Source organism: Bos taurus, chromosome 15, assembly GCF_002263795.3.
Source record: "Bos taurus isolate L1 Dominette 01449 registration number 42190680 breed Hereford chromosome 15, ARS-UCD2.0, whole genome shotgun sequence".
Taxonomy (NCBI): Eukaryota; Metazoa; Chordata; class Mammalia; order Artiodactyla; family Bovidae; genus Bos; species Bos taurus.
The window spans coordinates 22,103,853-22,219,254 of NC_037342.1; the positions used below are offsets into that span (position 1 = coordinate 22,103,853).

The following is a 115,402-nucleotide window of genomic DNA, read 5'->3' on the forward strand; positions in this document are numbered from 1 at the left end:
AATCAAGTCATAATAAAATATTCATTAAGGGTACCCAATAAGGGACTCTGAGGAATCTGCCTTTGTGTGAAAGCATGTGTCCTTCAGAATTCCTAAAATATACGTAGCATTGAGCCTCATTCCGGAGAAGGCAACGGCACCCCACTCCAGTACTCTTGACTGGAAAATCCCATGGATGGAGGAGCCTGGTAGGCTGCAGTCCATGGGGTTGCTGAGGGTCGGACACGACTGAGCGACTTCACCTTCACTTTTCACTTTCATGCATTGGAGAAGGAAATGGCACTCCACTCCAGTGTTCTTGCCTAGAGAATCCCAGGGACAGCGGAGCCTGTTGGGCTGCTGTCTATGGAGTCGCACAGAGTCGGACACGACTGAAGCGACTTAGCAGCAGCAGAACCTCATTCATATCAATTGCTCTTTGAGCACTACAGGGCTTTTGACTTGCTCTATTTCCTATGGTCAAAAATTGACCAAACTGAAAGCAACAGCTGTATATTAGTTGTAGGTTTCTTTGTACTTTTCTTTATTGGCAATAAACACAGTACCCAAATTTGTACCATTTTGGTTCAGTACCAAAATATTCAGGGAGCTGTGTTGAACGCTGAGAATACACAGAAGTGCGATATGGTCTTTGCTCCCAAGTGCCAACAATGTTCTTGAGAGACAGGTTTACAGGGGTTACACGAAAAGGTTCTATGTCATTAGTAAAGCCACTAGATACTCAGGAGGGTTAAGGGCGTAATCACAGTAGTCTGAAGTCTAGAAAGGCTTCAATTAAAGAGAGGGAGACTCAAGCCTGCCCTACGAGTAATTAAACAAGAAGGATGACCTTCTAGATAGGGAAAAGAAATTCATTAAGGCTGTGCATCTCTCCCTCCTGGAATTATATTAATAAAACATCCTTCTCGAAAACAACTTGTGAAAAATAAACCAAGTTTCATGGACGTTTTGGGTCCTGCGGAAAGAAAACTAGTTAACCAGTGGTATTGGTATAAAAGGGCTTCTCTGGTGGCTCAGTGGTAAAAGAATCTGCCTGCAATGCAGGAGATGTGGGTGGAACCCTAGGTTGGGAAGATCCCCTGGAGGAGGAAATGGCAACCCATTCTAGTGCATTTGCTTGGAGAATTCCATGGACAGAGGAGCCTGGTGGGCATACAGTCCATAGGGTCACAAAGCTGGACACGACTGAGCAACTAAGCACCACACAGAACAGCCAGGTGGCTACTAGAAGTTATTGACTCTAAGGTGCGAGATACAGGAGTGATATTAGAAGTTCATTCACACACACATACACAAAGCTGTATTGTGCCTGACAAAGTGGCAAATTACCTAAATGTTAGATATGACTAGATCCCATTTCTATGACTATGGAGACTCTCATACTTTAGCCACCTGATGTGAATAGCCGATTCACTGGAAAAGACTCTGATGCAGGGAAAGACTGAAGGCAGAAGGAGAAGAGGGTGACAGAGGATGAGATGGTTGGAAGACATCACTAATTCAATGGACATGAACTCGGGCAAACTCTGGGAGATGGTGAGGGACAGAGGAGCCTGGAGTCCTGCAGTCCATGGGGTCACAAAGAGTCGGACACCACTTGGCCACCTAAACAACAAACAACAGAAGACTCAAAGTCCAGAGATTCTTAATTCAAAACCGTTAACGGGGACTCGGAAACTCTCTTGCAGGCACGATGTTGACACACTGGGTAGTTACCACTGTGCCTGGTTTTAAAACGAATCCTCACCGGGTTTTCCAGTGGCTTCTCCCCCGTTTTCAGAATAAACACGCTAGGTTGTTTGGTCTGCAGAGGGCAAGTCTGTACACTGCAGGGGAAAGCGGAGGGGATGGAAGGAGCTGAGCTCCTTCAGTTTCCAATCTTCACCAAAGATTCAAAAGCTAAAGAGAAAATACCACCTTAAGAAAAGGAAAATCAAACTGCCAAGATTTATTTAACTTTTTCTTTCACAGAAAATACAAGTATGTAATGTAAACACTGACATGTGAAATGAAGTACAAGCATTAGGAAGACAAAGGACCTGAACAATAACTCTTGCTTCAACACTGCAGTGCTTCCTGATTTCACTTCCAGCAGGAATCACAGGATTATACAGATTACATATCGGAAAAATCAAAGGCAACATCCATTGATATTTACCAAAACACCAGAGAGCCTCTGAAAATTCAACAATGCCATATGGAAGTCAGAGCTCTCTGCTGAAAAAAAAAAAGAAAGCTGAGCACATGTCCATTAATCTGTTTACCCAAGGCGTTTAATGTAGGAGCCTAAGAAATTAACACATGAGTTTAATTTGCCGGTGGAGGTGAAGATTAAGTGACCCCTCTTTTCCCTCTTCAGAGAAAATGAAATTAACCAAATTTAAAGCAGAGCTGCTCAACACTGGCCAGAAGACGGCACCATCACAGTGAATTATTTCAATAAACCCCACAAAATACAAAACACAATAAAAGATTTCCATTTGTGCTCTGCCCAAATGGTCAATCCAGATCCAAGGCTGTAGGATCACATAGGGTGTTCTTTCCCCAAAATCCAAACTAGAAAAAGATGACCCAAATAAGTGGTTGGGATCAAGAACCACCTTGATTTAAAACAGATGATCTGTTTCTGAACTTGAATTCAGTAATAAAGGGTGCAGTCTTCACTTTTCTATTATTATCTCAAGAGATTAAAATGTTTCTTTCGTATTAGATGACACCCACCAGTTGGCAGGTCCACTTTGATAACAGATGCTACTACACAAGTTGGTTCAGTAATGGAACTCAGCATCATAAGATCTGGAGATCAGGGAGCCCTGGAATTGCCAATATATCTACTTCCTATTCTTGCCTGGAGGCATGGACAGAGGAGCCTGGCAGGCTACAGTCCATGGGGTCACAAGGGTAGGACACAACTTAGCGACTAAACCAATACCACCTACTTTCTCACTCACCTCCATAATCAAAGATTCCCACCAATAATCTGTAGCCCATTATTCCTTGATAGTCAACAAACAATGGAGAAAAAAGGACTTCAGATACTTTATCTTCATGCTGACCACTGAATCTCTGGAGGAGAAATGCTACTTGCTCCAGTGTTTTGAGACACTTTCCCAGGCAAAGCTAACCTCCCTGTATTGCTGAGGTGGAGATGTTTTAATGTGATTATATGTCATGTGAAAAATACCTTCACAACAAACACCCCTCATTTTTATGTAACTTACCCAAAGAATTTGGCACAGTGTTCTGTAATTTCTTGCGCTCTTACTAAAGATATTTGTAGGACAGAGAAAACCAAATCAAGTTTTAAAGAGATAGCAACTGACATTCCCAAAGAACATCAATCATGACATTTTTTGTGCTACGTTACAGTAAGTTGTTGCTCAGCAGGCTTTTTTTTTTTCAAACCTGCAAGATGATATAACAGATCAGCACTGTACTACTCTGATTAGAAAAACGCCGCTCATCGTTGACCTCCATTACTGCACTTTCTCATTTACTTTTGCAGAAAAAGAGCTCTAGCCACTGTGAAGGACAGTTTACCATTACTGCAAGTATGGCAAGACATTTCACTAAAAATTCTCTATCCTGTAGTCAGACTATACATGCCAATATTTACCTTGGGAAACAGGAACCAAGTATTGAAAATTAAATGCCAGAAGTCCTTAAAGCAGTCAGTGGGACCCAAGTTTCTGTTCCCTCTCCAAGGAGGGAGCTCGTCTACAAGATCCAGCCCACCCCAGATATTCCGTCAGCGTGGACCCCAGTGAGGAGACTCTTTAAACCTAACTAGCTGTTTCTTGTCACTTCTTTTCTCCTCTCTGATCAGTTCCTATTGAAAATCTCTTCTCTTTGAAAAATGAAAGATGCAAACTCTGAAAAATTAATGCATCTTATCTGCAGATACTAAACATAATTACCCTTAAGGAAATAAGGCACTATAATGCGACCCCAGCCTGACTATAGGAATGGAAATGGAACTGATATTGGATCCTGTGTGGCTGCACAGAAGCTGGACTTCCAAACATGAGCATTGCTCTCCTGCCGCAGGCCAAGCTGCGTGCTGGAGTGCTGCTGTGATGGTCAGACCCACAGGCAGACCGGAGGCTCCACAGAACTGAGAAACCCAGATAAAATTCTTCCTTAAAAATAGAAAGTGATGTTATCAATCAGGTCTCTGGCCAGCCTCATCATTCCTTCAAGTAATGTTTTCATGGTCAAGTGAAGAGTATGGACGAGCGCTAGATGAGAAGTTAGGCAACCCAGATTGTGGTGCGAACGCTATTATTGGCTGTGTGGCCTCGGGCAAGTCACCTCACCTTCCTCTGCTCCCTGCCCTCTAGTCTTACTTTCTTCATCTGTAAAATGGGGATAAAACCACTTGCCTTGTCTCCCTCACGTCATGACTGTGCGGATTGAATAAGATAATGTGAAAGTGCTTTGTAAACTATCAAATACTGTGTGTGAAGGCAAAGTGAAATATATACTTATGTTCTATTTAAGTCCTTATCATTGCCTATTTGACTAGAGGTTTCCCATGCAGGATGTGCTTTGCAATAGAGAGACTCAAAAATAGATGCCATAAATATACACTGGTCTTTTTCACTAGGGCTGTTTAAAAAAGGGAGAGTCTTAATTTCCTCAGAAATGGTCTCAGAATAAATTACTTTAAAACGTGATGTCATTCAAACCCACCAACTGATAGAATTAATCTTCTCCACCTATGTCCTACACAGTTATAGTCTGGTCTGTTGATACCTTGACAGAGGGAAGTCTTGAATTCAAGAAAGCATGCTAAAACTGAAAAAAACAAAAACAAACAAAAACAAACACCAAAATCTCATAGTTACAGCTTGTTGTAACAGATTTAAATGAAAATAAGAGGCATCCTATATAAAGAAATTAAGCCACGGTTCCTCAAATGGTTGCCTTTTTCCTGAGATATCTCCAGGACAAGGTTCTAGTCCTGTGAAGTGCTTTAGAAAAGCTTAGTCTTGCTGGAGGTGAAAGGACATGTAGGTTGGCAACTAGGCTGTGCTCATTTTCAGCACTAGGATTTGAATGAGAAGGTCTGCTAGGAGCTCCCAGGGAGCTTGGGTGGAGAAGCCCACCCGGCCCCAGGGAGGCCAGTCCTCGGACACCAGGCCAGAGTGTGGAGAACAGCTCAACACTGCCATCCCATCCCAGGATTTTCAGCTCTTCCTGGAAGTTGGTTCTGCTCTTCTCCGGTCTAGTAAATAATCGAACAGAAGAGAAACAGTGAGATGCGGAGCAGCGTATCTGCCTGGACTGCAGGGCCTGTCTGCATCTGGCTGTACAAGGCGCACATGCAGAGCAGACACAGGCAAGGAGTGAGCGTGACTGACTGACCGGCCCAAAGCACCCAGACTCCAGCATTCGTGTCACACGCCTTTATTACACACGGTACAAGCGGTGGCTTGGAGGGTGTCCTGTCAGTGGGATCCCCAGTGGACAGGATGGGAGTTCTCTGGGACCACAGGCATGATGCTAACCTCCGCTTCTCTTCCTGGTTTGCTTTGCTTTCCGGGGTTTGAGGATGGTATAGTTTGCATACACTGTATACTGATCTGACAGGAAGGGAACGTAGAATGCCCGCAACAACCTTGAAGACCTGAAAAACAAGAGAGAAAAAAGACAGAATCTTAGCATTTGAGAGAATTTACTCATGGTACTGATTAAAGGAAATGAATAAAATGCTATGGTGAGGGTTATATTTTACATAAGCTGTACTTAGCTACTAGATCTTGATAAAAGACTTAATCAAAACCAAGTACTGGGACTTCCCTGGTGGTCCAGTGGTGAAGAACCCACCTTCTATTGCAGGGGATGTGGGTTCGAGCCCTGCTCAGGGAACTAAGGTCCCACATGTCTAGGAGTAGCTAAGCCTATGCGCCACAATGAAGACCCAGCACAGCCAAAAGAAAAAAAGACCAAGTACCTTCTTGCCTGAACCCAAACGACAGTCTCGGTAGTCTCGCTAATAAGCCACAGGATATCTTTCAGAATAGCTCTAGGTCTGCTTAGAATTTGCCATTGAAAAGTTCTAATTCAGTCAAAGAAATGTTATTACGGAAATATATTCTTAACACCTCAAGAGTTTGTGTACCCCAGAGACTGCAGAGATGCTAAATGCTCAAATGATCCTGATTCCAGCTCTAAGTTTTCCTAGAGAGGTGAAGAAAAAACTATGTTCTTGGCTTCCTGTGCATACTGTTCTGGCGATTCTCAAGTCAGAGTCCAGTCTTTTCTCTTTATACTGAAATATAGATAGGAACAGCTAAAACCCTGAATGGCTCACTAATTTCTAAAGAATATGAAAAATATCTCACATTTATTGAATACCTAGCACTGAACACGGAGAAGGCAATGGCACCCCACTCCAGTACTCTTGCCTGGAAAATCCCATGGATGGAGGAGCCTGGTAGGCTGCAGTCCATGGGGTCGCTAAGAGTCGGACACGACTGAGCGACTTCACTTTCACTTTTCACTTTCATGCATTGGAGAAGGAAATGGCAACCCACTCCAGTGTTCTTGCTTGGAGAATCCCAGGGACAGCGGAGCCTGGTGGGCTGCCGTCTATGGGGTCGCACAGAGTCGGACACGACTGACATGACTTAGCAGCAGCAGCAGCAGCATTGAACAAGCCCTGGGGGAAGTGCTTACACTTTTTCAGATACTATTTAATCCATCCAACAAACCTATGTGGAAAGTGATATTACTTCTATTTTATAGATGGGAAAGTGAGACACACAGATTAAGTAGCTTGAGCAGGGTCACACAGTAAGTGATAAAGCCCTCATTCAGGTTCAGATTTGATTCCAGACTCTGCACTCCTACCACTCTGGTTTATCCTGCATCCCAGGAGACAGGCTAACAAGATTCATCATTTCCTAGAAAAAGTGGCAGTGATAGTTTTAAATTCTATATGCGGTATTACTTCTTGACTACGATTCCTGAGTCAAAAAACCAAAAGTTGGCCCAGAAACTGCCAACCTAAATGAGGTAGCTGAAGGGTGCTCCACTGCCAGTCCTTTTCCAGACTCTCAACTTGTAAATGTCATGTCAACGTGGCATTTGTACTGGCAGCCTACTTCTGAGTTTGGCAGACGCCCGCGATGCCTGCACACAATGGTACCGTGCTTGGCATACACACCTCCTAGAGATCCTTCCCAACTGGGATGCTGGCCGTGCGCTGTGCTCAGCAGAGATTCACTTCACTTCAACAGCTAACAGCTCAAGGGCTTTGATAGAGAAAAGAGGCTTAGCAGAGAGACACACGAGATAAAGCAGGGCCTCTGCAAAGAAATGAACAGGAGGAGGAAGCACCTACCTCAGTCAAAAAAGAAGTTAATTTTTCTTCTTTCTGTCCGCGCTGCATAGATAAGGGGAAGGTCAGGACAGAAAGCTGTAAGCTGGAACAAAGTCCCGCAGGCTTCAGTGTAGTAAAGAAAGGCTAAACTGAATGAAGCATCATTTCCATTCCAGGTGACTCCATGCTAAAAGCTTCACTAATACAGTCAGTACCTGTCTCCAGTCAACTCACCCCTTGGTATAACATCAGGTCCAATGGGCCCTATTTTACTTTTTTTACTTTCTTTTTGGAACGACTCCTTACTACTTGGAAAGATCATTATTTTGTAATTTTATTCTTCTTGGAGTCTTCCAAAGAAGAAAGGAAAATTATACTTATTTTCAAAAATAGAATAAAACTCATTCTATCATGTAACTACCATATGGGTCCATTATAACCTTTTATAAATTTAAACTATATTAAAGAATCTTAGTGGTCTTTTTTCCCTCTACATCTTGGATTATTTACAACTATGCTTAAAAAAAAAAAAAAAGACAGACAAATGATAAGAAAAAGAATGATGACATCCCCAAAAAGGATTATGCAAAAATGATATAATTACATTATCCTTCCATTTTTTCACTGCATTGTTCAAAGTAGGCATCATCTTTCAATAAGGTACAAAAGATTTGTGACACTATCTTTGCAGCCTGCATTTAGCTTTAATTGAGCACAGCTGAGTTGAGAATTTAAAAATTTTCTGTCCATAATGCCAATGAGAAGAAAATCAACAGAGGAAGACACTTCACAATTAGACAAATCAGAAGATGAATGCGGAGACAGCGGCACTCGAGACTCTAATGATGATAGCGTGTATGTGTGTGTGTGTGCGCGCGCGCGCATGCGTGCACGTGCACGTGAGTGTGCTCAGTCATGTCCGACTCTTTGCGACCCCATGGACTGTAGCCTGCCAGTCTCCTCTGTCCATGAAATTTTCCAGGCAAGAGTACTGGAGTGGGTTGCCATTCCCTTCTCCAGGGGATCTTCTTGACCCAGGGATGGAACGTCTCCTGCAGATTCTTTACCTTTTTTTTCTGAGCCACCAGAGAAGCCTATTTCAGGTATATATATTCAAAAGCAGGAAAACATGGAATAAAGATTGGGGTTGCTACATTCCAATTCTTACAAAAATTTCAAATGATGTTTTTTAAAACTATCCTTCCGTTATTACTGTTATTTATAAAATAATTTAAAAATATGAAAACAAAAGGGGTTATAGGCCCTTTTACAGACCAAGACAGTACCTGGTGAAGACAAGACAGTATGTGGTGATGACTATTTCTATGCTATTTCTATGCTAACTCCTTGGTCATCACAAGGAATTCTGAAAGAGATCATTTCAGGAAACCATCCAGGGTGATACATGGGACATGTTATCATCAAAAATACTGACCTCCCTAAAATAGAAGAAGGGTCACTATGCATTACTGCTGAATGCAAAAGGCAAGCTGAAACAAAGGTAAAAGAATAATGGAGACTGGGACAAAATATTTACCGTATACATAACAGAGGAAGGGTATCTAGAATATATAAATTATATATATATATATGGGCTGGGCTTCCCTGGTGGCTCAGATGGTAAAGAATCTGCCTGCAATGCAGGAGACCCAGGTTTGATCCCTGGGTCAAGAAGATCCCCTGGAGAAGGGAATGGTAACCCATTCCAGTTTCTTGCCTGGAGAATTCCATGGACAGGGCAGCCTGGTGGGCTACAGTCCATGGGGTCGCAGAGTTGGACACTACTGAGCAAGTAACATGTATTGGGGCTTCCTGGGTGGCGCAGCGTTAAAGAATCCACCTGCCAATGCAGGAGACACAAGACACACAGGTTCTATCCCTGGATCAGGAAGATCCCCTACAGGAGGGAATGGCAAACCCACTCCAGTATTCTTGCTTATGGGACTGCAATAACCATATGAAATGATGTTCAATTTTACTAGTAATCAGGGGAACATAAATCTAGATATAATTTTTCAACAATCAGGTTTGCAAAGCTGAGAAGTATGACAGTATCAAACCCTGGGGAGGAAGGAGGAACCCGATACTGCCAGTAAAAGTGGAAACCTGCAAGAACCACTTGGAGAAGCAGTTTTAACAATACCAATAAAAAGAAATTATGCTGTCTCTATGACATAGCACATGATTTTCATTTTGTACTTTGCACCATAATGCTTTTTTTAAAACAACCTACTTTACCATTTGTTACAATAGAAAAATTCAAACACAAACAAAAGAGATATTTAACTTGTAATAATTTTTAAAGCTATGACAAACTAGACAGCGTATTAAAAAAGAGACATTACTTTGCTGACAAAGGTCCATATAGTCAAAGCTATGGCTTCTCCAGTAGTCATGTATGGATGTGAGAGTTGGACCATAAAGAAGGCTGAACGCTGAAGAATTGATGCTTTTGAACTGTGGTGTTGGAGAAGACTCTTTGAGAGTTCCTTGGACTGCAAGGAGATCAAACCAGTCAATCCTAAAGGAAATCAACCCTGAATATTCATTGGAAGCATGGATGCTGAAGCTGAAACTCCAATACTTTGGCCACCTGATACGTAGAGGTGACTCATTAGAAAAGACCCTGATGCTGGGAAAGACTGATGGCAGGAGAAGGGGACGACAGAGGATGAGATGGTTGGATGGCATCACCGACTCAACAGACATGAGTTTGAGCAACTTCAGGGAGATGGGGAAGCACAGGGAAGCCTGGCATGCTGCAGTCCATGGGGGTTACAAAGAGTCGGACATGACTGAGTGACTAAACTGAACTGAGACAATGTTTTAAAGAGAGGAAACCTCAAATCCTTAAAATGAACAAACATAAAAACCCTATGTGCTTGCTACGTGTATGGTTTTGTGTGCTGGCCCTGAAGACACAAAAGCCTCTGTTCTCAAAGAGCTAATAATCTACAGTTGGAAGAAAGAGATTATGAGTGATATACAATATGTCTCTGTGTTAGTTGATCAGTCATGTCTGACTCTTTGCGACCCTGCCAGGCTTCTCTGTCCATGGAATCCTCCAGGCAAGAATATTGGAGTGAGTAGCCATTCTCTTCTCCAGGGATCTTCCTAACCCACGGATTGAACCTAAGTCTCCTGCATTGCAGGCAGATTCTTTACCATCTGAGCCACCAGGGAAGCCCAACTATAATATGGCAAATACTAAATAAAAATAGCTAATATAGAAGTTCAAAGTGATAATACACATATTCAGAAGAGAGGATAAAAAAAACACTGAGGGTTGCATAAGTGTGGAAGAAGCATTTATTATACATTATTTTATTTGACCCATTCAACATTTCAAGGTATACTAAGCAAAAAAAAAAAAAAAAACTTGCTGATCTATAACCAAATCTATAGGCATCTCAGATTAAATTCTCTGTCGACTCAGCAACAATTGGAAAACGGCTTGAACAAAATCCAGACTCTGTAATGATCTACAAGCTGAAGGAGATCTAGCCCTCGCTAACCTGTCTCTCTTCACCTTGTACCATTTTCTTCCTTGCCCACTACACTCTCCCCACACCAGCCTCCTTTCAAGTTTCTCAAAGTTACCAGTTCTTTCCTACTATGATTTCAAAGTCCCATTGAATGTGTGGTTTGGAATAATACATTGCTAGGGACAAGCATGTATCTGACTCAGATACATCAAGAGACCCAAGAAGAACTGGGATTCTCCCAAGCTTCCTCTGCGTGCAAGCATAAAAAATTTGGCATCAGATTCTAGATAATGTGTTCAAGAAGCATGGAGGCATTTCTAGTTAGACCTGAACACAAAGCTATATTAAAGGTGAGAACTAAATATAAGGAAAAGTTAAGAAAAATTTATAATCCAAATTTGGTACTGGAAAAATCCTTGTTTGAAGATGAATCTTCCTTTCTCCTGCAGATTTTGCTTATGATTGTTAATTATCTGTCTTTAACATGTAAAGCCTCTACTTTCTTCCAGTGGATGAAATGAGTAAACAATCAACACAAACACTTCTGTGCTGGGATGGGAAGAGTCTGTGTTTTTGTTTTTTCTTTTTAGCCAAAAGAGCAAGTTGGCTTGAATTCTTCACTTTTAATACTATGGCTGCTCTTCTAGATTAATTTCTTTCTCATCTGTAGCTTTACTAAATCAAGCACAACTGGGGCTGTTCAAATCATTATATGGTTGCTGGAAGAACAAATCGGTTATTTGTCTCTGTGAAAGAAGAGAGCAGTTGAGCATTGGAATAACGTGCATACGCACACATTCATACTCATGGAAACAAAGATCAGACTGAATCACAAGTTAGAACCAGACTAATCCTGATCGAAACTCATGTAACAGTGTGTGTAATAACGTGAAATGCCAAAGCACTGCCCCAGAAAGCACAGGCAGCATAAATTAGGAAGGCGCTAAACGGACACTGAAGCACTTCCCCTCCCAGTGAGAAAGTCACTCAAGCAATTCAAGGATGAAACAGACATGGACAAAACGACCCCTGAATGGCATAATTAGCCGACAGCTCAGAATGTTTTCTAATTCAATTATCAGCCCTATTTATCAGGGCTGGGGGGCACTCTGCTGTGGCGATTTCAATCTGCTCTTGCTGACGTCCGTGGAAGACTGCCTGCCAGTCCCTGACGTCACCAGTGCAACAGGCCCGACGCAAATGCTGGGTCAATTTTTAATTTTAAAGAGAAAACATCTTAAGTACTCAGGCTGTCTCCATGATTTTTGTCTGTCTCTCCATCCATTCATCTACCCGTCCATCCAAACATTGCTTATTCCTGTGAACCTGCAGCCTGGGCTCCCTGCCAGTTCTCTTTCTTTTTCAAAGCTAGTTCCTTCTCTTTTTGTTTTTGTCTCTGTCTCTTGTTCTCCTGCACTTAGTTCAGTGACAGACTTCCACAACCCTCAGAACAGAGCTGGCCTTTCAGAGAAGTCTTTAGTTCTGAAGAGAATCTCACAATTCCCTCAAGATTTACTCTTAGCCATGGCCAGTCCTGAGTCTCATATCAAGCAGTTTAAGAACTGCTCAGAAGGCTGATAATGCAGCAAAAATGTGGCTGATCTTTAATATTCTTTAATAGAAAATGTGGTGAGAGACATTACCCTCATGTTAAGACAGAGGTTCAGTTCAGTTCAGTCGCTCAGTTGTGTCCGACTCTTTGCGACCCCATGAATCGCAGCATGCCAGGCCTCCCTGTCCATCACCAACTCCCGGAGCTCACTCAGACTCATGTCCATCGAGTTGGTGATGCCATCCAGCCATCTCATCCTCTGTCGTCCCCTTCTCCTCCTGCCCCCAGTCCCTACCAGCATCAGGGCCTTTTCCAATGAGTCAACTCTTCACATGACGTGGCCAAAGTACTGGAGTTTCAGCTTTAGCATCATTCCTTCCAAAGAAATCCCAGGGCTGATCTCCTTTAGGATGGACTGGTTGGATCTCCTTGCAGTCCAAGGGACTCTCAAGAGTCTTTTCCAACACCACAGTTCAAAAGCATCAATTCTTTGGTGCTCAGCTTTCTTCACAGTCCAACTCTCACATCCATACTTAAGTACTGGAAAGACAGAGGTAACACTTACCTATTTTCCAAAGTAGAGAAACATGTATGTTAATGTTTCCCTGGAATGCCAGGCCCTTGAAGACAGAACTTACTCTGACCAACTGCTGTACTGCAGCTTTTAGAACAGGCTCATTAGGCTTCCGGTTCAAGATGGCCAAGGAGAAGGACATGTGTTCATCTCCTGAGAGAGCACCAAAATCACAACTAGCTGTTGAACAACCATTGACAGGAGGATGCTGGAACCCAACAGAAAAAGACATCCCACTATGAAAGACAAAGAAGCTGCAGAGAGATGGTAGGAGGGGCACAACCACAATAAAACCAAATCCCATACCTGCTGGGTGGGTGACCCACAAATTGGAGAACAATAAATACCAAAGAAGTTCTCCCACGTTGTGAAGGTTCTGAATCCCATGTCAGTCTTCCCAGCCTGGGGATCTGACAAGGGGACTGGGAATCCCCAGGGAATCTGAACTTGAAGGCCAGCAGGACTTGATTATAGGACTTCCACAGGACTGGGTAAATCAGACTCCAGGCTTGCAGGGCACAAATAAAATCTTGCATACACCAAGTCCCAGAGGAAAGGAGCACTGACCCCACAGGAGACTGAACAAAACTACCTACTAGTGTTGGAGGGCATCCTGTGGGGGCATGGATTGGCAGGGGCTCGCCACAGGGACAGGGGCACTGGCAACAGCAGCCCTACAAGGTCCCCCTTGGCATTAGCCCTCTTGGAGGTTGCCATTAACCCGACCACAGAGCCTGTAGACCCCAGGGCTGGGTTGCCTCAGACCAAACAACTACCAGGGAGGGAGTGCAACCCCAGCCATCAGCAGATAAATAGATTAGAGCTTTACTGAGCAAGGTCCTGCCCACCAGAGCAAGACCCAGTTTTTCCCACTGCCAGTCTCTCCCATCAAGAAGATAACACAAGCCTCTCAGCCTCAGCCATCAGAGGGCGGACAGAAGAAGCAAGAAGCACAGTCTCATAGCAGCTAAAACAAAAATCATATTACAGAAAGTTAATCACAATGAAGCTCCAATACTTTGGCCACCTGATGTGAAGAACTGACTCATTAGAAAAGACTCTGATGCTGGGAAAGATTGAAGGCAGGAGGAGAAGGGGACGACAGAGGATGAGATGGTTGGATGGCATCACCGACTCAACGGACATGAGTTTGAGCAAGCTACAAGAGATGGTGAAGGAGAGGGAAGCCTGGCATGCTGTAGTCTATGGGGTTGCAAAGAGTCGGACATGACTGAGTGCTTGAACAACAATAATAATCACAGTGAAAAAGCAGAAAGTTATGTCCCAGATGAAAGGACAAGATAAAATCCCAGAAAAACAACTAAATGAAGTGGAGATAGGCAACTTTCCAGAAAAAGAATTTAGAATAATGATACTGAAGATGATCTAGGATCTTGGGAAGAGTGGAGGCGAAGATTAAGAAGATGCAAGAAATGTTTACCAAAGACCTGGAAGAACTAAAGAACAAACAAACAGAGATGAGTAATACACTAGAAAGAACCAATAGCAGAATAACTGAGGCAGAAGGACGGATAAATGACCTGGAGGACAGAATGGTGGAAATCATTGCCACAGAACAGAATATAGAAAAAAAAATGAAAAGAAATGAAGACAGTCTAAGAGACCTCTGGGACAACATTAAACACACCCAACATTTGCATTATAGGGCTCCCAGAAGGAAAAGAGAGAGAGAAAGGACGTGAGAAAATATTTGCAGAGATAATAGCTGAACAACTTCCTGAAAGGGGAAAGGAAATAGTAAAGTCCAAGAAGCACAGAGTCCCAGGAAGGATAAACCCAAGGAGGAACACACCGAGACACATAGTAATCAAACTGACAAAAATTAAAGACAGAGATAAAATATTAAAAGCAACAAGGGAAAAATGACAAATAGCATACAAGGGAACTCCCATCAGGCTGTCAGCTGATTTCTCAATAGAAACTCTACAACCCAGGAGGGAATGGCATGATGTATTTAAAGTGGTGCAAGTGAAGAACCTACAACCAAGAATACTCTACCTAGCAAGACTGTCCTTCAGATTTGATGGAGAAATCAAAAGCTTTCCAGCAATCAAAAGCTAAGAGAATTCAGCACCATCAAACCAGCTTTACCACAAATGCTAAAGGAACTTCTTAAGGCAGGAAACGAGAAGGAAAAGACCTACAGAAAATAAACCCAAAACAAATAAGAAAGTGATAAAAGGATCATATATATGGATAATTACCTTAAATGTAAATGGATTAAATGCCCCAACCAAAAGACATAGACTGGCTGGGCATTTGAAAACATGTACATGTATGCACTTCTACTTACCATATTACTCTGCTTGACCCCCCCTCCCAAACTGTATGTAATTATTCTATATTGTTAGGTTAATTACGTTCCCATTATGGTTTGTAAATATAATTCTTTTATTTTTTCTCTGGTTATTGATTGTGAAAAGGCTGATAAACATCCTTTACTATTGTGATTATGTAAGTATTTCTCAATACCACTACATCATGATTGGTCAACAGAAAAAAATAGAATTCTATATTACCAAAACTACCATTTAATAGAAAACCTGTAATTGCTTTTCAAAATCCAGATGTGTATCAGAATTATCTTGGAGTTTTTTGAAAAACACAAATGCCCAGGTATTGCTTTTTCACTCTAAAGCTCCAGATATGTTTCTAATGAGCAGCCATGTCTAAAAGCAGCTGGACTATCTGATGATCTTTTACTTTTATCTAGTTTGTTTCACTTTTTCCATTTCATAGTCAGTGCTCTCATTTTATTTAGTTTATATTTTCCAATTTCTCCATCTCTCCTTTTCTTTTTTGCTGTTCTTTCTCAAGCCTTTACCGAGTGTTGTAGAAAAGCTTTTGTATACATATATATATAGAGAGAGAGAGAGAATGTGTAATATATATATTCTAGAAAACTTATGAATTTTTGCCCAATTAAAAAATTTATGACATTTTGATTCCACTGGCTTGACTTAGTAATGAATAGAATGCAAGACTTCTACTTAAAAAAAAATAGATATGCAACAAGCAACAAAGGTTAACTGTATGGCACAGGGAACTGCAGTTATATCTTGTAATAAACGGTAATGGAAAAGAATTTCAAAAATCACATATGTGTATCTGTATAACTGAATCAGCTTGCTGTGCACCTGAAACACCGTTAAGTCAACTATATGTCAATAAAATATGTATATATATTAAGGAAAAAATAATGTGAGGCTCTTCCTCTTCTCTTCCCAAACAATTCAGTCCTAAAGCCACTGGGCAGGGCGGAGCAAAGTGGGAGTCTTTGGAGCGCACATGGGGAATGGGAAGCTGTGGTGGGATGTTAGCGCCCAAGGGAGATGCAGAGGGCGTTCATATCAAAAGAGAGGGCATTCTTTTCTTTCCTAAAAAGTTTTAATCTTTTTTTGGGTGGGAAGGAGGCTTCACATATCCAGGGTTTATAAAACAAAATACGGTATAAACTAGATGAGAGATACCTGTGGGACACAAACTGTACAACACAAACGGCCTAAATGTCAGTAAAATAATAGCTGGGGGAACCGACAGCGACTGGAGGAACAGGAAGAGGAGAGACAAGAGACAAGACCATGGAGAATGTGCAAGACTCTGATAAAGAGGAGAAAAGCGCTCAAATCCATTATGACATGACGTTCATATCATCTTCTGGTTCCTACTTCCTTTATGGCCTCGTCTGTTACCCCCTCCAGCCTCTCATTCTGTACCCCAGAGACACGGGACTACTTGTGCCCTGCCATTTCCTACCTAGCAAAGAGAATGTTCACGCAAAAGGTCAAGAAACCTCTCCGGGTTTCAGTTTACACAAAATCTGCTAAATCGTCATTACCCATGTGACCAGAATGACCCTGTTTTCAGAGGGCATGTCCACAGACCCTGAACATTCAATGAACACATTCACGGTTTTGGCTCTTCAGCAGTGACCTCCAAATCCACACTGGGTAACGACTTGGAAGCTTGCTGAGGCACAAACGGGGATCACGTCACTGTGAGACACGTGTACGGGGTGGATCATTTCACTGACGTGCGGCCTTGGCCAATCAGTATAACCTCTGGACAGTATAACCTCTTGACCAGTCACCTTTCACCAATATTCAGCATGAGGGGATTGAGAAAGAATTGGTATTAAGCAAGCAGTCATTTTCTGACCTTCAGTCCCATTAAGTTTGCTGGAGAAAAGCTCGTGAGCGGCCCTTTCCCATCTGATAGCTCCTGAGATGTTAAGGTACCACGTGCTCCATCCACTGTGCAGAAGACACTGAACGGTGTTCAGGAAGGGGTCTGCCCCTACTCTCTGGACCCTCGTCTGAGCTACTTCTCTGTGACAAACAGTAAGCGGCACTGGAGGCCACAGCCGGCTGACGGTTCTGGCAAGTTTTACAGAGGGGAAATAATGAGTATACTCTGAAATAACTCAACAATCTTTTTTTTTTTTTTTTCCAGCTTAAAAAAAAAGCCATCTATTATTTCTCTCAAATCTGTGGCTGACTGATGGGCTTTCTGTTTCACTGGGCTTTGGCTGGAATGCTTATGGCCAGCCGTGGGCTGCGAGTTCAGCTAATGCTACAGGCCTGAGGACTCCTTCGTGTGGGCTCCTCTCTGCACACAGTCTATGGATTTTCTTAAGGGGTGGAGCCTGGGTCTTAAGAAGGAGCACTCCAGCAGATAGGAAATAGAAGCCAATCAGCTACTCAGCGATCTTTATTTTACCAAATAAGGGCATGAGATGGAGAAGGAACTGGCAATCCACTCCATTTTTCTTGCCTGGAGAATCCCATGGACAGAGGAGCCTGGCAGGGTACAGTCCATGGGTCGCAAGAGTTGGACACGACTGAGTGACTAAGCACACAAGCACACACAAGGGCATGAGAAGCTTCTGAAGAAATTCTATTTCATCTTTTCCCTTTATGCAATGTCAGATAATTGATAAATATTTTCTAAGACCCTAATATGTGCTAGGAGTTGTGAGAGTCAACAAGAGATGTTCTAACTCTCAAGAAACTGAGAATACATGTCTCTGATGATGCCAGTTGCCTGGCCTAAGCTAGCAGAAAGTGGTGCAGTTCTAAGACACTGTACATATGCATGCTTCAAGCCTGAGAGGCTCTTGCATCATGGACATGAGGCTCAGACAGTCTGTCTCCAGAGAACTAACTTCACAACAAGGCAAAGTAGACCCTCCGAGCTTCGGGAAAAAAAGAAAAGGGTTTATTCTCCTGCAAGTGTCAGTAGACAATGATTAAGCAGTCAAGAGTACAATGGGCAAACAGAGTGTGTTCTGAAGCCAAATCTAGCCTGAGGTAGTAGTGATGCCGGGCGAAGGGTCTAAGGAAACCATCTGGGGAGAAGGAAATAGGGACAAACCCCAGACCGGTAAAAAAAAGAGAAAGCATAAGAGAACAACGAGGAGTTAAGGAATTACAAAAGTACAAAAACTCTGACGGCTTTTCCCTTACAGTTTCTCAGTATTCTTGGCAAAGACAAAGGAGCTGAAGGCAGTGCTGTGACTGACGTGCGGGGAACAGACAGGAGCACTTCATCACGGGTTAGGAGGGAGAACCGATTCCACTGAAAGGATCTGAACACCACGTGAAGCATGTCCAACCGCTGGCCTGGAGCCAAACTCTGCCAGGGGGTGCAGTCTCCCTTTCCACCTGGGTAGCAAGAAGCTGCAGATGGGAACAGCCTGCTGGACTATTTTGGGCGCCATATGTCTCTTCTGCAAGAAATCGCCTTCAAAAAAGGTTTTTGTTTTTTTTTTCCAAAAAGTGTCTAATTTGGATGAAGAATAGCATCAAAAGAGCAGTGATGTTTTAAAAACATGTCCATAAATTCTTTGACAATCTTCCCATCAACAGGGGAAATCTAATTCCTCTCCCCTTGACCATGGGCTATTAGACTGGCTTGCTTTCAATGAAAAGAATGAGGTGGGAGTGATGCTGTGTGAATTCCAAGGCTAGGTCATAAAAGCTACACTGCTCTTGAGACTCTAGCTCCTGGTAACCAGCCACCACGCTATGAGGAAGCACAGGCCACATGGAGAAGCCACGTTAGGTGTTTCAGCCAAGAGTCCCAGCTGGGGGCTAACCAGTAGCCAGCATTCCCTGTCAGATGTGTAGGAAAGCCCTTAAAGGGCTTCCCAGGTGCTGCCAGTGGTAAAGAACCCACCTGCCAATGAAGGAGACTTAAGAGACGCAAGTTTGATCCCTGGGTTGGGAAGATCCCCTGGAGGAGGGCATGACAACTCACTTCAGTATTCTTGCCTGAAGAATCCCATGAACAGAGTTGCCTGGCAGGCTGCAGTCCATAGGGTCACACAGAGTTGGACATGACTGAAGCAACTTAATAAGCACACACACACGCAAAGCCTTTGAAATGCCCCAGTGCCAACCACCATCTGATGGCCAATGCGTAAGAACACTGAGAAGCTTGGAATGGCCCACTGAGCCCAGTGAGTCCCCAGAACCATGAGATAAAACAATAACAAATTACTGCTGCCTTTTAATACCATTAAGTTTGGGATGCAGCAATAACTGGGACAAGAGTTTACAATTAGTTTTCACTTTACAGTGATCTTCCAATGGTCTTCTTATCTTTTGGAAACAAACAGTTCTGCTTGTGCTGGGGTTAGAGTTGGGACATGATGCCTGCTATCCACGAGACAATGACACAGAACCAAACTGGATTCAGCACCATGGCCTCACAGCTGCTGGATTCACTTTCCGGATGCTAAAAGGAAAGTAATAGTCTCAGCTGAAACCTTCCACGAGGATCCTGTGCTGGACACTGAAAGAACACAAGCATCAGGTGCTATCGCCACAACCCCCACCTGGCTCTACAGAAATCCACTGATGAGTGTAAAGGCCCCTCCCCTACCACACCAGCTGAAGATGTTATGTTTAACTCTTCGCTTGCATCTACCTGTAATGATACATTGGGCAGGGCTTTGAAATCCTGCCCTACTAAGTGTCCCCAAATTATCTCACATCCCTTGTCAGGCAAGCCTAAAATTCAGCTGGATGAGGCCAATAGGTTCCAAAACGGGGAAGAATAAAATATCACAATCCAAAAATCAAAGGTGAAGGCAAAGACAGCAAAACAGAAGGGACCTACAACGAAGGAGGAAAAAGTGGGTGGGAAGTGGCTGCAAAGCAGTGGCCGGGCCTCCCGACTTGTTTCTAAAGCTACAAACAGGCTCTGCTGCTCAGCAGGCCAACTCCAACATCCTGGAGAGGCATTCCCCACCAGACTCCCTCAGCCAAACACTCTCACCACCCTTAGAAAGGAACCCACCATCCAGCTGAGTTATTGCAACAGTCTCCCTTCACTCCTCCCTGAGGAATCTCAGAGTAACCATTACATCCACCCACTTGTCCAACTATTTTATACAAGTAGCCATTATATCATGCTTCAAAGAAAGAAAGAAAACAAAAAAATCCGCTCATTTTAGAAAGTATGTAATATGAGATGTCCAAAGGGTGACAAATGTGTCTGGTTTAAAAAGTGATATGTCAACGAGTTTAGCCCCCATATCTTGGAAGTTTGATAAACGCTAATAATATTAGCCAGACACAGACACAGCAAACTTAGGGAGAGGAAGTTGCAGCTCTGGTACCAGTCATGCGTGGGAGGAGACTAGAAAATAGTTAATCAAGATCTTGTGCCTGATGGAGGGGACACATGTATACCCATGACTAATTCATACTGCTATATGGCAAAAACCCTCACAACTGTAAAGTCATTATGCTCCAAGTAAAATTAAAAAAATAAATAAAAATCTTATGTCTGGATCTTCTAGACATAAGAAGATCTAATGTGGTCTGGCCTCTCCAGTCCTCCGATAAAGCAAAGAAGTCTTATTGGAAGAGCATGGGTGGGCATCTGGGCGGCCATTCTCCCAGACAGGTTTACAATGTTCAGCCCTCTTTCTGAGTCCTTCTCCAACAGTCCAACAGGAAACTCTGCTTATCTTCCAACAATTTCAGCAGAAAACACGCCTCTTCACATATTCATAGATATTTAGAATTCCTAAATTTGCACCAGTCACAGCACTGTCCTAATAATTTTAGGTTGCTTCCCCGGGGGTTGAGTCTCCCCTGGCACACACTCAAGAGTGTGATTTTTCTACGTGCTGGTACTGTCTTCAAACTAGCCTCACCGCTTTCCTTTCAGACAGCTAAGGCGCAATCCAGGCTATGGCACCAAGCAACGTCTGAAAATTAAATCAAATAAGTGACCTATGGGCAAACCTGATGCTAGACATGGAATGACCATAACCATGTGCTCCGCTCTCCAGTCCTGCTTTCTGGGATAAGCCATTGTATTCCAGTCACATTACGACAGGATGACCAGCTATCTCAACTCACCCAGGGCAGGGTCCCTTTTACTTTCAAAAGTGTTCTCATTTGGATACTATATTACAGATCACTCTAACTAAAAGCAAATTTAAATCAAAGAGGTAAATTAAGCTTTCCTCTATGGACCCTCGGGTCCCCTCTTTTAACAGGCTTCTTTTACTTTTTCTACTTGTGTTCATGATTCCTTCTTCTTGAATTACAGATATGATTCTGCCCTCTTTACCACGAATACAAATCCTTTTTCTTGTACACTTTGGCTAAGCACCACCTTCTCCAGGAGACCTTCCTGGTACACTCTAACCTCCACAGAGCTCTCCTTTCTCTGAAGTTTTAGCACACCACCCAGCACCTTCTATGGCCTTAATGTCTTCTCTGGCGGCTCAGATGGTAAAGAATTTGCCTGCAGTGCAGGAGACCCAGGTTCGATCTCTGGGTCAGGAAGATCCCCTGGAGAAGAGAATGACTACCCACTCCAGTATTCTTGCCTGGAGAATCCCATAGACAGAGGAGCCTGGGGGGCTACAGTCCATGGGGTCACAAAGAGTCAGACACAACTGAACGACTAACACTTTCACATGGTCTTAGTCCTATTTTCAAGGTGTTTATGTGTGACTACAAAGAACGAAAGTGAAGTCCCTCAGTTGTGTCCGACTCTTTGCAACCCCATGGACTATAGCCTCCCAGGCTCCTCTGTCCATGGGATTTTCCAGGCAAAAATACTGGAGTGGTTTACCATTTCCTTCTCCAGGGGAATCTTCTTGACTCAGGGATCCAACTCGGGTCTCCCACATTGCAGGTAGACTCTTGTTTTTTCACCATCTGGGCCACCAGGGAATCCCTACAAAATTTTACAAAAGGAACTACAAAAGTTGTAAATTATTCAAAGGTAAAAATCTGTGTCTAATTGCTTCTTTCATAACCCCTAAATAATCTAGTGCTGTGACAAGAACATTATAGCTTTTCAATAAATATTTTCTGATTTCCAAACCTGCTTAACCAGCTGGCTTCATGACTTAAAAGCAGACTCCAGGGGCGTCTCCTTCTCTCTGAGCACCCTGTACTTTTCTCTTAAAGTACCTAACAGGGCTGTAATTCTAGACTGATCTAGATGGTTATTTGTTTAATGCTAGCCTCCCCATTATGCTGTAGGGCTCAAGAGGACAGAGAGTTTGTGTTCACCGTCATATACACTTAAGATCCATCACAGTTCCTGGCACTGTTCAAAAATACCTGCTGATTAAGTGGGTGTCAGATGGCTAGAAAGACAGAGAGATGGATAAAGGAAGGAAAAAAATGATCTCAAAGTGAACTCTAAAGAAAGCAGATTTGTATTTCAGGGGCTTGGGCTTCCCTGGTGGCTCAGTGGTAAAGAATCTGCTTGCCAGTGCAGGAGACATGGGTTTGATCCCTGGTCTGGGGAGATCCCACATGCCGCAGAGCAGCTAAGTTCCACGTGCCACCACTACTGAGCCTGTGCTCTAGAGCCTGGGAGCTGCGACTACTGAGCCCACGTGTGCAACTACCGAAGCCTGTGCGCCCGAGAGCCTGTGCTCCACAAGAGGAGCCACTAAACTGAGACGCCTGCACGCTGCAACCGCAGAGCGGCCCCCACTCGCCGCAACTAGAGAAAAGCCCTCGCAGCAACAAAGACCCAGCACGGCCAAAAATACACAGATTTTTTAAAAATTAAAAATAATAAATTTCAGGGACTTAAAACATTTGAGAAACTAACCTGCTTACATTTCTAAAAAGATCATGTGTTGGTATGTCACAGGCTCATGAAAACCCTTCCTCAGGAAGAGCTAGATAACAGCTAGGCCTGCAGCCCACCTGATCTAGGGTCTAAGACATGAGTGACTATGACATGTGGATAGTGCCATTCTCCTCCCTGTTACATAAATTGCTAAAATACAAAAACCATTGTTTCATGAAGACAGAGGAAATGTAATAGCCCCATTTGAGAGGCTCAAAGACATCCCAGGGTCGAGTTCTCAAGGGCATTTCATGCACCACCTCAGAGGGGTATCTCTGAGGCACACCGCCTCCCACAGTACAGCCCAACTTAACTGGCCCAAAGTCAGCAACATCAGATGTCACAGTGCTGACAGTTACACACTGCTGTGGCAAAGGGCGCTGGAAGATCCTGCTGTTTTTGCAGTTGGGTCAGTACATACTAGGAATGGCTGAGGAAGAGAAATGTACAGAAAATCAGCATAACTTTGGAGCTTCAGGCAGCCTGCTAATTAATAGGAAGGCCTGATATTTATATAACGCTTTAGAATTTAAAAACACTTTCGTATTTCAGCTCTCCTTTAATCCTTCCAACATTCCCATAAAATACATAAAATATTATCTCTGTTTTACTGATGTGGAAGTGTGGGAACAGAGAGGAACAACAGCAAGTAACCAGGACTGAATGCACATGTCTTCTGACCTCCTGTTCTTTTCATTATACTTCACATACTTTCAAATAAACTTCCATTATGCTTTGCATATCTTCAAGAAATCTGTAACCAACAGATTTCTTTTTTTTTTTCTCAGCACACGGTCATGAAAAGAATGCCAGTTTAGGGAAATGAGTACAACTTATGGGAAATCGAAAACCTCTGAAGGCATTCTCCAGGGGTCTTCTCCTTTCCTCCACCTCCACTGGACGTGTGCTCGATGTTAAATGAAGCGGCACCAGGGACCAACAGGAGAGACAGGACGTACAGCGGGATAAGCTTAGGGTCCTGTCTCTCTGGCAAGTGCTGCTCAATGTGTGAAAGCTTCCGGTCAGGGAGCAGCCTAGCTAGAGAAAGAAAACCGTAACAGCAACTAGCACTGCATTTCTAATAGAACAGAGGAAAATATTAAACGCTTGATCAAGGCCACTGGAGAAAATTGTGGGCTTCTGGGATCCAAACTCTGGCCTGATCCTTTTCTGCAAAAATGTGTCTCCTGAGTCCATTCATCCTTTACAGCTGAGTTCACTTCCTCGTCACGGCTCATTGAGTCAAGCAGAATAGCCTCCCAGCTTGTTTGAATGCCTCCTACCGTCCCGCCTTCCAGTCCACCCCCCATAGTGGAGCCAGTGTAATCTTCAGATGTCATGTCCTCTTGGAATCTTCCTTGGTCTCACCCATTCTAGCCTTTTGGAGCTAACGCCACCCTCTCACGCCCCAGTAGCACCTCTCTGAACTATGGTGCATCTCCCCAGGTAAACTATAAATTCCCAAGGCAGTGGTCTTGTCTGCACACAGTCTATAAAGTCTTATATGCAGAAGACGGCCAACGAATGTCTATCAAACTGAGCCTATCATACAAATGTCTGTCAAACTATGCCTTATTTCTGCCCTTAAAATCTAGCTGCTTAGGGAAGCAGATGTTCAGTGGGGAGCAGCAAATAGTATCTCTGGGAAAGGCTCTCATGTTTCATGGGCTCCCAGTGTGTCCCCTGCTCCCAGTAACTGAGGAGAGTGCTGAACAGAGGGCCCTGGAGGAGCGATGCTTGGCCACATCACTGAGTGACAGTGTGGTCACCTCTGTCACTCTCTGCTCGCCACAAGGCAGGTGAGAAGGTGCCCAACACCTTCTGCTCTTCCCTCAGGAGATTTCCAGTTCTCCGGTGAGCAGTGTACAAGCATCAGGCTTCTTTGCCTTAAACAGGCTCTCAGTTCATGTCTACCAGCTGCTGGGCCCACGTGCTACCAGCTGCTGGGCCCATGTGCTACCAAAAGGGGAAATGGGAAGATGAGGAACTTTTCCCACTCCAATCCTTTAAGACCAAAAGGGAAAAAAAAAAAGTTGCTTCAAAAATACTCTCTTGCCCCATTCTGTGACCAAGGTACTGCTGGTCAGTATCCGTCACCCATTGCTTCCCTTTGTTAACAGGAAGGCTGTTAGGGAACTACTGACCCTCCTGGGCTGGAGATCTTTTCAGGCCCAGATCTCATGTCGTCATAGTTTCCTCAACTCAAAAATGAAGCCACGACAGTGACCTGCTCTCCAAATACTGTATCAAATAACAAGTCAGGCACCAAAAGAATATGTATGATGCAGAGAAATTCATACCTTTGCTGCTGCTTGAAAGGGAATTTCAAGTTCCCTCCTACTACTGTTCTGATTCTGACAATGTTTTTGAGTATCAGGTCATGATCCTATCATCTGTCATGGTCTCCCACTCCTTCAATGCCTACCCCCACTCCCTCCTTACTCACTTAAGGACATGATGATTGATCTTTTCTATTGTTTTCTTCATCTCTGTTTCATTTATTTCTGCTCTGATCTTTATGATTTCTTTCCTGCTAGTAACTTTGGGCTTTGTTCTTTCTCTAGTTGCTTTAGATGTAAGGTTAGGTTGTTTGAGATTCTTGTTTCCCAAGGCAAGATTGTATCACTATAAACTTCCCTCTGAGAACTGCTTTTGCTGCATCCCATAGGTTTTGCGTCATTATGTTTTCGTGGTCATTTGTCTCTAGGTATTTTCTGATTTCCTCTTTGATTTCTCCAGTGATTCATCAGTTGTTTATTAGCCTATTGTTTAGCCTTCATGTGCTTATGTTTTTAACAGTTTTTTTCTTGTAATTGATTTCTAATTTCACAGTGTTGTGGTTGGAAAAGATGACTGACATGATTTCAATTTTCCTGAATTTACTGAGGCTCGTTTTGTGGCCCAGAATGTGATCAACCCTGGAGAATATTCTGTGTGCACTTGAGAAGAATGTGTATTCAGCTGCTTTTGGATGGAATGCTCTATAAATATCAAGTAAGTCCATCTGGTCCATTAATGAAAGTGGGTGTTAAAAGTTCCGCACTATTATTGTGTTACTGTTGATTTCTCCTTTTATGGTTGTTATTAGGTTGGTGCAAACGTAATCATGGTTTTGGATCGTGAATTTTAAATAACTAGGCTCAAACACACACTTATTAATCAAAATAGGAACCATTACAATCAACACATTTCTGCCAATGAGAAATAAGTTTGCTTTTTCCTGTAGCATAAAAATCTGTTCTTCAGGATTTAATGAACTCTTAGAAAACATTTTCTGCATCCTGTTGGTTGTAGAAGCATTCTCCCTGCAAAAAATTGTCAAGATGCCAGTTGGTGAGAGGTCAGGTGAATATGGAGGATGAAGCGAAACTTTGAAGCCAAATTCATTCAATTTTTGAAGCACTGGTTGTGTGACCTATGGTCAGGCATTGTCATGGAGAAGAACTGGCCCTTTCTATTGACAAATGGTGGCTGGAGATGTTGCAGTTTTTGGTGTATCTCATTGATCTACTGAGCATACTTCTCAGATATAATGGCTTCCTTGGGATTCAGAAAGCTGTAGTGGATCAGACAGAAAGCAGACCCCCAAACAGTGACCATGACCTTTTTTGGTGCAAGTTTGTCTTGGGGAAGTGCTTTGGAGCTTCTTCTCAGTCCAGCCACTGAGCTGGTCATCACCAGTTGTCATATACAATCGACTTTTTGTCACATGTCACAATTCGATTGAGAAATGGTTTGCAGTTATTGCACAGAATAAAAAAAGATGACGATGACACTTCACAACAATGATTTTTTTGGATTTCCAGTCAGTTCATGAGGCACCCACTTATCAAGCTTTTTCACCCTTTTCAATTTGCTTCAAATGCCGAATGACCATAGAATGGTTGACACTGAGTTCTTCGGCAACTTCTCGTGTAGTTGTAAGAGCATTAGCTTCAATAATGGCTCTCAACTGTCATTATCAGCTTCTGATTGGTAAAGGCCAGCCACTAAGCTCCTCATCTTCGAGGCTCTCATCTCCTTTGCAAAAGTTCTTGAACCACCACAGCACTGGATGTTCATTAACAGTTCCTGGGCTAAATGTGTTGCTGATGTTGCAAGTTGTCTCTGCTTCTTTATAACCCATTTTGAACTCAAGAAAATCACCCAAATTTGCTTTTTGTCTAACAGTATACCCATAGTCTAAAATAAATATAAAATAAACAGCAAGTATTAAGTCATTAGCAAAAAAAAAAATGAAGAAATGTGCATTAAAATGATGTATAACTTAACCACATTTATTTATAATGTATTCCAATATCAAATGGCAAATTTCAACAATGCAAAAATCACAGTTACTTTTGCACCAACCTAAACAGTATTAATTTCTGCCTTTAAATTGAGGTGTTCCTATGTTTCGCATATATAGTTAAAACTGTTATAGCTGCTTCTTCTTGGATTGATCCTTTGATCACTATGTAGGGTTCTTCTTTGTCTTTTGTACTAGATCTTTATTTTAAAGTCTATTTTGTCTGCTATGATATTGCTACTCCAGCTTTTTTTTTTTTTTCCATTTTAATGGAATGCATTTTTCCATCCCCTCACTTTCAGTTCTGTACATGTCCCTTGATCTGAAGTGGGTCTCTTGTAGACAGCATATATGTGGACTTGTTTTCGTCATCCATTCAGCCAGTCTATGTCTTTTGGTTGGAGCCTTTAATCTGTTTCAGTTCAGTTCAGTCGCTCAGTCGTGTCCGACTCTGAGACCCCATGAACCACGGCACACCAGGCCTCCCTGTCCATCACCAACTTCTGCAGATTACCCAAACTCATGTCCATTGAGTCAGTGATGCCATCTAACCATCTCATCCTCTGTTGTCCCCTTCTCCTCCTGCCTTCAATCTTCCCCAACATCAGGGTCTTTTCAAATGAGTCAGCTCTTCGTATCAAGTGGCCAAAATATTGGAGTTTCAGCATCTTCAGTAGCATATTGGGCACCTGGGGAGTTCATCTTTCAGTGTCCTATCTTTTTGCCTTTTCATACTGTTCATGGAGTTCTCAAGTCAAGAATACTGAAGTGGTTTGCCATTCCCTTCTCCAGTGGACCACATTCTATCAGACCTCTCCACCATAACCCCTCTGTCTTGGGTGGCCCCACATGGCATGGCTTAGTTTCACTGAGTTAGACAAGCTGAGGTCCGTGTGATCAGATTGGCTAGTTGCCTGTGATTGTGGTTTCAGTCTGTCTGCCCTCTGATGCTCTCTCAGCACCTACCATCTTACTTGGGTTTCTCTTACCTTGGACGAGGGGTATCTCTTCATGGCTGCTCCCACAAAGCGCAGCCACTGCTCCTTACCTTGGATGTGGGGTAGCTCCTCTCGGCTGCTGCCCCTGAGCTTGGGTGTGGGGTAGCTCTTAAGGTAATTATCAATATCTATGTTCCTAGTGCCACTTTGTTAACTGCTTTGGATTTGTTTTTGTAGGTCTTTTTTCTTCCTTTCTTTTGTTCCCCTCACTTTGATTTGATGATTGACTTTCAGTGTTGTGTTTTGATTCCTTTGTGTGTGTGCGTGTGTGCGTGTGTGCGTGCATGTGTGTGTCTACTGTAGCTTTTCAGTTTGCAGTTACCAGAAGGCTTTGCTAGAGCAATCTATATATAAACAATACTGTTTTAACCTACTCATCTTTGAATACCAAATGCATTTCCAATATCCTGCATTTGTGCTCTCCTCTTCTCATAGTTTGATATCATATTTGTGTGCAGGTGATTTCTTACCTTTACTGTTTGTTTGCCTTTACTGGTGAATTTTTCCATTTGTAATTTTCTTGTTTCTAGTTGCGGCCTTTTTATCCCCAGAGAAGTTCCTTTAGACTTGGTTGCAGAGCTGTTTTGGTGGTGCTGAATTCTCTGAGTTTTTGCTTGTCTGTAAAGTTTTTGATTTCACCATCAAATCTGACAGTCTTTCTGGGTAGAGTATTCTTGGTTGTTGGTTCTTCCTTTTCATCACTTTAAATATATCCTGCCACTCCCTTCTGGTTTGCAAAGTTTCTGGTGAGAAATCAGCTGATAACCTTATGGGAGTTCCCCTGTGCATTATCTGGTACTCTTCCTTTGTTGCTTTTAATACTTTTTCTTTGTCTATAATGTTTACTAATTTGATCACTATGTGTCTCAGTGTGTTCTTCCTTGGGTTTATCCTGCCTAGGCCTCTCTGCATTTTCTAGACTTGGATAATTGTTTCCTTTCCCATGTTAGGAAAGTTTTCAGTTATTATATTATCTCTTCAAATATTTTCTTAGATATGTTCTCTTTCTCTTCTTCTTCTGTGATCCCTATAATGCAAATGTTGGTATATTTAATGTCATCCCAGAAGTCTTTTAAACTGTCATTTCTTTTCATTCTTTTTTCTTTATTCTATTCCACAGCAGTGATTTCTACCATTCTGTCTTCTAGGTCACTGATCTTCTTCTGCCTCAATTATTCTGCTACTGATTCCTTCTAGTGTATTCTTTATTTCAATTAGTATATTGTTCATCTCTGTTTGTTTTTTAGTTCTTCTATGTCTTAGTTAAACATTTCTTGTATCTTCTCAATCTTTGGCTCCATTCTTTTCCCAAGATCTTGGATCATCTTTACTATCATTATTCTTAAATTTTTTTTCAGGTAGATTGCCTATCTCCACTTTACTTAGTTGTTTGGGATTTTATCTTATTCCTTCATCTGGGACATATTCCTCTACCATCTCACTTTGTCTAACTTTTTGTGATTGTGATTTCCGTTCCACGGGCTGCAGGGTTGTAGTTCATCTAGTTTCTGCTGTCTGTCCTCTGGTGGATGAGACTGTCTTAAGAGGCTTGTGCAGGTTTCCTAGTTGGGGGGACTGGTACCTGCCTACTGGTGGGTGGAGCTGGGGCTTGTCCCTCTGGTGGGAAGGGCCATATCTGAGGGTGTGTTTATATCAGGCAGCTGTTTATTCAGGACAACTTTAAGCAGACTGTCTGCTGATGGATGGGGCTGTGTTCCCACCCTGTTGGTTGTCTGGCCCGAGAAGTCCCAGCACTGGAGCCTACAGGTTGTTGGGTGGGGCCGGGTCTTAGTTAGAAAATGGCAGCCTCCTAGAGGGCTCATGCCAATAAGCACTTGTCAGACCCATGCCACCAGTGTCCGTCTCTCCAGTGAGCCATAGCTATCCCCTGCCTCCATAGGAGACCCTCCAACACTAGCAGGTAAGTCTGACCCAGTCTCTTATGAGGTCCCTGCATTTTTCCCTGGATCTGGATGCCCATAACACCCTGTGTATGCCCTCCAAGAGGGGAGTTTCTGTTTCCCCCAGTGCTGTGGAATTTCTGTGCTCAAATACCACTGGTCTCCAAAGTCAGATTCTCTGGGGGCTCCTCCTCCTGCTGCTAGACCCCTGGGCTGGGCAGTCCAATGTGGGGCTTGGAAAGTTCACTTCTGTGGGAGAACTTCTATGGTATAATTATTTTCCAGTTTGTAGGTCGCCCAGCTGGTGTCTATGGGATTTGAGCTTATCGTGATAGTGCCCCTCCTGCCATCTCATTGTGGCTTCTTCTTGTCTTTGGTTGTAGGGTATCTTTTTGGTAGGTTTCAGCGATTCTTTTTGTCAGTGATTGTTTAGCAGTTAGTTATGACTTTGGTGTTTTCGTAAGAAGCGCTGAGCATATGCCCTCTACTCCACCATCTTGGTGCGTTTCTCCCTGCCATTTTTGCTTCAATCCCTCTAATCTCTCAAATTCTATGCCCCCACCACTCCACCAAAATTGCTTTTATCAACTGTCAAATCCAATAGACAGTTGTTATTCTTCACCTTATTTATCAGTAGGTTCTGATCATTCTGTCTTCCTGAAAATATTTTCTTCCCTGTTTCTGAGTTCCAAATCTGCCTCTCAAGACCTGGTCCTTCACCCTTTGGTTTTTACTTGACCTCTTGGATCCTGGGCTTTGCCTATGAGACCTCCTTGGAGCTCCTTCAGCTTTAATCTCCTTGAACTTCAACTGTCTGTCTACCTGGACCTGGGCCCACAGACAACCTATACCTTCTAATTCTTTCCCATTCATTACTGCTTTACCTGAACGTCCTGACTCCCCTCTTATCATGAATTCTGAGGCCTTTCTGAAGAGCTAGTCAAGGTCTAGTCTATTTGGTTTCTTTACTTAAGATGTAGTAAGGCCTGGCCTCATCTCTGACTGAGCCAAAAATAATCGATATGAATTTCTAGCTCCACAAAGAACATAGTCAATCTTCCTAACAGTATTAGAAAACTCTGGTTAAGAAAGCTGAAGTTTATTGTCAAAAATACTCAATGTCAAACATTTTGTGTCTTCTTCAGTGGATCTATCTGTTTATAGATTCTTTTATTTGGATGATACCAGAATATACTTTGCGTTCTGATGCCTAGAAAAGGACAGCACTCTTTTAGATTTCTCAGGGAACTGGACACAGATAAAATAAAATGGATACTAGAGTTAGCCCAGGACTGGAAGTTATTCAATCCCAGATTCCAACTTTCATCCTTATTAGTCCTAGTACATTGCTTAGGATTAAAGCCACATACCTAGAAGCATCAAGGAATGGTCTGTAGGCCAAGTTGATCCATTCTTCTCTATTGGATGAATATTTTGGCTCCCGGGGTGTTTCTCTCATGGTGTCCAAATCCACTAAATAATGGCATTTACTGATGTCAATCTGCAATGGAGAAAGATGAACTCTTATCAGGAATTGCAAAGGTCCTTTCAGGGTAAGAAAGATAAATTGTAACCCTAAGAATTCAGGCAGGGTTTTAGAAGCACAAACATCAAAGTCCTCAGATGTTATCAGTGCTCTCTTCGCTCAGATAAGAGTGCTGGGTGTTAGGGTATTATTTAGGCTCCTGGGGGAGGGAGGAGACATCAACTCACCCAGCCAAATATACATGTAGGCTCTGGGAGTTTTGACTCCAGTTTGGGCATGAAGTCTCTCTAGTCTCACAAACACTTTTGAAGCTAGCAAGAGTCCACAACCTACTCAAAAAACTTTCTTTTGTGGCTCACTACTGCTCCCTTCCAAACTATCACCTTTTGTTTCAGAGATTGAGAGGCCTGATCAAACAAAAATGTTAATGTGTGAGAAGCCCCGTCTCTGCTGACAGAGAGCCAGCAGGGTCACCGTATACCTCATAAGTAGTTCAAAGACATCATGCACATTGTTTCCTTCAAACTTCAACAGAACTGACAGAGACACAAGGACTGTCCCTGCAGAAAAGATCAGTAAAGCAGATACAAGGACTGCAAGAGTAGAGATTATGAAATGTATATAGTAACTATTGGCAAAACTAGAGTCATCCAGTTGCTCACAATACGGATACATCAGAGGACCACTCGTACTCATAAGAAATTATTAATGCATTTAATTTAAAACCATGTTGGTACTGTGCTTCTCACAAAATTGATTAATTCAACTGAACATGCTACAAAATCTGTAGGATACTTTTGCAGTTAAATGGTTCATCTCAAACTATTCTTCCTCTCATCTCAAAGCCAGGGGAGAAATTTTTAAGCCTTTTTAATAATAATAATAATCAAAAATCTGTAGACTTAAAAAAAATTCAATACACACACACTAATGTTCATAGCAACACTATTTAAAACAGCCCAAACATGGAAGCACCTAAGTGTTCATCAACAGATGAAGCGATAAAGAAGATGTTGTATATCATTCAACCATAAATAAGAATGACATAGTGCCATTTGCAGCAATATGGATGGACCCAGAGATTATCACAAGTGAAGTAAGTCAGAAAAAGATGAATATTATATGATATCATTTACATGTGGAATCTAAAGAATACTAATGAACTTATTTACAAACCAGAAATAGGCTCACAGACATAGAAAACAAATGTATGGTTTATAAAGGAAGAAGGGTGGCAGAGGGATAAATTAGGAGAATGTGACTAACAGGTACACACTACTATATATAAGATAAACAACAAGGATTTATTGCATAGCATAGGGAACTATATGCAGTATCTTATAATAATCTATAATGTGAAAGATTCTGAAAAGAATGTGTGTGTATGTCTGTGTGTGAATCACCTGCTGTATACCCAAAGTAGAAGTCGCTCAGTCACGTCTGACTCTTTGCGACCCCATGGACTATACAGTCCATAGAATGCTCCAGGCCAGAATACTGGAGTAGGTAGCCAGTCCCTTCTCCAGGGAATCTTCCCAACCCAGGGATCAAATCCAGGTCTCCCTCATTGCAGGCAGATTCTTTACCAGCTGAGTCACCAGAGAAGCCAGTATACCCCAAACTAGTACAATATTGTAAATCAACCACAGTTCAAAATCATATAATACACAAGTTTCTATGATGTTAAATAAAAGCCCAAAGATGGAGAACATCACTGTGACATGATTTATAATAAATATTCTTGGGGGGTCTTTTTCCAAGGTTTCTGACTGGCAGCTCCTAAAACCCTGGTAATTTCCTAGGCAATAAGAGCAATGGGAGCATTTTTTTGTTAAAATGTTTATACTCTTATCCTCAGTTCCTGATATCTCTTCAAAGCAATAATGGTGAGTGGAATGTCTTGTTATTCATAGGTAGCCCCTGTGTACCACAACTGAGCTTAGGTTAATGGGGTGACTTTTGGAAATCCCCTAAAGATGGCAGGGATGCTGGTCACCAGATGAACTAACCATATGAATAGAATGTTGGTCTTTCCAGTCACCAGGGGAGGGGTAAAGGGCTGGAGACAGCCAGTGATTTAATTAATCATTCCTGTGTCAGGACGCCTCCATAAAACCCTGAAAATCCAGGTTTAGAAAACTTCCAGGTTGGTGAACGCTTGGAGATTTGGGAAGGGTGCTGAACGTGGAAAGAGCATGAAGACCCGAACTCTTCCCTCCTATCTTGCCCTATTCATCTCTTCCATCTGGCTGTTCCTGAATTATACCCTTTTATAACAAACCAGTTCTCTAGTAAGTAAAATGTTTCTCTGTGTGTGATACTCTAGCAAATTAATCAAACCCTAGGAGAGGGTCGTGGGAGACTCTGCTTTACACCCAGTCAATCAGAATTACAAGGAACAACCTGGACTTACAACCAGTACCTGAAGTCCAGGAAGGGGGTCATGGCCCCAGTCTGTCACCAGCCAGTCAGAAACAGGTACCAACCTGGGCTTGAGATTGGCATCTGATGTAGGCAAGAGAAGCGGGCAGTCTTGTAGGACTAAGCCCTCAATCTGTGGAGTCGGATGCTGTCTCTGGGTAGACAGCATGAGAGTTGCATTGAGTTGTAGGATGCCCAGATGGTGTCTGAGAATTGTTGTTACTGTGGGGAACCCCCCCAACCCCCAACATTAGAAATCAGTCCCAGAACCCTCTTAATTACTAATGTAGTCAGTTAAAGGAAAGTATATCTCAAGGGAAGGAAACTACTAATTTTCAGTGTTTTTTTTACATGCAAGTATGTTACACATATCATTTTTGAAATCATTATATAAAGGCCTATAGAGGAATTATTAATTTGTATTTTATAAATGAGGAATCCAAGACTCAGAGACAAATTATATAACTTCATTTTTTTCAAGATCTATATTAAGCCCCTACAATATACTAGGCATTAATAAGTTAGTGCTAACGATATAGAAATAAATAACAAATAAACAAATAATAAGTTCTCACCCTAAAAAGATATATAATCCTCACCAAAATGACAAAAGTTTACAGTAGAGCCATGTGGGTATTTAGCTGTTTCAGTTGTGTCTGACTCTTTGTGACCCCATGGGACTGCAGCCCACCAGGCTCCTCTGTCCATGGGGATTCTCCAGGCAAGATACTAGAGTGGGTTGCCGTGCTCTCGTCCAAGAGATCTTCCCAACCTATGGGTCGAACCCAGGTCTCCCTAATTGCAGGTGGATTCTTTACTGTCTGAGCCACCAGGGAAGCCCAGTAGAGCCATACTGGACTCAAGTCAGTGTGACTGCCAATGTCATACATCAACTGCCCAAAATGACCGAATGAGAGGCAAAGTACTCTCAGGACCTCATCTAAATGTTGCTTAAAAATTACAACCAAAAAAGAGTTGTCCAAGAATGCCAGGTTTCAGCTAAGATAAAGACCATTTGAAATACAATTAGATCTATAGCAAATCTCATATTTCAACCTTGATGAAGGGTTGAAAGCTTTTCCTTTGGAAGCAGGAATAAGTCGAGGCCACTTGTTATCATTACTCTATTCAACACTTCACTAGAGATTCTAGTCAGCAGCAAAAGACGAAAGGAAAAAACAAATGGTAGAAGAAATGAAAAGAAAAACACTCATTTATTCATCACAATGATATGATTGGTATACATAAAATCCAAAAGAGTCAACAGAAAAATGTTTGGAATTAAGAGAGTTTATCAAACTTCAAACTATTTATAGAATGTAAAATCAACATCATATATTCCTACATAACAGCAGTAAACAACATATTAAATTATACTGAAAAAATTACATATTTTCAAATTATATTATAAAAGTACCATTCACAAGGATTTGAAAACATGTGGCTTGAAATAAACCTAACAAAATATGGGCAAGGCCTCCATTAAAAATTATAGAATTTTATTGACAAGTGTCTATCAACTGATGAATTTATAATGTGGTATATTCATATAATTAAAATGTGGTCTAAAATGCAGTGGTATATCACTTTCTTAAAAAGGATACATACTACAACAAAGATGAACCTTGAAAACATTATATTAAGTGAAAGAGACACAAAAGACCATTCTTGTGTAACTCCATTTATAAGAAATGTCCAGAAGAGGCAAATACATTAAGATAGAAAGCAGATTAGTGGTTGCTAAGGATTGGGGGAGTTAATGGGTATGGGTATTTTTTCTGCAGTGGGTTGGGGGAGGGGCAATGAAATGTTCTGAAACACTATGAACATACTGAAAGTCACTGAAAAAGTTCTGGAGATAAGAGAGTGGTAATGACTGCATAACAGTATGGATGTTCTTAATGCAACTGAATTATATACCTAAAAATGATTAAAATGGTAAATTGGATAATCAAAAATAATTGAAATGATGAATTTTATCTCAAAAAATTTTAGTAAACCATAAAGTAGACCTTTAAGATAAACCTTATTTCTAGGTTAAAGACTCACTATTATAAAGCTGTGAATTCTAAATAAATTGATTGAGAGATTAAATGCAATCTCAATAAAAATGCCAATAGACTTTTTTGATGAAATTGACAAACTGATTCTAAAATATATTTGGGAATGCAAAGGACAAGGACAGTCCAGGAACTCGTGGAAAAGAACAAGGTGGGTACTTGTTATGGTAATTAAGACAACGAGGTATTAGTGCTGGATTAGAACAGACCACCAAATAAAACAGCTTACAGACACACATGGACCCTAATCTATGATACAAGTGACACCTTAGAGCAGTGGGAAGAGTATGGTGTCTTCACTAATGCATGCTGGGACAACTGAATATCCATTGGAGGGGAAATGAAATTGGACTTCTGCGCACAATAAATAAACAACAAGGACCTACTGTATAGCTTAGAGAACTGTATTCAATATTCCATGATAAACCAGAATGGAAAAGAGTATTTTTTAAAAAGAATGTATATATGAATATATATAACTGAATCACTTTGCTGTATAGTAGAAATTAACACATTGTAAAATAAACTATACTTCAGTGAAAAAACACTGATAAAGTAAAAAAATCTACTTCAAATGGATTACAGAACTAAATGTGAAAAGCAAAACTCTTGGAAGATAATATGGGAGACTACTGTCAAAATCTAACGCATGGCAAAAGTTCTTTTAGACAAGCACAAAAAGTATTAACTATAAAAGAAATGATGGATAAATTTGATTATGTTAAAATTGGGAATATCCATTCATCAAAGATACCATTAAGAGAGTGAAGCGATGAGCCAAAGAATGAGAGAAGATATATGCAATATATTAACAATCAAGCACTCATGTCTAAAATATATAAAGAACACCTACCAATCAATAAGACAAAAAATGGACTGTCCAACAGAAAAATGGGCAAATAATTCGAATAGGTACTTCAGAAGAAGAAATCAAAGTGGCCAAAACCAAAAAGTTTTCAACTGCATTAGTAACCAAGGAAATGCCAATCAAAATTACATGAAAAATTGCAGTACCAAGTACTGACCAGAATGTGGAGCGATTCTTATACATTGCTAGCAGGAGATTAAGTTGGTACAAAATTTTCAGAAAAGAATTTGGCAGAATCTGCTAAAATTGAACATATGCATTTCTTATGATCCAAAAATTCTACTCCTAGGTATTAGAATGAACCATATGGAATCACTAATACGTGACTGATTTACAAAAAAAAAAAAAAGGTAATTTCACATGGTTCAAGCTAATGTATATCCAACAGGAATGCATGCACCAAAAGATAAGTTCAAGAATATTCGAAGTGGCATTATTTACAGCTGGCCCAGATGGGAAACAACCAAAAAATGATCAACAGTAAAACAATAGTGATATAGCCATACAATGAAATCTATACTGTAATAAAAGAGAACAAACTACACTACACTCATCAACATGTGGTTACAAACAAATGTTAAGCAAAAGGATCAAGACATAAAAATGCAGTATGATTCCATGTATATGAGGTTCAAAAACAGGCAAAACTAATTTAAGTTGTTTAGGAATGCTTACAAAAGCAGTAAATCTAAAGAGAAAAGCAAGACCATTTTTATTATAAGCAAAAGAGGGAATGGGGTAGTGATCAAAGGAATTACTCGGGGAACTTCTGGGTGCTGATAATGTTCTAGTATTTGACCTGGGTGATGATTACACAGGTAGTTGCTCTATTATTATTGTATTATTACTAATTTAATGTACATTTATGTTTTGTGCACATTTAGGCTTATAGGTTATACAAAACTTAAGGTTTGAAAAAGTGCATATAAAAACAACTTGGTCATCTCTGGCTTGCAGCAAACTCTGTTCTTCCCCAACCTCTAACTCACAGTACTGTTCTCATTCTCTCTCAGCATTATTTATATGTAAAAAGACTTCAAGTCTCACATCTGTCTCTACATATGGCTATTCCTCCAGGGGAGAGAAAGCACACTGCGAATTGACGTCAGACCCAATTCCATTCCACATAACTCTCTAAAAATGATCCTTTGCATAAACATTCCAGGAAGCAGCCTTTTTGGTCTGAACACCCACTCTGTAGCTCCCAGGGATTTTAAAAACATGAAACAAGTTTTTTAAAGCTTTACAAGTGCCATGCCTCTGTAATCAAATAGAACCGGCAAGGGGTAAAGATTCACAGTCTCAAGTCTAGACCTCCTTTGGTGAGGGAGCTCTGAGTTTGACATTTCAATACTTGAGCTCAGCCTGGCTTTTTCTGGCCAGGCATGCTACAGGTCTGATTATTTAGCTTTGGTGCTGGACACATGGTTTACCAGAGATATGGACAGTAACTAGTTAACACCCAACTATACCAGTTAGCTTTAGACTTCACTCATCACACCATCCATAAGCAAATTGCATTTAAAGTTTTTAGAAAGATACCAAGGCAAAAACTGTATTAATTGAAATACTAACCCATTAAAAAGAGAAATGTAACCTCTTTTCATCTATTCTGGAAAGCAGCTGATGAATATTCTTTTTTTTATAGCAATCAGTTACCGAACAACTGCAATACACCAGGACAAAGGTCTCTGGCAAAAAATGATTAGGTGTGATCAAGGGTAGTTTCTCTAGTAGAAAAGAAATAAGGCAGCTAAAAAAGGAGACCAAAATAAAAAGGCAACCTATGGAAAGAGAAAAAAATATCTGCAAACCATCTATCTGGTAAAGGATTAATATCCTCAATGTATAAGGAACTCGTAGAACTCAACAGCCAAAAAGCCAAATAAATATGATTTAAAATGGGCAAAGGGCCTGAACAGACACTTTTCCAAAGAAGACACACAAATGGCCAACAGGTATGTGAAAAGGTGCTCAGTATCACCAATCATCAAGGAAATGCAAATCAAAACCACAATGAGATGGCAACCTCATACCTGACAGAATGGCCATCATCAAAAAGAAAAGAGATAAGTACTGGCAAGTATGTGGAGAAAAGAGAGAAACCCTGCACTGTTAGTAGGAATGGGAACTGGCACAGCCATTATGGAAAACAGTATGGAGTTTCCTCAAAAAAATCAAAAATAAAACTACCATATGATTCAGTAATCCGACTTTTGGTATGGACCTGAAAGAAATGCAATCACCAACGTGAAGCGATATCTGCACCCCGGATGCTCACTGCAGCATCATTCACAATTGCCAACACATGAAACGAGCTAAGCATCTGTCACAGGATGAAATGTGGGATGGATAGCTAGCTTGCTCTCTCTCACTCTACCTGACACACGCGCGTGCATACACACAAAAACGAATATTATTCAGCCATAGAAAGAAGGAAATACTGCTATTTGTGACAACATGGATGAACCCTGAGGGCATTATGCTAAGTGAAATAAGTCAGACACAGAAAGACAAGTATATCCTGTATAGACAAGTATATGACTTCACTCAGGTATAGAATCCCAAAGTCAAACTCACAGAAACAAAGTAGAATGGGGGTTACGAAGGGGCTGGGGGAAACGGAGAGATGTTGGTCAAAGGCACAAAATTCAGTTACAGACGCCTAAGTTTTACAGATCTAGTGTAGAGCATGGGAACCACGGTTAAAACAATACAGTGTTGTATACTTGAAATCACCTAAGAGACGACCTTAAATACTCTCACCACAAAAGGTGATGGATGTATTAACTAACTTACTGTGGTAATCATTTCACAATATATACATACATGAAATCTTCACATTTTACACCTTAAACTTGGACTTCCCATGTGGTTCTAATGGTAAAGAACCTGCCTGCCTACAGGAGATGTGAGAGACGTGGGTTTGATCCCTGGGTGGGGAAGATCCCCTGGAGGAGGGCATGGAAACCCATGGACAGAGGAGTCTGATGGGCTACAGTCCACAGGGAGGCAAAGAGTCAGACATGACTGAAGTGACTTAGCACACATACCTTAAACTTACATAATGTCATTTGTCAATTATATCTCAATAAAGCTGGAAAAAAATTATATTTAAAAAATTAGAAGAGGAACTCTAAGTCAAAAGCCTAGATTCTGGTCTGGGCTCCATAAAAACTAGCTTGGTGATTCACATTCATTTAAGTTTTTTATACTTTACTTTCTTCTGTAAAAAATAAGGATAATACCATTTGGCTCAAAAGCTGTAATGAGGATTAAATGAGATGATTCATTTAAGTAAAACTTGCAAACTATAAAACACTACTATGCAAATAGCTATAATATTAGAAGGAAGTCTAATTCTGTGAAAAGTGAGAACTTGACTAATATAAGAGAACCTTGGAGCATTAGAGCCCAGTAAGATGAATTATTCTTGTCTTCAACCTAGATTGATATTTATTGTCAAGTCATGTCCAACGTGTAGGACACAACAGTTATAATATTAACTACTCACAGTCCTTGATTAGCAATGAATTGGCAGCATCTGCTAAATGATATCAAAATGAATCTTCTGAGCGCACAGAAATAGAAAACAAACTTATGGTTACCAAAGGGAAGAGGGAGAGGGGAGACACAAATTAGGAGTTTTGGATTAACAACTATAAACTACTACATATAAAATACATAAGCAACAAGGATTTACTGTATAGCACAGGGAATTATATCTATTATCTTGTAATAACCTAAAATGGACTATAATTTGCCAAGTCCTGAATAAGTATGCTGTACAACTGAAATATAATGCAATAGTATAAATCAAATGCATTTCAATTTTTTAAAAAACTGGAAAAATCAATCTCCTGGGCATCATCAAAGCCTTTATTAAGTACCTATAGTTAGGTGAATACTAAACTAGGTATATAAAATTCCTCTAAGACATGTCTCGTGTTATTAAACTTGTAATTTAGGTCAGGAAATAATACTGGCACATATGAAATATAGAAAATATTATAAGTAGAGTTCAGAGACAAAGCAATCACAGGGGGCTTCAGTAGTTGAAAAGCTTTCCAGGACATGGTGGCCAAAGTTAGAACAGAGAATAAAAGGCAGAAAAAAGCAAGGTCTTCAGGGGAAAGAGGTGGAATATCTGCTTGTCCCAGAATGTGTGCAATGAGAAACAGAACTAGAGAGAGGAGGTCCAAGGACTGATAACAGAGGACCCAAAGTAGGACAGTCTGGATTTTGTGCATCAGGAATCTACTCTAGGTCTCTTCAGTGAGTGACAGTCATTCAGTCGTGTCCGACTTTTTGTGACTCCATGGACTGTGGCCTGCCAGGCTTCTCTGTGCACAGACTTCTTCAGGCAAGAATACTGGAGTGGGTTGCCATTTCATTCTCCAGTCTTTTAACCAGGGAGTCTTTTAACCAAGGAGTAATACAACTGAAAAATGGGTCTCAGAACGAGAGGTCCATATTGGCTATGCCGGGGAGGGCAGGGGAAGAAAGCACTTGCAGAGAAGGCGGGAAGCTAAGACTGCAGTCACCATCACAGCATCTAGTTGCGATGGGACCACACCCTGAAGCTCCACGGCAGGCAGAGGGGTGAAGGGAGCAGAAAGGGTAGCTCTCGGGTCTGTCTGAAAGGAAATCAGTGACTCCGGGATTTCTAATGCAGTGAACTGGGGAGAAGGAGGAAATGCAGTGAAGAATCAGTTTAGGTTAAGACTGAGAGAAGACGATGTTTCAACACCTACTGTTTCAACTTGTTTCAACACCTACTGAGGTGGGAAGAAACATGGTGTATTTAAGTCCTGAAAGAAGCTCCGTGTGATTAGAATACTGAGTTAGAGTCTACAGTTCCTACTGCCTGGAATACTCCCTGCTGTTACCTCAGAAATCCCTACTCATCCTTCAGATTTTAGCTAAAAATGATTTTCAAGAAAGACTTCACTGTCCACTTAAACTAGGACAGGCCCCTAAATTACATGCTCTCCTATCAACCAGTACTTCTCCATTAACACATCATATAATTATAATTTATGAATCAATTGGGGAAAGAGTAAATTCTGTGGAAGTTGGGACTGTGTGCATCTCATTTCATGCATTCCAAAAATCTAGTATAGTGCAAAGTACACAGCAGGTGCCAAATAAACATGTTAATACATGTACACAGAGAGCATGAATTTTAAAAAGTGAAAGTAAATTGAGGGAGGAAAAGATGAAAGGGTAGGAGAAGGAAGAAGACCCCAGATAAAGCTTGGGAGGATGCCAAAAGAACTGGCAGAAGAAAGTGGAAGAAGTAGGGGCTGAAAAGATCCCTTAGACAGGCCGCTGGAGAAGGATCAAAGAAGTACACGGTTGGGAAACTCGGGGAGAGTGGATTTCAAAAGCCACAGAAAGGCTGCGGAGGAGGTTGAAGATTGAGAAAAAAACAACAGGACTGGGTTCAACAGCTGCATCAAACAATAAATTTATCACAGCTTAGAATGTCATGGGGGGACAAGGAAAGAACTAACCTCCTTCTCTCAGTGACCTTCCCTGCTGTCTACCCAGTGCCGGAGCCAAGCCCCCACAAGTCCTAAGGCAGGAAGGATGTGAACTTGCATTCACGCGTTTATCAGCTGGAAATGACAATGACGCACGTAGCTGTAAAAATAGAGATCTCTGGCGAGGGCCAACGTGAAGTTCAGGGAGCATCACAGAGAAACCATCTCCATGTAGAGAACAGATCTTATTTCTCAAACGTCACTGAAAGTTCTCCAGTAAACAAATGCAGGAAAGAATCCTCTACGAGTTTAAGGGCAGGGAATTCCCTGGTTCAGCGGTTAGGACTCTGAGCTTTCACTGCTGAGGGTCCAGGTTCAATCCCTAGTCAGGGACACAAGGATTCCCACACAGCGTGTGGTGCAGTCAAAAAAAAAAAAAAAATTGTAAGAGTTTAAGGAAATAATGTGAAAGATCAATCAAAATCGGCCTGTAACCTCCAAGAAAAGTGGGAGGACTGAAGTTGAAAAAACTGTTTAGATGCTTTGCTCAGCTGCTTATTAATTGTGATAAATCTACCAAAATGTCTCCAGCTATCAAAATGAGTTCAAGTTCCAGTAAACTGGCTATTAATTTTGAGTAAGGCTAGACAATTCATCATAACAAGATTTGACTTGCTTGTATATTTTATAGAATAAAATAATTAAAGTATGGGAGTTGCCTAGAAAAATTAATTTGAACAATTATTCCAGGATCCCACTCCTGTGAACGGAACATACAACTCCCTTCAGATCTACGAGGGTGCTCCTGCTCTTAGGATGAGGGTTAGAGAATATGAAGAACACAGAAAATGAACAGAAGAATCGGACGTAAGAACAAACCAAAACTCCACATGGATGTTCCTTGCTTATTCTCAATTCATACAGAAGACGTTAGAGACAATTAAGTCCAGATCTGCAAGCTTGCAGAACCTTCTGCTTATGAAGAACTTCTCTGAGAAGATATCTTTTGACTCCATTTTAGCCATGACATCTCATTATAAAAAAATACAAATATATAAAGAAATCCTATTGTATATAATACTACTATATTTAGACGTGGATTATGTCAGCAAGGACTCATAAAACAGACAAGTGTTTGAGACAGCTAACTCTCTGAAATGACACCAGCAGAAAAGCAGAATAATGCTTTGAACTCCTTGTGCCCAACTACACATTATTCTTATTTGAATCTATCTAATATTACCATTCTCGTCAAGAGATGGGACCTCTAAAGGCTCTGCTTCTAGCTCCAGCTCTGCAATTTAGGGAAGTTCTTAATCTAGCCTAACCTTTACGATCTCTTTAAAGAGTTTAGCCTGCAAACCACTAAAATCCCTCTCAACTCTAACAACTACTATAGAGAAAAAATTCCATCACAATTGTAGATATACTCCATATTGCTGACTCTACTCTTCTCAAACTGCTGGGGCGCATCATTAGATGTATTTTCATATTGAAAGACATCCCTGTACTAGACGTAACAAATACACAAGGTCTGCTTTTCGTACTGCCAAGACATGAGCAATCAAAGAGTCTGTCCCACTACCAGCACTGAACATAGCTGAAGACACGTATTTGTCAGGAATGGCAAAGGCAAAATAAGATCATTCAGTTCTCTGAATGTGCTGAGCTCAAGGAGCTGTGGAAGACTTCCCTGGTGCTCCAGTGGTTAAGACTCTGCACTTCCACTGCAGAAGATTTGGGCTGGATGCCTGGTCGGGGAACTAAGATCCAGGGATTCAAAGCCGAGATATCACCATTGTTGTTCTGACACTGTTAAAAATGTAAAGGGTAAGGGAAATTTTGTGGGCCTGCGTGCTTGAAGAAATTTTAAATTTTTACAGAGCTTCTTCAATTCCAATGGCTTTGTCAATAAATATGCAAGTGAATATCCAGAACAGTGGTAATTACCAGAACAGTGGTAATGCTACTCAATGAAGCCCAATCTACATATCCCTTAGCTCTCAATGACACAACTCAATATAAACAAACTTACTATTTTATACGAAATGCATCTTTAGAAAATTGAGAAGTCATGGGAAATTGTTTAATTCCTTTTGTTTTATAACAGCAAATTTAGGGTTTCTTTTCTAAATTTGATTTTTTTTTTTTTTTTTGGATGTGTCTAATGGCTTGTGGGATCTTAGGTCTCAGATCAGGGAGCGAACCCAGGCTCTCGGCAATGAAATCACTGAATCCTAACTGGACAGCCAGAGAATTCCTCATTAATTTGATTTTTTAAAATACCAGTTTATATATAACATTTTAAGGTTACATCTATAATATAGGATGAAATTCATTAGTTTTTATAACTAAAGTTACTATCATTACCACCTTTATGAAAAAATCTATTGAGTACCAAATTAGGAAACAAAAGAAAAATCACTCAACTTCCAAAAAATTTCTACTTGAGTCATATATACAAAAAGCCATACACACCATTTTTGTCGAAAATTTTGATTTTCCTTTAAAGTTTCTATATTGTCACTGTAATTTAAAAGAGGACAAAAGGAAGACAAACATATAGATAGATACGCGCCCTTTAGGAGTTCACTACCTGAGATGGATAATACGAGGTAAAGAAATGTAAACGGCATTCAGCCAATGGAATAAAACAGTTGTGCCAAAGCAAAAATAAAAAATAACAGAAAATTAATTTTTAATCATTTGGAGCTGGGAAAACATGTTCACATAATTTTCTATTATAATTTTCTCTGCTTTATTAGTTGATTGATATTATTATCAGTTCCTGGTATATATTTTGCATTCCAAGAAGAGGAAATGGCTTTTTAAACTCAAACCTTTCACAGTTGTTTTCATCACCCATTCAAAACAGTATAAATTCAATAAACAAAGCTCTGCCTAGGTTAACATTTAAGCATCAACCTATAACGTGTTCTGTACATGAATACTGGAAAAAGCAAAGTAAGGGAAAATGGACTGGGGAAGGTGATAATTTTCTGATGATTCTTATGCTGGGTTTTAATGGGTAGCTTTTTTAGTTTATTTGAAATTCTGTGAATTCCCAAAATATTAGTAGCAAAATATATTCAAGAGTAGGGGTTATTAATATACTGCTTTTTCTACTAACATAGATAATTGAGTGGTGATTTGTTTTTAAAGGGAAATAGATGGTGCATAATATGGGATTAGATCTGGTAAACAGCCATGGGAAAATTGTGTTGCAATAGCAAAATAAAAAGAAATATAAGAAGGTCTCCTTTGCTCAATCTGCAAGAACTCCTGTAGAAAACAAGATCCGTAGTTGGAAAAGTAGTTTGGCAGACTAGCTGGAGGAAGGGCAGCCGAAAAGAGTGGCATGACAGGAATAGCAAACTACCTTTGTGAGACTCACAGGTGTAAGTGAGCCAGACAGACAGGCCAGGTGGATGAGGCTATGTTATGTGAAGCAGCTGTGGTTCCCAGGCTTTGAATTAGAGTCTCTGCAAATGCCACTGACTGTGAAAACAGACCTAACACGGGTAAAAGAAAGGTAGAAAAGTATTCCGTCTTCCTGCAATACATCAAACTTGAGAGCGAACCAGCCAAGACATAAATCAGCCAAACGCTAAGCTCTGCCAACTCACATCAGAAACAAAGGACAGAAGAAGGCAAGTCTGTGTCTTAAGAGACCCTGAGGTCACAGATAGGATGCTGAAGGTCTCTGAAGCCAAGAGATGATACTTTCAATTTCTTTCCAAGTTAAAGGTCGGAAGTTTGGAAGAGAAAGATAAGGGAGGTGAACAGAAGAATACAAACAATGGGACCGAATCACAGTACTGTATTTCTGAATTATGACTTATAGACTACTGCATTTGTGGCAAGGATCAGAATATTGATACATCTCACTAAGAGTGAATGTGCTTAGAAAAACCTCCAACCAGATGAAGAAAATCTCAAACAAAATTCTGGAGGAAAAGAACTCCCAGAGAAAATCATAGACTAGACACTCTAGTCCAAAAAACGTGGTATTTCTTAAAAAACACACAGGTGATCCAGGGGTTAAGAATCCACCTGCCAATGCAGGGGGAATGAGTTCAATCCCGGGTCTGGGAGCGTCCACATGATGCAGGGCAAGTAAGCCTGAGGGCCACAACTACTGAGCCCACGGGCGACAACGACGGAAAGCCACACACCCTAGAGTCTGTGCTCTGTGACAAGAGAAGCCACTCCAGTGAAAAGCCTGTGCACTGCAGCTGGAGGGCAGGCCGTGCTCTCCACCACTAGAGAAAGCGGCAACGCAGACCCAGCACAGCCAAAAGTTAAATTAAAAAACATACATGCACAGAAGGAAGAATTTAAATTTCAGGAGAAAATAGAGGAGAGAATTAGAAATAAAAACCTATGGCCTCAAATATCAATGAAGCATTTAATCTAATATGTTAAAAGAAGGTGACAAAGAAAAACCAGAGAAGGTATTTTCCATATTCCTTCTGCTGAGTCCAGCTGAAACCCTGGACACCACACATGAAACACATATAAGACAACTCCAAAGAGTAGATGAAAGAAGGCAGACTGGCTAGGAACCTCAGGACTCGAGGAGCAATACTTTTAGACAATAACCACTCTATTCCAATAGTGATCATTAATTTTATGTGCCAACCTACTTGGCCACAATATCTAAATATCAGGCCAAATATGTTGCTACAAAGATATTTTAAGATTAGATTAACATTTAAATCAGTAGATTCTGAGTAAAGCAGACTACCCTTCATAATGTGGACGGGCCTCACCCAATTAGTTGATGACCTTAATAAAAAAACAAGTATTCTCTCACCCCCTCCTCCCCACCAGGAAGAGAGAATTCTGTCTCCAGACTGCCTGTGGACTGGAGTTGCGACATCAATTCTTCCCTAGGTCTTCAGTCTGCCAATCAACTCTGCAGACTTCAGACCAGCCCCCACCAATTGTGAGGCAATTCCCTAAATCAATCTCTCTCTGATACATACAAACACTCACACACACATACACCTGCACACACACACACACACACACCCATGCACACATTCTATTGGTCTGTTTCTTTTGAGAACCCTAACATACTGGCCAACACGCCCTCAAAAACAGATCATTCCACCCACACCTCTGACAGTAAATGCCCAGTGGAGAGAACTGAGTTTCGCACCTTCATCAGGCTGTGAGAGGGACGCCTCCTGCCAGCCTGGATGGTGTCAGAGAAGACCCAGTAGGGAGGTGGGCAGCACCAGTGTCCCTCCTCCCTCACCACAGCACGGCAAGAGCTGGAAGCCCTGCGGGGAGCCTGGACTCCCCCACTCCCTGGCAGTAACGGGGCAGCCAGCCTCTCAAATACTAGGGTGGTGTTGGAGAGGGCCCCGTGGAGGGTCAGAACTTTCACTACTGTCCAAAAGTAACGAGACCATGCCCCCTCCACAAACACACTCGTGGCATCAGTAGAGGCTACACAGAGAGTAGTGAAAAGGCATGACAGCCCTCCAACAGCCAAGGTGGTATCAGTAGAGACTAGTAGACAGCCTGAACCCCCGCTGCCATCCAGCACTAACAAACACCCCTGTCTAGCCCCAGGTATCAGCGGAGGCCACGTGGGGAATGTGGACTTCTATCCCCAACTGTCAGTAACAAGGCAACACTCCCTTCTTCCCATCACAGTAGGGTCAGAGGAGGTTGGCTAAAGCAGAAGCTTAAAATAGAAGAATCAGAGTCTCATAATACTCAAAATACCCAGGTTCCAAAGTAAGGAAGATCTCATGACACGACAAACGACAACAAACAAACTCCAACACAGGAATGACAGAGATGTTACCATTACCTAACAAAGATTTTAAAGCCACCGTGATAAACATGCTTCAATGAGCAACCACAAACATGCTTGAAACAAAAGAACAGAAAGTCATGGCAAAGAAAAGGTTTCACCAAAGAAACAAAGGAAGAAAAACCAAACGGAAATTTTAGAAATAAAAAAGGACAAGAACTGAAATTAAAAGCTCAGTGCATGTGCTAAACAGCACAACAGAGGAATCAGAGGAAAGAATCAGTGAACTGGAAAACAGAATCACAAAATAATACAATATTGGAATAACAGAAAGAAAAAGAACTGGGGGTCGGGGGAGGAGAAGAGAGCTTCGGGAGCTTGTGAAACTGTAACAGAAGATCTAACACTCATGTCATTGAGCCCCAGAAGGAGAGAAGAGGCAGGGCTGGAAAGGTACTAAAATAATGGCCAAAAGCTCCCCAAATTTGGCAAGAGACTTAAACTTATGGCATCAAGAAGCTGAGTAACCCCCAAACAGACTAAACTCAAAGATATACACTCTAAGACACATCATAATTCAACTTCTGAAAACTGTAAACAAAGAAAAACTCTTGAAAGCAGCCAGAGAAAAATGACCCCCACCTATAGGGGAGAAAGAATTAGGATGACAGCGGGTTTCTCATCAGGAAACATGGATGCCAGAGAAACGGACATATTTTTCAAGTGTTAAATGAAAAAAATTGTCAACCCAGAATTCCATATCTAGGGAAAATCAAAACATTTCCAGGATGCACACTGGTCAGAATGGCCTCATCAAAATGTATACAAATAATAAATGCTGGAGAGGGTGTGGAGAAAAGGGCACCTTCTTACACTGTTGGTGGGGATGTAAATGATGTAGCCACTATGGAGAACAGTACAGAGGTTCCTTAAAAACCTAAAAATAGAATTGCCATAGGATCCAGCAATCTCACTTCTGAGCATATTATCTGGAAAATATGAAAACTCTAAAATTGAAAAATACATGCACTCCAGTGTTCATAGTAGCACTATTTACAATAGTGAAGACATGGAAGCCCCCTAAAAGTCCATGACATATGAATGAATAGAGAGGATGTGTTGTAATTATATATATTCAATAGAATATTACTCAGCCATAAAAAGAATGAAGCAATGCCATCCGTAGCAACATGGCCGGACCTAGGGGTTTCCCTCCTGCCTCAGTGGTAAAGAATCCACCTGCCAACGCAGGAGATGTGGGTTCGATCCCAGCTTGGGAAGACCCGAGAGACAGAAATAGCAATCCCCTCCACTGTTCTTGCCTGGGAAACCCCATGGACAGAGGAGCCTGGTGGGCCACAGTCCACGGGGTCGCGTGGAGTTGCACATAGCGACTGAGCCCAAGTACCAGCACGAAGTGACTTAGAGATTAGCAAACTACGTGAAGCACAAAGACAAAGACAAATACAATATCACCCATGTGTGGAATCTAAAAAAAATGGTACAAATGAACTTATTTACAAAACAGCAACACACTCACAGACATTAAAAACAAACATGGTTATTAAAGGGGCAAGAGGTGGGGAGGGATAAACTAGATACATCCTGCTACATACAAAATAAAGAGCCAGGGCCTATTGTACAGCACAGGGAGCTATGTTTGATATCTTGTAATAATCTATAATGGAAAAGAATCTGACATACACATATATATACATAACTGGATCACTCTGTGGTGTATCTGAAACTAACACAACATTGTAAATCAACTACACCATAAATTTTTTTTTTAAGTTCCTAGATGAAGGAAAACCAAGAAAACATGTTACTGGCAGACCTACCCTGAAAGAATGGCTATAGAAATTCATGAAACAGAATGATGATAAAAGAAGAAATCACGTAAGATTAGGAAGGAAGCAAGAAGAGAAAGCATAAGCATACAGATAAAAATAATAGAGGTCCCTTCTCTTGCATTTTCTAAATTATGTTTAGAGGTGGAAGCAAAATTATAACATATTCTAATGTTGTTCTCAATATATGTAGAGAAAATATTTAAGACAATTATATCATAAACAGGGGAAGGTAAAGGAATGCAAAGGGAGGTAAGATTTCTGCACATCACTTGAACTGGTGCAGCCAATCTGGAAAACAGCTTGGCAGTTTCTGAAAAACTAAACATATATTATACCTACCATATGAGCCAGCAGTCACATTCCTGGGCATCTATCCCAGAGAAATTAAAATGTATATTCACACAAAAACCTGTACACAAAGATGTATAACAGCTTTATTTGTAAGAGTCAAAAATTGGAAACAACCAAAATGTCTTTCAATAGGTAAAGGGTTAAACAAACCATAGTATATCGATAGTATCAAATACTAGTCAGATATAAAGACCAAAGTGTACAATTTGGATGGATCTTAAGAGCATTATGCTGAGGGGGGTAAAGATCATTTCAAAGGTAATGCACTACATAATTCCATTTATATAAAATTCTCAAAATAACACAAATCATAGAAATAGAGACAAACCAGCAGTTGCCAGGGGTCAGTGATGGTAGAGATGGGCTGTAACTATTAAGAAGCAGGACAAAGATGATCTTTGTGGTGATGGAACAGTTCTGTACCTTGACTGCAGTGGTGTTACATGAATTTACACAGCTGATAAAATGGCACAGAACTGTACTAAGGTCAATTTCCTGGTTTTGGAATTATACTATAAGTACACTGGGGGAAACCGCATGAAGGGTACATGCACCTCCTCTGTACTATTAATCTTTGTAACTTCCTGTGAATCTGTGATGATTTCAAAATAAAAGAGCTTTTTAAAATGAAAATAAAGCAGCAAGGAGCCTCAAGATCTGGGGGGATGGTATATGTGACTCAACTGGTAAACTTGTATCTGTAAGAGAAGGGTGTCTTTCTCAAAAACAAACCCAAATAATATAAACTGAATGCCAAAAACTCATGAAATCCTCCTGAAAATCCTTCAACGTGAGAGGAGAAATGGAGAGGACTAAACAGGTTGATGAGACTTGAAAGAAAAATAATAGAAACAACACTAATCACAAGGAAATATCAAAGTTGTTTTCTAAAAAATAAACTGCTAACCAGTCTTACGGTTAATGCTATAATGTTAAAGCAATAAATAATATGAATCTTTTTAGTGGGTTGGAATCTTGGTAGATAAAATAAACCTACTTAGCTCTCTTCCTCACTAAAGGCAGGCAGAGACCACTACAGAAATCAGGGTTTTTAGTCATGTAAGGATCTCATTAAAACAAGAGGAAGCAGGAGCATTTCTCTCTTTCAGTCTGGCATCTGTTAATAAAAGTGAAAAGGTTCATCCAATTACTATCTGCCAATGCTGGGCCATTGCAGTGATGCCTTGGTGGGAAGGCATCACTGGGAAAGGATGTGATCGCTGCCCTCCAGGGGCTTGTAACCTCGTACGCTCATCAGCGTACACCCAGACCTTGAAGAAGGACACTGCTCAAATCCTAGTCTGAACTTCTACTATTACCAGGGCCTGGGGAGGCCTCTCTTGAGTTCAAGAAGATTAAATGAAGGGCTATGTTAGTTAAATATTTAAACTATCTGCTATGTATAAGCCCTAAGAGAGGTACTGTGGAGGTGGCATGAACTCCTGTCCTTAAATAAGTGTATAATCTGTTAGAGAACACAGTCACATACATAAACAATGACAAGAAATGAAACATGCTCTGCCCAATTACTTCAAATCTAGAAACTTCAAACCATTTATTTCCCCCTAAACACTCAATGCTTTTTCATTCTTGAAGGCTTTCCACATGCTGTTCCCTTTGATGGAAAACGTTCCTTTTCCTTACTCCTCCAGGGAACCAGTAATTCTCCTGTAAGACCCAGATCCTCTGCTACCTCTCATGTGAAGCTGCCTCCAAACAGAGAAGTAGGAAGAGCCCTTCCCATTTTATCTGTGCTTCCACAGCAGACGGGGGGCACTTATTACACTGTTGAAAATATTTTAGAACTCTCTCTCTTACTGAACTGCGAGGAAATGATTTATGGGTTTCTCTAAATTCACCTTCAGGTCTATTAAAATAATGTTTATGTGCATAGTTCAAAATGGTACAAGAAGCTTATTAGGAAAAACAGTACCTTCCCATTGCCAGGTCCCACTTCCCAGAGGCAACTTTCAGCTCTTCCAATGCTTTATTCTGGTAGCTCTTGATTTTTCAATTATTAATAATAATAATATACATTAACTTCTTTTGGTGCTTAGTGATCTGGGTATGAATCATTTCTTATTCATCATTTTAGGTACACTTTGTGGGCTCTTTGAAACTGAAAAGCAGTATCGTTTAGTTCTTGGGCAATTTCCTCACATTTTTTCTTTGGCAATTTTCTTTTCTCCATTTCCCTTGTTCTCCCTCTCTGGACTTCCTATTAGCTAGATGCTGGATTCTCTGATCTTTTTTCCTTTTCCTATTTTCTCTCTCTTCGTTTTTCTGTTCTGTTTTTGTATTGTCACTGTATTGAAGATTTCAACTTTGGCCTCTAATCAAGCTCATTATTGATTTTTAAAATCTCAGTAACTTATTTTTAATTTCCAGAAGCTCTTATTTTCTGACTGTGACCTTTTCAAAAAACATGCTTTTTTTTTATGGTCCCCAAACTTTTCCTTTAACCTATCAGGGATGCTGGTTAAAAAACTTTTTTTTTTCTGCTTCTTACAGAGTTTTCCAAATTCCTTTTTATCCCCATAAACTTTTCCTTTCCTTTTCCATTTGTTCAGGACTTTTCTTCAATGACAGGAGACTATGTTTCTTGTCACCTTTGAATCTTCAGCACAAAATTTAGAACAATAAAGAGTCAGATACTGAGTAGATGAATAAAGAAGGAACAAAAAGAAAAACATTCAAAAATAGTTAAGAATAAACAGATGACAAAAGACTGGAGAGAACACTTATTGTGCTGATAAGACTTACACGTCACTGTCTTTTTAAGCCAGTGATCCAGGACTGCTGGGGATGCACCTGTCCACAGACACTCTCTCAACTGGATGGACACGGCCTTTTGTCCATACCTCACCAATAACCAAATTATTTAATTTTATTTGTGTAGAAAAATAAATTCTTTAACGCTCTTCCTGTCTGGAAGAACTGAACATATTACTTCATAATTTCTTTGCCACAGCAGCATTCTCTTTTAGTTTTAGGTTTTTAAAAAAAAATTTTTCCTCATAGCTTGCAACAGATAAACCAAATCTATTTCTTTGAAGCAATCTACATCTAGTTTTCAGAAAGAACAGCAAAAGTAGTCTTAGATACAGTGACTGAAATGACTTAAGAGGCCAGAAGCCTACGAGGTATTAAAAAAAAAAAAAAATGTAACAGAAAATCTATCTTCCAACTCTGAGTAGAAGGTTCTTGTGCTTAAAGACAAAAACCTAATGTCAGCTGACTGTGTGCTGAGTTTTGTTTGTAAAGCCTACCAGAGATCTTGGTAGTTTCAAAGATTTGATATCTATAGCCCTTATTATGGTAACTTTTTTAAATTATGAAAGTAAGATATCATTTGTTATCAAAATATCTTTAAAATGCATTTTAAAAATCACTTATAACTCTACCACCCAAAGAAAATCAACATTAACCTATTAGTTTATGTTCTAGGATTTTGTCTTTGGAGATAAGGATTTTTCTTCATAAAATCTGGATCACACATTTTACCGTGACTATTTAGAGTCTGAGATTTCTCAGTTTGAACCACTGGTAACACCAAGTGACTACTGCCCCTTAGGGCTAAGAGAATCAGAAAGAATAGTTTCTTCTCTAGATTTTATCAATATCTCAGTGCACAATCTGAGACCATACTCCATACCACATCATCTACAATTCAAAAATCAAAAGGCTGGATTTGTAACCAAAGAGCTCATTTTTTTTTTTTTTTGTTTCTTCAGATTTAATCATTCTTTCTTGCATCAAAAATAACAAAATTGTAGGGTGACATTAACACATGATGGTGAAACAAAAATGTGTTTCATTTCATTAGTCACAGGCTACATATCAACCAGCTGTCGAAGCTAAAAATATGCCTTAGTTTAAAATTTTGTAAAATACAAGCGTTTAAGACTCATTTTGAAAGAAATGTGACTTCTTTTCATTTCTAACAACCCACTGGAAGCTTTGAAGAAGAAAAAATCAGCACCTCTAAAGCAAAAGAAAAAGAAAGGCGGTGGGAGGGGAATTCAAACGATTTATTGATAATCAGTATTGCATTGTTTACATCTTATCAGGAAGATGTAAGGATATTACACATTAAGGATGACAATTTAAGGCCACCCTAGAGGTAAACAAAAATACAGACTCTAAAAAGAAAAGGCCTGAGCCAGAGATCAAGACATCAATAATAAAAGCTGTGCATTCTGGTAGAGAGCAGTGGGCCAAGGGGATGGGGCAATAATACTCTCACAGCTTTTTCTCACAGGGGTTTTGCCAGAGATGGAGTGTGCAGCCATGTCTTCCCAACTCTCAAACATCACACTCAGGTGCCATGACACAGATGCTCAACTTTGGGACAGAAACAGCAGAGAGACTTCCATGTCTGGTCATTAGGTCACATGGCCCAGAAATCATGTTTCAAGATAACACTTTCTACCATGAAATATCTTGATTAGAAAACAGGTCATGGGAGAAGCTGAAATCTAAACACTACAATTGGAAGTCAGGTGTAGCTACAGCAAATTAGAGATGCAAAGCTATTTCAAGGGTCTTGGAAACCCATGAAATCATATAAGAATAAAATACATTTCACTGAATTTTAGAAAAGAGTCCCAGCTTCTCCTAACTCCCAGCCCAGTCAGTGCTCTTGCCACCACATCATTCTGCCAGACATCAGTACGATCCTGGGATTGTCTCTCTCTCTATTTTTCAAATAGGAATTCTGGGGCCTAGGATGAAACATCTGATAGGGAAAGATTTCAAGTATTTTTCTGGATTTTTCATTTATTTTTTATATACTAAAATTAAATTTTAAAAAGTAATTGTCACCCACAGTCACAGATTTATAGTTTTATTGCCTCCCATAAAGCCTTGATAAATGTATATTTGTTGAATGAATCTTTAAATTCACAAGTAAAAATTTACTTCCCTATAAAAACATAAACTCACAGGTAAAATGCTGGGGTCATTCAATCACTAAAGATCATGAAAACATCATTTCTAAATGCCAACACAATGGATATGAGTGAATTAATTTTAAAGAAGCATTTTGAACATACTTAAATTCAGAGTGGATTCCAATTTTACTGTACTGAACATAGTACAGCAATTTTAATCTGCCTGCTCTGCTACTCAAGGCTGATAATAATTACCAAGGATATCTATCAGGTAATTACTTTTCTCCTCAAATAAGGACTTTGAATAACAGTAGGAAAAATGATTAAAAGAAAAAAGGAAGGAAGAGATTAAAAAAAGGGACTAGACACCAATTTCTTTTGATAAACACAATAATTATATAAAGCATCTGGCATACATGTAACAGAGCTCTAGAAATGAAAAATAACCTCTTAAAAATGTAATGCTCAACAACTTAAGGGTCTATTCAGTCCTTCTACATGAAAGAACAATTAACCATTGCATGAAAACATACATTCAAGTGATACATTATATGTGACTTTGGAACTAACAGGAGTCATGAAAAGAATAAAAATAAAACTGGGGAATCCTGAAACCAAGCTTTTATCTTAGGACTAACCTTTGTCAGGTTACAACCCAAGCCCCAGTTTTTTCACCCATAAAGTGAAAAAGATCTTTAAACTTTATGATACCTATACCTTCCAAAACCATAATTCTTTCCACTGGTTAAATGGTAAAAGCGGGGAGAAAGATGAAAATAATACACAAGCAGTTCTGTTCTAACATTTGTTTTGAATATGCACATTTGTTTCAATGCAACTGAACAATGTGAGCATAATTCACTCTCCACATTTGCTTACGTATCATTTAATCCACAAGAAAAACTAGATGAATCCAGAAAACTGTACCCAACTGAACCAATCAGTCCAGATATATACAAAGTGCCCACACTCAAATATCTCCCAGCTTCTTCAGTTCACTGCATGTTATGAGACATACCCATCCATATCATCCATATTTGGCATTACAACTTTCTGTTGTATTTCAGATAATCCTTACTTCACAAGCTACAGCCCTCCTAATGCCACTTCAAGAAGCATACCTGAGGTCTCTTTCAAGGTAAACTTCCGTATTATTGTAGCATTTATGCATTTTTAGCCATGTAACACATACAATGCAGCCAAAGATGGAGAAGCTGTATACAGTCAGCAAAAACAAGACCGGGAGCTGACTGTGGCTCAGATCATGAGCTCCTTATTGCCAAATTCAGACTGAAATTGAAGAAAGTGGGGAAAACCACTAGACCATTCAGGTATGACCCAAATCAAATCCCTTATGACTATATAGTGGAAGTGAGAAATAGATTTAAGGGACTGGATCTGATAGACAGAGTGCTTGATGAACTATGGACTGAGGTTCGTGACACTGTACAGGAGACAGGGATCAAGACCATCCCCAAGAAAAAGAAATGCAAAAAAGCAAAATGGCTGTCTGGGGAGGTCTTACAAATAGCTGTGAAAAGAAGAGAAGCGAAAAGCAAAGGAGAAAAGAAAAGATATACGCATTTGAATGGAGAGTTCCAAAGAATAGCAAGGAGAGATAAGAAAGTCTTCCTCGGTGATCAATGCAAAGAAATAGAGGAAAACAATAGAATGGGAAAGACTAGAGATCTCTTCAAGAAAATTAGAGATACCGAGGGAACATTTCATGCAAAGATGGGCTTGATAAAGGACAGAAATGGTATGGACCTAACAAAAGCAGAAGATATTAAGAGGAGGTGGCAAGAATACACAGAAGAACTGTACAAAAAAGATCTTCATGACCAAGATAATCACAATTGTGTGATCACTCACCTAGAGCCAGACAACCTGGAAAGTGATGTCAAGTGGGCCTTAGGAAGCATCACTACGAACAAAGCTAGTGGAGGTGATGGAATTTCAGTTGAGCTATTTCAAATCCTGAAAGACGATGCTGTGAAAGTGCTGCACTCAATATGCCAGCAAATTTGGAAAACTCAGCAGTGGCCACAGGACTGGAAAAGGTTGGCTTTCATTCCAACCTCAAAGAAAGGCAATGCCAAAGAATGCTCAAACTACTGCACAATTGCACTCATCTCACACGCTAGTAAAGTAATGCTCAAAATTCTCCAAGCCAGGTTTCAGCAATACATGAACCATGAACTTCCAGATGTTCAAGCTGGTTTTAGAAAAGGCAGAGGAACCAGAAATCAAATTGCCAACATCCGCTGGATCATCGAAAAAGCAAGAGAGTTCCAGAAAAACATCTATTTCTGCTTTATTGACTATGCCAAAGCCTTTGACTGCGTGGATCACAACAAACTGTGGAAAATTCTGAAAGAGATGGGAATACCAGTTACCTGACCTGCCTCTTGAGAAATCTGTATGCAGGTCAGGAAGCAACAGTTAGAACTGGACATGGAACAACAGACTGGTTCCAAATAGGAAAAGGAGTACGTCAAGGCTGTATATTGTCACCCTGCTTATTTAACTTCTATGCAGAGTACATCATGAAGAACGCTGGGCTGGAAGAAGCACAAGCTAGAATCAAGATTGCCGGGAGAAATATCAGTAACCTCAGATATGCAGATGACACCACCCTTATGGCAGAAAGTGAAGAGGAACTAAAAGGCCTCTTGTTGAAAGTGAAAGAGGAGAATGAAAAAGTTGGCTTAAAGCTCAACATTCAGAAAACGAAGATCATGGTATACGGTCCCATCACTTCATGGCAAATAGATGGGGAAACAGTGGAAACAGTGTCAGACTATTTTCTGGGGCTTCAAAATCACTGCAAATGGTGACTGCAGCCATGAAATTAAAAGACGCTTACTCCTTGGAGGGCTTTCCTGGTAGCTCAGATGGTAAAGCGTCTGCCTACAATGCGGTAGACCCAGGTTCGATCCCTGGGTCAGAAAGATCCCCTGGAGAAGGAAATGGCAACCCACTCCAGTATTCTTGCCTGGAAAAATCCCAGGGATCAAGGAGCCTGGTAGGCTATAGTCCATGGGGTCGCAAAGAGTCGGACACGACTGAGCAACTTCACTTCACTTACTCCTTGGAAGGAAAGTTATGACCAACCTAGACAGCATATTTAAAAGCAAAGACATTACTCTGTCAACAGAGGTCTGTCTAGTCAAGGCTATGGTTTTTCCAGTGGTCATGTATGGATGTGAGAGTTGGACTATAAAGAAAGCTGAGTGCCAAAGAATTGATACTTTTGTTTGTTTGTTTGTTTTTGAATTGATACTTTTGAACTGTGGTGTTGGAGAAGACTCTTGAGAGTCCCTTGGACTGCAAGGAGATCCAACCAGTCCACTCTGAAGGAGATCAGTCCTGGGTGTTCACTGGAAGGACTGATGTTGAAGCTGAAACTCCAATACTTTGGCCACCTGATGGGAAGAACTGACTCAGTGGAAAAGAGCCTGATACTGGGAGGGATAGAGGGAAGGAGGAGAAAGGGATGATAGAGGATGAGATGGTTGGATGGCATCACCGACTCAATGGACATGGGTTTGGGTGAACTCCAGGAGCTGGTGATGGACAGGGAGGCCTGGTGTGCTGCGGTTCATGGGGTCACAAAGAGTCAGACATGACTGAGCGACTGAACTGAGTTGAACACATATAAAACTATCCTTTTGTTTTTGTTAGGTTGCTATACGAAAAAAGCTAGTGGAGATGATGGAATTCCAGCTAAGTTATTTCAAATCCTAAAAGATGATTCTGTTAAAGTGCTGCATTCAGTATGTCAGCAAATTTGGAAAACTCAGCAGTGACCATGGGACTGGCAAAGGTCAGTTTTCATTCAAATTCCAAAGAATCCCAATGCCAAAGAATGTCCAAACTATCATACAATTGTGCTCATTTCACAGGCTAGCAAGGTTATGCTCAAAAATACTTCAAGCTAGGCTTCAGCAGTATATAAACTGAGAACTTTCAGATGTACAAGCTGGGTTTACAAAAGGCAGAGGAACCAGAGATCAAATTGCCAGCATTTGCTGGCCCATGAAGAAAGCAAGGGAATTCCAGAAAAGCATCTACTTCTGTTTCACTGACTATGCTACACTTTGTGTGGATCACAACAGACTGCAGAAAATTCTTAAAGAGATGAGAGTACCAGATCACCTTACCTGTCTCCTGAGAAACCTGTATGTGGGTCAAGAAGCAACAGTTAGAATTGGACACAGAAAAACTGACTGGTTCAAAATTGGGAAAAGAGTATGTCAAAGCTGTATATTTTCACACTACTTACTTAACTTCTATGCAGAGTACATCATGTGAAATGCTGGGCTGATCAGTCACAAGCTGGAATCAAGATGGCTGGGAGAAATATCAGTAACCTCAGATATGCACATGATGCCATTCCAGTGGCAGAAAGGGCCTTCCCTGTGTGACTTAGTGGTAAAGAATCCGCCTGCCAATGCACGATAGGTGGGTTTGATCCCTGGGTCGGTTAGATCCCCTGGAAACGGAAATGGCAACTCACTCCAGTATTCTTGCATGGGAAATCCATGGACAAAGAAGCCTGGCAGGCTATAATACATGGGGTCCCAAAAGACTAGGACATGACTTAGCGACTAAACAACAATGGCAGAAAGGGTAGAGGAACGAAAGGGCCTCTTGATGAGGGTGAAAGAGGAGAGTGAAAAAGCTGGCTTGAAACTCAACATTAAAAAGACTAAGATCGTGGCAACCAGTCTCATCACTTCATGGCAAACAGAATGGGAAAAAGTGACAGATTTTATTTTCTTGGGCTCCAAAGTCACTGTGGATGGTGACTGCAGCCATGAAATTAGAAGACACTTGCTCCTTGGAAGGAAAGCTATGACAAACCTAGACAGCATATTAAAAAACAGAGACATCACTTTGCCAACAAAGGTCCATGCAGTCAAAGCTATGGTTTTCCAGTAGTCATGTACAGTTGGGAGAGTTGGACCATAAAGATGGCTGAGTGCCAAAGAATTGATGCTTTCCAATTGTGGTGCTGGAGAAGACTCTTGAGAATCCCTTGGACTGCAAGGAGATCAAATCAGTTAATTCCAAAGGAAATCAATCCTGAATATTCACTGGAAGGACTGATGATAAAGCTGAAGCTTCAATACTTTGGCCACCTGATGCGAAGAACTGACTCATTGGAAAAGACCCTGATGCTGGGAAAGACTGAAGGCGGGAGGAGAAGGGGACGACAGAGGATGACATGGTTAGATAGCATCACTAACTCAATGCACATGAATTTGAGCAAACTTTGGGAGATAGTGGAGGACAGAGGAGCCTGGAGGGCTACAGTCAATGGGGTTGCAAAGAGTAGGACACCACTTAATGACTGAACAACAACAAATCTCTTCCGTATGTCACTGACAAAGTTTGTGAGTATTGTGTCCTTAACTCCATTTTTCCCACAAGACTTGTGGCTTTGCACACCATTATCTTTAGCAACCGCACATCATGCTATAGCAGAACAGACTATATTTCTATTTGGGGAAAAAATTAATCAATGACCAGTTTTATTTTTTTCAATGGTAACAGATGGACAAGCTTCTTGAAAATCTGCTTAAGCATTAAGCCAAAGTCAGAGAAAAGTCTTTAAGCTCCCTCCTGAAGACATACTTTTTATTCCAAACTCTATCCATTGACTTAGTAGTTCCCAGATTAGATACCAGATTTGGAACCAAATGTTATCATTCACCTTGGAATAGTGAACAAAAATTGGGATTTGTCAAGAGATAGAGGAGACACTGAAGGTATCTTCTAAATTCAGACCTTGATTCTGAAAGAGAATCTTGGTAGGTACCACTGAATAATGCCACCTGTTCAATAATGGGATGTTCAACAGCTACTCAATAACTATCATGAAAGAATAGGCAGCAAAAAAAAAATAACTGCTGCAGTATAATTATAACACTACAGTAGAAACCACAGAACCTTTACAAACACTCCTAATTCTTGCTAAACTCAGAGGTAACAGAGCATAGGGAAAAGCAGGAGGTCAGGCATGTTTCTTAGTTTCCATTCAGACAAGAAACAGGAGACAGACCGCATCACTTAGCACTGAAGCCAAAGGTTGGGTAAAACATGTTACTCAGAACCAAAGGGCAAATAAAAATAATGCTGCTATTCCACATGCACAGGAAAGACAGAGAACATGACTGTTTTGCCTGTTTGATTGAACCTGTACTTAAAACCAGGACTGATACCAGAGTACCAAACACAAACGTAGTACAACGTGAACTCTTACAAGCCCGGCAGAGCTGTTTGGTCACTACAGTCTTGATCCTGGTACCAGTTCTTAAAGAACTACAGTATTTTTCAAAATAATTGAGATCATTGTTCACATACAAATGCACATATGAATGCAAGAGAAAAAAAGTGAAGAAAAAGAAACCATCAAAATGGTTATGGTGGTTTAATATTTGGGTAACTAGATTATGAGCTTCCCTGGTGGCTCATGATAAAGAATCCGCCTGCCAATGCAGGTGATGTAGGGTCCATCCCTGGGTCGGGAAGATCCCCTGGAGGAGGAAATTGCAGCCCACTCCAGTATTCTTGCCGGGAGATCCCATGGACAGAGGAGCCTGGAGGGTTACTGTCCATGGGGTCGCAAAGAGTTGGACATAACTTAGTGACTAAACAACAGCAACAACAAATTAGATTACAGCTGATTTCTTTTCTTATTGGTAGTGTTCATTATTTTACACAATAAGTGTTTACTACTTGTATCATCAAAGGAAAACAAATGTCTTTTTAAACCCTTAACTGAAAGAAAGTAATCCCTGACCATAGTTCGTGTAGAAGCCACAGTAAGCCACCAATTGCGTCTTCTGCTTTCCAAAGGGTCAAAGGTGAGTGGGCTGGATTTGAAGGGCACTTCCCCCACCACACAGGAAAATCCAGGGAACTCTGCAAGAAACGCAGTCACAGAAAGGTCCAGGAGCACAGTGACAGACACTGCACACGCAGAGCACGTGCGGGACCTGCTTGTCCCTGGTTTTACCACCTAGCGTTTTGCTGACTCCCACAGCTCTTCTGGAAAATCTTTACCTTTGGGGTAAAGCTAATACCGTCACCGAACAGTTATCTTGAAGCAGAGAATATGGAAATCAACCCATGACCAGAGCATACCAAATGTACAATAGGCCACTGTAGTTTTAATTGAAGTGCAGTTGATTTACAATATTTTATTAGTTTCAGGGGTACAGCATAGTGATTCAGGGGAGTTTTGTGTTTTTGTAGATTATATTCCATTATAGATTATTATAAGATATTGGATACAGTTATAATTCCCTGTGCTATGCAGTAAATCCTTGTTACTTATTCATATATAGCAGTTTGTACCTGTTAACTCTATACTCCTAATTTGTCCCCCTCACCCCCACTTTCCTCTCTGGTAATCATAAATCTGCATTCTATGTCTGTGAGTCTATTTTTGTTTTGTACATAAATTCATTTGTATTATTTTTTAGATTCACATATAAGTGGTTTCATATAGTATTTGCCTTTCTCTGTCTGACTTACTTCACTAAGCATAATATTCTCTAGGTTCATCCAAGTTGCTGCAAATGGCAATATTTCATTCCTTTTAATGGCTGAGTGATAGCCCAGTGTGTGTGTATATGTGTGTCTGTTGACACTGTTGTAAATAATGCTGCTATGAACCTTGAGGTACATGTATCTCTTCAAATTAGCATTTTTGTTTTTTCCAGATATGTACCCAGAAATGGGATTGCTGGATCATATGGTAAGTCTATTTTTAATTTTTTAAGGACCCTCCATACTGTTTTCCACACTGGCTGCATCAATTTACATTCTCACCAGCAGCGTAGGAGGGTTCCCTTTTCTCCACACCCTCTCCAGCATTTATTATCTGTAGACTTTTTGATGATGGCCATTCTGACTGGTGTGAGATGATATCTCTCTGTGGTTTTGAAATGCACTTCTCTAATAATTAGCAATGTTGAGCATTATTTCATGTGCCTGTAAGGACCTGCAGGTTTTATAGCCAGCTTTCTCTCAACATCATTATCCCAACCATGATGAATACTCATTCCTCAAGCCAGAAAGCATAGATTAATTACGAGATATACAGCACTATTTTAGCCACTATGGTGAATACAAAAGAAACAGAAGCAGTCATTCTTTCCATAGCATTCACAGTATGATAGCCAAATATATGACATACACATCAGAAATATTTAAATGACAATAAGATGACAAAATTAAATGGCTAAATGAGCTACACAGATCCATTTAAAGGAGGACACTGCTCACTAGGACTTAAATAGTTGGGAAAAGCTTCAGGGAGGAAGAGTTTTGGTAGCATAAGAAGGTAGACAAGGGAAGTCCAGGTACTGGTACCAAAATAAGCAAAGTCACTAGACAGAAAAACCAACAATGAGTCTGAACAGACTGTAATAAAAACCAAGTTGGGGAACAATAAATTTAAGGAAGGAGAAATAGCTTTGGGAAGATTACAAATCCTCTTAAGGGTTCGTTTACCTCTAATCCATCAAATACACCATTATCAAATTAAGAACATTTGTGGGGAAACCTGTGTACAGACACTATGCTATATATGACAGACATATGGTATCCAGTCTCACATTAATCTTCTAAAAGTAGGTATCATTATTCCCACTTCACAGACAGAAACTGAAATTAGTTAAACAGAGATGTTAACTAATTTGCTCAAGGTCACCAGGTAGGCAACAGAGTTTAGAACCCAGGCCTACTTGACTCCAAAGTCCGTACTCTTTTTTTTTTTTAATTTTCCTATACTATCTCTTCCTAAAACACAGCTGCAACAATATCACTCTGAATTTATTATATGTCCCCTCATCACAGCATATTCTCCCATCTTTTTGACTATCAAGTGTCCCCATGATGATCCCCTGTGCATCAAAGCCTGCTCTCACGAGAGTATCTGCAGCTAAAATAAAAGTGGCTAATGGCAGTTTGTCCCACCCAGGAGTATTTTCACTGTTAGAGGAATCAAAGGCTTCAGTTAGAAAGAAACTCCAAGTCACTTAGTGGAATACACTTCCTACCTTCTCAGGGAGCCAAGCCAAAAATGTATTTTATGATGTTCATTTTCATAGCTTATAAAGCTAAAGCTCACACAGTAAGAATGTCACCCATAAACTGAGGGTCTCCACGGAAATCTAACCTGCCCCAATCCAGGAGACAAAAGGCCAGCTGTGGCTACAGGTTTGCTCTGAACAGGAATTGAGAGTCCTGATATTTCACGCTTTAGGTATATGACATAAGGGAAATGTATTTGACATTTAAATTCCTAAATGTTTTCTAAACAGGCTGCCAAAAAAAAATGTGCTTTCTAATAATTCTACAAAACGGTCCTTTACCGTCTCTGGGAACCAGGAACATTATCTTTAGTGCTCTCACCTTTTCCGCAGTCAAAGATCCTACGGGTATCAAATGGTGAAAGTGCCATCTCTCAAAGGAACCTACATGGGCTCTCAGAGTGGGTAAAGATGAGTGTGTAGAAGAGCATGGCCTGTCACGCTGCTTCACGGACTCTGTGTGAGAAGAACCCTCACTGACCACCCACTTGCTAAAGCCGGAATATACTAATCGTTAGCTCAAAGGTACCCACTCCAGTGTTCTTGCCTGGAGAATCCCAGGGACGGGGAAGCCTGGTGGGCTGCCGTCTATGGGGTCGCACAGAGTCGGACACGACTGAAGCGACTTAGCAGCAGCAGCAGCAGCTCAAAGGTAACTTGAACGTTCCCCAGGAAGTATCTTAATGGACCAAGGATGATAAGAGTTGCAGAACGTGTTTCAAAATGGCTTGAAACTGAACATAAGAAATTTTCTGATCCAGCTTAGAAAATAGGTTGGATTAAATATTTTATATAGAAAATAAAGGAGATCGTTTGAAAATAAAAATGACACCCTTCATTCTTTTTCAACAGTTGTTATATCCCTCACCTTAAAGAAATCGCTTCCTAAAAAAACTCTCATTTCATCAAAGCTCTATTACGTATGCTAACAGATTTTAAGGGTGGGACTCTTGTCATGTTAGTAAAAGGAGAATTATGCCCTTACGTATCTGGATGGCTCCTCTAGGTTCTGGTCATTCATGTCAGTGGGAACAGTCCGGGTGGCCAGTGGTCCCTCTGCAAAAGGTTTTGGTAACTGGCCTCTGAACTCTGACGGGATGAACTGAAGCTGCCAACTGTCAGAAACACAAAAGAAGAATGAGAAAAACACAGGGGGCTCAGATTGCTAAATGTACTTGAAATACATAAGCAAAAAAAGGAAATTTCATGTGAAAAATATTTCACTTGGAGACAAAATATTTCTGCGAAACCTTAGTCACAGAGCATAGAGGCAGAGGTCACAATTTAATCCAAGATCGTTGAGAAATTTTCAACTTGAGAGCTCTCATACCATTTCACCAACTCTCAGCAGTGAAATTTCCAACAGTGGTTATACCATCAAACAACTACAGAAACATCAAAGCTCATTGCCAATTATCATGCGATCAGGGGACCTCTCAGAATTTAAGCAAGTTCATCAGGCGTAGAGAGGAAAGAGTGAAATGTAGGGACTCACTGTGGGAAAACTACTTTGTTCCTGAGTAATCCTCAAAAGTATCTTCAGTTATGAAACTGTTTCAGATGGAAAAGGCAAAGGCTAAAGCGAACACTTTAAAAAACAAGCTTTAATTAATCATTAATGACTGATACAGGATCTTTATCAAGGAAAAAGATATTACCACCAGCTAAGCTGCTGCAGCCAGTCCCCAAATGGAGCAACATGACTCATCTTAACCTGACTTCTCTTTTCCCTAAATAGGACTCTTCTCTGTCTGAATAAAGCAGATACAAAGGAACTAGGAGCCCATGCTATCTAGCACATCCAACCACAGACAGCATGGAGGAAAGCGGTGCACAGGTCTTAGCCACAGCTTTCCCCAGAGTCCATATAGTGGGAGAGAACGTTCACTGTCGCTGGACAACAAATGCGTCTTATCTGAAAACACTCTAGACACCGAGAGTCTCTAAACCACTTTCAAAAGTGGGTTAACGTGAGTTAGTCATAAAAATTTAAACACAGATCCTCAGGAAGAGCCACGAGCAGGAGCCCAGGAGCCAGAACGTCCTCAGAAGGTCAGGGCAGCGCAGGGCGCATCACCAAACACAGGCCCCGGGTGCTCGGCAAGCTGCCCATGGCTGCCCGAGATGGTGAATCACCAAACACCCCCGAACAAACCCAAAGTGGAGGAAAAACTAAGACAACATTGCCACAGATTTGCTGTTTCTACACCTCGATTTAAAACTCTGAGGATTAAAGGGCAGCTTACTTGTCGGGCAGAAGGAAGCTGCTGGGGAAGCGATGCCACTCTTTCCCAACACAGACATTGACGGGCCGGCCTTCAGGAACACTGTGGATGGTGGGGTCTGTGGCAATTCGATAAAATTCTGGATACAGATCAAGGGGTCCGTGATACCCTGGAAGGGAGAGGGGTGTGTGAAAGCCGAAGATGAGAGAGGTGAGATTCTGCTATTTAATTACAATGCGTGTTAGTGTCCCACTGTGATCCGTGTGAGAGGCACACAGCAACTCCAGCAGGATCCCACTCAACTGGCATCACACGCCTCTGCAGTCAGGAAGATGATTACAGGAGGCCCAATCTTTGACAGAAATCATCTGCTTTCTTGCCCTTCTCTACACCCTCCACCTTTTTAATTTCATGTTCTTTGAGCCCATTTCAATATTCTGGATCCAAATGAAGATTATAAGAAAGAATATAATCATGGGACTTGAGCCACAACTCTGCATCCTATGTTTAAGGCTTCCTTAATTCATTCTTTAAAAGGAAAAAAAAAAATAATTAGTAAGAATAGAGAAGTGTATAGTTAATCACATTGAAAGGAATTCTCAATCTTCTCTTCAGTCCTAAGGTACGATGTCACATCCCATTCTTAATACAAAGTCCACAGGTTCTCCACACAGAAAAGCCCTCCCCCTCGGCTTAAGCTGAATTGTATTAAACACTCACGTGTCAAGCAAAAACCAAGGTAAAGTGAGTGTGGATTAAGTTACTGTCTGTACATCTACCTCTGAACAGCGCCACAGAGCGAGAAAAAGACAGGAGCCCGAACAGGAAGAGTGTTCCTAACGCCAGCCAATTTGACGTCACGGTATAATGCTCCAGGCGGTATCGCTGAAACACGAAGTGGTAACATTTCTAGAAAGAAAGAAAACTGCTCTGAAAAAAAGATACACCTTGCAGGATACACATCATCACAAGACATCATCATAACTTAAGAGGAAGGAAAAGAGGTTCTACCAAGAGTCTGAGCTTTTGCACACAGTGGGGTACCCACTCCACATTCTAAGATGAAAGCAAACTCTGCTAAACTGTCTGTAGATCAGCCTCACCAGAGGGCGTGCCAAGAGTCAAATCTCACTGGCTTCACAGGAAACTTAGTTGGATACTTCCCTAGTGACTAAAGTCCTAATAATTTACTTTTAAAACAATATTTAAATGAAAATGGCTTTTGGTAGTTTTTTTTTTTTTTTTTTTAATATATGAAGTATCTCAATCTATTCTGATGTAACTGGTGATTAACCTTCACTTTCCTTACTGACAAGTTTTCATCAAAGTTTTTAGTAACAACAAAATGTCTCATGACCAAACAAGAAGGAAACAGAATTCCCATCATGGAACGTTAGGAAAATGCTGTTAATTATATGCTAAACTAACTTCACAAACTAGATGAATGTCATTAAGAATATATACACACCTGCATGAGTTCTGCAGCCTTTCAGCACCTTCCCATGAGACTTCCTTCCTGCCTTCTTTCCCTCTCAGACTAGAACTACTTTTGGAAAGCAATTTTGCAATACATAACAAGGGCCATAAAAATGTTTGAACTCCTTTCATACTTTTTGGAATCTTTCCTAAGGAAACAATCCAAATACCTAAACAAAGATATTTATCCTAGCATTATTTATAATACTGAAATAAGTGAGCAACCTAAACTCTAACGTAAATTACGTCTAACCGTTATATATAACCAATTCAATATATTATGTATTACATAATGTTATATAGTGTATCCAACTCAGAACACTATATTGCTATTAAAATGATGCACATAGATGTGGCAACATAATGATATAATTATATTAAGAGGGATAAGGTTACATGAAACTTAAACTACAAGCATAATAGATTCTGTTATATGATAGGCAAAAATGCTAGAAGGAGATTTTGTTTGGGTTGCAGGACTGATTTTTAGAAAGAGGTAAAAGAAAAATTATCCGTGATGAAGTTCAATTACTTTTATAATTAAAATTATGTTTAAAAACTATTGTCCTAACAAGGATGAAATTTTAAAGCATTATGCTAAATGAAAGAAGTCAATCACAAAAGCCCACATATTCTATGATTTCATTTATATGAAATGCCTAGAATAGGCAAAGCTATAGAGATACAAAGTACATTAGCTGTTGATTGTGACTGAGGAGATATTGGAGGGGGGCAGCTACAATAGCTAAAGGATTTTTGAGATGATGAAAATGCTATAAATTGAGTGGAGTAATGCTTACACAGACCTGTGAATAGCCTAGAAAACACTGTATCATATACTTTAAATGAGTAAATTCTGTGGTTTGCGAATTGTGCGTGCATGTGTGCTAACTCGTTTCAGTCCAGTCAGACTCCGAGATCCTATGGACTGTAGCCCGCCAGACTCTTCTGTCCCTGGGATTCTCCAGGCAAGAATACTGGAGAAGATTGCTGTGCCCGCCTCCAGGGGATCTTCCCCACCCAGGGACTGAACCCTTATCTCTTGCATCTAACCAGCATCGGTAGGCAGGTTCTTTACCACTAGCACCACCTGAGAAGCCCTTGTGAATTACACCTTATCATAAATCTGTTAAGGAAAAAAAACCTGTTACCCAAATTATTCGTTTTTTAATAATTGCAAATGGAGCAGAGGTTTAAAAAAAAAAAAAAGAGTCCGACACTTCCAAGGCCATAAATACAGAAATATTCATGATTAGTTCTGACCTGGACAGGTTTTAAGCCAGGATTACAAGGTCCTATATCGCTAACTGCCTGAAGTAATCTCAAACACCTAAGCCAGTTTCATTCAGGTTTCATAACTGAAGAACAGACATTCCATTAGCTCTGCTGGGCTGCTACCATCCTGTGCTAGGCCCATGTAACGACTTAAAAAAATTCCTTTCACAGCAATTGGGTTCTTATTGGCAAGAGAGACAAATTATTACTAACACAAATCAACACTGCAAATGTGTGATCAGCAAACAACAGTACAGACAACGCCTAAGCAATCAAAGCTTCAGAATATGATCTGTATCACCTTTAATGTATGGATAACATATCTTAGGTGGAAGCATTCTGTAACCTGCCTTTAAGCTTTTTGAACGATTTAATGTGAAACAGAATGAAGCCGACATACATTTCCCTGAAACTCACCTGAAGTGCAGAAAGGGCCACAGCACCACAGAGACAGATAAGTGGATACACAGGGAAAAGAAATCTCTCCTCTTTGTGAGGCTGGATGAAGAAAATTATAAACCAAATATACATTGGAGCCAAGGTAAGCCAATATGGGTGGCCTAAATTCTGAACTGTAAAACACAGAAAAAAATATCCACCTTTCACCATATTAGACCAAAACAGCACATTTACTCTCAAAGTTCTCTTGATCTCAAACTCAGGCATATATCCTAGGGCCCCCCACTCTTTTATTCACACTTCCTCTGATATAATTAAGGAGTCAAATAGAAAGAGGTATATACTTCTTAGCTCTCCCAAGAGATCCAACATTTAAAGGTAGGTACAACGCTGGATTTAGCTGGAACACAAATGAATATCAGGTGAATGGGTAATAGAACTTAACAATTTCTTCACTGGATGAAGAAAAAACACACCTCTCTCTCTCTCTCCAGAGAGAAGAGTCCTGCCACTAAGACTAAAGATTCTTGAGATTAACCAAAAGCATAACATAAGTTCACTTCTTAGACTTTAATTCTTCTGTTTACTACATTAATCTTCTTACGTATATACCAAATAGCTATAGATCAAAGGAAAGAAACAGAGTTGGATTCTCAAACTCATCACTGGTTTCTGTCAAGCTAAAAATGACACTTTGTTTCAAAGAAAATATAAAACCGTTCTTAAAGGAAGTTTGCTGAAGGAGTTTTCTCCTGTTTGGTAATGCACATCCATCCACTCTGTACCTCAAAATTAAAGCCAAGAATGTATTTTAAACCATATGAAAGAATTGCAGGAATTTAATGAACACTAAGACCCAAGCACCTGCTGGAAAGTTCCTGTGGTCATGGCTAGGTACATGGACACTGAGTGATAAGCCTACAACCCACAGTGAAGGCATCTCAAACTGGGCTCCCATTAGCGGTAACGAGTAGTACATGGGAAGCACCGACCAAGGGTGGACAGACAGCGCCCCCTGGTGTCCGTTATGTCTACGATGAGCGAGTTGAGGTGAAAGATCAGGGTTGTCATCAGAGCCCAGCTTAGCATTGCTTAACCTACTGCTCCTTAGTTACACATGCTTTTGAAAAAACAGGTGTCTTTTTTTTTGGCCTTGAGACATGCAGGATCTTAGTTCCCCAGCCAGGGACCAGGGGTCAACCCGGCACCACCTGCAGTGGAAGCACAGAGTCTTAACCATCAGAGAAGTTCCTGCAGAAATTCTTTAAGAATAAACATTCTTCAACTGCAATAACAAGTTTATCTTTTTTTTCACTTATGAAATTTTAGGCTATAATTTAGGGTATTTACCTGTCCAAGAAGTATTTTGGGTTGGAATTTTCTTTATTATAAAAAAAAAGTTTATCTTCTACAAGTAAACAATCTTTTCTTCTTTTGCATCTTAGAAGCTAACAAACATATTTTAAAAATATGGCCTAAAATTTTGGAACATCCTCTATAAAACATTTATAGTTTCTGTTAAACTATATTCTGTTAAACTGTGTTAAACGTATTGTTGCTGTTATAAAATATACAAAACGTATAAAGAAAAAACAGTCCTCAATTTCTTACTAGCTGGACATGTAAGTACATGGCACAATTTTAAACCAAAATTGGATTCCTACTTTAGAGAACAGCTTAATATACTGTTTTTGTTTTTACTGTTTTTATAGTTATATCACAAGCATTTACATATCTTCCACAAGTATAAATTATTTTTATTGTCAGAAAAAGCTACTTATCAAAAAAAAAAAAAGAAAAGAAAAATGATCCTTAATACACATAAGGAGTGGAGGAATGGGTTAGTACCTCACAGGAACAAACAGCTGAATCCAAACACAGGACACTATGTATGCAAGATGAGTGGCATGGTTTCTTTAGAAATCTTCAGGAGGACAAAGGTGAGGGGGGGGGGGAACCTCTAGAAAAGCTTATGAAACACCAAATTCAGTATATGACTCATTTAGATCCTGCTTTAAACAAACTATAAAAGTTTTTTTTCCAGACAGTGTAGGACTCTAAATACTAGCTGGGCATTAGGTGATATTAAGAAAAAAACTGTTAATTTTGTTAGATAACGGCATCAGGGTTATGTTACAACAAAAGTTCTAAAATAAAGCAAAAGTGACTCTGAAGGCTGCTTTCATATTCTATGAACACAGCGAACTCGTTATAAACCACTAACTGTAGAAAAGCAGAATGGGAAATGGTATGGAGGGATCACCTGGCATCCAAACCAGAAAGAAAAGTTGGAAATTAAATCTTCTTCCAAAACTCAAACGAGTTTCTGCTCAGCTCTGTCTTCCAGTCAGAGCAAGCACCAAATGTGGGGGAATCTCTACATGGCTTAGTTTCCAGATTTTTGGTTGAATTTCCCAGAAATTGTTTGCCTCTAGAGTTGATTATCTTAAGCAATTTACCATACTAACATACATTTCTTTAAATAGGCTTATCTCCCAAGATTTTTTAAATGCTTTTGCCTCCCCAAATGATTCTATAAATCATACAGACTTCCTCACTTGCAATTATTAACCAGATTATCACATAGGTTAACACAGGTTGAATAAACTATAAACAGAGATGGAAAAATGCAATAAGCTAACCATTTCCATAGGAAGAAAATGGAAAATAAAATAAGTAGATTGTTTTTTTATTTCTTGGTATACACTGTTACTTCTCTTCCCTCCCCCCAAATCTATCTTTGCTTATTCCACTTACCATGAAATCTCTGCAGTAGGTATTCCATGAGAGAAGTCAGTGGTAAGACCAGGAGGGCTAAAGCAAAGACTACATTGAAATTCAGAAATCCATTAATTAAATAGAAATACCAAGGCTCTGTGCCTGAGGGAAATAAAGAGACATGAACTCATTAGTGGACGCCTCGGATACCTACTACAATGCTTGACTCCCAGTGTTCCTTGTCAAGCAAATTTGCTGCTCCAGTACCTCCTGCGAGAGCCCACAAGCCACTCCTCCCACCTTAGAAATCAGGTTTCAAATATTTAGCTCTCATGACCACCATTTGTTGTTGTTCAGTCGTCAAGTTGTGTCCAAGTGTTTAAGACCCCATGGACTGCAGCATACCAGGCTTCCCTGTCCCTCACCATCTCCCAGAGTTCGTCCAAATTCATGTCCATTTAATTGGTGATGCCATCCAACCATCTCATCCTCTGTCGCCCTCTTCTCCTTCTGCTGTCAATCTTTCCCAGCATCGGCATCTTTTCCAGTGAGTCAGCTATTCACATCAGGTGGTCAAAGTACTGGAGCTTCAGCTTCAGTCCTTCCAAAGAGTGTTCAGGGTTGATATACTTTAAGATTGTCTGGTTTGATCCCCTTGCTTTCCAAGGGACTCTCAAGAGGCTTCTCCAGCACCACAGTTTGAAAGCATCAATTCTTCGGCGTTCTGCCCTTTATTGTTCATCTCTCACATCTGTACATGAGTACAGGACCACTATATCCAGCCCAAATTGCCAAGCCCAAATGGGACTAATACTTTTCAGAAAACCAAACAATATAAATAGCTTAGCAGCGATATTGTGATTTATAATAAGAAGTATTTATTTGGCCTTCACTCCCATTCCTAGGAGAGAGTGCCTAAAACGACCTTCCTAATTCCTAAAGTGGTAAGAAGTGTCTTTTGTTATGTTAATTCAGGGACTTCTGGCAAAGTCCTAGGGAACCTCAGGATGGGGACTAGTTGTGAGAGGAACCACCTAGTGATTGGAGGGTTAGAACTTTCAGTCCTGCCTTTCCCTCCTCTGGGAAGGGGAGAGGGTATAGCAATGGGGTTTAAACATTCAAGCAATGGTGCTCAAGTAATGAGACCTCCATAAAAACCCAAAAGGACAGTGTTCAGAGGGCTTCCTGGCAGGTAAACAGGTAGGGAGGCACAGGGGAGGAAGCAGGGATAGTGAAAGTGAAGTCGCTCAGTCGTGTCCGACTCTTTGCAACCCCATGGACTGTAGCCTACCAGGCTTCTCCATCCATGGGATTTTCCAGGCAAGAGTACCGGAGTGGGTTGCCATTTCCTTCTCCAGAGGATCTTCCCGACCCAGGGATCGAACCCGGGTCTCCCGCATTGCAGGCAGACGCTTTACCCTCTGAGCCACCAGGGAAGCACCACGTATCTTCCCGCCCACCCTGCCCTATGCATCTCTTCCATCTGGCTTGTCTCCTTTCTAATAAACTGGTCAACAGAAGTAAGTGTTTCTGGAGTCCTGGGAGCCATGCTGGCAAATTAACTGAACCTGAAAAGGGGGCTGCTGGAACTTCTAATGTGGTCAGTCAGAAGCCCAGGTGACAACCTGGACTTTCAAATGGCACGAAGCAGAGGCCTCCCCACCGAGGGCTGGGGGGTGACGGGGTGGGTGCAGTCCTACAGGGCTGAGCTATGAGGGCCTTGCCTCATAGCTTATCCTATCACATTCTAGTATCCTTCCCCCTGATGTGCTCAACCACTTTTCAACAGTGTCTGTTCAAGGGGGACCTTCCACAAAAAAGCAGCACCTTTCTGAGGAAAACCATGTTCAGAGACCCCAGACCCTGCTCAGCTTTTCGGATTCAGAATGAAACAACATGACCGAAAACGCAAGCCTTGCTCGCACAAGTTTTGATTCTTTAACTCCAAATCCTGAAACTCGAGCGATGAGAGACAGCCCCCTTTGGCACATTCCTCCGGTATTCATCTGCTCTTCCCTCCTGTGATTACTTCAATCAGGCAGTGAATGACACACGCGGGTTTTAATCACTGTGTGTTGTGACACCCGCCTTGCACCACAGCAATTTCCTGCAATCAGCATTGCTTAAAAGGGTAATCAGAAGGCAGAGGAATACTCAGAAAAGCCTGACATTTCTGCAGCTTGCACAGCAAAATAAGATTAGAAACCAAACCCATAAGGCGAGAAACGTCTAAGGGAGGAGGAAGATGCAGAGGGGACCCTGGGGAAGGACTCAGGTTCAACAGTGTGTCCACCTTTAGGGAAAGCTCCCTCCTGTCGAAACCCAGGGACAGGGACTGTCCAGGAAGAGAGACTTTGTTCCAGGCCAAGCTCATTAGAGACATTTGTATCTTGTATTCTTTACAAATAATCTTTTAGGTTACAGAAAACTGCCGGCCTGCTAAGTCACTGCAGTCATGTCTGACTCTGCAACCCTGTGGACTGTAGCCCGCCAGGCTCCTCTGTCCATGGGATTCTCCAGGCAAGAGTATTGGAGTGGGTTGCCATTTCCTTCTCCTACAGAAAACTATTGGATGGTTTTATTTTCAAAATGGAAAACACACATCTTTTCTGGGTTTTCATTACTATTTAACAGCATGTTTCCTAAATTGAGTCCTTTTCCACTACAGTTTCCAGAGAAGTAAGTTTTCGCACAATCATCTCCTGACCGCCAGTGTGGAGGCAATGCTATCAACCCTGAGCCAACTTCTTCTTTACAAAATTCTGGAAATTTGACCCTGGGATGATAAAGCAGCATGACTAGAAAAAAGGGGGTCACCCTTCACATCATCTACTACAGATGCTTAAACATCAACAGATAAAAGCCTTTCTCTTTGATCCTTGCTAATATATGCTTTGTCAAGGAAAGTCCTCTAGTGTTTTCCTCTTTACCACAACTTACTATGCCCTCCTGTTAGGGCTGTCTACTTTTTTTTTTTTTAATTTGTTTATTTTAAGGCTGTCTACCTTTTAACCAAGGTATACTGTACACTGAGATGTGGAACCAAAAGCATTAACTTGGTAAACTCAATTATTTTTATGTGTTAGAACCTCAAAGATCAAGTTCATAGCGAGGCCATGAACATTTCGTAATAGACTGTTACTTCCCTGAAGGATCGGGTAGAGACTGGGGAATAAGTCAAGATTTGGGAAGGTTCAAGTGACATGAGTCTTAAAAACAAGGGCAAAAGGGGACAAGGAATCGTGAATTCTGCTAATCAGTGTCCTCCCCTACCTGATGAGGCATCTACCTTATAAGAGTAAAAACCTGTATCTCTTTCAGGGAGACACTCAACACTGCTCTCAGAAATTATCAAAAGTGAACTATGTATTGTAGAAAAAAATATGTCAGAATGACAAGCTAAGCATTTAACTCGTGCAAAACGTGAGGTGAAAGGAAGCTGGAAGCAGGGTGCAGGGGGGCTCAGCTATCTCCCTTTTCACGGAAAGTGCCTCAATCCCTTTCATTCAAATGAGCTCAAGGGAGCTTTGTCAGAGACTAAAAGAAGAAGGGATAGTGTTTATTGTTCCATTGACTGAATGAAGGGAAACTACTTTATAGGCCTACAGTTTTACAGAACTCTAGGAACTAAATTATAATAAATCATCCTTATAAATGTCAAATTTGCGCCACCAAGAGGAAAAATCCACCAAGGTTCAACACAAATGATTAACAAAACAAAGAAGGCTCCAGAACAGGTCATGCTAGTGGGTGACCTTAAGCACGCCTCCAAAGCCTCCTCTGGGGCTTCATCCTCTGCTGCTGCAGGACTGGAAAGCCGTGGGCCTTCTGACCAAGGGCTCTATCCTTTACCTTCTGAAATCTCCCGTCCTGTGGCCTGACAGATTTGATAAGACAGACACGCACGGATCATATCCTAAGCTCCCAGCAGCATCCCTGAGCAGACCTGCTGTCGTTTTTGAGAGAAGAGCACTTCTTACACCCATCCTCCCACACCTGTCCTCCCACGCTTCTCCCAGGCCTGTGTTCTCATCAGAGAGCACAGCTCTTCACACAAAAATACTCAACCTCAACATCTGAGAACTTGAAATGTTACAAGGGGAAGAGGCCAAATCAGTGCCAAGCCTAGTCACTTTCGTTTTTGCAACACGAAATTTCACCTCTTTATCTTTGACCCCATAGAGACGTTTCACCTACAACTTTGCAACTTCCATGTCTACACTACTCTAAATTTCCTAAGCATTGAGTATTCTTGACCTCATCCAAGTAATTGTGAAAAACTGCCTCTGTCCCCTGGCTTCAAAAGTCAAGAGTCAGTCCAGGTCCGGAATGTGTCATTAATAAATGCTATTTGGCCAAAAAAAGGATAGAAAGGCCCCTTTGAAAACCAGGAACAATAGAGAGAATAAATATTTACAGATTTTCCTCAATCTATGATGGGGTTAAGTCCTGATAAACCCATCATAGACTAAAAACATCGTAAGTCAAAAACACATTTAATACACCTAACATACCAAACACTGTAATTCAGCCTAGCCTACCTCTAACAAGGTCAGAACACTTACATTAGCCTACAGTTGGGCAAAAGTCACCTAATACCAAGCCTGTTTTATAAGACAGTGTTGGCGGTCTCATGTAATTTACTAGCTACAGTACTGAAAATGAAAAACAGAACGGTTGTCTGGATAAAGAATGGCTGTGAGAGCTTCCACGGTTTACCCTCATGACGAGTGGCTGACGGGAAGTGTAGCTCACTGCCAGTGCCCAGCATCACGAGAGATACCTTATCGCCTACTGGAAAAAGATCAAAATTCAAAGTATAGTTTCTACGGAATATGTATTGCTTGCACACCATCATAAAGTCAAAAAAAATCATAAGTTGAAGCACCATAAGTTGGGGTGGGTTCTAAGCAGCTTCAGTCGTGTCCAACTCTTTGTGACCCCATGGACTGTAGCCCGCCAGGCTCCTATGACCATGGGATTCTCCAGGCAAGAACACTGGAGTGGGTAGCCATGCCCTCCTCCAGGGGATCTTCCCAACTCAGGGATCGAACCTGCGTCTCTTATGTCTCCTGCATTGGCAGGTGGGATCTGTACCACTAGCCCCACCTGGGAAGCCCTATAAGTTGGGGACCACCTGCATATAATTACAACCACAATGGAGAGATTGACATTATCTTGCTTACACCTGTGTAGTTCTTACCTAAAATTGGCTAATGCTGTAAAACGGCCTTAAGTTTTTTAAAACGAACTCAATATTCAATCTTTTTGGCTCCGCAGTCCGACATTTGACATTCTGTTCTTCTGCAGTGTGTCCACCTAGTGTCTTCCTGGCAAACTCCTACTCTTCCTTCCAGCTCAGCTCAAAGACCACCCCCTCTAAGAAGTCTTTCCTGACACCAACAGATGAACTTGCTCCTTCAATTCCCTGACTATCATTCTACTGCTGCACATAACACATTGGACTATAATTAACTATTCATGTGTCTGCAGCCTTATCAGACAGCAAATTCTATGAGGAGCATAATCAATGATCAAAAGCAACTGATTGAATGTTTCTTTAACTGAACTCATTTATCCATTCATTCAAGAAGTATTTATAGGCTTATTAGGTTCTTATACTTAAGAAAGTGAAGTGAAAGTTTTTCACTTTCATGCACTGGAGAAGGAAATGGCAACCCACTCCAGTTTTCTTGCCTGGAGAATCCCAGCGACAGAGGAGCCTAGTAGGCTGCCATCTATGGGGTTGCACAGAGTCGGACACGACTGAAGCGACTTAGCGGGAGCATACTTAAGAAAACACTAAGAGTTGTATGCAAAAACTATCAGCATAAAGCACTTAATCTAAAATTTTCAGATTAAAAAACTAGGTGCCACAGCTAACAAAGCACTTGAGGTGGGAGACTCTTTAAAAATAGCTGAAATATGCCCAAAAGTGCCAAACAAGTGAAAGTTTCCATGACAAAGACATGCTGTCTGTTTGACAACTGTACAGCAGCAAAGCATCTCTTAAAACATAAGTCTTAGGACTTCCCTGGTGGTCTGGTAATTAAGAATTCACCTTGCAGTGCAGGGGACGAGGGTTTAATCCCTGGTGGGGGAATAAAGATCTCACATGCCAAGACTATACTTTCGGGGATCATGTCTCTGCAATCTACAGATTCAGTGTAATCTCTATCAAATTACCAATGGCATTTTTCACAGAACTAGAACAAAAAATTTCACAATTCGTATGGAAACACAAAAGACCCCGAATAGCCAAAGCAGTCTTGAGAAAGAAGAATGGAGCTGGAGGAATCAACCTTCCTGACTTCAGATTAAACTACAAAGCTACAGTCATCAAGACAGTATGGTCCTGGCCCAAAACCAGAAATACAGACCAATGGAACAACACAGAAAGCACAGAAATAAACCCTTGCACCTATGGGTACCTTATTTTTGACAAAGGAGGCAAGAATATACAATGGGGCAAAGACAGCCTCTTCAATAAACGGTGCTAGGAAAACTGGACAGCTACATGTAAAAGAATGAAATTAGAACACTTCCTAACCCCATACACAAAGATAAATTCAAAATGGATAAAAGACCTAAATGTAAGACCAGAAACTATAAAACTCTTAGAGGAAAACATAGGCAGAACACTCGACATAAATCAAAGCAAGATCCTCTGTGACCCATCTCCTAGAGTAATGGAAATAAAAACAAAAGTAAACAAGTGGGACCTGATTAAACTTAAAAGCTTTTGCACAGCAAAGGAAACTATAAGCAAGGTGAAAAGACAAGCCTCAGGATGGTAGAAAGTAATAGCAAATGAAACAACTGACACAGGATTAATTTCCAAAATATACAAGTAGTTCATACAACTCAATACCAGGAAAACAAACGACTCAATCAAAAAGTGGGAAAAAGACCTAAACAGACATTTCTCCAAAGAAGACATACAGATGGCAAACAAACACATGAAAAGATGTTCAACATCACTAATTATTAGAGAAATCCAAATAAAAACTACAATGAGATATCACCTCACACAGGTCAGTATGGCCACCATCAAAAGTCTACAAACAATAAATGCTGGAGAGGGTGTGGAGAAAAGGGAACTCTCTTGCACTGTTGGTGGGAATGTGAACTGATACAGCCACTATGGAAGACGGTATGGAGATTCTTCAAAAAACTAGGAATAAAACCACCCTATTATCCAAAGATATCCCACTCTTAGGTATACCCTGAGGAAAGCAAAACTGAAAAAGACACACGTATCCCACTGTTCATTGCAGCACTATTTACAATAGTTAGAACAAGGAAACAACCTAGATGCCCATCGACAGATGAATGGATAAAGAAGTTGCAGTACATATACACAATGGAATATTACTCAGCCATAAAAAGGAATGAATTTGAGTCAGTTCTGATGAGGTGGATGAACCTAGAACCTATTATACAGAGTGAAGTGAGTAACAAAGAGAAAGATAAATATCATATTTTAACACACATATATGGAATCTAAAAAAGTGGTACTGAAGAGTTTATTTACAGGGCAGCAAAGAAGAAACAGACATAGAGAATAGACTTATGGGCATAGGGAGAGGGGAGGAGAGGGTGAGATGTGTGGAAAGAGTAACATGGAAACTTACATTACCATATGTAAAATAGATAGCCAATGGGAATTTGCTGTATGTCTCAAGAAACTCAAACAGGGGCACTGTATCAATCTAGAGAGGTGGGACGGGGTGGGAGATGGGAGGGAGGTTCAAAAGAGAGGGGATATATGTGTACCTGTGTTGAGGTTTGACAGAAAACAAAATTCTGTAAAGCAATTAATCTTCAATAAAAAAATAAATAAAATTTAAAAAAAGATCTCACATGCCACAGAACAACTAGGTCTGCATGCCACAAATACTGAGTCTAAATGCTCCAGAGCCCACAGGCCACAACTAGAAAGTTCACGCTCTTCACAACTAAAGAGTCTATGCACCGCAACGAAAGATCCCACGTGACACAACTAACACCCAACACAGCCAAGTAAACAAATACATATTTTTAAAAAGATTAGTCTTTCATATTTAGTGAATGGACTCAACAATTACAGTAAAATTAGCTGACAGTGGTAAAGTACTACTTCACCTGGTCAAAGCTATGGTTTTTCCAGTAGTCGTGTATGGATGTGAGAGTTGGACTATAAAGAAAGCTGAGTGCTGAAGAATTGATGCTTTGAACTGTGGTGTTGGAGAAGACTCTTGAGAGTCCCTTGGACTGCAAGGAGATCCAACCAGTCAATGCTAAAGGAGATCAGTCCTGAGTGTTCATTGGAAGGATGGATGCTGAAGCTGAGACTCCAATACTTTGGCCACCTGATGCAAAGAACTGACTCATTTGAAAGGACCCTGATGCTGGAAAAGATTGAGGGCAGGAGGAGAAGGGGACGATAGAGGATGAGATGGTTGGATGGCATCACCGATGCATCGGACATGAGTTTGAGTAAGCTCTGGGAGGTGGTGATGGACAGGGAAGCCTGGTGTGCTGAAGTCTACGGAGTTGCAAAGAGTTGGACACAGCTGAGTGACTGAACTGAACTGATTCTTTTTTATTTATTTTGGTTGCACTGGGTCTTTATTGCTGCACACAAGCTTTCCCTAGTTGCAGAGAGTGGGGGTTACTCTTTAGTTGCTATTCTCTAGGTGCGTGGGCTTCTCATGGAGCAGAGCACAGGCTCCAGGGCGCATGCACTCGAGCAGCGGTGGCTCACAGGCTCAGTAGCTGTGGCTTGCAGGCTCTAGAGCTCGGGCTCAGTAGCTGCTGCACCTGGTTTCGGTTGCTTCACGACCTGTGCAATCTTCACAGTTCAGGGCTCGAACCCATGCCTCCTAGCAGGCGGATTCCTATCCACCGTGCTAACAGAGGAGGTCCTACTTCTATTATTCTTAACTTGTACGAAGACAATCCCAACCTAGCACACAACAGGCCTGAACAAAATAGTTCTAGGATATGATTGCGATCCGGGCACTGATGCAATCTGAGGGGTATTCCAGAACGTGCTCATTCTTTCATTCACGCATGAGAAATCTTTACTAAAGACCTAGAATACAGAAAGACTACCAACTCCTAGGTGGAATAAATATTCTCTGCAAGCCTGCTAAAGCAAAATGGCATTAACATGGAAATCAGACACCCTTGAAGATTTGTCAAATCCAAAGATGAGAAAAAAGCAAAAAAATTCTACCACCAAAGAGCACCCCCGAAAGTCTAGCTGGCTGCACATCAGTCCTGTGGATGCCCACATGACAGTTCTCTAGGGAAGCCCGTGGCTCAGTGGTAAGGAATCCACCTGTAGTATAGGAGACGTGGGTCCAATCCCTGGGTCAGCAAGATCCCCTGGAGAAGGAAATGGCAACCTACTCCAGTATTCTTGCCTGGGAAATCCCACGGACAGAGGAACCTGATGGACTACAGTCTGTTGTTCTTCAGTCACTCATCCACGTCCAACTGTTTGTGACCCCGTGAACTGCAGCATGCCAGGCTTCCCGGTCCTTCACTGTCTCCCAGAGCTTGCTCAAACTCAGGTCCATTGAGTCGGTGATGCCATCCAACAATCTCATCCTTTGTCATTCCTTTCTCCTGTCCTCAATCTTTCCCAGCATCAAGGTCTTTTCCCAATGAGTCAGCTCTTCGCATCACATGGCCAAAGTACTGGAGCTTCAGCCTCAGCATCAGTCCCTCCAATGAATGTTCAGGATTAATTTCCTTTAGGATTGACTGCTTAGATAACCTTATAGTCCAAGGGACTCTCAAGAGTCTTTTCCAACACCACAGTTCAAAAGCATTAATTCCTCAGCGTTCAACCTTATTTATGGTCCAACTATCACATCCATACATGACTACTGGAAAAATCATAGCATGATTATACAAACCTTTGGCAGCAAAGTAATGTCTCTGTTTTTTAATATGCTGTCTAGGTTGGTCGTAGTTTTTCTTCCAGGGAGGAAGCATCTTTGAATTTCATGGCTGCAGTCACCATCTGCAGTGATTTTGGAGCCCAAGAAAATAAAGCCTTTCATTGTTTGCATAGCTTCCCCATCTATTTGCCATGAAGTGATGGGACTGGATGCCATGATCTTAGCTTTCTGAATGTTAAGTTTTAAGCTTTTTCACTCTCTTTCACCTTTATCAAGAGGCTCTTTAGCTCCTCTTCACTTTCTGCCGTAAGGGTGGTGTCATCTGCATATCTGAGGTTATTGATTTTTCTCCCAGAAATCTTGATTCCAGTTTGTGCTTCATCCAGTCCAGCATTTCTCATGATGTACTCTGCATATAAGTTAAATAAGCAGGGTGACAATATGCAGCCTTGACGTACTCCTTTCCCAATTTGGAACCAGTCCATTGTTCCATGCTCAGCTCTAACTGTTGTTTCTTCATCGGCATACAGGTTTCTCAAGAGGCAGGTCAGGCGGTCTTGTATTCCTATCTCTTGAAGAATTTTCCACAGTTTGTTGTAATCCACACAGTCAAAGGCTTTAGCATACTCAATGAACCAGAAGTAGATGTTTTTCTGGAATTTCCTTGCTTTTTCTAGGATCCAACAGATATTGGCAATTTGATCTCTGGTTCCTCTGCCTTTTCTAAATCCAGCTTGAACATCTGGAAGTTCTCGGTTCACGTACTGTTGAAGCCTAACTTGGAGGATTTTGAACATGACCTTGCTAACGTGAAATGAGTGAGATTATGCAGCAGTTTGAACATTCTTTGGCACTGCCCGCCTTTGGTATTGGAATGAAAACTGACCTTTTCCAGTCCTGTGGCCACTGCTGAGTTTTCCAAATTTGCTGGCATATTGAGTGCAGCCCTTTCACAGCATCATCTTTCAGGATTTGAAATAGCTCAGCTGGAATTCCATCACCTCCACTAGCTTTGCTCCTAGTGAGGCTTCCTAAGGCCCACTTGATTTCACATTTCAGGATGTCTGGCTCTAGGTGAGTGATCATACCATCATGATTATCTGGGTCATGATGATCTTTTTTGTATAGTTCCTCAGTGTATTCTTGCCACCTCTTCTTAATATCTTCTGCTTCTGTTAGGTCCATACCATTTCTGTCCTTTATTGAGCCCATCTTTGCATGAAATGTTCCCTTGGCATCTCTAATTTTCTTGAGGAGATCTCTAGTCTTTCCCATCCTATTGTTTCTATTTCTTTGCATTGATCACTTAGCAAGGCTTTCTCATTCTTGCTGTTATTTGGAACTCTGCATTCAGATGGGTATATCTTTCCTTTTCTCCTTTGCCTTTCACTTCTCTTCTTTTCTCAGCTATTTGTAAAGCCTCCTCAGATGACCATTTTGCCTTTTTTTCTTCTTGGGGAAGGTTTTCATCGCTGCCTCCTATACAATGTCATGAACCTCCATCCATAGTTCGTCAGGCACTCTTGTCTATCAGATCTAACCCCTTGAATCTATTTGTCACTTTCACTGTATAACCATAAGGGATTTGATTTAGGTCATACCTAAATGGCCTAGTGGTTTTCCCTACTTTCTTCAATTTAAGTCTGAATTTTGCAATAAGGAGTCCATGATCCGAGCCACAGTCAGCTCCCGGTCTTGTTTTTGCTGACTGTATAGAGCTTCTCCATCGTCGGCTGCAAAGAATATAATCAATCTGATTTCAGTATTGACCATCTGGTGATGTCCATGTGTAGAGTCATCTTTTGTGTTGTTGGAAGAGGGTGTCTGCTATGACCAGTGCATTGTCTTGTAAACTGTTAGCCTTTTCCCTGCTTCATTTTGTACTCCAAGGCCAAACTTGCCTGTTACTCCAGGTATCCCTTGATTTCCTACTTTTGCATTCCAGTCCCCTATGATGAAAAGGACATCTTTTTTTGGTATAACTGGCAAGTAACATCTGCCATCTTGGAGGTTACTCACTGGCTACAGTCCATGGGATCACAAAAGAGTAAGACACAACTTAGTGAGTGAACAACAATAATAATATGACAATAATTCCTTCTTTCCCAATAAAGCTTCTATCAGTAGGAAAGTGATCAATTCTTGGACATTCAACATACCAAAATCTGAACTGAAGCTAACCCAGGTTCACTAAAGCAGGTGGAACAGAGCCCCAAGGACTCTTCCCCACAAAACGCTGGCTGAAATGAACAGCAGATGCCAACATCCAGGCAAAGACTGGCCACTGCTCTCTGGATCCCAAAACCTACTCACTGTTAAACCAGAAATATAAACTTAGGTCAGAATTTATTCTTTTTTCCCTACTCTATCAACATACTTATTTTTAGATGTAAAAACTTCACCAATCTAGAGGAATATACAAGTTACAAAACTTTCATAGGCTCTCACACAAAGTTTTACAAATAAGCAGTCAGAATACCAATATGTAATAACCCATTTAAAAGGTACAGAAGTCAATTTTTCAAAATTAAACTCAAATTAACACAATTTATTCACCCACATATAATGCACATTATGCTTCTAATAGGCTCCACGTAAACCAAGTTCTAATATCCAATCCGGATCCAGAAGTGAGTCCCCCTTTTATTGTCTTGTGGAATCAAGTAAAATTTTACGAGTAAACTAAAACAATGGGCAAATTAAAACCTGCAGCTCTCCCTAGATAAAGGGAGACCCCTAGAGGCAAAAGCTGAAAAAAATTCTCTCCATATCCTTAGGGATCTTAGAGGCACATCAAGAAGTCTGTCAAAATCCCTTCACTTCGCAATTATTCTCTATGCAGTTTGTAAATTCATTTTATTTTTAACCTACTACTTGTCATCTAAAACGACAATGTTCCCCAAATCCCAGGTGGTGGTTGTCCTGTCGCTAGGTTGTATCTGACTCTTTGCAACCCCATGGACTCTTGCTCAAGTAAATTTCACTCACACACTTATTCTAAATCTTATTCAATCTCTTGGTTCTGTTGGCAAAGTGGTAAAGAAAAATGAGCATGGGTTAAACTGATTAGAGAGACAGAGATAACATTGATGTGTTTCACACCAGAATATAAGATAATCACATACACAGAAAGATCTAAGATCTTCAAAAGATTAAGTCAGAAGAAACTATGCTTATTTAATGAGAAGTTATCTTATACAATGTTTACTGACTTGACTGATCTGATCAGAAAGATCTCTAGCTTATCCCTCTGTAGTGATCACTAACTAAAATGCTCTCAGGCCTCCCTGCCCCCGCCAGCTACAAAAAAAAACAGGCTCCAGGGCTGGTTGGAAAAGGGAAAAAATAAAAGACTAGCGGAGAGAAAACCATCAGGCAAGGGGTGAAGACGGACAGAAACTGGAGAACCAACCCCAGACTGCTCCACCACAAGTGGCCAGACGTAAAGAACTTGCCTGCAGTTCAGGAGACCCGAGTTCAACCCCTGGGTCGGGAAGATCTCCTGGAGTAGGAAATGGCAACCCCTCCAGTATCCTTGCCTGGAGAATTCCATGGACAGAGGAGCCTGGCAGGCTGCAGTCCATGGGGTCACAAAGAGTCGGATACAACTTAGCAACTAAACCAGCACCAGACTAAAGGCATTCCCTTTTTTCCCCTCTTAATGCTAAGCTGGCCAGACTATCCACCCTCTCAAGCTGACCTCACCCTCATTTGCTACACTCTGTCTACAGATTTTGGGAACTTTCTCCCCTAATGCAAAATACTAAAGTAACACAAATTATTGGGTTGGCCAAAAGGTTCATTCAGGTTTTGGCCAACCCAACAAAAAAATGAAAAAGAAAAACCAAATGTGTACTTGTATAGAAAATGCCTGGAGGAATATTTTCCAAGGTGTTAACAATAGCTATCTGGGGATGATGAGATTATGAATGTTTTAATCTTCTTATTTTTGTTATATTCTTGATTTTCTAATGAGAAGAGAAGAAAGTAACTTAATTTTAAATAAGGAGCATCAAAAGCCAAGGCATGCCCGACAGAGTCCTTACCGCTCTGTAACTGAGAATAGGAGGCTGCAAGACTAAGAGGAAGCCAGAACTGAGTACCACGTTAATCAAGGAAAAATATTTAGTTGCCACATATCATCATTGTGCTGTGTTCAAACATCATTTATTTTTAAATAAGAAAAGAAGATTACCTTTTGTCTAAATAACAAAAGGCGATCTTTGATAAATGAGGCAACTGAATTAAAATTTCAAAGCTGAGGCCAATTAAACTATCTCCCAACGCTTCCCTCACTTCATACAGCCTTACCATAAAGATCAGGTCCATGAGGAGTAAAAACATTATACAAAACTATGTTGAGTGGTGCAATCACCAGCTTCCCATAATAGTAGCTGTCAATGCCCACCACAGGCACCTAAAACAGAGCAGAAAACAAAGCAATTGTAGAGTTTTGCTACAACTAGCATCCTCACAATGCTAACAGTATAGACTTCGGAATGAAAAACTGAATCAACTCCTAAGGCTCTCTTTTCCACCCACACCACAGGTTGCTTTTGTTAAAACTTTAGAACAAAATAACGTAAAAAGACAACTCACCAGAAACAGCACTAGAGCAACCAACGACCAATGAAAGAAACTCTTCCACCTTTGTTTCATGATCAGCAGATCAAAGGCAATAGGTAAACTATTTAACAGAGAAACAGAAAGTGGGGAGTTAAATACTCAGAATACGACTCAAACAGGACAGTTTCACACATAACTCATGCTGAATTGAGAATCAAATGTCTCTAGCAATTACTGTGAGGGAAGAAGGTGGTACAAGAAAGGGTGTCTTCTCAAAAATAAAAATGTGATCTCTTCAGAGGACTCATCAGAGGATGATGCATTCCACAGTGCACAAGAAATACAAATACTCAGCTTCAGAGTGAGCTCCATTTTATACGTATTTATGTGCAGTGGGCACTTACAATATATTAATCATAACTAAACGACCTTATTGTCCTACTCCCACCCTGCCAAATAAACACTTATTTCTCCCTTCCATGATTTATTAGCACTTTAGTAATAAAATAATATTACACACTTTCACTTCAATTCTGATATATCCCTTTCCAATGTGTAATATTGTTCCAATATACAATATGCACCCTTCTTCCTTTCACTTGAATTTCTCAGGCAAGTAGCATATGTGCGTTGCCTTCACTATTTCTTCCTTAAGGCCTAACGTCAAGTTATTAAGACTGATCTGAGGTCACCAGGAATTTCCTCTCTGCCAGACCCAGGATCTTTCCACAACCCCATCTCCCTTTGTCTTTCTGTTGCACTTGACACAAAGCATCTGTTCCTTCCTCTTTAGACTCCCTGGCTCCATGCTTTTTTCTGGGCTCTTCCCTAGTCCTCCTTTCAGGCTTTCTTCCCTATCCCATGGTGAGCCTTACCATGGTCCTAGCTCCCAAAGACAAGGTTCTACTTTTCTCTCTCTACACTCACTTTCTCAGCAGGTGCTTCAACTCCTGTTCCAGGAACAATCACTTTCATACTCATGACTTCTTAATCTAGGACACTAGTCAGAGCTTTACCCATGATCCAGTCACAGTGAGTTCCCTCCCACACCAATCTGTTTACTTACACCGAATCTACCCAGTGTCAACTGCAGGCTCTGCTCCGGCCTCCCCCACGAGATCTCTGCATTTACACGGCACTATCATTGCTATCATCTATTTGGCCGTGTCATGTGGACATCTCTCTATGATCTGAAATTCCACATTCTATTAACTAAATATTGCATTGACATTCCATTTTTTTTCTCCCCAACTAGTTACACTTCCATGAAAATGTTAGCTGCTCAGTTGTGTCTGACTCTGCGACACCATGGACTGTTGTCCACCAGGCTCCTGTCCGTGGAATTCGACAGGCGAGAATACTTTAGTGGGTTGCCATTCCCTTCTCCAGGGGATCTTCCCGATCCAGGGATTGAACCTGGTCTCCTGCAATGCAGGCACATTCTCTACCATCTGAACCCCCAGTCACATTTCCATAGCAGCTGCATTTCTCCTTTGATAAGTCAATAAATGAGAGCACAGTGCTGAGTAATTAACTGTGATCCCAATCACTAATCAAAACACCCAAACTCAGAGGTATTTGAGGAACTCACAATGTTGAATGTAGATCCAGTAAAAAGGAAAAGGAATGGAGAGACTGAAAAAAGGAGGATGGAGATGTAAAAATGAGGAAACCATAAGGCCTTGAGAGTCACATTAAAGTCTGGACACCATCACTAGAAAGGAATGAAGTACTGATATATATCATAACGTGGATGACTCTTGAAAACATGTGAAGTAAAAGAAGCCAGACACAGAAGACCATACTGTATGATTCTATTTATATAAAATCTCCAGAACAGGCACATGGAGTAGATTTTTGTGTCCAGAGACACAAAGTAGATTAATGGATGTCAATCTGCTGCTAAGCTGCTAAGTCACTTCAGTCGTGTCCGACTCTGTGCGACCCCATAGACGGCAGCCCAGCAGGCTCTGCCGTCCCTGGGATTCTCCAGGCAAGAACACTGGAGTGGGTTGCCATTTCCTTCTCCAATGCATAAGTGAAAAGCAAAAGTCGCTTTTCGACTTTTAAAGTCCGACTCTTAGCAACCCCATGGACTGCAGCCTACCAGGCTCCTCTGTCCATGGGATTTTCCAAGCAAGAGTACTGGAGTGGGGGGTCATTGCCCTCTCCGGATGTCAACCTAGACAGCATATTAAAAAGCAGAGACATTACTTTGCCAACAAAGGTCTGTCTAGTCAAGGCTATGCTTTTTCCAATGGTCATGTATGGATGTGAGAATTGGACTATAGAGAAAGCTGAGTGCCAAAGAATTGATGCTTTTGAACTGTGGTGTTGGAGAAGATTCTTGAGAGCCCCTTGGACAGCAAGGAGATCCAACCAGTTCATCCTAAAGGAAATCAGTCCTGAATATTCATTGGAAGGACGGATGCTGAAGCTGAAACTCCAATACTTTGGCCACCTGATGCAAAGAACTGACTCATTTGAAAAGTCCCTGATGCTGGGAAAGACTGAAGGCAGAAGGGGATGACAGAGGATGAGATGGTTGGATGGCATCACAGACTGCATGGACATGAGTTTGAATAAACTCCAGGAGTTGGTGATGGACAGGGAGGCCTGGCATGCTGTGGTCCATGGGGTTGCAAAGAGTTGGACATGACTGAGCAAATGAACTAAAGACTGGTAGGTTTGGGGACAAAAGGAAGTTACTGCTGAAGGGTACAGGTTTCTTTTAGGGATGATGAATGTTCTAAAACTGACTCTGATGATGGCTGTATAACTGTATAAAAACCATTGAATTACACAAGTTAAGTGAGTGAATTATATGGTATATTATGTATAAGGTATATTACTGAATTACATCTCAGTAAAGCTGTTTAAGAAAATGTTTGGACACCACAGAGCAGGGGTTGGCCAACTTTTTATTTAAGGGACCTGATAGCGTATATTTTAGCCTTTGCAGAACCTAAAGTTCTGCTTTGGTCTCTGCTGCATATTCCTCTGTGTGTGTGTGTGCGTGTGCGCACACACACACACACACACACGGGCACGCATTCTCTAAAAATGTAAAATTTCTCAGTTCTTGGGCTGCACAAAAACAGGCCACCTGAATGTGTGACCCACAGGCTACAGACTGCCTTCTCTGTGACACAGAACAATGGAGAATCTATTATAGAGTTTAAGACAAAACAGAGAGCGATAAAATCATATTTGCATTGTAGGAAGATAACTCTAGTTTGAGTACGGAGAGGAGATTTATAAGGACTAAGACTACAGATGGGAAGAACATTTAGGAGGCTGCATCAAGGAACATAGAGAGGTGAAGATAAGAAGATTCAAAAGACATTCAAGAGGCATAAGACAGGACATGAGAAAGAAAAGAGTCACAGAGGATTTTCAGGTCCTGGCCCAGCACAGATGGTGGTACTACTTACTGGGCTAGAAACACAGTGAAGGACAGATACGGAGGGTAGATGATGAGTTCAGCTTTGTACACGTTTAGCTATGTAAATGGAGATATCTAATAGGCAGCCATAGGTATGAGGGAGGCTTAAGAGATGACTGGACTAGATATAAAGATATGGGACTCACCAAGATGACGGAGAGACAGCAGAAAGTACAGAAGAGGATCCCACATAAAACCTTGAGAAATATAATAATCTGAGAATGATATGCAGAAGAGAAGAGAAGATTGGAAGTGGGGAAACCAGCCTTTAAAATCCAAACAAGGAAATTTTAAGTGTTTATTCTCTGACTTCATAACTCCCTTTAAAAAATGTATTCTATAGATAAATTTCCATAAGACATGTAAAAGAATGTTTGCTAAATTATTGTGTATAATAACAAAAAAGAAACTGAAAACCAAATGCCTACCAACAAAGCAATGGTTAAATAAATTACGGACAGCCATACAATAATGGAATGTTATTGCCAATTCAGACTTAAATTGAACAAAGTAGGGAAAACCACTAGACTATTCAGGTATGACCTAAATCAAATCCCTTATGATTATACAGTGAAAGTGAGAAATAGATTCAAGGGATTAGATCTGATAGACAGAGTGCCTGAAGAACTATGGACAGAGGTTTTGACATTGTACAGGAGGCAGGGATCAAGACCATCCCCAAGGAAAAGAAATGCAAAAAGGGAAAATCTTTGTCTGAGGAGGCCTTACAAATAGCTGTGAATAAAAGAGAAGTGAAAGGCAAAGAAGAAAAGAAAGATATACCCATTTGAATGCAGAGTTCCAAAGAATAGCAAAGGAGAGATAAGAAAGCCTTCTTCAGATCAATGCAAAGAAATAGAGAAAAACAACTTAGAATGGGAAAGTCTAGAGATCTCTTCAGGAAAATCAGAGATACCAAGGGAACATTTCATGAAAAGATGTGCTCAATAAAGGACAGAAATGGTATGACCTAACAGAAGCAGAAGATATTAAGAAGAGGTGGCAAGAATACACAGAAGAACTGTACAAAAAAGATATTCACGACCCAGATAATCACAATGGTATGATCACCAACCTAGAGCCAGACATCCTGGAATGTAACGTCAAGTGGGCCTTAGGAAGCATCACTAGGAGCAAAGCTAGTGGAGGTGATGGAATTTCAGTTCAGCTATTTGAAATACTAAAAGATGATGCTGTGAAAGGGCTGCACTCAATATGCCAGCAAATTTGGAGAACTCAGCAGTGGCCACAGGACTGGAAAAGGTCAGTTTTCATTCGAATCCCAAACAAAGGCAAGGCCAAAGAATGCTCAAACTACCGCACAATTGCACTCATTTCACACGCTAGTAAAGTAATGCTCAAAATCCTCCAAGCCAGGCTTCAACAGTATGTGAATGGTGAACTTCCAGATATTCAAGCTGGATTTAGCTAAGGCAGAGGAACCAGAAATCAAATTGCCAACATCCGCTGGATCATCGCAAAAGCAAGAGAGTTCCAGGAAATATCTACTTCTGCTTTATTGACTATGCCAAAGCTTTTGATTGTGTGGATCACAAAAACTCTGAAAAATTCTTCAAGAGATGGGAATAACCAGTTACCTGACCTGCCTCTTGAGAAATCTGTATGCAGGTCAGGAAGCAACAGTTAGAACTGGACATGGAACAACAGATTGGTTCCAAATTGTGAAAGGAGTACGTCAAGGCTGTATATTGTCACCCTGCTTATTTAATTTATATGCAGAGTACATCATGAGAAATGCTGGACTGGATGAGGCACAAACTAGAATCAAGATTGCTGGGAGAAATATCAGTAACCTCAGCTATGCAGATGACACCACCACCCTAATGGCAGAAAGTGAAGAAGAACTAAAGAGCCTTTGATGAAAGTGAAAGAGCAGAGTGAAAAAGTTGGCTTAAAACTCAACATTCAGAAAACTAAGATTATGGCATCTGCTCCCATCACTTCATGGCAAACAGAAAGGGAAACAGTGGAAACAGTGACAGACTTTATTTTTGGGGGCTTCAAAATCACTGCAGATGGTGACTGCAGCCATGAAATTAAAAGACGCTTGCCTTTGGAAGAAAAGTTATGACCAATCTAGACAGCATATTAAAAAGCAGAGACATTACTTTGCCGACAAAGGTCCATCTAGTCAAGGCTATGGTTTTTCCAGTGGTCATGTATGGATGTGAGATTCGGACTGTGAAGAAAGCTGAGAGCTGTAGAATTGGTGCTTTTGAACTGTTGTATTGGAGAAGACTCTTGAGAGTCCCATGGACTGCAAGGAGATCCAACCAGTCCATCCAAAAGGAGATCAGTCCTGAATATTTGTTGGAAGGACTGAGGTTGAAACTCTAGTACTGTGGCCACCTGATGCAAAGAACTGACTAATTGGAAAAGACCCAGATGCTCAGAAAGATTGAAGGCAGGAGGAGAAGGGGACGACAGAGGATGAGATGGTTGGATGGCATCACTGACTCTATGGACATGGGTTTGAGTAGGCTCTGGGAGTTGGTGATGGATAGGGAGGCCCGGCATGCTGCAGTCCATGGGGTCACAGAGAGTTGGACATGATTGAATGACTGAACTGAACTGAGCAGACAGCAGATGCTTAATAGTCACTGCTCTTATTAGAATTAAACATGAGAGAAATATTCTTCCACTTCCCAGAATCTTTATATAATTAATTCCCATAACTTTAGCCCCACCTAGAGACTAAGGAGACAACCTAACATTAAGATGGACTTTATGCCCAATAACACATGGGAGATGAATCACGTTAGTTTCTTACCCGAGAGCCGCACTGAATGGCCAGCCTAGGATGGCCCCAGCGGCTACTCCAAGCACAGCAAAGGAAGTTTTGTCCATATACCAGCCAGTCATGGCTATCAAGGTAGTGTACATACAGAAGCTGCTAGGAAGGAATGCTAGAAGACAAAAAAATGAAAAAAGGAGGGAAAGAGACAAGGGATTGAGATATACTATGTACATCTAGGTATCTGTACTAGATATAGGTATATACAGTATATAGGTATATATCCTAGGTATATATACTAGATATACTAGGTATCAATTATTAAAAATGAACCTGCATTGCAAAATGTCAATAACCAGGAACATACTTTGAGCAATGCTATATTAGAAATGAGGAATACAGTGATTCTCCTTAAAAAAAAAAGTTCAATTTTCTTATTTTCATAGTCCTGTTTTTTTATGTACCAACATGTCACCCAATTATACAAGGTCATTTATCTCCTGGCCTGTACTCCAAGAGTACAAGATTCCAGGTTCCCCAGGAATACCCTCAGGTTATATTTCCAGGCAGGAATTATGCTTCAAGAAATTTAGAGCCACTGGGGCTTCCCCAGTGGCTCAGTGGTAAAGAATTCACCTGCCAATGCAGGGAACATGGGTTAGATCTGTAGTCAGGAATATCCCGCATGCTGCAGAGCAACTAGGCCTGTGAGCCACAACTGCTGAGCCTGTGCTCTGGAGCCCGGGACCTGCAACTACTGAAGCCCTCGTGCCCTAGGGCCTGTGTTCCACAACAAGATAAGCCAGCGCGATGAGAAGCCCGCATCCCAGCTAGAAAGGAGCCCTGCGTGTCACAACCAGAGAAAAGCCTGTGCAGCAACCAAGACCCAGCACAGCCAAAAAAATAAAATAAAATAAATTTAGAGCCACCGTTGACAATCTGTTTGAGAGGAAGTCGGTCCTCTGATAGTCTTCTGAGACTGTCCACGCAGCCGCCTGCACCCCAGCGGAGTTCTCAGAAGCCTTCTGAAGAGCCACACCCGGTAGACAGCAGCGCTGCTCTGCATCCTGGGTCATCCACTGCCATAGGCGGTTTGGCCTCTAGATGTCCCCCTAGTTATTTCACCACATAACTTTCTTGTTGCCCACCTTCAGGGTCTCTGTGACAGTAACATTTTATGCAGGCATTTCTATTAACTCTACATGAAAATGCAGACCTGCTTCTCCCTGCTGTTTAAGGGCTTCACCCAGCACTAGGTAAGAAAGCTCAGTACCAATCCCAACAAGAACCACAGTGAACAGGCAGCGTGGTTTAAGAAACTCAGCAAAGGCATACCTATAGCTGATTCATACTGATGTATGGCACAAACCATCACACTATTGTAAAGTAATTGTCCTCCAATTAAAATAAATTAAAAAAAAAAACTCAGCAAAGGGGTCAGAGGCTCTGTATCAAAGGGTGCCTTTAAGTTATTTGTGCCTTAACATCCTCAACTGAAATTATAAAACTAAAGATACTCCCAGGTATCTCCCTCATACAAGAATCCATTTTAGGACTAGCAAAATAACTAAAAAGACATGTGGAGTACTACCTTCCCAGACAAATGCTAAACAACACTGATGCCATCCCATGCTGCTGATTCCAGCTCCAAGGGGAGGAGAGGAACCTGAGGTCTCTGCACACTTAGAGGCCAGAACATAGTCTCATTTAGGCTCTCAAAGCTATTCAGGTAAGAGGCCTGAGGTCTCTGTAGAACGTGGATTAAGATACAATCATTGAAGGAAAATAAGTATATATCAATACTTTTACACTAGATACTATTTTTGTGTATATTTAATACGTGTACTAGATTCTGGTACACACAAGTCAAAATTAAAATTCAGATAATTATTACATCTAGTAACTAAATTTTTCTGGGTAACTGGGAACAGGCTACCTTTTAGGAACAGGTCATTCTGGCGCAGGTCAAAAACACAAAGGTTCAAAAGCAGCACAGCTGGAAAGCTACCACTCTACATTAAGGATTTTATTCTAAATTTACAGAAGCTTACTGTAAAAAAAAAAAAAAAAGAATTCAACAGAAGATGTGTACTTTTATAGAATTCATGGCAAGTAACTGGCATAAAATAGAACCATCAAGACCAGGGTCTTTGAAACCATGCTAAGTCACTTCGGTTGTGTTCAACTCTTTGCAACCCCATGAACTGTAGCCCACCAGGCTCCTCTGTCCAAGGGATTCTCCAGGCAAGAACACTGGAGTGGGTTGCCATTTCCTTCTCCAGGGGATCTTCCCAACCCACGGATCAAACCTGTGTCTCTTATGTCTCCTGCATTGGCAGGTGGATTCTTTACCACTAGCGCCACCTGGGAAGTCCTTGAGCAAAATAAAATTATTTTCCTTCCACAGCAAAGAAAGGCAGTGGATGCCTCTGTTTTCCAGCCTTGCAATGATAAAAAATATATATAATAATGTAAAAGAAAGGAACTTGATGAAAATAACAGCTCTACCACTTATGAATTCTTTGACTCTTGGCAAGTCATTTCACCTTTCTAAGTTTCAGTGTGCTAACTTGCAAAAATGAAAAAATATTTATCTGACTTTTATCATAGGATTGTTGTAAAGGTCAATCAAGGTCATGAAGATAATCCCCCGCGTGCATGTTCAAGTTGTGTCCAACTCTCTGCGACCTTATGGACTGTAGCCCACCAGGCTCCTTATCCATGGGATTTCTGAGGCAAGAATACTGGAGTGGGTTACCATTTCCTCCTCCAGGGTATCTTCCCGACCCAAGGATCTAATCCACGTCTCTTGTGTCTCCTGCATTAGCAGGCAGGTTCTTTACCACTGAGCCACCTGGGGAGATCATAGGACTCTGGAAATTACTGACGTGTAATACAAATATAACCTACATCTGGACAAGTTCTTCTGTTTGATGCAACTGCAAAATGTCAGTGAACCTTTTATGCCCTCACCTGCTCTTTTCCTTACCTGATGACGAGCAAAACATGCCAGTGCTGAGAACCAAGAAGGCTAGCATCATTCGACTCACATGCAGCCCAAACTTCTTACACACAGCCCTAGAGGGAAGGCAAAGACTATCAACACAGCAGACCTTCAGGATGGAAATTTCAATTTAAAGCACAAAAACAGGCCTGCATCACAGAGAACACTGAAGATCTGAAGTCAAATACAGGACTGTCTCAACAGGTCCGTTAGCAAGTTCATGTGCATAAACATTCTTATTCCTTATGCAGAAGAGAAGCTCTGTACCTAAGAGTAAATGTATACTTTCTATAGATCATGTCTACAGAATAATCTATGCTAGATTACGTCTAACATCAGTAGGAAAACAGCCTGGTGTAATGGAAAAACAACAGACCTCACGGACACAGGTTACAATCTTGGCCCTTCCACTCACTAGCAGAGGCACCCTCGCCTAGTAACATCTCTGTAACATTCCTCATCTGTTAAATGAGGATAATGGTAATACTTACTGCATAAGGTTTCTGTGAGGACAATGCATGGCAAATTACTCAGAAGAGTGCCAGGCACAGAGCTGCTCAACAGAGGGCAGTTATCAGGAAAGAAGACTAGGAGGCACACCAAAGTTTTAACAAAAGGTTATCTAAGTCAACGTTCCTCAATAAATTATATACTTCCTTTAACTTCTGTGTTATAGGTCTTTTCAACCCGATACGTAAAACATCAGTAGAGGTGATTATTGCTTCATTCAGTCAATATTTGTTCAGATATAACCATGTGTTAACTCTCCTTGCTCATGTTCTTAATTGTATCACAGGGATTCTTCCTGAAATAATTTTGTTTCTTCCTTAATATATCCTTTAGAAGGTTCTTTGTTGTAAGGATCTGTTCATGGTAAATTCTGGTTTTTGACATTTTTTTCATTTTGTCAGAAAAGCCTTTATTTAGCTCTTGGTCTTAAAAGGTGATTTAGCTGAATATATCACTTTAGGATGACAGTCATTTTCTCACAGAACTTTGAACATATTTTTTTGTCTTCTGACTCTTGAGAAGGCTTTTGTTGGTCTTCTTGACATTTCTTTGTAGGATTTGTATTAGTCCTCTGTCAACCCGTAAGATCTTCTTTAATCTTGGTTTTACACAGTATCCCTGATTACTTTTTATTTATCCAGCTCAGGACATTAGGCTTCCTGAATTGTGGATTAGTGTCCTTTCTCCTTTGATTCTGGAAAATTCTTAGCTATTACTTCTCTGAATACTGCCTCTCCCTATTCTATAATCTCCTAGATCTGATTAGATATAAATCAGATCTTTCAACTCTACCACAGCATTTTTTATCCTCTCACCTTTTTTTTTCCCTTCTGTCACTCTGTACTGCTTTCTTAGTAATTTCTTCAGATTAATCTTCTGGTTTATTTATTAGAAGTGTCAAATCAAGAGAACAGATTTGTGGACACAGTGCGGGGTTGGTGGGGGAAGGAGAGGGTAGGATGAATAGACAGAGTAGCATGGACACATAAGCCTACCATGTGTGAAACAGATAACCAGTGGGAATTTGCTATGTGACTCAGGGGGCTCTGACTGGTGCTCCTTGAGAAACTAGAGGGGTAGGGTGGGGTGGGCAGTGGGAGGGAGGTTCCAGAGTGAGGGGACATATGTATACGTATGGCTAATTCGTGTTGATGTATGGCAGAAACCAGCACAATATTTTAAAGCAACTATCCTTCAATTAAAAATAAATATTTAAAAAATTTTTTAAAAAGAAATGTCTAATCAGTTATATATCCTGATGCTGGGAAAGACTGAGGTCTGGAGGAGAAGGAGGCGATAGAGGATGAGATGGCTGGATGACATCACCAACTCGATGGACATGAGTTTGAACAAACTCCAGGAGATGGCGAAGGACAGGGAAGCCTGGCACGCTGGTTGCAAAGAGTCAGACATGACTTAGTGACTAAACAACAACAACAAATCAGCTGTTTAAACTATCCACTAAATTTTATATATCGATTATTATATTTTTAATTCTACAAGTTCTGTGTGGTTCTTTTTCAAATCTGCCTGGTCATTTTTGTAGTCTCATTCATTATCTTTTTTTATTTCATTGTGGTTGCTGCTGCTGCTGCTGCTGCTGCTAAGTCGCTTCAGTCGTGTCCAACTTTGTGCGACCCCATAGACAGCAGCCCACTAGGCTCCTCTGTCCCTGGGATTCTCCAGGCAAGAACATTGGAGTGGGTTGCCATTTCCTTCTCCAATGCATGAAACTGAAAAGTGAAAGTGCAGTCGCTCAGTCATGCCTGACTCTTAGCAACCCCATGAACTGAAGCCTACCAGGCTCCTCCATCCATGGGATTTTCCAGGCAAGAGTACTGGAGTGGGGTGCCATTGCCTTCTCCGTTCATTGTGGTAAGAACACCTAATATGAGATCTACCCTCTTAACAGATATTTAAATGTAAAACACAGTACTGTATCAATAGGCATAATGTTGTATAGCAGATGTCTAGAGCTAATTCGTGTTAAGTGAAATATTATATCCACTGATTAGCAACTTTCTGTTTCCATCAGCCCCCGATCTTGGCAGCCACAAGTCTATCCATTCCTTTGCTTCCATGAATTCAACCACTTCAGATACCTCGTGAAAGGGGAACTGTGCAATATTTGCTCCCCTGTGGCAAGTTATTTCACTTAGCACAATATCCTCAAGGCACATCTACGTTGTCATATCTTTAGGATTTCCCTCTTTTTTTTTAATATTTTTTTTAATTATTCATTATTTTATATTTGGCCATGCTAATCTTCACTGCTGTGTGAACTTTCTCTCATTGCAGCAAGGAGGGGCTACTCTAGAGTTGAGGTGTGAGGGCTTCTCATTGCAGTGGCGTCTCGTTGCACAGCAGGGCGCCTGAGCTTCAGTGGTATCAACTCACGTGTTCCAGATCACAGAGTCGGACATGACTGAAGCAACTCAGCAGCAGCAGCAGCTCCAGCATTTATAATTTATAGACTTTTTGATGATGGCCATTTTGACCAGTGTGAAGTGATACCTCACTGTACTTTTGATTTGAATTTCTCTAATGATTAGCAATGTTGAGCATCTATCTTTTCACATGCTTATTGGCCATCTGTATGTCTTCTTTGGAGAAATGTCTATTTAGGTCTTCTGCCCACTTTTTGACTGGGTTGCTTTTTGTTGTTGAGTTGTCGGAGCTGTTTGTATATTTTAGAGATTAAGCCCCAGTTAGTCACATCACTTGCAAATATTTTCCCCCAGTCTGTAGTTTGTCTTTTTGTTTATGGTTTTCTCTGTGGTGCAAAAGCTTGTAAATCTGTACAACACTGTAAATCAACTCTATTTCAACTTAAAACATAGTAAGAAAAAATTTTCAAGCAGTTATCAGTTTAAGGCCCCACGTGTTTATCTGCTTTTATTTCTATTGCCTTGGGAGAATGACCTAAGGAAACATTGGTACAATATATGTTACATAATGTTGTACCTATATTCTCTTTTAGGAGTTTTGTAGTGTTATGTCTTATGCTTAAGTCTTTAAGTCATTTTGTGTTTATTTTTTAGTATGGTGTGAGAGAGTACTCTAACTTCACTGGTCTACTAATACATGTGGCTGTCCAGGTTTTCCAACACCACTTGTTAAAGAGACTGTCTTTTCTCCATTGTATAATAAATCCTTGGTTCCCTAGACAAAAGCCATTCTAACAGATATGAAATGATCTACCTGTGGTTTTGATTTTTGTTTTCCTTATGACTAGTGATATTGCCCTCTTTTTATATGCCTGTTGGCCATTTTATTAGGTTTTTTTAAACCACTGAGTTAGAAGAGCTCTTTATACATTTTGGAAATGAACTTATCCTATATATGATCTGCAAATATTTTCTGCCATTCTGTAAGCTCCTTTCCACTCCATTGATTGTTTAATCTCTTATTAGTCTTTTATTTCATGCTTTCAATTCCCTATTTTATTTCTTTAAAAATATTAAATATAATTATTTTATATTCTTATTTTAGTAATTCCTAATAAATGAAGTTTTGTAGGTCAGCTTTCTATTGATGATCTCTGCTGGCTCTCACTCATAATGACCTGTTCCTTTCTGTGCTTTGTCATTTATTTTTATTATAATCTGGTTCACTAGAACTTTATCTATGGTAATTCTTTGACAACTGGATTAAGAATCCACTTCTTTAGAGAAATTTTACTTTTTGATTTTGCAAGATGTCTGGAAAGAAAAGGAAAGTGAAGTCACTCAGTTGTGTCTGACTCTTGGCGACCCCAAGGACTGCTGCCTACCAGGCTCCTCCGTCCATGGGATTTTCCAGGTAAGAGTACTGGAATGGGGTGCCATTGCCTTCTCCAAAGGTGTCTGGGGACACTATTGTTGTTCAGTCACTAAGTCATGTCTGCTCTTTGCAACCCATGGACTGCAGCAGGCCAAGCTTCCCTGTCCTTCACCATCTCCCGGAGTTTGTTCAAACTCATGTCCATTGAGTTGGTGATGTCATCCAACCATCTCATTCTCTGTCACCCTCTTCTTCTTCTGCCCTCAATCTTTCCCAGCATCAGGGTCTTTTCCAATGAGTCGGCTCTGAAGTCGGCTCCAGAGTATTGGAGCTTCAGCTTCAGAATCAGTCCTTCCAGTGAATATTCAGAGTTGATTTCCTTTAGGATTGACTGGTTTCATTTCCTTATAATCCAAGGGACTCTCAAGAGCCTTCTCCAGCAGCACAATTCAAAAGCATCAATTCTTTGGTGCTCAGCCTTCTTTATGGCCCAACTCTCACATCCAGAGAAACCTACGAACCTTTGTCAGCAAAGTGATGTCTCTTCTTTTTAATACACCGTGTAGGTTTGTCATAGCTTTTCTTTCAAGGAATAAGCCCTGAACAATTTACAATAAATTCTAAACTTGGGCTTAGGAGACCACGTAGGTAACTTGAATTCAGTTCTGAATTCATATGAAGACCAACTTAAAGTTACAATCCTCAAAGGTAGCACTGGATTTCTTTTTTTTAATTTATTCTACTCAGAGTCAAGACCAAAGGACTTTTTTTATCTGACATTGTTGGCTGTTTTGCAATGGGAAGACTTTAAGTAATGGTTACTAAGTCCAAATACCTTTTAAAGCATTCTTAAAATAAGATGTTTGTTAGGTTTCATGTAAAAAAAAAAAAAGTAGCTATTTTTATTACTGGGATACTTAAATGCCTAACATTTTCACTAATATTCACTCAACCAACAGTTACTTGGCGGAAGAAAATCATACTGAGTACATATAAGAGCAGTGAGTCTCACAATGGAAATAATTTCCTATCAGTTAAGCTCAAAAGGGCAAGAGAGACATCATGATTTATCTCTTAGGAGCAAAAAAAGGCTGTACAAAATCCTACCAAATAAAGTATTACTCAAATATACACTTACGGAATTGAAATTATAATATGAAGATACAGCATTTATCACCTCAGGAAATTAGAAGTATTTCTTCCCAATGGTTGGCTTTAAAAAAAAAATTGAGTTTTAGATATAATATCAGAAGCTAAAAGAAAAATGCCTTCTATTTCTAAACACTGTTTCTATCATCGGAGAAATAACCTATGCTCAATTTGGCTCTTATAGTACTTTTAGAAGCAAAGTTTTTATACTCACTTGTAAAAGTAAAGTTCACATATACAGCTCACAAAAGCCAGCAGACATCGTAAAAAGTAAAAGACAAGAATCTGAAAGAAACCCAGAACAAGAAAACAGAAGTCACAGATACAAGTTAGAAAAACTTAAAAGATGAAACCATTCTCATTTGTCAGTGATAATTATAAATTGGTATAATCCTTTTGAAAAACAGTATGTATCAAGAACCATGGAAATGTTCATACCTCCAAATTTAAGTATGGAAGTATATTTATTGACTACTTCTATGACTTCAGCCCACAAAAGTAACTCAAAATATACGAGGGGAGTTCGAGTCATAAAGACGTTAATTGCAGCTCTACTAATTTAGTAAAAACTATTTAAAAAACTACAAAATGTTCAATTACAGGAAAATGGCTAAATTATGTTACATCTACTTCATGTTATATCTATTCATGATACAGATACCAAAGTTCATGGTTACAAAGATCAAAGTTCATGGTTACAGAGACAGTGGAAAAATTCTTCTCATATAAATCCTATTCACATGACAAGCATCTCTCATACAATTATAATAACTGAAATTATTATAAAATTATAACAAAATACTAAATGAAAACATATATGATTTATACATCACAGTTATAGCTATAGAAATCTGAAGTACATGAAAAAAATAGAAAGAAATATAATAAAATGGTAAAGGTGGTTGTCTCAGGCTAGTGAGACTTACATGTATATTCTTCCTCCTATCATCCAAATGTCTGTAATGTGGTTTTATTAATTTTATGAATACAAATTTTAAACATAAAAATAACAAAATAAAACCATATTAAGTAGCTTTTCTACTACAGTATAACTAGTATGTTTAAGAAAAATGAATACCTCTGAATATAAGCACTATTTAAATATATTCTATGATTACTACTACTGCATATAACTTAAAAGTACTTTCTGTTTTATCATTATAACCAAAAATCAAAATTCCCAAAAGAATCCAAGCAAGTGACCAGCAAATGTCCAAATTCATTCATTAATTCAACAATATACTGAAAACCTGCTATGCACTGATCACTCTTCTAGATGCTACTAGGAATACAGACAATTTTAGTATAACGTATCCACATTTAAGGACTACTCATCTGGTTGGTGAGAGTACAAAAACACATTTAGAAAGTCAAAAACTAACACAAGATAATCAAAGAACTGTACTTGGGAACAGGACAATGATGCCCCATAGTTACTAATATTCAGCATAGTAACTGGATATCAGATCAGTGCAAAAAGACGCAAAAAAGCAAAGTAAGTAAGTATAAGAATGGAACAGAAGAAACTAAATTCAGTACGGACAGATGAAAGAGAATCCAAGAAATTCACTTGACAAACTGATAAAGAAATTCAGTGAAATTGAGATCAAAAGGCAAAAATCAATTGTCACAGGGAAATTTGGCCTTGGAGTACGAAATGAAGCAGGGCAAAGGCTAATAGAGTTCTGCCAAGAGAACGCATTGGTCATAGCAAACACCCTCTTCCAACAACACAAGAGAAGACTCTACACATGGACATCACCAGATGGTCAACACCGAAATCAGATTGATTATATTCTTTGCAGTCAAAGATGGAAAAGCTCTATACAGTTGAGAAAAACAAGACCAGGAGCTAACTGTGGCTCAGATCATGAACTCCTTATTGCCAAATTCAGACTTAAATTGAAGATAGTAGGGAAAACCACTACACCGTTCAGGTATGACCTAAATCAAATCCCTTATGATTATACAGTGGAAGTGAGAAATAGATTTAAGGGACTAGATCTGATAGACAGAGTGGCTGATGAACTATGGACAGAGGTTCATGACATTGTATAGGACAGGGATCAAGAACATCCCCATGGAAAAGAAATGCAAAAAAAGCAAAATGGCTGTCTGGGGAGGCCTTACAAATAGCTGTGAAAAGAAGGGAAGCGAAAAGCAAAGGAGAAAAGAAAAGATATAAGCATCTGAATGCAGAGTTCCAAAGAATAGCAAGGAGAGATAAGAAAACCTTCCTCAGTGATTGACGCAAAGAAATAGAGGAAAACAACAGAATGGGAAAGACTAGAGATCTCTTCAAGAAAATTAGAGATACCAAAGGAACATTTCATGCAAAGATGGGCTCAACAAAGGACAGAAATGGTATGGACCTAACAGAAGCAGAAGATATTAAGAACAGATGGCAAGAACACACAGAAGAACTGTACAAAAAAGATCTTCATGACCAAGATAATCACGATGGTGTGATCACTCACCTAGAGCCAGACATCCTGGAACGTGATGTCAAGTGGGCCTTAGGAAGCATCACTACGAACAAAGCTAGTGGAGGTGATGGAATTCCAGTTGAGCTATTTCAAATCCTAAAAGATGATGCTGTGAAAGGGCTGCACTCAATATGCCAGCAAATTTGGAAAACTCAGCAGTGGCCACAGGACTGGAAAAGGTCAGTTTTCATTCCAATCCCAAAGAAAGGCAATGCCAAAGAATGCTCAAATTACTGCACAGTTGCACTCATCTCACCTGCTAGTAGAGTAATGCTCAAAATTCTCCAAGCCACGTTTCAGCAAAACGTGAACCGTGAACTTCCAGATGTTCAAGCTGGTTTTAGAAAAGGCAGAGGAACCAGAAATCAAATTGCCAACATCCTCTGGATCATGGAAAAAGGAAGAGAGTTCCAGAAAAACATCTATTTCTGCTTTATTGACTATGCCAAAACCTTTGACTGTGTGGATCACAATAAACTGTGGAAAATTCTGAAAGAGATGGGAATACCAGACCACCTGACCTGCCTCTTGAGAAACCTATATGCAGGTCAGGAAGCAACAGTTAGAACGGGACATGGAACAACAGACTGGTTCCAAATAGGAAAAGGAGTACGTCAAGGCTCTATATTGTCACCCTGCTTATTTAACTTACATGCAGAGTATCATGAGAAACGCTGGGCTGGAAGAAGCACAAGCTGGAATCAAGATTGCCGGGAGAAATATCAATAATCTCAGATATACAGATGACACCACCCTTATGGCAGAAAGTGAAGAGGAACTAAAAGGCCTCTTGATGAAAGTGAAAGAGGAGAGTGAAAAAGTTGGCTTAAAGCTCAACATTCAGAAAACGAAGATCATGGCATCTGGTCCCATCACTCCATGGCAAATAAATGGGGAAACAGCGGAAACAGTGGCTGACTTTATTTTGGGGGGCTCCAAAATCACTGCAGATGGTGACTGCAGCCATGAAATTAAGAGACGCTTACTCCTTGGAAGGAAAGTTATGACCAACCTAGATAGCATATTGAAAAGCAGAGACACTACTTTGCCAACAAAGGTCTGTCTAGTCAAGGCTATGGTTTTTCCAGTGGTCATGTATAGATGTGAGTTGGACTGTGAAGAAAGCTGAGTGCTGAAGAATTGATGCTTTTGAACTGTGGTGTTGGAGAAGACTCTTGAGAGTCCCTTGGACTGCAAGGAGATCCAACCAGTCCATTCTGAAGATCAGCCCTGGGTATTCATTGGAAGGACTGATGCTAAAGCTGAAACTCCAATACTTTGGCCACCTCATGCAAAGAGTTGACTCATTGGAAAAGACTCTGATGCTGGGAGGGATTGGGGGCAGGAGGAGAAGCGGATGACAGAGGATGAGATGGCTGGATGGCATCACTGACTCGATGGATGTGAGTCTGAGTGAACTCTGGGAGTTAGTGATGGACAGGGAGGCCTGGCGTGCTGTGATTCATGGGGTCGCGAAGAGTCGGACACAACTGAGCAACTGAACTGAACTTAGCTGATACCTGCAATGAAAGTGAACGTAAGTGAGAGTCGTTCAGTCGTGTCTGACTCTTTGAGACCCTGCGGACTATAAAGTCCATGGAATTCTCCAGGACAGAACACTGGAGTGGGTAGACTTTCCCTTCTCCAGGGGATCTTCCCAACTCAGGAATCAAACCCAGGTCTCCCACACTGCAGGTGGATTCTTCACCAGCTGAGCCACAAAAGAAGCCCAAGAATACCGGAGCGGGTAGCCTCAACCCTTCTCCAGCGGATTTTCCTATCCCAGGAATCGAACTGGTATCTCTTGCATTGCAGGCGATTCTTTATCAACTGAACTATCAGGAAAGCCCTATACCTGCAATGAGTTTCTAAAAATATTACAGAAAACAAGATCACATCCATAACAGTAATAAAAAGTATAAAGAATCTAGGCATTATCCTAATTAAAGAATGGGTAAGCTTGACATGGATAATTTTTTTTTGATACATTCTTTAAATTTTATTAAAAGACAATAGAAAAACGAGGTCCAGTGGTTAAGAATCCACCTTCCAATGCAGCAGATTCGGACTCAATCCTGGTAGAGGAACTAAGATCCACAGGCCATGGGGCAACTAACCCAAGCACTGCAACTACTGAGCCCACGGGCTCTGGAGCCCACTGGTCACAACTAGAGAGAAGCCTGCGCACAGCAGTGAAAGATCCCGCACGCCACAACTAACACCCAGTGTAGCCAAATAAATAAATCAATTAAACAATTTTTAAAAAGACACATAAAAACCTGACTAAATGATAAGTACATCATTTATATATAATAGGGATGGAATGATGTAACACTGCAAAAATACTGTCACGCATGCATGCTTAGCCACTCAGTCGTGTCTGACTCTTTGTGACTTCATGGACTGTAGCTCGCCAGGCTCCTCTTTCCATGGAATTCTCCAAACAAGAATACTAGAGTGGGCTGCCATTCCTTTCTCTAGGGATCTTCCTGACCCAGGGATTGAACCCGGTCTCCTGCATTGCAGACGGATTCTTTACTGTCCAAGCCATTAGGGAAATCCACTGATTCTCATATTAATATGTAAATTCACTGCGACCCTAAGCAAAACCTGCCAGAATTTGGGAAGAGGAAAACTGATTCTAAAATTATTTTTAAAATACAATTTTTAAATGGATAAAGTGAAAAATTCATCAGCCACACTACAAAGCCATAATAATAAAAACAATATGGTATTCTCTGACACACTAACCAGAGACATAGAACAAAAGGCCAGAAACATACATGCAAATGAGATGCACAACAGAGATGGTAATAATATCACAAATCAGAAGGAAAAGGAAGAATTAGCAGATGGTTCTGGAAAATGTACTTCACTATATAGCCAAAAATGAAGCTGGATCTTTCAACAATTTATATATTTAAAAAAAAAACTGAATGGAGTAAAGCCTTATATGTGAGAGTTTCCCTAGTGGCTAAGATGACAAAGAATAGGCCGGCAATGCAGGAGACCCAAGTTCAATCCTCGGGTTGGGAAGATCCCCTGGAGAAGGAATGGCAACCCACTCCAGTATTCTTGCCTGGAGAACCCCATGGACGGAGGAGCCTGGCGGGCTACAGTCCGTAGGGCTGCAAACAGTCAAGATACAACTGAATGACTAAACATGCATGCTTATATGTGAAAGAGAAAATTACAAAGTTACTATGAAAAAATACATAAGAATATCTTTATGATCTGTGGTGAAGGATGTCTTTTAGAAAGACCCAAAATCCAACCATAAGTCAAAAACTAATTGGTTTGACTCTATCAGAACTAAAGAAAGGACTACAAAGTTAGTATAGGTGACAGTCTAGGAGAAAGGATTTCCAGTACCTAAAACCTACAAGGGGTTACTATTGAGAACTACAAATCACAAGAGAAAATCAGAAAATTCAATTGAAAAACAGCCAAAGGGGCTTCCCTGGTGGCTCAGTGGTAAAGAATCCACCTGCCAAAGAAGGAGATATGGGTTCAGTTCCTGATCCAGGATTCCACATGCCACAGAGCAGCTCAGCCTCTGTGCCACAACTACTGAGCCTGGGCTGTAGAGCCTGGGAGCCGCAGCTACTGAGGCCCACGTGCCCTAGAGCCTGTGCTCAGCAACAAGAGAAGCCACTGCATTGAGAAGCCTGTGCGCTGCCCCTACAGAGAAGCCCCAGCTCTCTGCAACTACAAAAAAGCCCGCACAGCAATGAAGACCCACCACAGCTGAAAATAAATAAATAAGTAAAAGAAAAACAGGAAAAGGATGTAAACAGGTAATTCACAGGAAAACCAATCTAAATGACTGGTAAATATATGAAGAAATTCTCCATCTTACTATTTGTCAGAAAAATAAATTAAAATGAGAAGCATCTCTCTATGGACACCAAGGGGGAAGGGGGTGGGGGGCAGATGAGGTGGGAGAATGGGATTGACACATATATACTATTATGTATAAAATAGATAACTAACAAGAATCTTGGAGAAGGCAATGGCACCCCACTCCAGTACTCTTGCCTGGAAAATCCCATGGGCAGAGGAGCCTGGTGGGCTGCAGTCCACGGGGTCGCTAAGAGTCCGATACGACTGAGCGACTTCACTTTCACTTTTCACTTTCATGCATTGGAGAAGGAAATGGCAATCCACTCCAGTGTTCTTGCCTGGAGAATCCCAGGGATGGGGAAGCCTGGTGGGCTGCCGTCTATGGGGTTGCACAGAGTCGGACACGACTGAAGTGACTTAGCAGCAGCAGCAACGAGAATCTACTATATAGCACAAGAAAGTCAGTGCTCTGTAGTGAGCTAAATGGGAAGGAAATCTTAAAAAGAGCGACATATGTATACATATAGGTGAGTCAGGGCTTCCCAGGTGGTAAGAGTGGTAAAGAATCTACCTGCCAATGCAGGAGGCATAAGTGAAGCCAGTTCGATCCGTGGGTCAGGAAGATCCCCTGGAGTAGCGCATGGCAATTCACTGCAGTATTCATGCCTGGAGAATCCCCATGGACAGAGAACCTGGAGGGCTACAGTCTATAGGGTCGCAAAGAGCTGGACACAACTAAAGCAACTTAGCATGCACACACGCATAGCTGATTCACTTTGTTGTACACAGAAACTAACAGCACTGTAAAACAACTATACTTCAATAAAAATTAATTTTAAAAAATGAGAACTATCTCACACACTTAGAGAGTCAGAAATATCAAGTGCTCAAGAGATGTTAGGAAGCTGAAACTCCAAACACTGTTGCAGGGAGTAAAAAGCTGAATATCCATTCTGGAGAGCAATATGGCACTGCTCCATGAAATTATGTAGTCCATGGATATATGCATGGGATCCCATTCCTGAGTGTACAGTTCAGAGAAATTCACACTCCAACCCATAAGGAGACAAAACAAAGCTGTCCTTTTTTAGAGTGGTAAGAAATTGTAAAGGTAACTGTCACTGCTGCTGCTAAGTCACTTCAGTCGTGTCCGACTCTGTGCAACCCCATAGACGGCAGCCCACCAGGCTCCCCTGTCCCTGGGATTCTTCAGGCAAGAACACTGGAGTCTAGGGGTACCAATTATTACCATATTGTCTTGTGGATCACAACAAACTGTGGAAAATTCTTCAAGAGATGGGAATATGAGACCACCTGACCTGCCTCCTGAGAAATCTGTATGCAGGTTAAGAATCAACAGTTAGAACTGGACATGGAACAACAGACTGGTTCCAAATTGGAAAAGGAGTACATCAAGCCTGTATATTGTCACCCTGCTTATTTAACTTATATGCAGAGTACATCATGAGAAATGCTGGGCTGGATGAAGTATAAGCTGGAATCAAGATTGCAGGGAGAAATATCAGTAACCTCAGATATGCAGATGACACCACCCTTACGGCAGAAAGGGAAGAAGAACTAAAGAGCCTCTTGATGAAAATGAAAGAGAAGAGTGCAAAAGTTGGCTTAAAACTCAACATTCAGAAAACTAAGATCATGGCATCTGGTCCCATCATTTCATGGGAAATAGATGGGGAAACAGTAGAAATAGTGACAGACTTTATTTTGGGGGGGCTCCAAAATCACTGCAGATGGTGACTGCAGCCATAACATTAAAAGACGCTTGCTCCTTGGAAGAAAAGTTATGACCAACCTAGACAGCTTATTAAAAACCAGGGACATCACTTTGTCAACAAAGGTCCATCTAGTCAAGGCTATGGTTTTTCCAGTAGTCATGTATGGATGTGAGAGTTGGACTATAAAGAAAGCTGAGCGCCGAAGAAGTGATGCTTTTGAACTGTGGTGTTGGAGAAGACTCTTGAGAGTCCCGTGCAAAGCAAGGAGATCCAACCAGTCCATTCTAAAGGAAATCAGTCCTGAATATTCATTGGAAGGACTGATGCTGAAGCTGAAACTCCAATACTTTGGCCACCTGATGCGAAGAGCTGACTCATTTGAAAAGACCCTGATGCTGGAAAAGATCGAAGGCGGGAGAAGGGGATGACAGAGGATGAGATGGTTGGATGGCATCATCGACTCAATGGACATGAGTTTGAGTAAACTCCAGGAGTTGGGTGATGGACAGGGAGGCCTGGCATGCTGCAGTACATGGGGTTGCAAAGAGTCAGACACAACTGAGCTACTGAACTGAACTGAACTAAACTGTCTTTCAGCAACAATCTACCCTTTACTACTCTGAATTATGATGCTGCAGTTGGGACTCTAGAAGCTACAATTTGAAGTGATAGTGGAAATCCAAGTGGAAATGGAAATTTTAAGCTCTGCATATTGTTATTTCTCTCTGGGGTTTCCCAGGTGGCTCAGCGGGTAAAGAATCTGCCTGCAATGCAGGAGAGCAAGAAACATGGGTTTGATCCCCTGGCTGTGAAGATTCCCTGGAGGAGGGCATGGTATCCCACTCCAGTACTCTACCTGGAGAATCCCATGGACAGAGGAGCTTGGTGGGCTACAGTCCATAGGGCTGCAAAGAATCAGACACAACTGAATCGACTGAGGATGCACGCACACATGCATTGTTATTTTGTTACTAAGTCTCTCTTCCTGTATATCTTTCCTTTGACAAATAAGTTCAAAAAAAATCAGAAATTTGATACTAGTTAGGGACAGAGGAATAGAGTTCTATCACCTTCTACAGGTGCTACCTTTCCGATTATTTTAAAAAGGAAATGCAATCATGTCTCTCCTCTGTCAAAAACTTTTGATGGTTTCATAATACACTTGGAAAAAAAAAGAAAGTCTAATTGCCTAAAGCCTGGCCTCTTCCTCTCAGTCTCATCTAATCCACTCCACCACTCACGCTGTCCTCCAAGCATCAGACCTATTGGCTAGGGTCTTTGGACCTGAGGAACAACATGGTGGTAAGTTCCCTGGGTTTTCCTCTGGTCTTCTATGTTCCAGACTTGGAACTAAAGAAGTTGTAAACTAGAAATGCCAATGTACACAGACATAAAAACAACAATCAAGGCCTGCTCTATCTAGCCATAAGACCAAGAAAGGGGTAGCCCAGAAAGAAAGAAACTTTTAGACAATAACCACTCTAATCCAGCCAAGCACCCCAGAAAATAATGTGGCTCCACTTCCACCATCAAAGGTCAGGTAGGAGACAAGGATTCCTTGACAGTGGTAAGGAGCTCCCTCTCCCGGCACAGTGTCAGTGAAGACCACTTGGAGATCTTGGACTCTGCTTCCCTCAAACCTAGCAGTAATGAGGCATATCCACCCTGACCACTTGGGTGGTATCCGTGGAGGACCAGTGGGGAATGCAAACCTCAAGCCCTAATTGGCAGTAACAGTTGGAGAACCCTCTCCTTTTTCTTGCTGTAGTGGTATCAAAAGAAGCCAGCTAAAAGAGAGGCTTAAATAAGAAAAGCAGAATAGTGCAGAGGAAGCTTGCTGGGCCCATGAATAAGATCCAGAATCTCATACTGTAATACCCAAAATGTCCAAGTTTCAACTAAATATTGTTTGTCAAACAGGAAAATCTCAACCTGAAGGGAAAAAGTCAATCGATAGATACCTAAAACAAGATGAGATATTAGAATTATCTGACAAAGTTTTAGAGGAGCCATTGTAAAAATACTTCAACAAGCAATTAAAAACATACTGGGAACAAATGAAACAATAGAGTCTCAGTAAATAAGCAGAAGATAAAAAGAAAAATCAAATTGAAATTTAAGAACTGATAAAATCCAATAATCAAAATAAAAGCTCAATGGATAGACTCAATAGCAGAATGGAGGGGACAGAAGAAAGTGTTGGTGAACTGGAAAACCTAAGATAGAAATTGTTCAATCTGAACACAGAGAAAACAGACTGGGAAAAAAAAAAAAAAATGGAGAGAGCATCAGGGACCAATGAGACTATAATAAAAGATCTAACATCCACATCATTGGAGTCTCAGCAGAGGAGAAACATGACAGGATTGAAAAACTACTAAAAAAAATAATAGTAACAGTCAAAATCTTCCCAAATTTGAAAAACACATAAGCCTAAAAATTGAAGAAGTTGAATAAACTCCAAACAGGATAAACCCAAAGAAATCCACACTAAAGACACATCACAGTCAAATTTCTGAAAGGTAATCAAGTTAGGTCTCGGTTAACTCCTAATTATCCTTCAGTATTTTATTTACACTAAGCTCTCCTAATACGCTAACCTATCACACATTGTACTTTTCCTCCAAGACCCACTGCATTTATAATTACTTGTTCCATGTTCGTCTTCCTCACTGGATTTCATGAGGGAGGGGATTGATCACTGTTAAACTCACAGCACTTAACAAACCATCTACCAAATACAAGTTGCTCCATTAATATTTGTTGAATAATGAATAAATGATTCTTCTTCAAAAAAAAGTCCTGTCTTAACAACCAATACATTTTGTCTTTTTCACAAAACTGTTCCAGAGACTCACCCACCTCTTCATCAGTTGTGATTGCTTCCAAGTTGGCCTGCCCTTACCTTATTCGTTTGTAAAATTCTCGCATGAAATGCAGCTGGCCAGGCATGAAGCAACAGGTAAGCATACGAGCGAATGGCATAAGCTGGAGAATATTCCCAAGTCTGAAACCCCTTCCCATAGATGAGGTAGTGTGTCTGAAAGTACAAAATGAATGGATTCAGGGTTATATTGGCCAAAACTTCTTGTTAAGAGGTTGCAGGTAAAGTTTCTAAGCAAAAATATTAAGTAGACAAAGGTACACAAAAATGCTGAAATTGTCAACAAGATTTGCAACTAATGGATGGATAAGAATCAAAATGACCCAATACTGATATATTAAGATACTATAAATCTTGTAAGACTATCGTTTGGCCAACATTGAAAGCTCAGATTTTATCCTCTACTTATTTTTTTAAAAAAAATACTCTTTAGACAAAACAGGAAAGCTCAATATCTTATATTTTTCTAAAACTACCTACACTAAGCATTTATTTTTTTATGCAAAATGTGATCAGAAAATTTCACCTCTGAATTTCCTATAAAAGAGTGTCCAACAGACTTATAAATGTATAAATCAAGAAACAGCAATATAAGCATAGTATGCAGTAACATTGTTTATTTTAGTAAACATCAGTAAAAAAAAAAAAAAAGCCAAAAAATTTAAAGAAAGTCGTTGCCTCTGGGGACAGGTGTTTGTACACAAGATGTAGAAAATAGAGTTACTGCTTTTCTTTTGCACTTAATATTTTTAAACTACCTCAAAGTATTATTTTGATTTTTAAAATGTTTTAAGAAAATTACAAATTATACTGTTTTGTGTAACTGCCAAATTCCTATATCCTTCAATACTAGGTAAATCATCAGTTTAGAATACAGAGGTGAAAATAAAGTCATTTTACTAGTAGTCAGGAGGATGAGATGGTTGGATGGCATCACCGACTTGATGGACATGGGTTTGGGTGAACTCCAGGAGTTGGTGATGGACAGGGAGGCCTGGCATGCTGCAGTTCAGGGGGGTGCAAAGAGTCCGACACGACAGACTGACTGAACTCAACATTGTATATCATTTGTATCTTGATTAATAACAAGGACCCAAGCAGTGAAATTGAGAACAAAAAGAGAAAAGTAGAGAAATCACCTACTGGTTCCCAGTAGTTGAATGTTTCGTCACAGTCCGAGATGTTGCTCAGCAGGGCAGCACATAACCTTGCTGAGAGCAAACACTTGAAAGCAGTAGATCCTTCAGGTGCCCAGACTTGTCCGGCTTTGTTCCCAGATAACCTGCTCAGAAACACAAGTATGTGATAGGAAGGACATGCTAACTAGAAGAACTAAAACTAGACAAAAAGGACAACACGGCAAGAGACACCAAAGCACTTGAGTTAGTCACCTAAAAGCGTGAACCGTTAATTGTTCTGCGTAGAATAAGTGAAGAACGAATTAAGACCTTAATCAACGTTAGTCATTAAAGTCCACTTCTTCTTTGGCATCTGTGACACTCTGCTTATCCCAAACCAACAAATTGTTCAGTTGAAGGCCACAAGCTTTCGTTCGTTTTTTTTTGTTTTTTTTTTTTTTTCTTTTCCTGCTGCTGCTGCTAAGTCGCTTCAGTCGTGTCCAACTCTGAGCGACCCTATGGACAGTAGCCCACCAGGCTCCCCTGTCCACGGGACTCTCCAGGCAAAAATACAGGAGTGGGTTGCCATTTCCTTCTCCCCTTTCTTTTCCTAACAAGGTCATTACTTTCCATGGCTTTTATTCATTTCCCGGTCTGTTCAAATGCCCAGAGGCTACTATGTGCAAAGGACATCACCGCGTCCTCCAATTCCATTCGCTGACAGCTCCCTGGCGCAGTCTTAACCTGTAGCCCCCCAGTTTGGACAGAGAGGAGGCTACTGGTGTGGAGAGTGCTGGGCCCCACACAGAAGAGTAAAGGGCCGAGACCCTGGGGGGACTGAAGCCGTGAGGGACAGCCATACAAGGTGCTCTTTGCTCTCTCCAACTAATCCTGGGCCTGGGGCGGAAGCCGCACAGACCTGCACTCCAGGTTTCTCCACTAGCGGCAAGGGCCCGAGCTGGGGGGCAGGGCGGGGGGGTGGGTCTCATCTAAGCCCTGGGGGGCGGCCTCATCTAAGCTCTGGAGGAGGGGTCTCATCTGAGCCCCAGCGTGCACCCGGCCCGCAGGAGGCGCGGGGTGAAGAGACTGCGGACCCTCCCGTACCGCGCGGGCGAGACCCTGCCCGCGGCAGCCCCGCTCCGCCCGGCCACGCCCCCGCCGCGCCCGCACACCTACTCGGGCCGCGGCTCCGCGCTGCCCGCCTCCCGGCTGCACAGCAGCTCCCGCAGCTTGTCGGCGGCCGAGGCCGTGTCCCCGCCGCTGCCCCCGCTTCCCTTCAGGCGCTGCCGGGCCCCTCGGCTCGCCATGGCAAGCGTGGGAAAAAAAGGTAGAACTCCGCACCCTACGAAAGCAACGAGCGCGGAGACATTGCCGGGGCTGGCAACGGTGTCCGCCGAAGGACAAAAGACCTCGACATGCGCAGAAACGACTAAACTACAGTGCTCCTGGGCCACCTGGGGCAAATCCGGGTTAAGAGATGCTATAGTTATCCCTTCCACATAACTTGTAACTCTGGGCATGCCTCCCTCTCCCTAATTCTCTCTTCCTTCACTTAGCATTCTTCACTCTCCTACATATACTGTCCCTCAGCATCCGTTT

At 40.9% G+C, this 115,402-nt stretch overlaps 1 protein-coding gene across 2 annotated transcripts; it reads right to left on the reverse strand.

Moving 5' to 3' along the window:
- Positions 1 to 1,924: 1,924 nt before the first annotated feature.
- On the reverse strand, positions 1,925 to 115,188 carry ALG9 (ALG9 alpha-1,2-mannosyltransferase). Of its 2 annotated transcripts, none has more exons than XM_005215881.5 (16): positions 114,980 to 115,188; positions 113,829 to 113,967; positions 112,707 to 112,841; positions 101,951 to 102,021; positions 96,301 to 96,389; positions 93,348 to 93,483; positions 87,145 to 87,232; positions 86,857 to 86,962; positions 72,692 to 72,814; positions 69,953 to 70,107; positions 67,564 to 67,693; positions 66,806 to 66,953; positions 65,545 to 65,674; positions 31,636 to 31,766; positions 5,511 to 5,629; positions 1,925 to 5,227 (listed from the first exon to the last, which is right to left on the reverse strand). In XM_005215881.5, the coding sequence occupies exons 1-16, from the start codon at positions 115,108 to 115,110 to the stop codon at positions 5,190 to 5,192; spliced, it is 1,869 nt and encodes a 622-aa protein (XP_005215938.1). In that variant the 5' UTR covers positions 115,111 to 115,188; the 3' UTR covers positions 1,925 to 5,189. The 2 variants fall into 2 exon arrangements, with proteins under 2 accessions (XP_005215938.1, XP_024831511.1); XM_024975743.2 differs by having other exon boundaries at positions 114,976 to 115,034.
- Between the last annotated feature and the right edge of the window lie 214 nt (positions 115,189 to 115,402).

Excerpts from the sequence above, each read along its gene's own strand:
- ALG9 (XM_005215881.5), bottom strand. The coding sequence starts at position 115,110 with ATGGCGAGCCGAGGGGCCCGGCAGCGCCTGAAGGGAAGCGGGGGCAGC. Across the intron at positions 72,815-86,856 it reads TCATGGACCTGATCTTTATG|GCACAGAGCCTTGGTATTTC; the intron begins GTAAGGCTGTAT and ends TATTTCCCTCAG. Across the intron at positions 31,767-65,544 it reads TAGAGGAGCCATCCAGATAC|ATTGACATCAGTAAATGCCA; the intron begins GTAAGGGCATAA and ends TCTCCATTGCAG.